Source organism: Octodon degus, unplaced genomic scaffold (genome assembly GCF_000260255.1).
Source record: "Octodon degus isolate 3935 unplaced genomic scaffold, OctDeg1.0 scaffold00052, whole genome shotgun sequence".
Classification (NCBI taxonomy): domain Eukaryota; kingdom Metazoa; phylum Chordata; class Mammalia; order Rodentia; family Octodontidae; genus Octodon; species Octodon degus.
The window spans coordinates 3411490-3547078 of record NW_004524628.1 but is presented as its reverse complement, the minus strand read 5'-3'; the positions used below and the strand labels follow the sequence as shown (position 1 = coordinate 3547078).

Genomic DNA, 135589 nt, shown 5'->3' with positions numbered 1-135589 from the left:
TATATGCAGTGTATTATTTGTTGAAACTGTACTTCCGATTTGATTTGAAACTGTCTCATTGCTATATGTTTATCAATAAAACTTTGAAAAGAGGAAAAAAAAAGAAAAAGGAGGTGCTGATAAATTCTATAGCATAGATGAACCTTGTGAGAACATGATGCTAAGGAAAGGAGGCCAATCCACAGACTGTGCAATTCCATTTCTGTGAAACGTCTGAACAGGCAAATGTATAAAAATCTACTCTATACTCTGTATAGAGTAGTGGTTGTCTGATTCTGGGGTAATAAAAGGGCTATGGAGTCATCTTGCCCTGTCTAGGCTGTCATTTATAAGCTACTAAATTATAAGCTACTGAGGACAGTGGTGCCATAGTTCACAAATGTAATTCTTTCCACAATTCTGTTTCTTTTCTTTTTTAAAAAAAATATGTATTTTGTACAGGGTCTCACTATGTGGCTTGGACTTGTAGTGATCCTCCTGTTTTCAGCCTCCTCAGCACTGGGATTACAGGCGTGATGCCTGGACTCCATCACCGGCTCAGTGCGCCCAGGGGTGGGACCGGCACGGCACGTGATACTGGGGGTCGAATCTCAGTCCCTGTGCTTGCCTAGGCAGGAACTTAGTCCACTGAGCTATCTCCCTGGCCCTCCTTTCCATAATTCTGATCACAGAAATCACTCCATAACCAGAGTTATTGTTGTCTATGAACAACAGAATTTCCTTCTCGCAGCTCTAGAGACTGGGATGTCCGAGATCAAGGGGGCAGCAGGGCTAGGTTTTGGAGAAGCTCCGCTCTTCATAAGGACTCCTTCCATTTTGTCTTAACTGGGTAGAAAGGATAAGGAATCTCATCTTTGGGGCCTCTTTTACAAGGACACTAATCCTACGCACAAGGGTGATGCCCTCATGACCAGGTCACTGCCCCAAGGCTCTACGTCCTACTGCCATCACATGGGGGTGGGTGAGGATTTCAGCATGTGGACGGGGATGGACAGGCACTGAGGCCATGGCAGAGGCCATAGCTGGCATTTCTGCTAGAGGGGCATGAAGATGGTCTCAACTTCATTATGGTTTCGGCTGCACAACTGTGTGAATACACTAAAATCACTGAATTGTACATTTTTAATGGGCAAATTTTATGGTATGGAACTGTATTTCAATAAATTTGTTATAAAATCCTCTTAGGTCTGAGAAGGTCATTGAATAATGATAAAACAAGATCACCAGAAAAAACAACCCATCTTGCATTCAGATAATGACTAATCTCAAGAAATAGAATAAAACTTGACACAATATATGTACAACAGCAGAAACATAAGTTAGAACAGAAATAAATTTGGAGAATTTATATTGCCTAATATTAAAACTAGCTATAAAGCTACAGTAACCAAGGAAAGTGTAGTTTTAGCAAAAGGATAGCTATACCGACCAATGGAACTGAACAGAAAATCCAGAAATGGGACCTACAAATGTGACCCTTTGACTACTGATAAATCTACAAAGGCAATTCAATGCAGAAAGGATATTTTTTTCTTACAAGTGATGCTGGAAAATCTGGAACAGAATTTTTTACAAAAGAATCTACTAATATTGTTTGTAAATAGGATATCATGTCTGCATCTTGTACAACAAATAACCACTAGGAAGACAGTATATAATGTGTTAATTATTGAAACTATCCTACTAATTTGATTTGAAACTGTCTCATTGCCAATTATTTCTCAATAAAATTATGGAAAAAAACCCCTAGACCTGTATTTCATACCTTGCACAAAAACTAAAAATGGACCTTAGAGGGCCAGGGAGATAGCTCAGCAGTACAAGTGCCTGCCTGGCAAATGCAAGGTTCTAAGTTCGATCTCCGGTACAAAAATAAAAAAAGACCTTGGAGAAAAATGGTTCTTAGATGTAAAATGTAAAAATTATTAGACTAGTAGGGAAAAGTTTCCTAAACTTTAGTTAGGGATGGAGTTCTTTGACATGACACCAAAGTATGGCCCATAAAAGGAAAAATTACTCAATTGGATTTCACTAAAATTTGAAACTTCTGCTCTCGAAAAGATACGGAAATAAAAAGGAACAAAAAGAAATAAAAAGCCACAAGTCATGCAACTACACAATCTCAAAAGTGGCTAAAGATTTGAACAGATCCTTCATCAAAGAAGATGAAAGTGGGTCAATAAACATCAAATGTGTGAGCATTATTAATAATTAAGGAAATACTAAATGAGGTCATGAGACACCGCCGCCAACTATTTTAGGATGAATAAAATGTGAATAGCGATTCATATTTTGAATTGCTGGTAGGATATGGAACAACTACATCTCTCGAAGACTGCGGGTGGTATCACAAAATTACACAGCCACTATGGAAAATGGCTCAGGCCTGTCTTACGAAGACAACACCCATTTATTGTATGACCTAGTCATTTCACTCCCAGGTATCTACATGACAGAAATTTTAAAAATACGTGCACTCAAAATTTTACATGCCAATGTTTATACTAGCTAGGATTTTTTGGGTTTTGCTTTTTGAGAGAAGAGTCTTGCTATGTCATTCAGGCTGACTTGAACTCACTACGTAGCCTAGGTTAGCCTCAAACCCATGACGATGTGCCTGCCTCAGTCTCCCAAGTTCTGGAATTACAGGCATGTACCACCAGGCCCACGATCAGAACTAGTTTTATTTATAATCACCAAAGTTAAAAACCCAAATGTCTTTTACTGAGTGGGTAGATGAAAATATTGTGAGGTATAAAATGAAAAGGTTTAAATAATATACACAACATGAATTAATCTTGAAGCCATTATACTCAATGGGGAAAAAAGCCAGTCTAAAAAGGACAAGCAGCCCAAAGAAAATTTTTAGTACAATGGAAGTTTACTGTATCTGGATTACTCTGATGGTTATATAAATATACATAGCTTTTTTTTTTGTACCGAGGATTAAACTCTAGACCTTGTGCTTGCCAGACAGTGCTTATGCCCCTGAGCTGTCTCCCCAGCCCCTAAATCTACATAGCTCTTAAAAATTGCAGAACTTTATAGAAGGAAGAGAAAAAGAAAGCAGGGTGAAAAGGAGGGAGGGAGGAAAAGAAGAAAGGGGATAGGCATAGGAAGAAGGAAGAAAAGGATAAGGAAGAGGAGGAAGAGGAAGAATAGGAGAAGACAGTGGGTTGGGGAGATAGCTCAGTAGAATAAGCACTTGCCTGGCAAGCGCAGGGTCCTGAGTTCAATCCCCGGTACCACACACACAAAAATTCACTAATGCAATGTACAATTATTTCAATAAAATTTTGGAAAAAAAAGAATAGGAGAAGACAAAAGAGGAAGAGGAGAAACAGCAGTAATAGAAGTACAGGTATTACCTTTGCCAAGCTTATTGAACACTAAGTGGATGAATTTAATTGTATATATTTTTTGGTTTGTTTTTTTGGCGGAACCAGGGATTGAACTCAGGCCCTTGTGCTTGCCAGGCAAGTGCTTGTTCTACTGAGCCATCTCCCTGGCCCCTGTATGTAAAGTAAACTTTTATAAGTTATTTTATAAAAGTCCAAAGCGTTAGTTATTTTAAGTCTAGTGTCAAGTGTAATCAACAAGCTTCTGGAAACAGAATCAAGAGAAAAAGATGATATAAAGAGATAATATCAGGAAAGATGAAAAGGATACAGCTATAGCCAAAAAGGAAAACAAAAACATATTGGCAGCTTGATGACAAAATTTATAAATTTTAACTGGGTATGGGTGGGCTTGCATGTAATCCCAGCACTTGGGAGATTAAGGTAATAGGATTGCTGTGAGTTTAAGGCCAGCATAGACTACGTAGTAAGACCCTATCTCAAAAAAACGAAAGCACAATTTTTTAAGAAGAACCTTACTGATAGCAGTAGTAGTGTACAATAGCATAGCAAGGATCCGGGATGACCATTTCTCAGGGAACAAAAGGCCACATCCTCAATACTTCTTGATTACATCAATGTCAAGGATAATTTGTGAAGGGTAGTGTTTCTAGGAACAGTAATGGAGACTATGGTGGGCCAGGAAGAACAAAGCTTTCTTGCCAGGACAGGGCAGGAGGCAATCAAGACACTGTAGTTTCCCCCAGGTTCCTTGTCAGCCCATCAGGTCTTACCTTGCCCTGTGTGCACAACAGCAGTCACTGTGACCAGAAAATAGTAGAGAGTTTTCACGGTCAAGTATGGCTCAAAGGGCAGGACAAAGATGGCTTGGAAGTCCTCTAGACTCAATTTACAGTTTGTGGTCCCCCACAGAACCTAATGAAAACTTGCAAGAAGAAACAGAAAAATCTGATTAGCCCCTAAAACCAAAACACACTCTATACATATGACAATCCCAGTTTAAGAAATGAACGCAACTAAACAGGAAAGGATTTAAAACTCTTTCAAAGATGTGAAAAGTCACTATATTGGGTAAATCCCAGGGACGCATGGACTCTTCCATATTAAAAAATGTCAGTGTAACTTACCATATTAATAAAGGAAACTATGCTTACTATAAAGGATACACACTTCGCCACTATTATGGAAACCTACTAAAAACATAAAAAGACTTATTCCGTTATAGTCACAGTCACTTTTATTGAGCTACACCATCATAAATCACACATGGTCGACATCAGTCATATAAATGACTAAACACTTAATAGTTGTAGAGCACTTGATAGCTTATAAATCATATTTGCATCCATTTTCTACCTAATTCTATTCACTACCTCAAGTAGGTATCACATTTTTAAAAACATACATGAGGAAACATTTGAAAGAATGAGGTGACTTGTCCCAAATCTCACTTATTTTCCTTTATTTTGTTGATTTTCTATATCACATTACATATAAGTTAAAATAGCCACAGATAGATAATAATTGCAAAACATTCCAAATTTGGAAATTAAATTTTCCAGTTTTTTTCCCATGTCCTTGGAACAAAGATACAAATAAAACCACTATGGTTTACATTCTTAGTCATATCTATCATTCTGAAGTTTGAAGTCCACAATTAAACATTGGAGTTTCCCCAACTTAAACAGTATGGCTGTCACCGAGCTAGACGAAGCATGTTATAGCTTTTCCCTATCAGGAGGCATCTTGTCTTTGAGGGCCAGTGTCCAGTCCCTTCAGCACTCACTTCCAGGCGGCTACAAGTAACCTCTGCTGTTTGGCACACACCTCGGGCTATACTCTGCACAGCGTGATCAGCCACTAGTGTCAAATACAAGGATGCCAAGTACTTTCTCCTGAAATTATATATAAAGGAAGCATAAGGAGGTTGTAAAAGGTGAAGAGAACACACTGGCTAGGCACCTAGGAACCTGAGGAATGCCAGAGTTTCCTGGGACTTCTTTTTGCCTCCCTGTCCCAGGTTGCTATCTGGAGCAGCTGGCAATCCAGGGATACCAACATACATTGATGTTTAAAAGACATAAGAAAAACCTATTTTTGTGATGGTGCCGGGGGGGGGGGAGAGCCTACTCTTTCTACAGAAAAAAAAAAAATCTGTATCCTTATTCCAACCAAAAAGATTTGGATGGGGAGACTCCACTTCCTCTCTTATTAGGTTGGAATGGGTTCAACTTTCCACTCACCCTAGGGTGGCAGCAGAGGTGGCCTTGGGGACAGGCAGGCCATCACACCCCATGCCTGCCTCCTTCTCACTCTGCAATGTCAATGGAGACCACATGGGGAGACTCGGCTTCCAACTCTGCCCAGACAGACTTCTCTCCCTATCATTACAGGGGTCAATGAAGGCCCCATGGACAGTCAGGATTTATACCAATGCCCATAGTCATGTGACCACCCCAAACCCACTCGGTGGAGGCCACGTGGGGGAGCACTCACGAGACATTCACATCTCTTCTAGCCAGAGTGGAATCCGTGAAAGCCTAGCGGAGAACTATCAATCCCACTCCTGTCCAGTAGTTCTGAAGACCCCAACCCAGAGGTCAACAGAGGCCCATGATAGAACTGGACTTTTAACACCAATTTAAGTAACGATGCAGCACCTCTCCTTCTCCACTAATAGTGTTGAAGAGGCCTCCCACAGTAGAAGACTTGTGTAGTATATGGAGCCTTGCAACACTCCAAATGTCTAGATTTCAATATAAAATCACTAATCACACAAAGAACCAAGAAAATCTCAAGTTGAGTGACAATAACCCACAGATGCCAGCAGAGATGACACACATGTTGGGACTTCAGGGCACAAGATTTTTGGAGTTTTGTATTTTTTAGGGAAGGGTCTACAGGATGTTCAGGGTCTCACTACTAGAACGGCCTCATAGTGATCTGCCTGTTTACAGCCTCCCAAGAGCTGGGATTAGAGGTGCGCACCACCACGCCCAGTCTGTCTCAGCACCGCCCCCTGGGGGCAGAGCTGGCACAGCAGGCCAGGGGATCGAACCCCTGGCCCCAGTGCCCGCTTGCAGGCGCTTTAATCTGCTGAGCTATTTGGCCGGTCCTAGGGCACAATTTTTTAAAAAAATAAAGTCTCAAAATAAATAAAATGGAACTGAAAAATACAAAACTGAAATGAAACTCAGAAATGAACTGAAAAATGAAATGGCTGACTTAACAGCACAAAAGTCAACACAGAAAGAGGAATCTTCTGTGAAATTAAAAACAGAATAGAAGTATACAATGTGAACAACAGATAATAGTGCTGTGGGCTGAACTATGTCCCCCACCCCCCAAAACCTCCAATGTGACAGTATTTGGAGATGGGCTAATAGGAGGAAATTAAGGTTAAAATCAGTTGTAAATTTGGGGTCTTCATCCAACAGGGTTGGTGGCCTTGTAAGAGGAAGACAGCTCTCTCTCCATACAAATGACTAAGGCCACATGAGAACACAGTAAAAGGCAAATGTTTATAAGTAAGGGAGAGCACCCATACCATGAACTGCATCCTGTTGGACTTGACTTTGGATTTGTAGCCTCTAGAACTGTGAGAAATAAATTTCTATCGTTTTTGTCACCTAGTGTATGTTACTGTGTTATGATAACCTGAGAAGATTGATTTTGGTCCTGGACAGTGGGGTCCTGCTGTAAGAAAAATACCTAACAATGTGTTCCAAAGCCTTGGAACTGGGTCCTCCTCAGTAGAGATTAGAGAGCTTTGAGGTGAATGCTAGACATACAACATTTAAAGGCTTTCTGGTGTGACTTAGATGGTAGTGAAGAACATGTACTGGTACTAGAAAGAGGATGCTTACCAAGTTGCAAGGAATGTGTCTGATCTGTACTCTAGTATTCTGAAAAAGGCAAAACTTGGTCCACTGCACATGGCTTCTCCCTGGGGCGGCAACTCCTGAGCAGGACTCACCTGACCCTAGGTCCTGAGTAACTGCTGAGCACCAGCAACTGTCACCATGCCTTGTTGCTTCCTCCAGGCCTCCATACGCATCTGGAACCCAGCTACCCATCCTTCCTGCCCGATCAAATGCAGCCACCTGTCCCAATGATTCATTACCAAGAGCTCATGTTACCTGGTTCCTGCTGCCAGAGAAGCCCAAGCCAAAGAGGGGAACAGGGTCATGGCCCAGAAAATGATGGCCACCAATACTTAAAACTTGTACAAAGAGTGCTCCTTCAAGGTACACCTGTGAGCCCACACGGGGAGGAGCCCAGCTGGCAAGCCCTTTGATCATGGTCCAGTTCCCAAGTCAGCCTGTGAGTGGATGGACAATCAAGAGGAAGGAGAAATATGAAAGATTACTTATTCAAAGAACACATGGGGAGATCTGTGACTGGATCTTCTATCATTCCAATTCCAAATCTGACTTGAACATGCCTGGACTTACAAAACACTATAGGAGAGACTGGAAGTTGTGGATACCAGGGTGTAAGTCATCCACGCATGGGGAGGGTGGTAAGACCAAGATTTTCTCGAATTGTGTTTTGATGCAATATAAAAATTTTTAAAAAGGCAAAACTTGGATGAAATTAAGTATTTAACAGAAGAAATTTCTAATCACTGTACTGCAGGTGTAGCTTTGATGTTTTTTGGTTATGGTGAGATTCTGTAGCAAGATGAATGATGGATGGAATGTCAAACCACAAGGAAGTGGAACTTAAAAACATTTGAAAAATTCTATTCATATAGCTAAAAGAGAAAACTATGAAGAAAGCACTAGGGATGTGGTTGAACAATCATTTAATGACAGATCACAGTGTGGCTTATGGCCTTACCCAGACACTTTACCTTTCTTTCAACAAGCCAGACAACCTTCAACTGGAACCTCAGAGACTAATCCACCCTGTAGAGCCCTGGAGGTGGTGCCACCTGGCAGAGCTAGAGTCTGAAGAAGGACTGCAGACCCAGTGGTGCCACAGACAGCATATCAAACCAAAGGGAATCATTTTAAAATCTTAAGATCTAATAGAATTTGGCTGGCTAGGCTTTAGGCTTGTTTGGGGGCAACATCCATTCTCTTTCCAATTTCTCTCCTTTGGTATGAGCATGTCTATAATCTATGCCAGGCTCATCACTGATTTTGGAAGAGCATACAGTGGTTTCACAGGTTCACAGCTGGAGAAGAACTGTGCCTCAGGATGAACTGTATCTTCTCTCTCTCACACATTTGGTTGACATTTGGATGAAATTTTGGACTCTGGATTTCATGGTTGATGTTGAAATGAGTTAAGATTCTGGAGGTTGTTAGGAAGAAATGGATACATTTTTCATGAATGGGTATGAATCTTGGCAGAGGTAAGATGCTATGGACTGAATTGTATCTCACTAAAATTCATGTTGAAGGTCTAATCCCCAGTGTAGCTATATTTGGAGACCAGGTCTTTAGGAGGTAATTAAGGTACATGAGGTCATAAATGTAGGGTCCAAATCCAATAGGAATAGTGGTCCAGTAAGAAAAGGGCAATAACTCTTTCTCTTTCCCTATATATGGACTAAAGAAAATCCACGTGAAGACACACCAAGAAGTGATCAGTACACATAGCCATCAGAAAACTAGGAAAACAATCCTAACCAGAAATTGAGTCAGAGGGCACCCTGATGTCAGACTCCCCAACCTCTAGGACTATTAGAAATACATTTATAGAGCCTCTCAAGTCTATGGGATTTTGCTGTAGTAGATCAAGCAAATGAACACAAAAATACAATGAAAAAAAAAATGAATGAAGGCTCTGAAACTTGTAAGACTGAAATCAAGAGTTGGACAGTTCTGTCACCAGAGTCCAGAGAAAAATGGGATGGGGAAAAGTGGGCTGAAAATTGAAGAAATGATGGTCTAAAAATTGAAATTTGGCAGAAGATGAAAACTTACAGATAGAAGCTCAATAAATTTCAAAGAAAAATATACAAAAAAGGAAATACACTAAAAAAAAAATCCTCCCATAACACCAACACAGATCATAGCAAAACTTCAAAAAATTTAAAACAGTACACTCAGTACTATTTCCAGTAATAACTTTTGAAGTTTCAATCAAAAATATATACACATAAAAATGTTATCAGCCTCTATAGGTAAAATGACAAAAGGCAAAAATTCCAAAGTCTTTTCAAGTTTCTCACAATCTAATATATAATGTCAGTGTAAAGCTACAATTCAATTTTACTATGGTATTAAAAAAAATCTAAGGTATAATCTACATAGGACTGAGGTAAATCTTTATAAATATTCTCAGTATATTCAGATAGCTTAAAACAAAATGAACACCTCAAACTGTCACCTCTACTTTCCCTCTCTAGGCTGTTAGCTTCCTAGCAAAGCTGCCTTGACAGAAACCACAACTGACCAACAAATCTAATGTCTTGCTGGTTGTGAAGTGAATGCAGTTGAGTAATTATCTGAAACAGCACTTCTTGGAGTCTCTCTCCCAATTCTTTAAGTCTATCCTTTCCATTTGTCTCTTTTATGTCCTATAATTAAGGGTGAAGGACAAATTCTATTTCTCCACTATTCCTGAATCTGGACAAACTTGTTAGGAATTTTCAATCTCTTATTTCTATATCTTCAATTTCCCTGCAAGAATCACTTGCCTCATTATAAGCTTATGTACTCAGCATAAGATGACCAAATCCAGCCAGTAAGTCCTCTTTCCATCATGCACATCCTATTTCTCTCAAGGATTTGGTTACCTACACACACATTATGCTGTTTGAAATAAATTTCCTCTTTCCCCAGGGAAATTTACAATGTCCTCCATTAGAACATTTTTTTTTTAAAAGGAAAACCTTTCTTTTACAGTCTAAGTAAGACCCACATAATGATTGAATAACTTTTAAGTGACAATCTTAACTTTCTTTGTAGTTCTCATAGTATATATGGTAAATATTCTACGATGATATTCTGAATGTGCCACTTATTTAGTATGAATTCTCTTATGTTGTACAAAGGCTGAATGCTCACTAAAGGCTTAGCCATATTCCTTGATTTTCCCTCCAGCATGAATTTTCTGATGTTGAGAAAGGGATGAACTCTGGCTGAAGGCTTTTCCACATTCCTTACATGTATAGGGTTTCTCACCAGTGTGAGTTTTCTGATGTTTTGTGAGCGATGAACTCTGGCTGAAAGCTTTCCCACAGTCCTTACACTTGTAAGGTTTCTCTCCAGTGTGTGTTCTCTGATGACGGATGAGGGCTGAACGGTCACTGAAAGCCTTTGCACAATCATTGCATTTATAGGGTTTCTCCCCAGTGTGAGTTCTCTGGTGTTGAGTCAGAGCTGAACAGTAGCCAAAAGCTTTCCCACATTCATTGCATTCATAAGGCCTCTCCCCAGTATGAGTTCTCTGGTGCTGAATAAGGCCTGAACGGTCACTAAAGGCTTTACCACATTCGTTACACTTGTAAGGTTTCTCTCCAGTGTGAATGACCTGATGCTGAGTAAGGAATGTGCTTTGGCTGAAGGCTTTCCCACATTCATTACACTCATAAGGTTTTTCTCCAGTATGAATCCGCTGATGCTGTGTGAGGTATGAACTCTGATTGAAGGCCTTCCCACATTCATTGCACTCATAAGGCTTCTCCCCAGTATGAATTATATGATGTCGAATAAGGGCTGAGCGATGACTGAAGGCTTTCCCACACTCATGACATTCATAGGGCTTCTCTCCAGTGTGAATTCTCTGGTGTAGAGTAAGGTGTATGCTCTGGCTGAAGGCTTTCCCACATTCATTACATTTATAGGGTTTTTCTCCAGTGTGAATTCTCTGATGCAAGACAAAAGCCGAGTAGTAACTGAAGGCCTTTTCACATTCATTGCACTTCCAAGGTTTCTTTCCTGCACAAAGTCTCTCATGTCTAATTATTTCTGAATTTTGGTTTAAATTCTTTTTAAATGAATCACAACTACGAAATCTCTCTCTCTGTTGCTGAACAAGTAATGACCTCCGATTAAAATTTCTTCTGAGTTCACCACATTGGTAACTTTTCTCCCCAGGAAGTTTCTTGTGAGTGACAACTTCTTCAATTAGATGTTTTTCATGGTTTTCTTGCTGATTCTTTAAAGAGTCCTCACATTCACTGGAACCTTCCTTTGGAAATCTTTCCATTAACACCCCAGGGGCTGATTCTTCAGAATAATCCTTCTCTGCAGTTAGTTCTATACTTTCTGGTACTGTCTCCCAGTCTGGAAGAAGGAAAATTATACAAGTATCATTTCCAACATTGAGAAAAAATAACTGTCATTAAAAAAAAAAACAAAAAAACAAACTGGGGCTGGAGAGATGGCTCAGTGGTCTAAAGCACCTACTTGAAACAAGCTTGGCAAAGCACAGGGACCGCGGTTCGATCCCCAGCACCACATGCCAGCCAGACCCGCCCCCTGGGGGGCTGAGCTGGCCACACACACACACAATAAATAAATGTAATAAATAAATATTAAAAAAAAAAACTACAGAAAATAGTGCTTATAGGAAACAGAATTTTATTGCCCTCAAAAATGACCTTGTAATCTTATGAGATATAAGAACAGAAATGTGACTAGGAAAGAAATATTGATGCATAAAGGGAGAGCATAAGCAGGCACTCAACATTCCTCTAGACATCAGAATAGGAAACAGAAAAGCGTAACACAGCAAGATTCAGCAGGGGTGGTTTAGAGAAATGGCTTAGAAAACACAGGGTCTGGAAGAGTTAGGCCTGGGATCAGAAACAGTAGGAATTGCCCACTATGCCAAGCTCACCAAACCTCTCACAGCAGGCCCCACAAAAGACTTTCTTTGGCTCATCTCCTTCCCATTATTCTCTTTCCCCCTTTATTACACCCTAATTACTAAGAGACTAGTTTTTCAAAACCACTCTTCTAGCCAGGCATGGTAGCACACACCTGTAATCTTGGCACTCTGGAGGCCTGAGGCATGATGATTTTTGGTTCAAGACCAACCTGGGCAACTTAGCAACTCAATGAGACCCTTTATCAGTTGAACAATTGATTAGTCAACCAACCAATCAATCAATCAATAAAAAAAGGCCAAGAATATAATCTAGGACAAAGGCCCCCAGTACCACCTTGAGACTGTTGCCAGTCTCAAGATGAGACATAAATTCTAGATGTTTGATTCAATGTGACCTGAATCTACAAATTCCAATTATCATAAAGCTTAGTGATTAGGAAGAAATTAATCATTGATTGTTTATCATGCCCCCATATCCAGCGAACTGGAAAGAATAGAGTAGAATCAATTAAAAACTGAAGCAGAAGAAGAAAAAAAGAGAAAAGAGCAGCATGCTGGGAGACAAAGATCAAGCTCCATGTTCTCAGACTGTCCCCAAGCTGTTATAGTACCGATGTATCTTAAGGTCATTACTTCCTGGTAAGAGTTTAGGGAGAAAACTTCGACTTCTAAAAACACCTGCATACTTTCAGGCTCAGAAGCTGCTATGGTTTGGTTTGCAGCACATGATGCAAGCCTGGTGACCTAATATGGCAGTGTCAAGACAGTGGAACCTTTAAAGGTTGGGCCTAATGGAATGTACGAGGCACAGAGGGACTACCCTTGCAAAGGATCCACACTGGTCTCAAGGAATGAGTTCTTGCGAGAGAGGGTTGTTATAAAGTGTGGCCACCAACTGAGCAGAATATCTTCTCTATATGACCATCTGAGCAAAGGGGACCCACACCAGCACTGAGCAGATACAGGGGCCATGCTTCAGGGTTTTGCTTTTTACTTTTTTTTTTTTTGGCAATACCAGAAATTGAACTCAGGACCCTGTGCTTGCCAGGCAAACACTGAGCTATCTCCCAACCCTGTTTTTTATTTTCTTAATTTATGAAAAAAAATTGCAACAGTATTCAAGAGAATAACAATAGTCAATATTCTGTATGTTTATCTTCAAAGCAGTTATTCAGGATACAAGACATAAACCAGAAATATTCTTATAAAAAAGAAACAAACACATAATAACACAAAACTTTCATTTCAATGAAGTAATATAATTAATAGTATAAATGAAACTAATTAGCATATATAAAATTTTTTAAACAATAGGATATATAATTTGGGGAAGTATTTAGATTTCTTCCTACATCTTATCTCTCTTCTGTTTTGCTCTTTATGTGGATGTGTTCTCATATAAGAGAAATCATGTGATATCTGAACTTGTATTTCTGATTTATTTCACTTAACATTATAGAACTGTGTGCTACCTCTGACAGGACAAAAAAAATAAAATTAAAATAAAAAAAATAAAAAAAGAGATACAAAGGAAAGATCATTTTGTATTTATATATACAAAATAGTTAGGATAAATTTACAGCTACTTTTGTTTAATTCAATGAGAAGAAAGAGGTGTACTAACAGTGTTTGGACAGAATATCCTGTCTGCTTCTTGTACTATGGATAACCACTAAGAAGATAACAATGTACAGTGTATTGACTATCAAAACTGTTCTATTAATCAGCTGTGAAACTGTCTCATTCATACTTATTTCTCAATAAAAAAAAAACTGTGTGCTAAATGAAACTTTTTAAAAAAAAAGCATTAAGTCTCATCTGAGACTTTGGTTGTAACAACAGAAAATGGATATCTAATACAGACATTGAATAAAGATGGCCTTTCATATTTGAGCATTTTTCTAGTGAAATGAATCAGTACAACACAATGTCATAAACTGCATCATACTCAAGGAAATACCTAGGATTTAAGGATTAAATAGATAGACAAGATTAAAGGTAAACTGCCCTCCAGCTAAAAGGAATGACAAATTAAACTTCCAAATATCTGGGAAGAACATATGGGAAGTAGGGACTAAAGAATTTGACTATCTAGTGCTAAGTTTCAAGCTGAAGAATAGAGAAGGCAAAAAGTTTAGGCAGGTAGCCTAAGAAAGACTTTGAAATTAAATAGCAAAAACAACAACAACAACAAAAAAAACAAACCCAGTACTGGCAGAGTAAGCTATTAACTGGGGAGTTTAGGAATTCTAACGATGCTGTCTCTGTTATATAAAGATCTAACAGAAGAAAGTATGATTTGCTGGAGTCTATTGCAGTAATCCAGTTGACAGAATAGGGTCAAATCTATGACATCTTTCCAAAGAAAAGCTCCTGATATTTAATTAATACCATTCTATTCTAAACAACATTCTTTAATTATGCCATTAGATCCTGAACATAACTCCGAGTTAGGAGTCACCATTATTCCCGTATTATAGCTGCAGAATCTGAGAGAAAGGGAAGATAAGTCACTTGTTAAAGGCAACAGAGCTAGTGAGTAGCTAAGGCAGACCTGCAACCTAGGGAGACTGATTCTAAAGTTTGAATTCTTAACCACATGCTCTGCTATGCTGTCTCTGGCTGGAGAGGGAAAACCTAAGGGTCAATTTACAGTCATTCGTCTAAGACTCAAAATATAGTACTTATCCTACAGAGATTAACTAGCCTATGTGAAAAAGCCTGTTTTAGAGTCTTTTATTCAAGCAAATTATTAGCAACTATTAAGATATTGGTTTCATTTCATCTTATTTGGAAAAAGAAATGGTTTGAAGGGTATAAAGTTACTTACAAAAAATAATCTTCTAATTTCATAAAGAGATCATCAACCACAGAAGTGGAGTGAAGCCCAGGACAGACTGCACTCTGCTTCCTTGTTTCCAGGAGTCTGTGAAATCTAGAAAGGCTTCTCCACCAGCACAGTCACAGCCATGTAGGATTTATTTTCACCATCCCCAATGCTCACTCACCTGAACTGGCTGCTTTTGAGACTTCTCCCTCCAGCTCTTCTTCATGTGCCAAATGAGAGATTACATCAGGCTTGGAAATTGGAAGGCCTGTTCATGGGGAAAACAACAGGAATCTGGTAAAGAATGTGGTGCTAGCTCCCTGGTCTTAAGAGAAGACAGCATGAGAGACAGACGTCAGTTCTTGATTTCTTCCCAGATGTGTTCAAAAGAAGGCAGGAAGGGTGATACGGTGTGTATTTGAGCTCCAAACAACCAATTCACTAATTTTTACCTCTCCCAGTTGAGAGAAGAAGCAACTATTCCTTTAAGAATAGTTTTTACTACAACTGTGTTTTGACATCCTTGGCCAACGAACAGAGAAGGATGCTATGACAAAGGTGCCCATTGCTACTCTACCTGCCTTTCTCGCTCAAGAAGTACTAAAGAGTATCTTGAAATAAAAAGCAGAAACTGCCTGTCTCAGGCCTTACAGAAAATAGGAATCTTGAATCTAAGTACTTCAGATGGCATAGCAACTGAGGAAGCAAAGGTACCACACTGATGACATTCTCAGGGGACAGGGGCACCATTCTTACCCAGCAAGACCAGATTCCTAGGCTTCCCAGGCACATCTCCCTGAGGAGGGTCCAGCTGTCCCCACTGGCTGAGAGCCGCAGCCATATCCCTGATCACCAAAGGTTTCTGAAAAACACAGCACAATGGTGCTCACCAAAGGGCCTTCTTCTAGCGGTCTCTGGGAAGAAGTAAAACAGACAGCACAGGACAAGGAAGACAGGAAGCATGGAAGGTGAAACAAAACGACTCTGTCGGTTCTGCCCACGGTCAGATTCTCTGGCCTGTGTGTTGTCTGTGCTCTCCCTCTCCATGCAGCAGGGCTGCGTACTACCTGCAAGCAGGATGGAAAGCCAAACCTGAAGCTTCCATGTTCTTCACTTACACATCAACAAATTAAGATTATACAACTGTAGAACTTCTTACTGCCTACCCACTGGAAAAGGGAGAAAATATAATTAAAAATTAAACATTTTCTTTATAGTATGGATGTTAAATATAAGAAGTTCATGCCTTTCAGAGTTAATCATATGATATATATGATGTATATATTATATATATAATAAAAATTGAGATTTTTGCTGTGTTTCCCACAGAATATGGACTTAATGAAGCCTGAATTATTACAAAGTACCTAACATGCTTCTTTTGTTTCTCACAATGGCCCACATGAACCTGACACCTCATCTACTCTCTGCTTCCTTGAGCACTCCTCCTCCTCCATTCCCTGTGGTCTGGCTGGAAGTCGTTTTCAGCTGTTTGAAATGTATGTCCCATTCCCTTGTGCTGCTTGGTACCTGCTGCTTCCTGTTCCTGAATGTTCTCCTCACTTCCCTGCCTCTCAGTTACTTGAATCCTAAGTGTACCTCCAACCTCAGCTCAGGTTCTCCTCCTTGGGGAAGAATTCCTCAACTCCAGCTGTAAGACCCTCTACCATCTCTCCCTTTGGGAGAAAAATGGAGGGGAAGGAAGAGACTTCATGACTAACAACTGTCTGTTCCATCAGAGCGTAACCTCCACAGAGCAGAGCCCAGCTGTTTTCACTTACTGAAGAACTGACATAGGCAAGGCCTCCAAGAACTTCATTGAACAGCTCAGTGAAGGAAGAAATGAATTAGTAAGAATATATGTGTGTATTTAAAAATACATATATCTTAAAAGTTGTGCAGGGAAACAGGAGAGGGGAAGCAAACAGAATTGTATCAAATACTGAAAACACTATAGGAATCTTTACCCTAATCTTGATCTATATGATAGGCACAAAGTTTAGTTTGTCTACTAGCATATGGGAGGAGGGAACAAGAATCTATTTACTTCCGGCAGGACAAATGTCTCGTAATTCTTTCTAATCTATTTAAATAATTTCTCTACAACTACAATTGGACTGAAATAGAATAAAACAGTCGCTGGGCTGCTGGCAAATGAGTAAATCTTACCCCTCTTTGACCTACCACTATTGCCACAGGCCCCTGGACATGCAGTTGTGTCTCACTTAACAATGGATGCACACAAGGTCTGAGAAATGCATCATCAGGCAGGGCTGGGGCAAACATGGAGAGCACACTTAACGAACACATGACATTACTAGGCAACACAACAGTACAGGACAACCCTTGTACATGTCCACTGTTGCCTGAAAGGCCTTTATATGCTGTGTGACTGTATATAAATATATCAATTAATTATTTATATTCAGCATTCTAATGTATATGATATACTCCTCACTCAATAACCAATAAAGCAATGCACACAATTAAATAAAGTTAAAAGAACTGCCTACTTTGGAAATCTGCTCTCCAAAATACATTCTTTACCTTCACACCTCAAATATGAGATCACTATACTCAAGTTTATAGTGCCTTAAATGTGTATGCCTAAGAAGGGATCGACACCAGCAATATAATGTGTTTGGCTTTCCTCCATAGACAGTTCTGACACCACAAGACTAGCTGGATGTGCCTTCAAGCTTTAGTTCCCTCAGCAATCAAACTCACTTAATAGCGCGTGTACTAGGGCTGGAGAGCAAAGCCAGACTAGCCAGACACTGGCAGCAGATACTACTGACTCTCTCTCTACTAGTCCCTCTAAAATTGATGGTACATAGATCAAAAGCAATCCTGACACTTTTCTCCCAGGGTTCAAAATGGATCATTAGCACCTGTATGCCCTGAGGTCTGACCTGACTTGCACGAGTAATCCTAGCTCCTGTCCCAAAGGGACTGTTCCTCTCTGGGTCCCAGCACGAGTAATCCTAGCTCCTGTCCCGAAGGGACTGTTCCTCTCTGGGTCCCAGCCAGGTCCTACTCAGCCATCTTTTACTAATATTCTGTCTGCAATCAATCACCACATTTCATCTTGCTGAGCTTCTAAAAACCTTCATGGGGCCCAGCTGCCTTCAACATGAGATTTGGTGTAGATTGTTCTGTGATCTGTCTACACCACATGTACTCTGGCTTGTCCCTTTGGGTCCCAGCCCAGCCACAGTGCCCCACACCCCTCCATGATCTCCAACTCTTTTTTCTTTGCCAAAGACATGTTCTCTGCTGGAATATTTCTGTATTCTCTTCACCTACATAGTCTCTCTAGCTTTCAAAGGTTTTGTCTCAAGCTTTTCCCAAATAACCTAGATGATGGAAAACCTCCTCTAGGCCTTTGATGATTTGTTCATATGAGATATACATATCTTCACACAGTTTAACTGTGTTACTTGTCCATATTTCACTGCCTCAGGAAATTCCCTGGAACAAGGCCAGTAGCTGCCATCATTTTGCATCTCCACCACAGACAACACCAGGAGGTCAGTAAGTGTGCAGCAAGCTCTCAGCGGGTGGAGAAGCACTGCTGAGGAGGAAAGGTCTCGTCAAGCGAGGAGTACTTCCTGTGAAGTCATCACTCATTAGTTACCAGGATGAATCCAATGGCCTAAGAATCAAGGTCTTTATTAGCAATGGAAGGAAATATATCCACACTAAGAACTGACAATGAAGGGAAAAAATGAAGTCTAAACTTACCTGGGACCCAGGGGTGGGCAGACCATCAGGCGGGCCATTTTCTTTTGCATTTTCAGTACCAAAAAGGGCTGAGCTCTCAGAAAGTGAGTCTACAAATGGAGATAGGACTTGCAGTAAACCAGGAGAAACTTCTGGGAACCAGCTACCTCCTCTAAGAGTCAAGAGAGCTGACCAAAGAACAATCGCAGAAGTCTTTGACATAAGATAGCGGTGACTCTGGCTACCTCGAATTCCTTCTGTCCTTAAACTCCTGCGAATCCAGACACACAAACTAAATGCATATTTCTATCACTTATCTGCTGAGTCGCTAAAACGTCATACTCATAATACTCTCGGTGTGTCAATCAGTACCTCAAACTATGATTTGTCTCCCTTGTATTCCACACTCAAAGAATAAAAGAGAATAAAATGGGAATTCTGGCTTTTCCATGCATTGCTAGCTGTTTCAGAAACGCAATGGAATGGTGGACACTCCCTTCTTCAAAAAGCCCCACAACAGCAGCAAAAAACCAGGATTCTAAACAAATCCCATGCCCTCGCTTTGCCCATCCGCGAAACGCGTCAAATAGTTTCTGGTGTACAGCCTTACCAACGTCATACAAGGACAAAAACGAAGTCGTGATCAAAAGCCAAGCTGTCAGGTCTATTGATTTGGGGGGCACGGAGCATCCGTCACCCTAGACCAGCGGGCTGCCCTCGAACAGCGGCGTGAAGCCAACAGCAGGACGGGGCCCTCTCCGGGAGGACACGACGCTGGACCCCCGCGCCTGCCCGCCCAGCCTGAGGGCAGCCTCTCTCCCCTGCTCCTCTCGCGCGGGCACCGCGACCGCCTCGCTGCGGGGTCCTCACCTCTGCCCCCAGCATCCATCGCGACTCCCTCCTCCTCCTCCTCCTCCTCCTCCCAGGGCCGGGGAGGCCCGCTCGGGTCCACCGAGCGGCCGGGACCGCGCCCCCCGCCTAGGCCCTCCGCCGCCCTCCTTGGGGCCCGCAGACTCCTACGGCACTGCACCTAGCCCTCCTCCAGCCCAGGACCGACACGGAGGACCCAGGTCGAGTGACAATGGCAAGTAGCAGCCGGTGGGGCCCTAGAGGCGCCTGCCGATCTCGAAGCTGAACTACAATTCCCAGAATCCTCCGCAGGGCGCGTCTCACACCGGGCGCTGCTTCCCAGCGGCCCCCGCGGTACGCCCGTCAGTTTGCGTTCTCCTGCCGGAGTCGCGTCTCCGTGGTCTGCACGTGGCTCTTTAACTGCATCCTCATGTGTCGAGGATGAACGCTGATCGCCTCATACCTGGAGCGGTCGCTGTCCGCCGCAGTTATTCCTGAAGGTGGCCCCCGTGGCAACGCAAATCTTAGCTGCTCTGTTCCTTCTTAGAGAAAAATGTTTGGATAATCCCCCGCGGCCGTGCCTGCCTTTCCGCGGACTCACAGCATTAATTGGGTCCGTTTTGCCTGGGGCAGAGATTGCCTCAGTTTCCTTAGAGTAAGCAGATGTGAAAGGTGGAATTTCAGTTACAGAAATGGCCGGATCCCGAGAAAAACCTGTGAAGTACTCTTGTTGTCTGGGAGACAAGACCCTGAAAAGTTGGTTCCACCTTCCCGTGAGCTCTGGGACTTAGTGGAACGCAGAGTGTTCATGCTTCCTTTCCCGCGATGAAATCGTCAATTTGTTGTCCACTTCATATTCTTAAGAAAGAAAATTTGGTTATCATAAATATGTCACTGAATAGAAGCCACAAATTCCAATTGCCCTTTCTTCAACAGACTGCATTTTTCGTTATTCCTGCCTCTTGCCAAAGGGCTGACAGCGCAAGTGCTTCTTAGAGAGAAGGGAGAGTTTTTCTTTGGCACCTTCTTCCCTGCTGGCTGGATCACAGACAAGAAGTCACCGTGGACCACGTATATGAGGTTAACACTTTAGGAAGGGCAAACAGGACAGAGAGAACTGAGCCTCTGATAGTTTTGTGGAACAGAATTTGGGTCTCAACATGAAAAAGAATTTCTACGACTCAGAAAGTCACATTAACTAGTCTGTAGATTAGGTCCAAGAAAGGGCCTGTGGTTGAAAAAAAAAAAAAAAAAGCCCCCTCAAGAGCATCCCCTCACTCCTCACCCATCCGTTAGTGGGTGGTAAGAGATGGGCAGTTTTCCTTCAGAAGACGTATTTGAAGGACACACCCAGTGGATCTCTGGAACATGAGGGCATGCCTTTTTTTTTTTTTTTTTTTTTTTTTTTTTTTTCTTGTTTCTGATCATCTCCATTGCAGAAGTCCTCTTTCATTACCAAACCAAATTTCCAGTTCTCAGTCCTTATCACAACCTATTTCAGCACATGAGACAACTTAACTACTCCTTTGCATCTAGACACTGGTTTTCTTCTTTGACTAAGACTTATTGAGCTGTGGTACCACATGGAGGCATGAGTATAAGCAGAAGACAGAAGGCACGCAAACAAATAATCTTCCACAAAAGCATCTTATACCATAACTGAGCACTTGCCCACACTTGCTGCATTTGTAGTTTTCTCCATTGTGCATTTTCTTTTTTTTTTTTTTTTTTTTTTTTTTTTTGCATTTTCTTAATTTTGAATAAGCTATCTTTTCTGGAGGGAGGCTTTCCTTTACTTAGTGCTTGTCTCCACCATGATTTTTATCATGCTGATAATGGAGTGAGCAGTTAGAGAAGATGTTCCCACACTCATCAAATCCAAAAGGAGTCTTCAATATGCACTCTGCTGTGATGAATGGGAGATGAATGGTCAAACAGTTTACCACACACTCATCTTGTCTCTGGTGTGGTAAACTTATGGTGAGTGCTATTTTTCTGACTAAAAGATTTCCCACATCTGTAATTGCTACATTCATAAGGGTTTCCACAATATGAATTCTCTGATGTCAAAAGATAAGTGGATAAAGGGCCTGACATATTTGTTACATTGAAAGGATTGTTCTCCAGTGAGTTTACTGATAATCAGTAAGAGTGATAGTTTTTCCCCATATTCCCTGCATACAGAGGGGCTCTCCTCCATGTGTGAGACTACATGCTTCCTAAGACTACTCTTATAGCTGAAGACTATCTTCTTGACAATCTAGGTCTTTAGTGTGTGTCCCTTTGTTGATGGATGAGAGATAAATGGTTATATAAGGTGTTTCTAAATATGCAGTGTTCCTATGTTCTTTGTTACAGTTGGCTTTCTTGGGAGAAGTGGATCCTTCCCTTGAGTCATTCTCCCTTGGTGAAGATTTCTTCAGTTTCCTCTAAAGGCTTTCCTTTCTGCCCTCAGGTTTTTCAAGGCCATGTGTGGAATAGGGAGGACTATGTGTCCTGAGTTTTTCCATTAATTTTTTTGTGTGATTTTACTTTTTCAGAAACAGCTTACATTTGGATTGTGTCCTACTTTGTGGGTTCTAAAGCAAATAGAAAATATAAAACTGGCTTCAGTGTTTGTGAAAAATACAATATTGTATATATTAAGAATGAATGGAGGGCTGGGGAGATGGCTCCGTAGAATACACGCTTGCCTGGCAAGTGCAGGGGCCTGAGTTCAATCCCTGGTTCTGCAAAAAAAAAAAAAAAAAAAGAATGAATGCAAAACTTTGCCTGACTTAATAGCAGTACCCTAACACAAGGGAAGGCCTGAAAAAAATAGCAAAGAAAAAGGTATGAATAGAAATTAGAAGTGGAATATGGGCATTTAGCCCCCAAAATGTTTCAGTTGTTCATCCTTTTGATATTTATTGTCAAATATTCCTTTTAAGTGCCAGTACAGAAAAAGTCCCTGGGACTCAACGATATAGAAGCAATCCCTGCCTTTATTCTACTGGACATACAACAAAGGAGAAATAGAACAGTGTTATTCCTGATGATGAATGTGGAGTGGGATTGGATTAAGGGCTTCTTTGGAGGTACCTTAAATAGTGGTCATCAGGAAGTGGCACTTTAGGTGAGAGCTGACAGAGGGAAGTCAGCCATCTGGATAGCCAAAAGAAGAGCATTTCAGGGAGAGGCATGTGCCAAAAGAGGAACTACGGAGAGAAACATGGGGATGACTGGGGCAGTCAATTATGTGTCAAGAACAGCAGGTAATAAATTTGGAAACAAAATCTCAGTGCTTTTCTAACACCACCTTCCTGCAAAGGGTTTTCTCTGAGGAGGGAACACCTCCTTCTCTGTCCTTAGAGAACTTGGCAGCCACATGCTTAAACTTAAGTGACTTTTGAAAAGACAATCCCATTCTTACTCATCTCTGTGTCTTCTTTCACATTTGAGTAGGAAGAAAGATCACAGCACCCAAAGGCATATAGGAAAACTGGTTTTGAAGATGTCACAGATGCTTGATGTGTAACAAGTCTGTGACCTGAGCCATGAAAGTCTTGGTCATGCTTTTATGCTATCCTATCCACAGTGGAGTTTCCAAATTTCAAGGATGCTGTTATTTGGCTTCAGTTTTTAACTATAAAATGAAAAAAAAAAAACTTGATCAGATGAATGTTAAAACCTCAGCACTAACATTGATTGGTTCACTCTTGGAATGCTCAGTTACTTCTTGAGTCAAGGCTCAGAGGACAGTCAGAGGCAGAAGGACTGAAACTGGAGCACTGAAACTTGATGATGTAGTGCCCTTCAGGAAGGAGTCTGAGTTTTTATATTTCTTTCAAGAATTCTCAATTACTTCCGGAGCCACTGGGCTCACTGCCAGAAAGTACACTGCCTCAGCTCTCTGCTGCCCAGCCACTGAATGCAAACTCAGGAGGGGGACTGGTAGGCACTTCAAAGGCAATGCTCCTACAGCTGTGTTGCAGGGGAAGAAGGGCATGGGTACACAGTCTCACAGATCCAGCTTCCACAGGGATGGAACCAGTCTCCAGGTATTTACTCACTGGCTGCAGGCAGTGCTAGACAGAAGAAAGTTCAGCTCACCTGCCATCTGGTGGCTCGGGAGAGAGCTGCCTTTTTGTCTTCTGTGTTCTCTTGGAAGAGACCCAAGAGAAAGTGGGGTCTCAGAGACAGCAAATCTGGGGAAGAAAACGTGAAAGAATCCAACCCTACTATCCTACTGTGATGGTTAATTTAGATTGTCAGTGTGGTTGTTTGAAGAAATGCCTATAAGACGAGCAAAGCACACTTCTGGCTTGAGGCACGGGGCATGACCTTGAGAACCAGATGTGGTCTCTGGCCCTGCTCTTTTAGCTTTTCCTACTCGCTCTGCTTCCTGGATGCCGGGAGGTGGGCACCTTGTCTCCACTCTGCTGTTTCACTGTGATATTGTGCGTTGGAGCCAGCCAACCATGGTTGAAACTTCCGAAGCCATAAGTCGGAACAAACCCATCATCCTCTAATTGTGTGTCAGCTACTTTGTTCCAGCTACAAGAAAGCTGGCCAGTGAGTGCTTAGGGCAAAGTGACTACAAACAAAATCACCTGTTCAAGGAGTGGATGTTATGGTAACTGGCACTGCTCTGTTTCTGGGTTAGCAGATTCCTAGAAACAGAACTCTTTTCCTGCATCAGAAAACTATTAAAAATCAAATAGTTCACACCAAAGTTAATGTTTACTCTATTTTATAAGCCTACAGTTACTGTTTAACTCGAGACTGTAGTATTTTGTTTTGATATAAATAAGCAGTTTAATAGGTTACTCAAATTAATTTGATTTTTAAATTCAATTTGGTCATGAGGATGCTGTACTAGCTATTTAAAAAGCAAACATGAAACCTATAAGGTCAGGCATTTAAAAAGTAACATAAAAGAAGATAAGAGAACTGTGTACTAGTGAAGTATTGTTTAGCTCTGAGGGCTAGCATTACATTTGAGCCAGCTCAACTTAAGTGGGAGCTATTTTTCGGGTTCAGTGGGCATTATAAGGATTTGTAATGAAGCTACGTCCAGACCTCATTCCATTTGTGGCCCCTCCTGAGATCCAAGAGCATGGAGTCCCTGTCCTGCATCCTCTGAGTTCCAGGAGTCACAGGTTCAAGAAACTGACAAGATACCGTCTCACCAAGAAAGGAACACAAGCCAGATGCTGGAAAGTCCAGCTTGTTGCTTTATTAGGGTCATTTTCTGCAAAACTATGAGGCTATGCTCAAAATAATACCCAGATATTCAGTGGTCAGTCTAAGATTGATACAGCGGCTCTCCCAGCAAGACAAAAAGACAATGGGACCAGGCAGGACAGACAGACATGTGCCCCACCCTTGCCCCTGCAACACTGGTTGGCATCACAGGGAAGCATGAGAGATAAAGGACTGACCAGGGAACTTGGCCTGCAGTACCATGGTCATCTGCAGAGACGGGTGAATCCCCACCCAAAACGGGGTTGTGCAGTTGAAGTTGATAACACACAATTGTACCAAAAGAGCATGAAAAGGTTCTTACTACATCTTTGGGGCCTACAGGGGAGAGTCAGGAAGGCCTATCCAGCCAGTTTGAAAGGGCTTGAGAGCAGAGAAAGAAGCCCTGCCTGGGTTTCTACTGTGTTCACATAGGCCCAAGAGAAGGCTGCCCAAGCGGACAGCGTCAGGCATTGTCAGCCAGTCTAGATGGAGGAGGAGGGGAAGGGAGGCCTAAAAGCTGCCAGCAGCCGAACATCAGAGAGCAGAGGCTGCTAACTGATGGCGCATGCATGTAATCCCAGCTTCCAGGGAGGCTGAGGCAAGGGAATCGGAAGTTCAAGGCCAGCGTTAGCAATTTAGCAAGACCCTAGCTTAATAAAAGGATTGAAAATATAGTATTTATACCCAGTGGAGTACAACTCTGCCATAAAGAGAGATCAATGATGCATTTGTAGGAAAATGGATAAACAGTGTCAAGTGAAACAAGACACACAAGCTTAACTATTAAATGGTTTCTTATGTAAAAGCCAAAATTATAAAAAGCAAAATAAAAGTAATAGGATGTAGGGAGATCTTTCTTAAGTGGAAAGGGGGTCAAGAGATGGAGGGTTGGGAGAGGGAGAGGAAGGTTGGGGATTGAAACAAGGAATTAAGATGCGTTAGGTACAAGTACCAACTCCACACAAGCTCAGTGGTAGAGCACCAGCCTAGCATGTGTGAGGCCAGGTCAGTCCCCAGTACCACAAAAGAAAAAGCAGAGACACATTGTACAGAGCAACTATGTAGCCAGCGCAAGATGAAAAGCCCTTCATCCTAGTGTTCTCCAGTCCTTTTCCTCTTGGGACCTGGCACGGGGACAACCTTGTGACAAAGAGCACCTGGAAAATAGAAGGAGTAATATTCTCAAGGGAAATGTTTATTTGGTGGAAATTTTGTCCCCGAGCCTGAAAGATTCAACAAGTCTTTCCAGACATGAAAATGACAAAACAACATTCTTGTTGGCACTTATCATAAATAGATTTCATCAGTTGGGAGGGCAGAAGAGAGAAAAGGAAAGAGGAAAGGACTTGGTGATAATGGGACCCATCAATGCCCTTGAAGCTGATGTTGTTGATAAGACTGCTATACAATTCAATGTGGTAAGTCTCATTTGACTCTGTTGTCTTAATTCCAATTATAGTTGTGATCCTTTACCAATCAGATTTCTTCCTTGTGTTAACAGATTTGCATGCCCTGCTGGGTACTGAAGGAACAGTGATAGTGCTGCCCCTCTTCATCTCTTGTTCCATGAGCTCTCGAAACAGAAAATCTAGATACGTAGTCTTGAATAATTAGAATATTAGAATGGCCAATGCCAGGATGGTACCGTGCTTATGCTTTCTGTGTATGTGAGCAGGATGTCTGTCGTGCGCCACACAAATACGGATGATCACAAATGGGCACTGCACTGGAACCAGGGCTGCTCTCTGCAGCTATCTGGCTGTTCAGCTATCTGTCAGTACACAGATATGCACATCTTCTTCCCTCAGGAACACCATGTTCTCATCCTCCCAAGCAGTGCAAGGCTCGACAAGATCTTTAACCCCGTGTTCTCATAGACTTACTGACCCATGTGCCCAATCAGTTAGCCATGGTCATTGTGCTTCCCTTGAGGCATTTGTTATTGGCCACTGAGAGACTAGCGGAATTAGATCATGTTGTAATGTCTCACCCTATCAGCTGTGACCAAGAATATGAACAAAAGCATTTGTCCAAGAAAGGCAGTGTGACCAGGTTAGGCATACTGCTCATTTCTATAAATGCAGGCTGAGAAAAGAGGGGATGGACCTGGCTGAATTCAGAAGCTGGCCAACCCTCCTGCTGGTCATTGTTGCATTGTGACATCCCAGAACAATTTCTGGGATTAGTACGTCTGCCAGCTGTCTGTGCAAGGCTGCCGGGCTTAGGTGTCCGTCTGCCAGATTCCAGTGCTATTGTCTGGATCTGGAATGTACCCCAAAGCTCATGTATTACAGGCTTGGTGCTCTTGGGAAGTGGTGGATACTGAAGGTCTTCAGATCACTGGGGCATGCCTTTGAAGGTGACTGTATGACCCTTGTCTCCTCTTATTCTTTCTCCCTCTAGCAATGCAATAAGATTAGTGGCTTTGTGCCTCCGTGCACCCCTGGCACGATGTATTATCTCACTAGAGCCCCAATGTGGTGGAGCCAACTAACTGTGCACCAAAACTGTCCAAACTGTAAGCCAAAATAAACCTTTCTTCTTACAACCTAATGATTTTACATACCTTTAAAATATAGCAGCAGAAAGCTAGCACATCTCGTCTTGGGGTTCTCTAGCACTGACACCCCTTAAAGAGCTGATTCCTGAACATGTCTGCTCATTTGCATGGTAAGCATTCAGTTCTCTTAAAATTTAGATAGGGCTTATCTGGCATCAGAGACATTACTTCTTCAAAACCATTTTAAAGTCTTAGGCTCAACCCTACTCAATCCTTTCTGCCTTGATCCTTGGCATGCTTCAAGATGATCAAACTCTTTCAAAGACTTCATGCTTCTAATGGCCAATAGGTGAAGCTAAAACCTCAGAATTCAAGGCTTTCCCCATTGCCTGCCATATTGGGAGATCTTAATTAAAGGACAAATGGCCTTTTCCTTAGTTTTTAGCAATTGATTCTAAGACAATATCCTACATTTTAGAAAATGCTGTACAGACTACAAAACTTAAGGAAACAGAGAAAATCATCCAATTTATATCCCTATTCTGTTTTGGTTATCGCTGAACTCAAAAGTCTATTATAATTCTGGTATTTTCAATCTCATCCTTCTGACAATTACAGAATGTTTTAGGGTAATACCTGACCCTTGGTATATTTTAAATAAGGTAGTATATTAAACATTCAGAACACTCAGAGACAGTCAACAGCCATGTTTGTCAACAGTCTATTTCTACATTAAATATCAGGTATTGTGTTTATTTTCTACATTAGTGAACAGTAGATATTATCTATACTCATAGATTCTGTCACATTTTCTTCAACCTGCTTCAAAAATGCAGCTTACTTGCTCTAAGGTGAACCAAGACTAATAGGCATGGAAGTCAGTTAGGGATTTGTTTGGCACCTCAGCTTCTTGAATCAGTTTGGAGGGAAATCCACCTTATTTCACTGGGATTCATGTAATGCAGTCCCACACAGCTTTTCAGAACCATGTCGTTAGGCCGGGAATATAACTCAGTGGCACAGTGCCTGCCTGGCAAGTGTAAAGTCCTGAGTTTGATTTCTGATACCAAGAAGAAAGAAAAAGAATCATGTCCTTTTCTGGGTATCCCTATAAGGAAACAGAGACTATAGACATCTAGAGTCAAGGTGACTAATATTTAATAAAATAAAAATACTGGGCTAGGACCAGGAAATAGAAGTTTTGGGAACCAGGATTTGGTAAAGTTTTTGGTAATGGGATTCACATTAAGACAGGTCATAAGTATTTGGAGAGGTCTGCGTTCAACAGGGAGCTCTCTTAGGTCCTGAGTTCAAGGCGATGGACAAGCAGGGGGCTGACCTAATGGTAATATGCAAAATTTAATGGGTAGCTCAGTGCTAACCAAATATGGAGGTACCTGTTTCTGTTCCTAGTCTCCAGTTGCTGGATTTGGGCTTATGATATATGAGCAAAAGAGAGAGAAGTCTGGCCCTTGCAAATGTCCCATCAATTCCTCTAGCTCTCACTTCTTTCATCGTAGTGACTCTGGAAGTGACTACTGCTGCCTTGGGATCTGGGATAACAAGGTTTCAGGTAGGGGTATGAGAATTCAGAGAAAGGATATGAATTGAAGAGGTGTTTCGAATGGAGAGAACTTGGTATTCATTGAGATAAATATTTATTGAGCACTATTTGCACAGCACTGTGCGAAACACAAAGTCCTGTAAGTCATACTTCCAAGTGCTCACAATCTAGTTAAGGAGATAATATATGTACATACATTATAAAACAACTTAGAGCATGACGGTAGAAAATACATTTTGAAAGTGACTAACTCAAGACCTGGTTTCACCTTTGCTACTGTGTCACCTTGTTATTCAGTCTCTCCAAACTTCAGTGTGCTCTTCTGTAGGCTATAGACAGCAACAGTGTCTATTTCACAGAGCTGGTGAGAGGACTGAACGACCTTGTCCTTGTAAAACTCTTAGCTAAGTGTTTATCCCATAATAAGTGCTCTCACTAGAAATATTAAGAAATCTAAAAGCTGGGGCACAGAAGAACCAGGTCAATGTCCGGAAATGCTCTGAGAGACTAACAACTATAAAAATAATTTAATATTTAAAAAACCCAGTAGTTCTGGTGTTATTGTGCCTTTCCCCTCTTGTAGCCTCCAATTGTTTAAAGTGCAGTGATACCTGGGGCCAAGGTTCTGGCAAGAGGCATGTCTGAGGACCCCCTCCTACATCTATCCTATTTCTGATAACCTTGTCAGAGAAACTCAGGGCCCTGCATATGCCGGGCAAGTGCTCTACCACTGAGCTATATCCCCAGCCCCTCTGCAAATACTAAACTCCGTAGAATCATTTCCTACTCTTACAGCCCACATCAGTTCTACAACACAGTAGATACAGAGTGTTTATTCAAACACTGTGGAGAACAGGCCAGACAGGACAGAAGCCAGAGTGGGTAGAATGAGCAAATGCTGGGCGTGGCTGTGACACAGGGGCCCTGCCTTAAGTTTGTTCAGAGGTCCTTGCTCTGACTCAAGCTCCCACTCAACTCAGTCTATGCCCTGCTTGGCATAACGCCGCTGATGTTGAATGACTGAGGATTTCGAGCTGAAAACTTTCCCACACACACTGCATTCAAAGGGCTTCTCCCCTGTGTGAACTCTCTGATGCCGCGTGAGCCGGCACCTCTGGCTAAAGGCCTTGCCACACTCGCTACACTCATATGGCTTGTCGCCTGTGTGAATCTTCTGATGCTGCGTGAGGGATGAGCGGTCAAAGAAGGCTTTGCTGCACTCATTACACTGGTAGCGCGGCTCCCCTGCATGAGCTTTCTGGTGTCTGTTCAGTGATGACACGCCATAGAAGGCTTTCCCACACTCACTGCATTCGTAGGGCTTCCTGCCCGTGTGGATGAGCTGGTGGCGTGTGAGAATGCTTTTCTGGCTAAAGGCCTTCCCACACTGGTGGCACTCATAAGGACTCTCTCCAGTGTGGATTCTCTGATGCCGAGTGAGGGACGACCGGTCAAAGAAGGCTTTCCCACACTCGCTGCACTTGAAGGGTTTTTCTCCTGTGTGGATGCGCTGGTGCACTGTAAGCGAGGATCGGTCAAAGAAGGCTTTGCCACACGCTCCACATTCATAGGGGCTCTCCCCGGTGTGTGACATCAGGTGTCGACTCAGGCTGCTCCTGTGGCTAAAGGCCTTCCTGCACTCAGGACAGTCATAGGGCTTCTCCCCAGTGTGTGTCCTCTGATGCCGGGTGAGAGAAGAATGGTCAAAAAAGGTCTTTCCGCAGTCGCTGCATTCCTGGTCTCTCTCCTTAGGGAGCATTTTCCGGGGTGGGGCTAACCTTGGGTGAAGGCTTTTGTCCCGGGAAGGGGGCTTCTTGCAAGTCCCCACTGCAGGGCTTTCTTTCTCTGCCCACAACCCTCCCCCTGATACTTGAACTTCAAGTCTGGGACACGGGGGACTTTGCCTGCTGAGGCTCTGGCTCAGGGCTCCTTCTGGCTTTTCTTCTTTGGTGACTTCTAGAGTATCTGGCTTGGTCTCCCAATCTGGAACAAACAGAAAAACATGCAGTTTGTTCTCTGGACCTTGGATGTTAGTGACAAGAAGAGACACCATGATGGCTCTGAAAGCACTGTACAATCACAGCACTGTTTGTTCCTGAGACAAGGGTGTGGTTGGGGTGATGAAGAGGGCAGTGAGGTGAGCGGACAGCAGACAGCTTGGCATACAGGAGGATTGGAGAGGAGGCTGAGTGGAGAGGGTGGCAACCAGCACGAATATCAGTGTGTGAAAGGGCAATGGGACAGACATGGTGACAACAGATGAAAACTTCAAGGGGTAGAGAAAAACAGTGCAAGCTGATGGGTGACATAAAACAAGGCAGCACTCCATGTTTCCTCCCTGCCCCCACACCCCAAGACGCACATAAAATAAAACTGTCCCGCCTTGTTCATTCTGTTACCTAGAGAGATAATCTGTGGACATTCTCTCTCCTCAGATCCTTGAAGACCCTCTCTGCATGGCTCATCCCCTCTCTTCAACCAAAAAATCACATCAGGTGGAGGAACCAGAAGCCCTGCTCATGGAGACAGAAACAAACCAGGTAGCCGCACATGCCGAAAATACTTTAACTGTTCTCAGGTTTAATCCTGGCCTCTACATCTATCAGAGAGAGAGCACAGGAGGCAGAAAGTACAAGCCAGGAAGGCAGGACACAAAGCAGAGGAACCGCTGAGTGGAAGTCAGAACTGAGGTTCTAGAAAGGAACAAGAGCCACTTGGCCAGAGTGCTGACACGATAAATCTACTGGAATTCACATGGAAGGGATGGGAAGCTTCCTCCTGGACACCGTGGGGAGGAAGGTCCTTGGCTCAGGGGAGGGGAGGAAAAACGAAGAGAATTTTAAGCCAAAAAAAAAAAAAAAAAAAGAATAACAGCCTCAGGTTTGTTTCTTTGTTTACCCTCTGCATTATATTTTGACAAAAACAAGCAGAAAAATTACAGACAGATCCAAGTAAAAAGGAAAATCAGCTTTCATAAACTGTATTCAATTTCCTCTTTATTTCCATTTATTCTGATGCTGAAAGATACCTATAGGTATATTCTGCTAAACCAGATAATGAAATATTACTGCTTTGTAAGTAACTTTTTTCACATAAAAATAAATTAATTTTATTTCAATTAGCATAGATCTACATCACCATATTATTGGCTACACGACAATACACCATATGGAATAATATAATTAATGAATCCACCGGCAAACATTTTAGACTGTTTTTAATGCTTTGCTGCTAATATACAATGGTATGATGAACATTTTCTTTTCTTTTTTTTTTTTTTTTTTTTGTTTTTGGTTTTTTTTGTTGGAACCGGGGATTGAACTCAGGTCCTTGCGCTTGCCAGGCAAGCACTTATTCTACTGAGCCATCTCCCCGGCCCCTTGAACATTTTCATGCCCTGTGGACTGCTAATCGTATTTCATTAGGATTGATTCCTACAAGTAAACACCACTTTTAGTTATGAATGTGAAGAACAAATCTCTCCAGGAAATAGGCGAGAGCTCTAAGCTCGCTTTGCATGGGGGCCACGCTAGTCTCAAGTCATCCTTCTACCTCAGGCTCCCAAGTGGCTGCGACTACAGACTCATGCCACCAGGCTCAGCTTCTGGCCCCCCATTCCTGAACCTCGTGAGAGGGGCTCATTACTGACAGGGGCCCATCTTAATGTCCCACTAATATCTGACAAAGTAATTGCTCTTAACTTCCCCTTTGTCAGGCACAACGCTCTGTATCTGTGCCTCTATGGGACCTCTATGACTGGCCTCAAATAGTCAAAATCAAACACGTCTAGTGACCTCTGCAGACACATGATCCTGTGCTCACAACCATGCACACCCCTCTTCTCAAGGAGGATAATTCTTTCCCCTCCTCTGTCTTCCGGGAGGGGGAACCTCTCCACTGTAAGACCACCTTTTGCCTACAACTTAGTCCTGAGGGAGCTGAGGACATCACTGGTGAGTCAGGAGAAGATCCGAGCATATGTAACTCTTCGCTTGTCCCATTCTGGAGGCCAGCTCCCTGTCGCCAGCATATATTCTGCTCTGTCCTCAGCCCTCTCTGTGTCTGGCAGGGCCAGCTGCTGAGGGAGGGGACCAGTGGCGAAGAGCAACGCACAGGGCCTGGGGGAGTACACTGTGTCTAGCACTAGGTGCAGTGCTAAGAAGCCCACCGTGGGGCCCACTGTGGCCACCTCCACTGGCTCATTTGTCTGCCTGTGGCTCAGAACTCAGGAGAAGAGGTACCAGCGTCTCAGCCCCTCGGCCCACACAGCACAGGGCACAGTCGGACCCCTCCTGGACGTCCCCTTACCCAGCGAGACCATGCTCTCATAGTTCTCCAGCATCACTGCCTTGTACAGCGCCCTCTGCACGGGGGCCAGATGGCGCCACTCTTCATCTGTGAAGATCACAGCCACGTCCTCGAATGTCACTGATTCCTGAAAGCACAACCACACTCTCCCTTATTCTCAATGCTCCTCTTTACTTGGATCAGCCTGAAACATCATAAAGATAACAGCCCTGGAGGATGCGGAGAAGGCAGGACAGGAATGGTTCCGACAAGGTGGGCCTTTAAAGCCCTTGGAGAGAGCGGCCTGCTCCCCAAGGCACGAAGTTCTTGGCCACAGTCCCCTCTCCCAAGGATGAAGTGTGGGTCACAATCTCACGCGTGTGCTTGGAGCTGACATAGAAGCTCTTTTCTCAGACTTAAAGGAAATTTGCCTGAACAGAACAAAACAAATTCCCAAGTACACTTTACTCAGCTTCCCTAAATACTCCCATTTCTTTCAGTGCTTTGTCTTTCTGCCCCTTCCTGTGCTGTATACTGCCCTGTCTTTGTCCTGAACTTCTTGAGTACTTTGTGAACATATTCGTTCACTCTTATTTTGTATATTTTATAGAAACAAGAAATAAACATACTTTTGTATAATCAAAGTATAACTATAAAAACCAAGAGCATAAATACTACACTATTATCTAATACGTGATCTTATGTAAAATTTCTCCATTTTTTTTCTTACAAATCTTTAGAATAATGACGCTGATTAGATTACCTCTGGGGTCTCTCTGGCTTCGTCTGTGATGATTCTGTGAGTCTGCATCCTTATCCTGTGACTCCCCGGAAGTTGTGGGCTAGTACAGGGAACAGAAGGCTCCGCCTTGTAATGGAGTGAGCTGCACATCTGTACCCAGGAGGACCATCTCTAGGATCTTCCAGCCTCACTGGGGCACTCTAAGCAGGCATCCTGTTCCCCAGCCTATCCCTGATACCTGGGGCCTACTCTGTTGGCCCATGAATGGACTGAGAAGCTTCCCACTGCTCCCTAAACTTTCCAGTAAGATCCATACACTGGCTGTTAGGCTGCAGGGGCTGTGTGCCTGGTGACAGACAAGTGGGCACACACTTAAGGCAAGAGAAGGTCACTAAAAGGCACATCAGTCAAATGGGAAGTACCTGAGTGGGATGGGAGCCCTTCTACTGCCCAGGAGGCTCTGACCAGAAGCCCCAGTATAAAGAAAGACAAGTGGGGCCTCCTGGAGACTATTAATAGAGTATTTCAGAAACAACAAAGTTCACCTCACCTGGCATCTGGCAGGTAGAGACGCAACAGCCATTCCCTCCTGGGTACTTGCTGGGTAGGAAAGGGCAGAGTCCTGAGGAGGCAGAGGTGTAGGGTGAGAAATGAGGTCTGAGAACAACCAGTCCAGTAGTCTGATCATGAAGCTAGATCTCTCCATATCACTGAGCGATTACCTGTCCCATTTCCAATACCCTACAAAATGGTATATACAGTAAAGCAAGGCCAAGAGCAACCCTGGCTCATCCCAGAGCTGGAACCAAGGGCCGTGGATATTGCAAGTGAGACCACTGTGATTCTCAGGACAGAGGTCTACTCCTAGGAGTCGGAACATATTAGGATTCATACTGTAATTATATTGTCTTGAATGTATATTGGTCAAAACACATAAAATATGTAAATGACTATATGGATGAGACATGTCAAAAAAAAACCTGTGGTCCCTTCAAAGGGAAAATACGCTACTTGCAGTGATTGCTAAGGCAGCAGCCATGTTTCACACTACACAACCCTATGTCTCCACTCCTGTAGCCACACTGACCAGGTCATACGTGGCCAATGCGGACACAGCCTGAGATGAGATCTGGAGTGAAGAAGCAACATCTTTCCTTGGGACAGGGACTAAGAAATGTCCAGACGACACATGGGTGGGGAGTTGAAAGGATGTCATGAGATAGCCACGAGGATCAGGACAACCAACGTTACATGCTGTGAACAGGTTCAAGGTAGAGACAAGTTAACAGAGAGTCGGATAAGAGCCAGGCAGGGGACAACAGCTCAGGTACATCAGTGGGGAAGAACTGAAACAGACCCACAAGTCCCTGGCCCTGATCTCTCTCCTCACCTGCAGCCACCTGTGTGGGTTCCAGTCTCCCTGCAAACCAGGGTTGCCACAAGGCTGGAGCCCTCCTGGTTCTGTGTGAATCCTCATCTCTAAGGCCCTTTTCTTCAGTGAGCCGGGTACTCTCACTGTTTCACAATCAAGATAACTAAATGACCCAGGGAAGCCAGCATTCTGGGACTTCCAAGCAGATAGTGAGCTCCTGAGGAGGAGAGAAAAGTGTGTGTATGGCTCACTGGGCCCTGTGCTGCAGTCAAGGGAATACGTTCTCTGTTCCCTGTGGGTCACTCACCCATCTATTCAAGCAGCATTGCTCGGTGCCATTTATAGGCAGCATAACAAGTCTATGCTGTCCTTGTCCTCCAGAAGTAACAGCCTCACCATAAAGAGACAAGAAAACAGGGTGGGAAATTGCTGTAAAGAGACGCAGGAGGAACCGTAAGGGCAACCCAGGGGCTCCGCACCCAGACAGGAAGGGAGGGAGGGGGGGGGGGAGGCAATGCTGTAGCTCGCTTGGCAGAAATGTGATCTAAGGTAGCCTTGATTTGGGGGAGGAGACAGAACGTTCTAGGCAGGAAAAACCGAGTTTTTAAAAAACAAGGACAATTTCTTATATGTTTACTTTTTATTTTTTGCAGTACCAGGGATTGAACTCAGAACGCTGAGCTTGCCAGGCAAGCGCTTATTTTACTGAGCTGTCTCCCCAGCCCGATGATTTCTTATATGAAAATGATTAAAAACCAAAATCAGAAGGTCAAACGTCAAGGCTGTGAGCAGCGCTGAGGAAGATGAGGCTGGAGCAGCGGGCAGAGGCCAGCCAGGCGCAGGCGAGTGCTGCACAGCACCTTCCCACAAGCACCAGCAGCGGCAGTGAGGCTGCAGTGCAGGGGCAGCCTCACCAGACCTGAGCTTTAGGAGGAGCCCCGAGACTTGTAACAGGGCTTTGAGACCAGGGCACTCCTCACTCCTGGAGGTTCACCCTCGGGAGATACGGAAGAATGCACACGAAAGCTTTTAAATAATCAACACTAACCCTTATTAAAGGCTGTGTGCTAGGCAAATTCCTAAGCATGCCACATGTGTTTTCTCACTTAGTCTTTATAATACAGCAAAAATGTGAAATATCTTAAACATCTAAAGCAGGAGATCTGGTTGATTTAAGGCCCATCTCATGCATATAATAGAATACTATTAAACGTCATGTTAACATGGCCACAACTAGCATTTGCTATCTGCGGTTTACCGGGCACTGTGTGAACTGCTTCTATGAGATTAATTCCACCCTCAGAAACCAAAAAGGTAGGTACTATTCTACAGAAACTAGGCAATGTAGGCTTTAATAGAGCTTCGGTAGAATCTGAGCCCAGGTTCACTTGGTAGCTTTTAATTCTATACTATTATGACGTATTTTCAGGAAAAGAAAGCCACAAGGACAGAAGACAGATTAGAACAGAAAATCCTCCCACACAACCAAGCACTCAGGGAAGGTTGATGCGTGACTGAGAGAAAGTTGATATAGAGCTCATTAGGGAAAATTTCATCAATGACCAGCTGCAGGCAGCTTCAATGTTTATCAATGGGATAACTGATTGATTATGACATTTATAGACACACATGTAAGTATTACAGTCCCCAAGTTATGGGAAGAATTCAGCAGAAACTGTCCTTCATATTTTGTGTTTTGATCTTTTCCCAGGCTGGCCACAAAGCTGTGTGACACTTCGGTGACATTGGGCACCAGCTCCCAGCCTCAGCCCAGTCAGCCACACTATCATGAGGGGTGACAGTGACACCGCAGTGCACTGCATTGCTGAGCCATAATGGTCAGCAGCTTTGGTGTGTTAAAATCATTTTTGATTTACAATATTTCCAAATTATGATGGATTTATCGGGACATAATCTCATCCCAAGTCTGTGTAGCAGTGTAGATTAAAATGAATTACAAGGGGCTGGGGAAATGGCTCAGTAGAATAAGCGCTTGCCTGGCAAGCACAAGGGCCTGAGTTTAATCCCCAGTTCCGAAAAAAAAAAAAAAAAATTACAGCCTCATGTTAACAGCAAAGATAAGGGGCTGGGGAGATGGCTCAGTGGAATAAGCACTTCCCTGGCAAGCACAAGGGCCTGAGTTCAATCTCCGGTTCTGCCAAAAAAAAAAAAAAAAAAAAAGAAAAGAAACTGAATTTCAATTTGGGGCCAGGGAGATGGCTCAGTAGGATAAGCGCTTGACCAGCAAACGCAAGGATCTGAGTTCAATCCCCGGTTCCGCCAAAAACAAAACAAAACAAAACACCCAGCAAAGATAATTCACAAAAATACAATTAATGAGCAAAAAAGTTTTAGAATGCCTTATTACATGACATTTATGTAAAATTAAAGAACAAGTAAATAATATCTGCAAAAATATATGGGAGAATAAGTACCCAAATTATGAATTTATCTGGGAAGAAAATGAAATTAGGGAAAGATACACAAGAGACTTCAACTTTGACTTTAATGTTTCTTTAAAAAAATATTAGGTGAAAAATTGTCTTTTAAAATGACATATCTGCATACATGTATGGAAAAGACTATTAAAATGTAAATAGGACTTGAGTGATGGCATTACAAGTGATTTTTATTTCTTACAGTTCTTTACATCTGATTGGTTAGATAAGTGTATGCAAGCCAGGCATAGTGGTGCACTCCTGTAATCCCAGTGCTCAGGAGGCTAAGGCCAGCCCTGGCTACATAGTGAGTTCAAGGCCAGCCTAAACTCTACAGTGAGTAGATACTTGGTGCAGATACTTGGGTGTACAGGAAGAACAACAAGGACAGTATATGCAGAAAAGTTACAGCAGACCTCAGACTGCATTCCAAGAAAGTTCTGCTTGCCAAAGTTGAGCTTTAGCTGGCAAGGGAGAACTTCAATTTTGAAAGGTCCCTCAGTTCCTTAACAGAAGAGAGTGCTCTATTCCACCTAAACTATTTATGCAAACAATGTGGTTTTGCTGAGTGTCTACTTTCCTGCAGAGGGGCTGGACTGTGGTGTGTTAGGCAGAGGATACCATGTCTCCAGTCCTTAATAAAAATCTCGGACACTGAGTCTCTGAGCAGATTCATTCCCCAGGTAGGGCTATCACACACACACACCTCTGAGACTCTGGTGGTTGAGCAGGAGTATGTTCTGTGTGTCCTCTCCAGAGAAGTAGAGAATCCACAAAAACCCACATGTGGACTCCTCCAGACCCTGCCTGTGTATCCTTGCAGGGTTATTGTCATAACCTTAGCCAGGAGGACTATAGGCTGAGTCCTAACTCCTCCTGTGAATTCCTGAATGGAATTGGGATAGTGATCTTGGGTAGCACTGACCAAGGTGGCCACACCACTCTGAGATGCTGTAGCAGGTTGGGACTAGAGGGCAAGGATGGACACCAGTGAGGATAACTAAGCAAGAAATGATGAACTGCATGGAAGTAATGGCCACAGAAATGGCAAGCAGGGAAAACATTGTTAAGACACTAGGAACAGTCAGGCATGGTGGTGCACACCTGCAATCCCAGCACTCAGGAGGATTGTCACGAGTTCCAGGCCAGCCAGGGCTACATCATAAGTTCAAGGCCAGCCTGAACTACATAGCAAGACTATCTCAAATGAACAAAAAATACAGGCAAGAGGTGACCAGAAGGAGAGTCTTAGGGGGATGGAAGAACAAGGATAACTTATTGGTCAACAGCCTAAGCAACAGAGAAGTAGGACTGGGAAAACTAACAAGGATCGTTAGGGACACAAAATTTGGGGGCTGGGGAGATGGCTCAGTAGAATACTCTTAGGCCTAAGCAAGATTTTCAAAATAAGTATGACAGGTATAGTCATTACAAGTATCAGCTCTGGCATCAGACTGCCTGAAATTCAAATCCAGCTCTGTCTTTTTCTGTGTAACCTTAGGAAAGTTTTTTAAGCTTTGTCTTAGCTGGCCCATCTGTAAAAGTGGAATAATATACACAGTTATCTCATGTAGTTAATGTAATGCTTAAATAGGTTGATACCTACAAAGCATTTAGAATGTGCTCAGCAAATGTTAGCTTTAGCAAAAAGTGATAATCCTAAGAAGGCAGAAATAATGACATTGTGTTGCTGCTACTTTAGATAGGTTTAAGTGTAAGTATAGTGTGAATTTTGGGTTTTTCCCAGCCCTCATACATATTGCTTTATTACTCATGGTTTTTTTTTTTTGTTTGTTTGTTTGTTTGCTTGCTTACTTTAAAATGTTTTGGAAAAAAAAAAGAGATGTCAAGTTGGCATCATATAAAGCTAAAAAAATGTTTTGGAATCCTTCTATGCCACATTTATCCTTTTTTTCCCTTTTAACATTTTTTCAAAATTCTTTTATTTATTTGATACAGGGTCTCATTATGCAGCTCAGACTCTTAGTGAGCCTCCTGTCTTAGCCTCCCCAGTGCTGGAGTTACAGGTGTGCACCAACCACGCCCAGTTTCGCTAGATAGCTCGGTGCAGGGCTGGCATGGTGTGCGGTACTGGGAATAGAACCTGGGTCCTTGCACTTGCCAGGCAGGTACTTAGACTGCTGAGTTATCTCCCCAGCCCCTTTCCCCCTTTTTATTAGTGTAATTTACTTATATAATCTATTTATTGCGGAGTACTGGTACATAGACATATTGAATCTTGATCCTTTTTAATCCTTTCCCCCTTTCTAGCAAGAACTTTGGAGTCAGGGCATAACCCACTGAAGCTTTTTGAGCATATCAAACTATATTTGGAGTTGTACTTGCAGTTGCTCAATGCTTAAGTGCTTAAAGAAAAATTTCAAAGTTTTGTTTATTAAATAACTTTAATAAACTGACCATTGAAAAGATTACAAACAGCATTGAGCATAACAGCTCCTCAGGCATCAAACCAGAAAATCCCACGACTCCTGGTCTGGGGCTCCCTACCAGGTAGATATCACTCCTCATAGCTTTAGATTCCACCAGAGGTCACTTCAGTAGGTTCTCACTGACGCTCAGCCCCACAAGCTCACACGAGTTACTGCCAGCCAAGAGTCTCCTCCACTTTTGTCTTTTCTTTCCTGATTTCTGGATGGTAGGCCATCAGTGAAGAGAATTCTTCAAATTCACCTTCTATGATCTTCCAACAAGCCCTTGCCTGCCATCGCCTCAAAAGCCTTTTCTGCTCTCCCCTTAGCCACATGCCTATTCCACGCCTCTTCTCTCCACAGCTTTCTAAATCTCCAAAGCTATCACCCAACTTCAGTGAAACTTTGTCATCTACACTTGAAGACTTGCAGGGGTGAGTCTCATGGGAGACAGTACCATGTGGTAGAAATCCCTTCACAAGCTTCTAGTGATTAACCGTGAACCTTTGGCAAGTTACTTACAGCAGCCATCAAGCCAGTGGTTTAATTCTTAGCCTCACAAGATAGATAATCATAAATGAGATAATATAGCATTTATCATACAGTTCATTCAATAAATGGAAGTTCTCTTCCTTTCTTGGGCAGCAACACCATCCCACTCACTCACTCATCCATCCCACTATCTGACAAATATTTATCAAGCACCTATTATGGGTAGGCAGCACAAACGTGTACAGTCAATAACATGTCTTGTCCATTTCCAGGACTTGAACTACCTCCCCATCCTACTTTTTCCCACTATTATCTTCTCTCAGAAGTTGCTTCTGGCTTTACCAGTCCTCTTTCCCCCAGCATCTTCCATCTCTCTAGTAGTTTCTTTCCATGCCCTCAAGCATATACAAGCCTCCTGTACCTGTCACTACCTTGAGTCCTATGGCCACCCTCTAGCTAAACAGAGGCTTCCCTTCCTGACCAAACTTAGGAAATGAACAATACTTATGTACCAACTCCACACGGTCCCCATTTACTGGGATCCCTGTTGTGCAGCTCTTGTCTCTCACACACCTGCAACGACATGCTTGAAAACAAGCAGCACATTTCTGATGTCAACCCCAATGATCCTTTCATCACTTTCTTCATTTCTTTACAGCTCTAAAATATTTTGACAATTTTCTCTTAAAAGCAGTTACTTCAGCTGTTTTGATACTGTACCTTCTTCCTGACACTAATTTAACTGCACATTCCCTGTGGCTTTTCCCCACTTCTCCCCTGACACATGGAAGCTGCCTGTAGCTCACCTTTGTACAATGTTTTTCTTGTACAGAGGACTACCTCAGGAAGTCCATCCCCACCCAGGGTTGTTTCCCACCTTTACAAAGCTTCCCACCTCCATAGACCAATCCCAACCCCTCTTTCAAATGCATCTTGCATTTCCAAGTGATTGCACATTTTGCAAAAGCATTCTGCCACTACCTCTAACCATCTTCTCACGCTCCCATCAACTCTTCTTCCTGCTTTACATTTCTTTTTTTGAGACAGGATCTCACTAAGAGCCCAGGCTGGCCTTGAGCTCACCATGGAGCCCAGGCTAGTTCCAACTCTCAGTGGTCCTCCAGCCTCAGCCTCCTGCATGCTGGAATTACAGGCATGTGTGACCACACCCAGTTGCCATACATTTCTATCAGATGTTACATGATTCCCAGCGGTCCCCAATCCAAAATCCTACTTCATTCACTCTTTCCTCCCAGATCTAGTCACCAGGTCCTTTTGGTTCTTCTGCATGGTCATTTGCATCCTCCCCCTACCACTAACACCATCACAACTCAGGTCCTAAACAACCTGCTTCAGAACTACCACATTTCCTCGCTTACTCCCTGCCCCTGGTGCTGTCCACACTCTCCTGAAGGTGATCTCTAGAATAACTACCAGGGAAGTTTTATTCGAAGCAGCGCACGGATCAGGTGCAGAGAGTCCCCCCTGATGACAGAGTCTTATCCTGAGCTTTGTGCCCTGACTTCCTTACATCGCTGTCTTCCGTTATTCCTTGAAACTGCACGTCAGTACAAACACCTTTTCAAATTTGCCTCCCATCATCAAATCCTATCTCTTCTGCGCTGGCACTGAGGCCCAAGGTAGGGAGCTAAAGGAAGCAGACTTTAGCTTTGCTGGGTAGGAGGGAGGGACCCGAGTGGGTGGCAACCCAGATTTGTCAGTTCCACCCACGTTCACACATGATGGGAAGAAGGAACGGGAGGAGCCAGGCAGCCCCCAAACTGCCAACCTGGAAGTCCAGGATCTGACAGACGATGCGTGCACACCGTAAGCTCCTGCCAACAGCGCCCAGACCCCACGGAAAACACGCATACGCCGGAGGACAACTTTCCCTCCGCGCCCTTCGGAGCCGGGACATCACCACCTTCGGCAGCTGGGTCCGCTCCGTCACCCCATTCTCTCCCATAGCATCTCCCCCAAGTTCCCAAGGGCCCGTTCTTTCGGCCGCTGTGCTCACTCGATTCCTGGAAGACACAGACCCGAAACCCTCACCTCCGGCACAGAGTGCTCGGGACCCGGGAAGACGGCGCCTCTCCAGGGCTGAAAAGCAATGCGCCTGCGCAGAAGCCTTTGGCAGCCGCGCTCCCAATCAATGCGCCGCCTTCTTAGGACTCCATTTCCCAGAAGTCCGTGCGCCCGGCTCGCTTCAAAATGACGTTAAAGCTGCGCAGGCGTATACGCCTATGAACCAGACGTGGAGCTGAACCAGATGCAACACGACGGTAGTCTCCGTAGCGGGTAGAGCGAGGAGTCGTGGATGCCTGGGAGACTTAGAGTCTTCCTGAAGTACTGGCCATGAGTGATGTCACATCACTCCATTCCTCCTCTTGTAGAGTTCTCCAAAGGAAACTGGTCTTCCTGATGCACCTGGCCCCTTCCTACTGGGGAGGATCGAGACTACTCGAGCCTTCAGACTTTGGAGGAGGCATTTTGGCCAGAGAGACTTGGAGTTTGGTTCTGAGAAAGGGTCTGTAAAAATATGTGCACTGGCAGAAAAGAAGGACCTAGTGTGTACTTAACCTAGCATAGGGAATGACTCCTGGCAGTCCAAGCACACAGTAGCCCGCCTTTCTTGGTGTTTCTGAAAGGGCTCTGGCCAGAGACGTGGAAGGAATTCTCAGCGTTGGGTGCAGTTACAATCTTATGAAAACTGTTGACATGGCATTGTCTAGGGCTCATTCTGAAAATAGTTTGCAAAGATCCTCTGCTGATTCTAATGTGCAGAATGATTCCAATGTCCTGGAATCTAAGAACCACTAAGATTAAAAAATATTCAAAAAAGGTAATAAGATGTTATTTCAAGAACAAGCCTACATTTTCACTCAAAAACAAAAAACAAAAACAAAAAAAAAAAAACCTCACTTGGGCCATCTGAGTGGGCAGACAGGTTGTTAACAAATATCTTTGGCTGGGTAATTTATAAACAGACATTTATTGCTTATGGTTCTGAAGGCTGAGAAATCCAAGACCAAGGTGCCAGCAGATTCAGGGCTGGGGAGGGTAACTTCATGGACGGTACCTTTGTTGGGTCCTAAGGTGGTTGGGGAAAGTGGGCTACAAGCTCCCTCACACCTTTTTCCATAATGTTACTAATCCCTTCATGAGATCCCAGGAACCTAATTACCTCCAAAAACTTAACATTCCACCTCTTAACACCATCACTTTGGGTCTTTCTTCTTTCTTTCTTTCTTTCTTTCTTTCTTTCTTTCTTTCTTTCTTTCTTTCTTTCCACTGATGACAATTTATTATGTTTGCAGTATACAGACCAAATAGTAATTAGACCAGGATTATGTCTACATAAAAGTGGGCAATGATAGACACCATTCTGTGGGGAACATGTGCATTTACTCGTTTTAGTTGTTTGATCTGCTTATGTCATTCAATTTCTTTCTCCATATGCTCAATTTCCTTTTTATGATGATAGATCTCATCTTCATGATGTTTCTTCAAGGCTGCCAGTTGTTCCTTAGTCTTCTGTCAGAAGAACTGCTCCTCTTCAGCCTGCTCTGTCTTCGAGAAGGCCCTACTGGTGTCTCGGATCGAGCCGGAAGAACTCTCATGATCCTTGTCTGAGCTGAAGCCTTGGGTTTGCATGGCCCTCATTCCCAAATGCCAAGCTGCACCCCTCTTTCTTTCTCTCAAGACAGGGTCTCTAGGGGCCAGGGAGACAGCTCAGTAGAATCAGTGCTTGCCTGGCAAGCGCAGGGTCCTGAGTTCAATCCCTGGTACCGAAATAAATAAATAAATAAATAAATAAATAAATAAATAAATACATGTCTCTGTATAGCTCACACTGACCTCAAACTCACTGTGTACCTCAGGATGGGTTCAAACTCCCTGACATCCTTCTGTCTCAGTCTGCTGAGTGCTGAGATTAGAGGCATGTGCTGCTATCTCCAGCTCACGATAGGGGAGGACACACATTCAAAACATACCAGGGCAATTCTCCATTTCTCTTGGGTCCTAAATGATAATGGTTTCTGGAGCAGGAGGGAGTCTAACGTGCTCTCTTCTCCATAACCCTTTGCAGGCTCAGGCCAAGCTAGCAGTCCCTTGTGTGGGTGCCTGCAGTCTTGGGCCAGTGGAAAGTGCCAGGGGTATGGGTGTTTCCTGGTGGTGTGAGCCCACTGTGGGTGTGATGCACAAGGGAACTGAGTGCCAGAGAAGAGGGGCAACTGAGTGGGGCCTGGATGCAGGGTCTGAGATTGTGCCTCAGCAGGAGAGGTACGTGGTCAGGCCTGCAGTGCTCTGGGTCCCACCATCTGTCCAGATTTGCCTGCTCTCCATGTCTGGTGCCTCTCTGTGCTGAGTAGAAATGTCCCGCATCATCCAGGTGGCCCAGGCTGTGACCCATTCCCTGGACCCTAAAGAAGACCACAGGGCTGCGCCCTCAAGGCAGATATTTAGACCTAGAGAGAGGATGTAGCCCCTTTGCCCCAGCTATAGCATCCAAAGAATCATCAGGTTTGGCTCTGGAGCTTGCAGAAATTCAGGGTCCTCCTGGGAAGTTGGAACTGGGGCTAGGAGGAAGGGGGCCCTAGGCAGAGGCTGGAGAATACCCCTAAAGGGCACAGCCTGTGCCTACATTTCTGATAGCCATTCCTGACTTTCTAGACCCAAGAAGCCAAAGTTTCAGCAACCAGAAACCAGCTGAGGCAGAAGCCTTGTCCAAAGATGGGAGCAGAGTGGGCAGAGCAGGAGGGAAGCTAGATAAACCCCAAAGAAGGGGTCCTTGGGCAGAGATCAGAGCACAGTAGGGCCACTTGAAGCCTTGTCACCACTTTCTTAATCATTTTACTTATAAAATTCTTCCAGTTCTTCTAGCTGAGCAGTGTACAAGGTCAGTACTATAGTGGTGACATCTTGGGCCCCCAGTGTTGGTCTTAGGGCAGTCGAGGTCACCTGGAGGTTTTAAGCCATCCTGTTCTAAGTTTGGAATGCCCTAATCTTTGCCAGCTGTGTATTTTAATTTGTTCATCACACATGCTCATGGTCATAAAAATGGCCAATAGAAGAATGGGACCAAATTGTCCTTGTGGCTTTTATTACCTTGCTTCTCAGTTGTGGCACATGGCCAGCAGCACAGGCATGGGGAAGCTCTCTAGAAATGCAAGCTGTTATTTTTTTTTTAATCACCCTTTGTCATGGGAAAACATATGTGTATGATCTTTGGCCAATTAGAAATAAGAACTGGTTAAGTGTTCAGTCCTGCAAGACCTGGCATTTATGAACACTTCTTGTTGCCTTCCAGTTTTTGTTTTACAAAACCTGTAAACTCTTGAGCTCATATTTTTTTGTAATACTTGGTCAAGTGCAGTCATTCACACTACTGTTAGGTTTCCAGACTCTTCTCAAGCTTATTCTTACATGAATATCTTTCAAGTTATTGCAGGCAATAGTTTTACTAAGCATTCGTCAGCTACCTAATCAGTATATTTCCTTACTACCTTGCCTCGAATCCAATGTCACATATTTTGGGCTTTCTGTTATGGCAGAACTTCATTTTGAGTTCTTGTTTTCCAGTGAGCTAGCTTAAGCTAGTTAGGCCACAATAACAACAGCACACCCTGAGAGACACCAAACAAAGGTTGACCTCCTTCCTGTATGACACTTTAGACTTGGCTTTGTCCCTTATCTTCCCTTGGATCATTTCCCATTCTCAAGGAAGAAGGAAAAGAGAAATTGCAGAAACCTTAGTGGCTCTAAAAACTTTTGTTCACATGTAGCTTCTGCCTTTTCCTTCACATTCCATTTGAAAAGCTGATTACAAGGCCATGCCCAGTTTGGGGGACAGGAAAATGAATCCTGCAGGGAGGGCCACAGGTATTTTGGAAAAATAAGATGATCTACTAGTAGTGAATTTTCCTGATTTGATTATTTTGGCTGACTTATGTTAATACAAAATTGTTACATAAACGTAATCTATAGGGTAAGTATCTAAATTTGAATGTTAAATACTTTAGGGTAAAAGTAACAAGAATTTACACTATTTTTACCTATCCTATTTTTGGTCATATCATATGGGTTGCCATATAACATAAGCCCAATGGGAGTATGGTGGTCGATACATTGTGTCAACTTCAGAAGTTGGAAGCTTGGCTGGATAGGCTCGGAGGGCCCATTTTAGAGTGACTCAGCACAGAAGGGATATAAAAGGGAGTTGAAGAAGGATTCTGCGTGCCACTTCCTTGGAGGAGTTCTGGTCTTCACAGTCAGTGTGGAAGGAAGGGAGGGAGGCTTGCAAGAAGCCGCAGCTGTGTCTCCTCCCTTTGCTTTGCTGTTTTCTGCCACCATGAACTGCTACCCTTTGCAACGTGCTTCTCTTCCTTGGAGCCAACTGAGTATGGACTGAAACCTCCACTAACTGTGAGCTTAATAAACCTTTCCATTCTTAATTTTGTGTGTCAGGTATTTTGTCCCAGAAATGAGAGAAAGGTAACTGAGACAGGGAGGTTTTCTAATTTCTGAGAATGATTAGGAGGGTTTTGGCCAAGATCTGTGGGATGTCAATACCTTGTAATGGTGACCTGAGATTAAAAGTCTCATATAGAGCCTTGTAGACTCAAGAACCAAATAATGATTAGGCTTAGGTGGACAGGATTCATACTTATCAGACGCACAGAATTTACTGATTTTAAGGCCATTTGATTTACTTTTGCTAAACTATATGCTGGGAGGTGAGAAGAGAGGTTATCAGGACCCTTTCCTAGGACCACTGATGAAGGAATGAAACACAGACCATATATATATATTTTAGCTATACAGGGAAGTGGGATGGTCAAAGCCCAATAAAGGTCTAAGACCATGATGCTCTGTGTCCCTGGCCTTTATTAGGTGCATAGATTGATCGGGGGTGTGCTGGTGGCTATAGGAAGTGGTGGGGGTGATATAGGCAAGGGTCAAGAACTAAGCATTTGTGGAAAAGCACACAGGAACAGATCATGGTTAACTAGTAACCTGATTGTCTGCTAACTGACTGACTACTGAGCTAAAAGCAATTTGGACGAGTCAGTCTTCAGCTGTAGTGTTTCTTGCTTTGAGGTACCAGGACTTCATAGACCATTTGCTGGTTTCAGGCTTGGCCTTTGGCCTAGAGACTAGTTTCATCCCCCGTGCCAGTCACAAGCTTTTCCACAAGTCACTCTGGCATAGAACAGACTCTTGATTCAATTTATTTTTATGTCAATTTATTAATCCCTGCATGCCCTGCACCACATCAAGCTGGTCCTGAGTTTTTATAAATCTCAAATTATTCGATTGGGCTTTAGTAAAAAGTGTTAATTTTTTGGCAGTACCAGGGATCAAAATCAAGACCTTGCACTTGCCAGGCAGGCACTTATGGCACTGAGCTATATACCCAGCCCAAAAAGTATTAAAATTATAGTTCACAACTTTTACAAATTCTATAAGTACTGATACTTGTGCTTTTAAGAAGCATATTTATATGTTAATTCTAATTGATTCTATTAAACTCTCCTGACAAAGGAGGTAAAGGATTGCACTCATCTCAGCTACTTGAGTGGAGAGTATCTCTAGTTGATTATTCTCAGACACTGATTATGTTTCTTAGCAGCTTGATGTTGACAGGCATATAAGTGGTCACCACGTGGGATACCAAGTAGTAAGGATGACATGACCTAGGAACAGCTTAAAATACTTTGGAAATAAACCCATAGATGTCTGGGCAGTGGATAGCTGGGAAGTTTGGGAATCCCTCTGCACATACCTGAAGTGCTACTGAGATCCCTGTCCACTCTTCTTCACAGGCCATGACTCAGGTTCTCAAGGTAATAGGCATGTCTTCCGTTTCAGAGCTTGGTAACCTTCAATGATGTGGCTGTGGAATTCACCCCATGGGAGTGGGGCCAGCTGGGTCCTGCACAGACGCACCCATACAAGGAAGTGATGTTGGAGAACACTGGGGACCTGGCCTCTGGGTGAGCCCGAAGTCTGCCCATGAGGCTACCTTGAGTTCCTTCATGTTTAAAGCTAGGGGGTCTGGGGATATTAGCTGAGTTTTGCCTGGGATTCTGGAAACAGATAATTATGTTCTCTTTGGGGCCCATAGACAAGAGTATTTATTTGTGCTCCTAGTTCTAGCAAAAGACCTGCTTCTTACAGAGTCAAAACAGGAAGTTTCCTGATCCTGCTCATGATATTTCACAGTATTTCTTCTCTCCACCATGAAGATCAGTGTCTAAAGACTTGGCCTCCATCACACACAGCAGCAGTCCTTTTCTTTCTCTACCATCAGGGCTTCTAATATCCAAACCATACATGATCTGGCAGTGGGAGGATGGGCAAGAGCCCTGTGTCAGAGACAGAACTTGAAATGGGAACTCACCCAAGTGAGGGAGTGAGACGAAGCAACATGGTACCTAATAAGGCCAAGCTGGGGGCAAGAAGGTGTCCTGAGCCCTTGCCAGGGGCTTCTCTTGAGAATATGAGGCCGCTTAGTAGAAGCCTTCAACTAAAGTATTCTGAATTTTATACTTACTTTTTATATCAGAAGAGGAGACATTCATTTTCCTTTCCAGCATTTCCCCTTTTTTGGCACTGCCCACCCATGCTGGGGTTATTGTTGCCATGCAGCGTCACTGGATATCTCAGAGTTAAGGCTGGATGGATCAACAGCATTATATCAGTAGTGTTAAGGGAGGTAGTGGGGATCAAACTGAACTGTTAGCAGCCAAGAAACAGAAGGGAGAAAGGCCAGGACAGACAGAGATATTAGGAAGATAAAGGGGGAGACATTTTACTCTTGATTTAACTATAGTCAGCAGAAGAGGTCCCAGGAACAAGGACTACTCCTTACCAGTTATTGGTGGCATGTCTGTGATTTCTAGGTGGCTTGAGAGTTCCTGACAGCCTCCACTTCTTGCAGCAGAATTTCGGACTCCAAGCTTTCTTGACTGTTGTGGGTAGCCTGAGCTAACTGGAGGAGAAAGACGTTCTCTGCTGTTGTCCATCTCTGAGGCAGAACTCTAGCTTCAGCTCAGAGTTGAAGCTCAGGAAATAAGTGCTCACTTCCTGAAAGGAGAGGCTGGGCCTCAGCATAGGAGCCTGTCATATGGAATGGAAAGGGAATGTACTTATCTCTTGTGTGTTGATACTCTCGTGGTCTTTTTTCCTTCCTGATTGAGATCAGGGTTATGAATCTAAATTTAGTCTCATGATCAGTATCTGTTCATTTACAGTAGTCCAAAGCATGGCTGTGTTTTAGGATGTCCTAGAAAGATTTTTCAGATATTTAGACTCCCATGAACCATACAGGATCTGTTAACTCTGAATCTGTCTGAGGACCATTTAGGGTTCCTGGTGGGGCACGTCCAATCATTTCCCTATTTAGAAGTATCATTAATATGTTTTATGTTGTTGAAATGAGTTACCATGAACATAGCAGCTTTAAACAACACCAGTACATTATCTCCCAATGTGGAGGTGGGAAATCTGGCATGGGTCTCATTTAGCTGTATCTATGTGGTCCATGAGGATATATTCCTCTTTTCTGCCTAGGAGAGAACCTATTTCCTGTTCATTCAGGTTGCTGGCAAAACTCCCCTTGTAGTTGTTAATCCAAGGCTCTTGTTTCCTTATTGGCTATAAAGTGAGGGGTGTGCCCCCCCCAGACTGCCATATTCCTTGGCTCAGGATGTCCACTGTATCTCTGCCCACACATCAAATGTTATCTGATATTAACAATGTATGTGGTTACACTAGGGCTGTATGATTAATGTAGGATAATCTTCCTATCTCAAGATCTATCCTTCATCACAGCTGAAAAGTCCCTTTTGCTTTGTAAGGTAACCTATCAGTAGGTTCTTAGGATCAGGACATGGAGAATTACTCCGCCTACCACAGTTCTACACAGTTAATAGGACACACATACACATGTGAATATAATACAGAACAATATGTGTTTTGGACTGAGGTGCTGGGAGATGAGGTGGAAGACATGAGCTTGTTCCTAAAAGATGTGCAGAATTTTAGAAAGAGAGACGGTGAGTATGGAGGTGTCGGGTGAAGGGAGTATGCTAAAGAAGACAGGATCCTTGGTTAAAAACTGAGGGCGGGGGTGAGATGCAGGAGTTATCCAGAGCTAATGGAGAGTCCTTAGGGGAGAAAAACAGGGAAAGGGACATTTAGGAAGATGAAAATGATGTGGAGTGCTGACAGAGAGAGAGAGAGAGAGAGAGAGAGAGAGAGAGAGAGAGAGAGAGAGAGAAATATAGAGACTCCTTCCTGAAGCTTGTCTCGGTCTGGGAAATTTATATTTGTAATTTCATGGATAAGTTATTGAAATCCCATCAAGTTAATTCAATCTACTACTTCCAGTGCAACCCACAGTGAGAATAAAGACACTAGAGCATGCTTATAGTTATGGAGAGCCAAAGGGGCCTAAGTCCAACCATAGTGTTGGCTATCCAGAACAAAGGCTTCAGTCCAGGGCCAAACATGGGTTTTATTCAGTCATGAAGAGGACTGGCTTGAGGATGAGTGACTGAGAATGACAAGAAGTAGATGAATGCTGTGAGCTGGATTAGTTAGGAGGCCTGTACTTACCTCTGCAATATGCAGAGAATAATCTGCATTATACAATTGAGATAGTTTCCAGTGTTCTGAGATCACAGCCTCTATCTTGAGGTTCAATCCCAGCTGACAACATGGACCATTAGCTCGTCCTCCCATCTTGACCCAGCTCATATTAAAGAGTAGCAGGTGAGGGTTACCAAGGAAACATGCATGCCATCTTCAAAGACTACCACCAGCACCTTGCCTAGACAAATACGCATTGCTTAAAGCCAATTGAAGGGATAAAAAAGTCCTAGTCAGCTCTGTACATATCACTACATAAAAATAGGGTCAGGCATGACCAAAATGGAGACAACTGTTCTTCTTCCAAGGAGAGTTGCCCAGGTGGTCCTCTACAATAACTAGAAGTCTGTCACATTTATCTCGATCTAAAGAAATTGTGGAGACATAGTCTGTACCTAGGTGACTCACCACCATATGCTTATATATTCTCTTTTATCTTCATCATTATACCTAGTCTACTTCCCTTGCTATACTTCCTATCTTCCTGTCATCCATACAGCCATTTGACTTCCCTAGTATGCTAGAATCCACAGCTCTCTCAGTTTTGTTTTGGTTTGGTTTTTGGTATTTTTAGACTATACAGTTTCAATATATAGTTCAGGCTGACCTTGAACTCACACTGTAGCCCAGACTATTCTGGAACTCAAAGTAATCCTCCTGCCTCAGTTTCCTGAGTTCTGGGATTATAGGATGTGCCACCACACCTGGATGCTCAGGTTTTCTTAACCACCAATCACTTGTTCATCATTTATTCTTCCTTTGTTGTTCAGTTTTTATTTTTTTATTGCTGCATGTCATACTAGTGATCATATTCCTTGTGAGGTGACATAAATACCTAACATACCTCACTTCTTTTTAAAATTCTCTTCACCTCCTCTTATTTATTACATATTCTTGAAACTTTAAAAAGCAACTTTGACACAGCCATGCTTGAAAGATCTACATACCCTTTCTGGATGTCATTTTAAAGCTTAATTATATTATTTATTTCTTTTTGGCACATGGAACAGGTTACACTAAGAATGCCTTTTCTCTTATAGACTGGAAAAGAAGACTTAAAGCAAAGGAATCATGATCAAGTCAAAGAATTTTGAAAGAATTATCCCAAGGGCTGGCCGAATAGCTCAGCAGATTAAAGGACCTGCAAGCAGACACAGGGGCTGGAGGTTTGATCCCTGGACCTGCTGTGCTGGACCTGCCTCTGGGGGTACACTGAGATGGCAATTGAGAGTGGGTGTGGTGGTGCATGCCTGTAATCCCAGCTCTTGGGAGGCTGTAAACAGGAGAATTACTATGAGCCTGAACTAGTAGTGAGACCCTGAGTACCCTGTAGACCCTTCCCTAAAATACAAAAAAATACAAAAAAACCCAAAAAAGAATTATTCCAGAAAGCATCAGTGAAAAAACACATTAAAGATGTCCTGTGGTCCTCCACACTGAACACAACCTGTGGTAGTGATGATTCTAGGTCAGAGATGCAACAGATAATACAGAGACACTGGAAAGAAACCTCAGTCACTCACAAATCCACCACCCCTAGGAAAGATCATGAATGCAATGAATTTTGAAATTTAGGCTGTAGACTCGTCCTTACATCTAAACTTAACCAGCACAGTATTCCCACAGGAGAAAAATTATATAAACAAGATGCAGAATTCAAACAAACTTCAGTTAGAGGAAACTCTCAGAGAACCCACCCTGGGAAGAAATCTTGTACTTGTAATGAATATGGGAAAGCCTTTCACTTTCATGCAGAACTAAGACACTATCAGAGATATCACAACGGAGAAAAGCCCAATGAAAGCACTGAATGTGAGAGCCTTTGGCCATATTTTATCCCTTCTAAAAAATCAGAGAACTCACACTGGATAAAAGACCTATGAGTGTAGTGAATGTGGGATAGTATTCAGCCAGAGTTCATCTCTTGTTCTACATTATAGATTTCATACTGGAAAGAAATCCTACAAATGTAAGGGACATGGACATACCTTTGGTCATATTTCATTCCTTATTAAACACCAGAGAACTCATACTGGAGAAAAGCCCTATGAATGTAGGGAATGTGAGAGAATCTTAAGCCAGAGTTCATCTCATAGTACCTTACAGATTTCATACTGGAGAGAAACCCTACAAATGTAATGAATGTGGAAGGGTCTTTGCTCATACTGCATCCTTTATTAAACAACAAAAAAATCATGCTGGGCTGGGGAGATGGCTCAGTGGAATAAGTCCTTCCCTGGCAAGTGCAAGGGCCTGAGTTCAATCCCCGGTTCTGAAAAAAAAAAAAAAAAATCATGCTGGGAAAAAGACTCTGAATTCAGCAGATACAGGAAAGCTTTCAGCTGGAGCACACACATCAAACCTCAAAGATTTATACTGGTGAAAGAATCTGAAGTGTGCAGCATATGGGCAGACTTTTGATAGGAAGACACATCTTATTTAATGTCAGATACTAAAGAGATAACCTTATTACTAAACACAGGAGAATTCATACCAGTGAGAAACCTGGTGAATATAATAGTCATGGAAAACTTTCAGCTGGAAGACACATGGTATCCAAAATCAGACACTTTACAGTGGGGGAAAGCCTTAGCAATGTAATTACTGAGGTGTAGTCTTTTGTCACACACTGTTTCTTGAAGAAAAATGAATCATTTAACTCACCTTGGACAGGAATTCTGAAATGTGGTCAAGTATGAAATAACCCTCAATGTTGTAGTTTGGTTTTTTTTCAAGTGGAACAATATAATACAGGACACATATTTTACAAGATTATTTTATAATTAATCAGCCTCAGAATCATATAACAAGAATGCAGGAAATCTGTCCACACACTAAAGACCAAAGAATCTAGCTGAGGGCCCGGATCTTAATATGCTGCATGAGTCCAACTGAAAACCTAGAGTTCATAACAGTGCCTCTCACAAATCCAATTGGAGGCCTAGAGCCCACAACATCTCATGCAGGCCCATTGCATGGATCTGCACTGGAAAGGCCCAAAGGCCAGTGGTGAAAGCTAGAAAGTCTATGCCACCAAGATGAATGGTCTGTGCTAGCAAGCTCAGTGATCTGAACTGGACCCAGGAAGCAACATTCAAGGTAAGAACCAGAGCCCCCCACAAAAGTTCCATAGCCATCCTCAGCAATAGTGAAGTCCCAAGCTCCTCTAGCAACAAGGAAAGCTGAGCTCCCATCAGGAAAGCTTCTGCAAGAGACTGAGCAGTACACCATCTTCTCTGGAGTCAGGAAGTGAGACTCAAGAGGAGGGCTATAGCTCCCTGAAAATGAACTGTAGCCATTCTCAGTGACAATGAGGTCCCAAGATCCTCCTCTAACAGGAACAGCCAAGTTTATCAGAAAAGTCAGCATGACAAGGCCCTCCAGCAGAATAGTCCAAGAGAACCAGTAGCTTCCAACAGCTCCAACAGTCTCTCCAAACAACATCCCTAACAGCCTCTGAACAGGTTCTCTAGTTCTGCGTCTTATGCTGCTAGCAACAATCCTCAAGTGGGCCTGCTACATCCAGTATAATGCTAGTTCAATTCAGCTAGGTGTTACAAGATGACCACCAGTTAGCAATCTACTACACTCAGTAATACTTCTTCCTTTAATGAGCAGCAAGAGCACATACTTTTTGTGCATGTGGAGAAGCCTTTGTGAATGTTCTACTCTTGCACAGAAATTATACTAGAGAAACTCTTCAGATTTGGTAAAGTTGGGAAGACCCAGTAGTGTAGCTTAGGCCTTAGAAACCTTCCCTTCAAAGAGAAACCCTAGGCACTTGAATGTCAGTAAAGTTCCTTCTAGACTTGAGATTCATAAAATTGGAGCTGAAAGGAAGCTGAGAAGTCACCTGTGCTGGTGATGTTCTATTCAATGGGGCCATCTGTATACTTGCGCTGTGCTCTGCCTCCACATTCTGTTACTCCTTGGGACAAAGTGGTACTGATGGGTGATAAGGATGGAAGCTGAGCACGGTGGATATTCACAGCAATCAAGGCCAAATTAACATATATGTGTGTGTGTAAAATAGATACGTAAAATATGTATAAAATATATATATATATATATATATGTAAAATACCTCAGTTTGTAAGCATAATTCATTCTGGAAACATGCTTATAATCCAAAGCACTTGTATATGAAAGCAGATTTCCCCATAAGAAGTAAAGGACACCCAGATGACTCATTCCACAACCCAAAGATATTCATATAAAAATGATAACAATACTGTAGTATAACATAAAATAAAATACAAAATACAAAGAAAAACAAATTAACCCACTCTTACCTTTGAAACCTTCTTGGCTGTGAGACAAGAGGGGCGAGTTATGGTGTAGGATGACTAACAAAATCACTGCTGTCACCTCAACAGTGTTTCTTTTTTGCAACTTTAACAAGGAACCTATTCAATGACATTTATTTTTGCCTCCTTTTGAGGATTTTGCGGAAATGTGGTGGTGTTAAACCAACAAACTGTCAAGCCATTGCTTGCACTGCTCCAACTTTATCTGGATGCTGCATTTCTAAAACTATTTTGCATTGTTTCCTACATTTTACACACATGCTTAGTCTCATTTAAAGTGAGGGAGTCCTCTGCCTTTTCTCCTCCCCTGCAGGTAAGATCTCATCTATGACCTCTTGCTGTTGGGAGACAATCACCACAGAGGGAGGGAGAAACACTGCCTCTGTTGTGATCATAGGATGTTCAGCATCACACACTATTCATTACAAGATATCACTTATCAAGTTAAGCTTTTCTAGAAACACTTGCTCATTCTGAAGAACACTTGAACAAGTGACTTGCAATCTAAGGTTTTACTGGTTGGGGGTGCTTTTTTAAGTTGTAGGAACTGAACCCAGGGCTTCATGCACACTAGACAATGCTCTACCAGTGCGCTAGCCCCCCAGGCCCCTCAACTACATGTTAGAGCTGTGGGAAGTAATTATTATGAAGTGTCAAGCCCTGGCCTACTGACCTGTGTGGGCTGGGGCAGCTCATCTTACCATGGAGAGATATAGCTACCATGGATTGAGAAAAAGGCTTTCTGCACACACTTCTTTCCCTGTGGCATGCTTCTTTTCCTATATAAGACCTAATAAAGTGGTCTTATATGGGTAAAAAGCAACTTTCATGACATCTTTTTTTTTTTCTTCAGTACTGGGGATTGAACTCAAGACCTTGCGCTTGCCAGGCAAGTGCTTATTCTACTGAACTATCTCCCTGACCCTCATGACATCTTTATGCCAGTAGATTTGGAATTTTTGAAATGATGTGAAACTTAAGATCATTGAAATAGTAATAAATAAATTAATTAATAAAAGTCAAAACCTCAAAAACATCTTAAATGGGAAAAATGCAGGTGCCAGAAAAGATACAAGGTTCAATTCATAGAAAACATCCAGAAAAAAAAGAAATTTTAAGAGACAAAGTAGATTAGTGGTATCCTGGGAGTGGGAAGAATGACCTCTTCCTGGGGTGACAGGAATGTTATAAAACTGGATTACAATGATTAAACAATTTGATAAATGTATAAAAAAATCACCAAATCCTGAAATTAACATGGGTGAATTTAGTGGTATTTAAATTATTCCTCAATAAACCTTTTAAAATAATCAAATATGTAGACATAACAACTGGTGGCCCAATTTCCACTCTTGTCCTTTACTTCAAGCCGTCATTCATCTTTTTTAACTGTCTTAAGTTCTTTCCTTGTTGCTGAAACAAAATACCTGACACCCAGAGTTATAGGAGGAAGGTTTTTTTTTTTTTTAATTTTTTTTTAGGAGGAAGGTTTATTTGGCTCAGTTTGTAGAATTTTCCGTTCATAACCAGCTGGATCCAAAGCAGGATGGCATGGCAAATGGGTATCACAAGAGGCGAGTTCATGCCAGGCAGAAGACAGCAAAAACAGCAAGCAATGAGTGGCAAGCAACATTATGTTTTCTATTTTATCCAGGCAGCTGGCATTAAGGGTAGCTCACACCCCTAACCCCAGCATCGCACCGTGAATTCCAGCCTCACATCCCTGATCCCAGCATCACAGACTATAACTAGCCACTGTGAAAAGTCCCAGCTCTGACCATATGAAGCTTTGAGGGGACAACTAGATGTAAGCTATAACTTTTTCTGTAGTAATTAATCCTAAACAAACTACTGTGTATGCCTCTTTTATGGATTTTATTTATTTATTTTTTAACCAGGGACCAAACTCAGGACCTTGTGCTTCCCAGGCAGTCACTTAGGCTGCTGAGCTACATTCCTGGCCCGTCATGGTAGGTCTGCAACTTAGGTGAAGAAACCATAACTAGGAGCTGGGATGGACCATGGGAGACTGGCTAATAAGCCCAATAAAGATAAGCTTTTACCAGGATATCAGAGCCTTGGCACTGGACCACTGATTTCCTGCTCAGAGGTACAGCAGAATAAAACACGGACAAAATATACGTGCTATACAAAGGGCACCATGATGGTGAAAGCCCAGTGAAGGGCTAGGACACTTGGTCTTTATTAGGTGCACAGCATGATTGGGGGTGTGCTGATGGACTGTGGGAAGCAGCAGGGGTAAACTACCGGCACTGATTTTCTGCTAACTGCAGCTACTGAGCTAGATGGAATTAGTAAGAGCCAAGACCTCAGCTGCCATGTTGTGCTTTGAGGCCCCAGAACTTCACAGATTGCTAGCCTTGGTTCTGGCCATTGGCTTAAAGATTAATTAGTCCTTAAACCAGCTAGAGGTCTCACAAGTCATGTAGGCCTAGGTCAGATTCTCAATTTATTGTTGGCCCAATTTATTAATTATTGCTTGCTCTGTACTGCATCAAGCTGGTCCTCAGCACCAGGACAGCCCTTCATTTAAAGTCCAGACAAGGAATGTGAGCCCAGAATTCAAAGAATAGCTCAATGCAAGTCCATGCTGTGTCTTAAGAGCTAGTCACAGCAGAGGGCAGTAGGCAGGAAGGTGTGCAGGAGGCATCAGGTCAGGATTCCAGTCTTGGAGCTGAGAAAGCAGATGTGTCTCTTACCAGGCAGGCAAGGTTCATAGGGGCAGGAATAGAAAATGGATAGCTTCATTTGCTCCTCCTTTTTTCCCCAGTGCTATTCTCTAACATTTACCCGTCACTTCCTGCATGGATGCTTACAGTTTTGTGACCAGTCTTTGGCCGGAACCTGGCCCTTCCTTTGTGTATTCCTGCCATGTTACCCATGTAATCATTTGAAATCCACTGTCGAGGCCCCCTCAGAAATACCCCACACTGCCGCTAAGACAAACCCTGCTCTTGTGGCATTTTAATGCTCTCTTTGGTTTGCCCTGGCCTCCTGCTGTTCTGGGGAAGTCTAAAGGAACACACCGCCTCCTTGTTATGCCCCACACATTGCTCCGCACTCCCCAGCCTGCACACATTTCCTTAAGCGGCCCTATGAGTTTGTTTTAGTTGATACATTGTGTCAACTTGGCTGAATCAGTTCAGGCAGATCTCAGCGTGGGGGCCTAGCCCTGCAGGTGGGCAGGGCCCAGGAACTGAGAAAGGCAGGAAGCCGCCCTGCCTGGTTTCCTGCCATCCCTTCTCGCTTCCTTGGAGAAGTCTCAGTCTTCGAGGAGCTTGATCTTTGCGGCTGGCCGCGCCACCGATCTTCACTGCTCTTTGAACTGCTAAATGAACTGCTGTTTGCCTTGGAGCCAGCGGAATATGGACTGAACCCTCCAGTAACTCTGTTCTAAATAAACCTTTCCTTCCTTCATTTTGAGTGTCAGGTATTTGTCCCAGCAACAAGTAAAAAGTAATTAAGACAGAGCTCAACTGCGGACTCAACCTCCCTAGAGCTGACACCATCCGTTTGCTCCCTGAACACACACCCTTCTTGGGAAGGGTTCGGTGAACCCTGGTGCAAAGGTATCTCTTCCCCATATGTAATGACAAGAATGTTTCTTTGCATTTTATAAATGGAGGGTATTTGGACTTGTGATAATTCATCACTGTCTTGATCTATTTAAGTACATTTTTCTTCATCATCTCATCAGTTTCTTGTTCAGATTACCAGCTGAGCTGCTGCACTTCCTGTGTTGCTTCCTCTGAGAAGCGAGCACAGCAGGTAAGCATAAACCATATATTAATTTGGAAAATAACTGATATTGTCCAGGTTTTCTTAATATACAACTTCCGACTTCATATTTTTTATTAAAGGAAGGGTTATCCTTCTAGAAAACTACCAATTAGACTTTTTTAGAAAATTATATATATATATATATATATATATTTTTTTTTTTTTTTTTTTTTTTTTTTTTTTTTTTTTTTTTTTTTTTTTTTTTTCGCAACTGGGGATTGAACTCAGGCCGTTGCGCTTGCCAGGGAAGTGCTTATTTTACTGAGCCATCTCCTTGGCCCTAATAATAGCTCATCCTTCCCCACCCTCCCCCCAGCCAGGGATTGAACTCAGGCCTTTGCGCTTACCAAAGAAGCGCTTATTCCACTGAGCTATCTCCCCAACCCCAGAAAATTGCATTGTTGCTTGTCATAGTTATTTTTCAAAATTAAATATGGGGGATTAGCACTGTTCTATTCTTTAGGGCAAGTTGGTGTGTGGATATACATAGATGTTCAGTGCTTTGTAATTTTGCAGCACCATAATGGTATCTGAAAAACAAAAGACAGAGGAGATTTGGGAGCATCCCCGGTACAAAGCTGCTGTGGTTGCTCGTGAATACTTTCCTCTGCTGACCACTGATCCATGCCAAGGCACAAAGTACTGTAACCAGTGACATTTACCTGAGCTTTGGGGTCCAGAATTTGGTTTAGGGGTCTGCATTACACAGGCATGATGGATTGGATCACTGACCACACTGCTGACCTCCATCTCAGCTCCCTTCTTCCTTAGAGCTGAAGGTCATCACAGGGCTCAAAGCCCCAATCCTCTAATCACTTTGAATCTTGCACAGCCAGCTACCATCTTGTTATTAGCATAAACTCTCAGGCATTGCCCACTCCCATTGCTCAGAAATTCCAAGGAACCAGGGACAAAGGCCAGCCAAGTTCTTTAGTATACAAGCTAACACCTTCAAACAAATTAACAGGGAGCCATTTCTTCAATTATTACTTAAATATGTCACAGATATTAAGACCATACATAATTCATGGATTCCACAATTAACAACTGCAACATTTCACTTCTGCTTATAGACCACTGGCAAAAACTTAAGTCACAGGGTTGTGATTAATGGCTTGAAATTGTTTTTGTTCTGGGCGGCAACGGGTACACAGCATGATTGGGGTGTGCTGGTGGTCACCCCAATGTGGGGATTCTGTTATCAAGGACACAGAGCAGTATCTGGACACTGACAGATGACCAGAAATCTGTGCCAGGAGCCTGCAGCCTTAAGAGGGGTAGGGTCATATCTATGACTTTCTCCAGGTCTTGGCTTTTTCCTCTTGAAGATGAAGGGCTTTATACTTGTAAAGATAAAAACCACCCAAATAAGAACAATCAGTGGCTATTTACTCAGAGACTTCTATAACAAAGCTATTGGTTGCCATCACCTTTGGCAGGTACCCAAACACGTAGATAGTGAGAAAACTTTATAATGGGAAAAATGGAGTGTCAAACATGCTCTGCTTAGAAGTTGTTGGCATATAAAAGCTGGGATGAGCTAACTAGAAGCAGCAGTAATCTATTTATCTATTTATCTATCCATCCATCCATCCATCCATCCATGCATCCACCTACCTACCTAGTATCTTTTTCTCCAAAGCCCCTGAGTTCATATGTGGGACTTTCTGGAGATGACTGGGTCATGGAGGCGTGATAACTTTTCAGCGGATTAGCCCATAGGTGAGTTTACACCTAAATAATGACATCGGAAGTTGCAGGCTGGTTGGAGGTTGGCGAATTGGGGCATGGCCTTGGAGCCAGCCAACTGCAAGTGAAACCTCTACAAACTGTGAAACTAAAAGTACCTACCTCCTTTAGGTACTGTGTCCCAGTGACAAGTAAAGTAACTAAGATATATAATTTCTTTCAGATCATTACTTTTATTAGTACATGTTTGCAGTACATAATGGGTACACTCACAGTAAGGAGTTGGTACGTGTACATACACGTCTTAATTCTTTTTTTGTTTCCCCTTCACCATAGCACCAGCAATAAACTAGATGGCAAAATAAAACTGTTAGGATCGGCACAAAAGCACAAAGGACAAACTACCACTCACTGAAAGTAGGATTTGTATTTTTAATCTGGAACAGTATGGGACTTAAAAGGTGCTTTTGTTTAAAAAAAAAAAAAAAAAAAAGTGACTCTTCACTTGGCCTACAGATGCCTAATGGGTCACTTAAAAAAGGACAATGTTTGACATCTTGCCCTTCATTTTGTATCCATCTCTTTTATCGCTTTAGAACTTTGGTTCAGATCCCTGTTCGGCTCTGCGTATTAGTCATTTAAGGAGTGCCTAAACTGGTAATGCAAGGTTTCTTACCTTAACCTACCTCATCCCCCTTCAAGACCGACAACGCCAAGACAAGTGATCTACAGGCACATTCATCTGCCGGCTTTTACAATGCCCTGCTCACGGGCCCCTGGAATGGGCGTCTAGAAGTCTCCAGTCACGGCCCCAAACCTGTGGTCACCTGGCTCCACAGAACTATACTGAACCCTCTGCACCTGAAGCAGCATCGATCATCCCATGGGAAGCAGACTGCTCCCAGAAGCAATAAGGACTTCTCTGGGGCCGCCGCCTTTTAGAACCAGAACTGAAATAACAGACAGACCCCAGCTTATCGCGCCGACTCCACAAAGGCTTGCCTTTTCTTTTGTTCACTGGTCAATCTGATATTCTCCATCAAAGCGGAGTCTTCGGGCAAGCGCAGATTGTGGAGTCTGTGGAGAGTGAAAAGTCACGGCTAGGGGCTGCGGTCCGCACGTGTGCCAACGTTAGAATCAGAACGAACATACAAATGCGTGTAAAACCCAAGGAAATTTAATTGGCGCCTCATCACCTTCAGAGCTTCACTGGAGCTGGGTGCCAACTTCCCCATCCTATGTTTATCTTATGCCCGGATTCGCGTATCACTTAGCCATTTCGGTGCTCAAGAGTACCTCAACAGGATGAGCAGGCAGATAAATAGTTCGGTTCTCCAGGACCGCGGTGGCGTCTCTGGAACCAGCCCACAGCCAACCCGTGGGAAAATAGCAGGCGCTGGCCACGCCCACACCCAGCTCAAGCCCCGCCTCCAGGTCCTAGAGCAAAGACCCCGCAGGGCTGTCTATGGCAGCGCCTGATTTAGCTTAGCTTTGTAGCCGACAATTTTTCGCTTCGCCTGAGCTCCTGAGCTGGGGCTTGGGTTTGGAGCCTTCGGCATTCATTGCTGATTGAGTCCAGAGTCTGAAGCGGAGCCGTAGCGGCAGGCGGTAGGGAGGGCAGCCCTCAAGGGAGGCGGGGTGCCGCTCGGGCGCCAGCATGGCGGCTGCAGTGCGGGCCGCGAGGTGTCTGCCCTCCCTGCGCGGAGTCCCCGCGGGTGAGTGCGGGAGTTGGGGACTCTGAGCGCGCAGGAGCGCGGGCCTCTTCTCGGGCGTGTGGGGCAACCCACGAGGAGCGAGGCTGCGGCCTCTGGTCCTTCGCGCCGCTTTCCTGCGCTCGCTGTGTGACTTTGCACGCGTTCTGTCCCTCTCTGGGCCCTGGAAAGTGAGGTGCTGAGCTTGAACGGGACGCTGCTGACCAAGGTTATTTTCAGCTCACGAAACTGCAACCTGCGCGAAGAGGAGCGGGATGAGGCCGATCCTGGGCTCGGGGCTGAGGGCCGCCGGCCGAATTCGCTGGGAAAATCGTAGGAGTCTTAGTTGTTTTAGATGCCGGGGTGACCGGTGCCCTTGAGACAGAGACGACGGATTGGAATGTCAGAAAGCACCTTGGCGGGTCCCCTCCCCACCCCTCGATGGTTGCCGGAGAGCTCCGGGAAGGGCGATCTGCTGTTCTGCACGGCTACCTCCGGGAGCCGCTTAGGGATCGGCTTTGCCTGCTGTTTGCTCTATTTTATTGCAAGGCTACAGTCCAGCATTTGTAGTTTCAAAATCCAGAGCTTCTTAAAAACGGATAAAGTGAGGTTTTTTTTTTAAAAAAAGAACAAAAACAAACAAAAAAATTCATTTTGCTGTAGAACTTGACCTGCAGTCATTTGGTGGAAAATTGCCCAGAACTTTCCTTGCCTTTGTCCATGCTGTGACCGTCTGTCACCTTTCGCCATTCTCCTTTCACATGGCTGTGGCCTTGCTTTCCTTCCAGTGTCGTATGAGATAGATTCTATTAATATTATTACCATTATTCTCCTTTTAGCAGATGTAGGGGTTAAGTTCAGGCTAAGGAATGAACTTTCACATCCACAGCACCTGACTCCAAAGTATTGATTCCTAGTACTTTAAAAAAAAAAAAAAAAAAAAGCTATTTATACACAGTGGAGTAGTATGTGCTATAAGGAAGGCTAAACTTGAGTAATTTACTGGGCAAAGGATGTGCCTTGAGGTCATAGTGTTAGATGGCATAAATCAGACACATGCTTAGATGTTGCATCATTTCTCTTCTCTGAGAAACCTAAAGTGTGAGTAAATTAAAGAGCAAAGGAAGAGGTGTAGGTGATAGGAAACAGGAGGTGGCTGTCACATGGGAGGGAGACCAAGAGATGGGAGGGGGTTAAGAATTGGGGTGTGGGGTCAGGGAGATGGCTCAGTGGAATAAGTGCTTCCCTGGCAATTGCAAGGGTCTGAGTTCAATCCCCAGTTCGCAAAAAAAAAAAAAAAAAGAATTGGGATGTGTTGTTCGCCTGTGCCACAGGCATGGATGAGTTCAGGAGCACCACACCTGGGGAAAGGGTGCAGGGATCCGAATGGTCAGGTCTGCAGGGCTCTGGGGCTGGGGAGGCTTCACCAGGAGCTGAGGTGTTCACAGGGCAGGAGGACCTGGGGGGACATAGAAGTGTCCCGGAGCAGAATGGGACGCTGCACCTGTCAGGTGGACAGCAGAGAGGAGGGCAGAAGGGCAGCACTGCTGGCCAGCTGGTGGTTTTCTGCTTTGCATTTCAGGCAGCAAGGGTCCAAGGAGCGGTTGGGGCCACAAAGTGACTGTACCTGTCATTTTAGAAAGGCAGTGACTTAGGTTGCACTGTATTACCCTGTGGCTGAGCAATGGGGAGGTCTGAATGGAGTCAGGCAGCGAGGCCAGAGTGGAGCATGTGGCTGATGGTGGTCTGAGTTTTGTTTTCTGAGACAGGGTCTTACTGTGTAGTTCCTGTTGGCTTAAGCTCACTGTGTAGCTCAGACTGTCCTTGAACTTGCAGGGATCCTACTGCCTCAGCCTCCCGGGTGCTGGGATTATAGAAGAGTGCCACCTCGCCAGGCCAGGTGGATGATGTTGTTTTGTTTTTTTTTTTTCAGAACTGAGGATTGAACTCAAGGCCTTGTGCTTGCCAGGCAAGCACTTATTCTACTGAACTACACCCCCAGCCCATGGGTAGATGATTTTTGAGGCGACTTTAAAGCACAGATCTAGTTGGATGTTGGGGAAGGGAGCAGGTGGTGTGTTATGTCACTTGAAAAGGGTCGTGGAGCCCAGAAATCACTCAGCCACTTATCCTACTTCCTTTATTCTGTAAATATTAGTAATCTGGGGTGGCTATTTAAGTTGTTTAGATTCATGTAGAGATACTTCTTTATTAATTTATTTGGGCATTTCTAATTTATAGGTCATTTCTGGTCCAGGCAGCTTGCCCACAGCGCCTTTCCAGCAGCTTCTGCTTTGTCATCGAAGACTGGGACTCTCAGCAGTGGTAAGATTCATTGATTTTTCTAATATTAAATCTTATGATTTTCTCATAAGGTTTAATGTTAGAGTTGCTTCTGCAATTTCTTGGGGGAGGGGGACAGACTGGCTGGGTAGTTCATGCTGGCCTTGCGCTCCTAGTGATCCTCCTGCCTCAGCCTCCCTAGTGTTGGCATTGCAGACCTGCACCCCCACCTGCACTTCTGTAGCTTTTAAAATGTAAATGAATGAAGCACATTCTTTATAATGGAATTTCAGAGTCACATAGTTTTCAAATTTTTTATGATTGCCACTGTCATAGTTCAAAGCTTTGAAAACAGTGGATGCCACATATTGAGTAGTTCCTGTGGAGTAGGCATAAACCCTTGTCTTGGCCCGTCCTCACCCCGGCTTTGGTAAGAAGGCCACCTGCCCCGCTTCATAGCTGATAGAGTGAGTCTTGGTCAGGCTCACTCAGCCGGTGTTGGCAGGGCTGGGGCCTGAGTGGTCCAGGCTTCCAGGCCCATCAGCTAACCCGTCTGAAGTGTAGAGGTTGATTAAATGGTCCCCACTGATTGAAGGAAGTTTTCAGAGTCTGGATGCAGTGCTATCTCCGTAGCTTGCTGCAGCCACTGAATATCATGCCTCTCCTTAACCATATTCTTTGTTATTCAGCATAAGATCTTTCTGATGTCTGGTGGGAAGCAGCTGTCATGGTCTCACTTTGGTTTTCTGCCCCCCCCCGCCCCCCCGCGCCCCCCCATGCATTCTCTCAGCGCAGCACCAGGCTTCTCCAGGGCTGCAGGGCTCAGAAGTGTGTGCGCTGTTTTGTCAGCATCAGTCCTGTTTCCTCCCATCCCCGGCTCCTCTTCCTCACCTGCCACCACCTCCTGTGGGCTTGATGGGATGTGGCTGTCTTAAAACATTGTAGAAAATGATACATGAGGGCCAGCCTGATAGTCAGCAGACTAAAGGGCCTGCTTGGGCAGAGCCCAGTGGCCAGGGTTTGATCCCCAGCTTGCCGGCTGGCTTCGCCCCTGGAGCGTGCTGAGATGACTGGGCATGGTGGTACAGGCCTGTAATCCCAGGGTTTAGGAGGCTGAAAACAGGAGGATCACTACAAGTCCAATCCATGTTGTGAGACCCTGTAGATTCTATACTAACTACATGAAAAAAACAAACAAAAAACGATACATGTACATGGTTGAAAGAAATCCCAAGAAGTAGAGAAAGCACTTCCTTCGTATCCAACCTTAAAGGCACCTGTTTTCTTTGGTTGTTTTCTTTTTGAGACAGGGTCTCACTATTGTAGTTCAGGCTTGGCTTGAATTCGTGCCGTCGTCCTGTCCCTGCTCCCTAGCTTCTGGGATTACAGGGCGTGCCACCATGCCCTGCAGCTGTTTCCTTCTCCAGGGGAACCATTGGTACCACAGTTTCTTGCCTACACTGTACTTCTGTAGTTAGTCTATAAAGCGTATTCCCACATTTTGCCTTCCTGCTTTTGTAAACATAAGGGGTGGGCTGCCCTGGGCGCTGGCATCTCGGTTGTATAACCAGCTTCGTTTGCAGTCGTCCAAGTCCGTGCATTGCCAGCTGCATACAGCAGAGGGCGTCGCTTGCCCCTTGTAGACCGTGGAGGAGCTTGGTTTGCATCAAGCAACACAGAAACCCTGGTGTAGACAGAGCCTGGCTCCCTCCCTGTCCCTGCCCCTTACCCCATTCTTTCTTCCTGAACTTGTGAAGGAAGAAAAGGCAAGTTGTCCTAGTTTTATTATCACGCATCAGAATGCAAGGGTTCCAGCCAGCTTCAGTACGTGATAAATGCTTTGTCAGGATGGAAAAGGCACTAACGTCGTCTGTGGGTTTAACTTTTGTTGGCTGTGCTGAGAATTGAACCTAGGATCTTTGCACTGAGCCTCATCTCTACCCATTTTATTTTTATTTTTTTTTTTTGAGACTGGATCTCACTAAGTTCCCCAGGCTGGGCTGAAACAGGATCCTCTTGCCTCAGCCTCCCTGAGTGCTGGGTGTGCCGGTGTATGTCACCTTACCGGGCTGGATTTGCTTCTTTAGATAGCTACATTCATTGCATGAGAGAACTACAGCTTCTCTGACTAGCATGGACATTTAAGTTCCTAGTTCTAAATCAAAACAGCCATGTGGTTTGTGTGTGTGTGTGTGTGTGTTAAGACAGACTGTCCTCAAAATGTTTCTTAAGAGGTCATGAGCTTAGTGACTAATTTTTATAGTAGCAACAACTTGATGTTTCGCCACAGCCATGGAGTACCTAACTCAAAGTTTTCTTCCACCTGCCTGCAGGAACTTTGTCACCATGGGGCCCCAGGGACGATGGTCATTTCACCAGCTTGAGCCGCCTGCTGCAGACACAGTGCTGCGTTTCTTCCCCCAGCACCCTGTTGGGCCAGCAGCTTCGACCCTATAGTTTCTTCACTAAATGTACGTAGAATGGCCACAGACATCTCCCTCCTTGCGACAGGAGAACAGAGGTGTTTTTGTATCTTAATTTTTCCTGTTTCTTAAATGAGTTACCATTTTACTTGCTAGTTTGTGTTGTACTATTAAAGTGTTCCTCACTGTCCTCCTAGCGTGAGCTATACTTACACTTGTGCTTTGCAGGGTGCCAGTTTACTTCATTCCCCTCACTTGGGACACCTGAGGCCTCCGGGGTATCGAATCTTGGCCCAGACGTCCTGGTGACTTAGAGCCACGCAGAGAACACTCTGTTTTAGTTGTGCCTTTGCTCAGGAGCAGGAACAGTGAACTAGGAAAGTTAATTTTAGGATGTTACTGTACTCACGCTGTTCCTATTTGTGATTTTATTTGAAAGTCTAATCAGGTCTAAATTTAGCTTGTCAAGCAGTAAATAGAGTTTGAGTTCCACTTAGGCAGATTTAAAAGAAGTAGGATAATGAAGGTAATTCATTATAACCTTGCTATAGTCTTCAGTAAAAACAGAAAAATAAATGAAAAAAATTAGCATTATATTAGAATGTTTTTGAAACAACAGAATAGATAAATTGGGGAGTTTCCTGAGATTCTCCATGTTTCCTGTGTATACTATTAGTTTCTTTAAGAGAAAATTTTGTCCTTTGATTTCTTCTTTGTAAGAGAGGATTGTGTTGTGTTGTGTTTTGTTTTTGAGACAGGGTCTTGCTGTGTAGCCCAGGCTGGCCTTGAACTTGTGGTGATCCTCCTGCCTCTGCCTCCAAGTGTTGAGATTATAGTGTGTATCCCTTGCTTGGCCAAGAGAATCTTGTTCATATTTGTGACTTATGCTCTGAGTGACACTCTGGCCCTTTTAGGGTCATGATACATAGCATATAAACCTTTGTTATTTTCCATTTTGTTGTGAAATTTCATTTTATTTTTCATAGAAGTAGGACTGTTATTTTTTTATTAATATCTACTTGTAGTACATTAAAATAAAGAGTTAAAACACCCTAGAAAATATAAAACCAGGCACCTGTGTTGCAGCTGAGGCATCGCTGGCTTGCTTCCCCTCACGCCCCATGCGCTGTGCCTGCTGCGGACTTCCCGGGCAGCGCTGCGACCTCAGGGCATCTCACTGTGTACGGCCCGCTTGAGACTGGCGGCTGCCTGTGCAGCAGGGAGGCAAGAGCAGGAGTGATACAGTCACAGGCCTCGTAGCTGGGGATGCCTGGCCCTGAGGTGCCATGGAGAACGCTCTGAGGAGAACGGAGCTGTGGGTGGAGCGGGGGCTCTTAGTCTCTTCCCTCAGTGCCCACGGCGCTGCTCCTTAATGAGTTCTCCTTGTGCTTTGGAAGAGTACGTCAGAATCACAGGCTTAGGGCCGGGGAGATGGCTCAGTGGAATAAGCACTTCCCTGGCAGGTGCAAGGGCCTGAGTTCAATCCCTGGTTCTGCCAAAAAAAAAAAAAAAAAAAAAAAAAGATTTATTCATTTGGCCTTTTAGTCCTCTCCTGTCTGAGAGCCGATCTGGGGCCCTGAACTTGGTAATAAAAGGCTTTCCAAATTCCAAAAAACAAAAGAATCACAGGCTTGTGAATTTTTATTTTTAGTTGCCTTCTCTCATTCTAAAAAAAGCCTTTTCCGTCTCTCTCCTCGTGGGGTGCCCCTTGCTGTCATTGAGCCCGAACCTGAGCTGTTGTCCCGGCTCTGCCTGTCTGTCTTTGGGCCCCTGTTCTGTGACTCTGACCTTAGGAGTTCTTACTCCCAGGCCGGACTCGGATTGACTCCAGAGGGCAGGCTCAGTTAAAGCTAGCGAGTTTTGCTGTTTCTATAGGAAGTAGTCTTTACTTTGCTAAATCTCTAAGAAATATTTTAAAAAGCCACAATTCTTCAGTACACGTTCATTTCCTTGCTAAGCCTGTGTCATGCCAGAAAGAGAGCCTACCACTGAAATTCCTTTGATTCAAATTAGTAAGCAGTGCGTCCTGGCATGATTAAGAGAGGACTCAGGTGCTGGGGTTGGCTAGCGGGAGGGCATCTGCCGAGCGCGCGTGAGCCTCGGGCTCCGTCTCCTACTCTGCAGAGGGGGGAAGAACTCAGTGCAGTGCATCGAGTCGACTGCTGCGGTGGAGTCTGGTACACATAAAATGCACATGCTATTTTATATGGTTAAGATAGTTAGCAGACGTATGTGTTAATCTGATTGTTCCTCTAGGAAATGACAGAAAGAGTTGAAATAATAGTAAATCTGCGGCCTGAGATTTAGCTCAGTGGCACAGTGTCTGCTTTGCAAGGTCCTAAGTTCGATTCCTGGTAACAAAGAAAAAGTAAAATTATTTAGTTCAACTTGGACTTACTTTAACTAACTTGTAGCCATTAAAAAATCATGTTCTGATTAATATTTAATGTTCAGAATTAGGAAAAAGCTTACATTCTAAGAGACAAACAAAATTATGCATAATGTAATTTTAATTGTGTTTAAAGCAAATAAGTAATGCAGTCAAATATGCACTCACATGTAAAGAAAGATTTCTGATCTAACAATGAGGTATTTATTTTCATATTACCTTTTCATATTTTTTTTTTTTTATTTTTATTTTTTGGTTTATTTATTTATTTATTTAGTGTGTGTGGCCAGCTCAGCCCACCAGGGGGCGGGGCTGGCTGGCATGTGGTGCTGGGGGATTGAACCACAGTCCCTGTGCTTTGCTTAGCTTAGCTTAGCTTAGCTTGTTCTAAGTAGGTGCTTTAGACCACTAAGCCATCTCACCAGCCCCACCTTTTCATATTTTTAAAAATAATTTTTATAATTAAAAAATACCAAAAAAACTTAGTGTATTCAAAAAATAACATGTATGATTTGCTGTCTTTTGCAAATGTGGTTAGAATTTTATTTTTCTCTTACATTTTTTTTAAGAAACTTATCTAAAAAAAAAACTTATCTCAATTTAGTCTTCCTATTTTGTGTTATTGTCCAGATCCTCTTAAAGTTGAATCCTGGGCCAGGTATATAGCTCAGCATGACAGTGCCTGCCTGGCAAGTGCAAGGTCTTGAGTTTGATTCCTGGTACCAAAACAAAAAAATCCTTTTAAACTCTTTTAAATTTTATTTTTATTTTTAGCTGTAATAACATACATACAACATGTATTTTGCTTGCCCACTAAGTGCACAGCTCAGTCCAGGGAGCGCCCACGGCTGCGTAACTGACCTCCAGGTGTTTTCATAGTGTGGGCCTCGAGCTCTGTGACCTGGATGCAGTCCCCGTCCCTCTTCTTCCATCCCCAGGAGCCGTCTTTCTGCTTCTGTGAAGCTGACTGCTTTCCATATCTCATGTAGTAGTTGGCTTTTTGTGGCTGGCTTATCTCACAAATTTTACAGACAGGGTGTAATTCTCTGTGTAATTTAACCCCTTTTATTACAGGATATTGCCAGCATAAGCGCAAGAGCAGGGCACGGCCTAATGAAGCCCTGTGTGTTCGTCACCCAGCTCCAGCCACTGCCAGCTCAGGGGTAGTTTCATTCCATTGACATTTGCCACTTCCCCAACCCCAGTTATTTTGAAGTGAATCCCACATGCCGTAGTACTCTATACTTAATATGTTAATGTATATCTCCAAAGACAGGAGCTCATTTTTTAAAATAAACACTTCCCCCTTTTTTTAGAGTATTTATTTATTTATTTGGTACAGGGTCTCGCTGCGTAGCTCGGTCTCCTATCTCAGCCTCCCCAGTGCCGGGGTTATAGGTGTGCGCCACCACACCAGGTTTTAGTGGTCAGCTCAGCACAGGGCCAGCACAGCATGCGGCATGCGGTCCTGGGGATTGCACCCCGGTCCTCGTGCTTGCCAGGCAGGTGCTTAGACCACCAAGCTATCTCTGCAACCCTTAGAGAGTACATTAAAGGATTTACTATTTTTAAAAATGTATTTGGTTGTTACAGGGCCTCACTATGCAGCTTGGACTCATAGTGATCCTCCTGTTTTCAGCCTCCCAAGTGCTGGGATTACAGGTGTGCACCACTATACCAGGGCTCTGGCTGGCTCAGCCCATCCTGGGGGTGGGGCTGGCGTGGCATGTGGTTCCAGGGATCGAACTGTGGTCCCTGTGTTTGCCTAAGCAGGTGCTTAGTCCCTGAGTTATCTTGCTGGCCCCATGATTTACTACTTGTAGTAAAGTTGAATTATAGTCAATGGACCTCTTAGTAAACTTTCGTTTTTAATAGCATTCATTGGTACTTTTATTTACTTATCTTGTTGGTAATCCAGCCTGGCCTTGAACTCCCATGTAACCCAGGCTGGCCTTGAACTTGAAATCACCTGCCTCAGCCCTGTGGGTGCTGAGATTTCAGACGTGCACCACAACCCCTGGCTTATCAGTGCCATCATTTTTACCGTGTGAGGGGGCATCAGTTCTTTAGTAAGAGTTTAGTTTGAGGCTGGCACTTTATTTTGAACCTGTGGTCCTGTGCTGTGAATCTGTGTTGGTCTAAAGTTTGAGCTTTATCTTTTGTTGAATCACAGCCTGAGCATCTGGGCTACGCAAAGCAACCTGTGGCGCGAAATCTCACACTCTCCAACTTCTTCCGGAAGATTAGCTGTATTACATGTGAAAATAGGATCCTGTATAGATATGATGCATTATAAAATAGTGTAAGTCCAGAGTGCTTTCGTTCTCCATGTTACCTACCTGGACTATCAAGGCCAGGTCCTTCAGGTAGGGAGCAGGTAGAACTTGTTTTAAAGTTGAACAAAGGTCCTCGTTGTCTTCTAGATATGATCTCTCTATCCCTCTGTCTGTCTTAGAATTTTGATGAGGATAGCATTTATGTAGCTAGATTTTTTGTATTTTGCAGTTTTATTTTTTTTACACCCCTGGGAGTTCCAACTCAGGGGTGCTGTACTGCTAAGATCCCTCTCAGCCCTTTTTATTTTGAGACAAGGTCTTCCAAATTGTCCATGCTGGCGCCTAACTGGCGATCCTCCTGTCACAGCCTCCTGAGCAGCTGGGAGTGCAGACGTGCACCTCTGCACTCAGCCCTGATTCTTTAATAAGTAAGTTGGTAATAAAAGCTGGTCATACAGTAGATGGCGATGCTGTGGAAGGCTGGAATCCTTGGAAAGGCAGAACTTAAATCCAATAAATAATGTTATTGTACTAATAAAATCCAGTAATGATCAGAAGTGAAGAATTTAAGTGTTCTATACATACACGGGGAAAATATTGACAAGCATATGATGGAAATGAAATCTGGGGTCCTATGAATTCACAAATAGCAATAAGTGAGCGTGCCACAGCCTATACACACATGACTCACACACGTGTGCACTCGAGGGTTAGTTGTCAGGTATCTTTAAGTGCTCCTCCTGTCGTGGGTTTCGGCTAGACTAGAGTGAAAGGTGAATCTGAGTGTCTTGGTTCCAGGCCAGAGACACTTAGGGCCTTGACATAAGAGTAGAGCACAATTTCAGTTCTTCAGATTGATGGGTTTCCATTGAAGTGCTTTTTTTATGTTTTTGAAACCAAGTTTAACTATGAAGTTCAAGCTGGCCTTGAATTCACTTTGTAGCCCAGGCTGGCCTTGAACTAGCAGGGACCCTCTTGCCTCAGCCTCCCAAGTGCTGAGATTACAGGTGTGTTCCACCGCGCCCAGCTGAGCAGTTGATTCTTGCCTGAGCAGGAAGCCTATATTTAGGAAGGACACTTATTGATTAGCTCAGTGGTGGTTAAGTAGGCAAGAGGACAGGAAGAAAAACAAGGAAGCAACCACTGGTAAGTAACTAGGATTTTGTGGAAAAAAGCAGTAAGATTGGCTCGCCTTGGGCTTTCTGGGAAACCATGTGATGGGTCAAGAATGATTTTGCAAAAAAAAAAAAAATAATAATAATAATTTGCTCTATTTTCTTTATCACTGTGATACAGCAAAGCTGGTCCCCAATGGCCTTTTTATTCAATAGGAGACTGTACATCATTGCTTATTAGCATTTTAAAATAAGACCTGTGTTGTTACAGTGACAGCTGAAGAACTGTGGAAAGGGGCATTAGCAGAGACTGGTGCTGGAGCAAGAAAAGGAAGAGGCAAAAGATCTAAGAAAAAGAGAAGAAAGGATTTGAACAGGGGTCAGATTATTGGTGAAGGTAAATTTACAAAAATGGTGAAAGTGCTTTTAAAGTGTTTTCCTTTGGAATTTATGGGTATTTTAAACTAGAAGCATCAGAATATTTCTCATGAAATGCAGTATGATCTGTGGTTGGTTTCACTGATTGATCAGTTGGTTGGTTGGCTTTTTGGAGACATTAGTTAGGCTTGCCATGTAGTTTAGGCTGGACTTGAACTCACTGTGGAGCCCAGGCTGGCCGGGAACTCAGCCTGCCAAGTGCTAGGATTACAGCCACGCACGGCCACGCGCCACAGGGGTTGCCTTTCTGCATAATGTTTTAGGGGCATTCTGCTCCAGCCTGCGTCCCTTGAACCTGTACATGAGGGTTTCCCTAGGACGTGACACTGGAAGGTGGAATTACCAGCTCGTAGTTGATCTCCACTTGCAAAGTGCTAAGCGACTGCCGAGTGGTCCAAGCAGCTTGAGCTCCCCCACAGTGTCGTTACCCATGCACACATCGCTGGCCTTTGTTTTTTGAGTTTTCTTGTTGAGACAGGGTCTTGCTATGCAGTTCAGGATGGCCTTGAGCTCACTTTGTAGCCCAGGTTGATCTCTTTGCAAAGATCCTCTTGCCTCAGCCTCCTGAGTGCTGGGATTGCAGGTGTGCATCACCATGCCCAGCTATTGCCTGACATTTTAACACTTAAATAATAAATACTTTTTTCTTTTTCTTGGAGGTTAAGAGCAGAATTTATTTATTAGGGGAGAGAAAGTGTCTATCCAAGAGAGGGACAGAGGGGACCTGCGTAGGTTGCCAATAAATGGTTTTATAAAATTCTTATTTCTATTTGTAAACCTTCAGGACATTCGGGTTTCCTGTGGCCTGGCTTGAATGCCCCGCTTACGAAAAATGGAGTAGTGCAGGCCATCGCCCAGAGAAGCAAGGAGGAGCAGGAGAAGGTGGAGGCCGACCTGTTCCAGCAGCGGGAAGAGTGGGACCGGAAGAGGAAGATTAAAGTGAAGCGGGAGCGCGGCTGGAGCGGCAACACGTGGGGTGGCATGAGCCTCGGGCCTCCCGACCCCGGCCCCAACGGAGGTAGCAGGAGCCTGGGTTTGCCTGCCGTGCGCCCGAGGGGGGAGTTGGCATTCTGGAATGTGTTTTGAAACAGTTTTTGTACTTACCTGCCTGGATTGCCCCTCACAGAGAGGGATCTGAGCGTCTCCAGTAACAGCGCATCCCGTCCCAGCCGTGTTCCACAGGTGGCAAGGCCCAGGACTGCGCGGGCCTTTGTCTCGTGGCTGCTCAGAGCCTTAAATGTGGTGATGGGCGTCATGGGTATGCGCGTGGGTGCTGGGTTTCCCAGACATGGTGGCCCCAGTGGGACATGGGGAACCATGTGGCCCATGAGTGCAGTCTCAGTAACAGCAGCCAACAAGCCAGAGAGTTGCTGTTAGGCTTTTAAACACAGGAAACAACAATCAGTAATACTTGGGCCAGATTAGAAAACGGAGTCTCTCCCCTGGCTCCCAGCGCACAGACTGGTAAAATTCACCTGAAAATCCTGTGCTGGCCAAAGAGGGGCCTGAGGAAGTTGGCAGGAGTCTGGCCGGGCTCCCTGGAAGTGTGGCTGAAGGCAGCAGGGAGAGGCTGAGACCGAGCGGTCGAGGCAGGCGGGCTCAGGCGCTCAGAGCCTGGGACCAGCCTGGGTCGCAGGGTTGGCAGGAGCAGAGACAGGTTAGGTGTCGGGGAGCCCATGTGGCTGGCAGGGGCCGGCTGTACGTCCGGCAGACCCCTTGATGCTGAGGTGACAGCTCGGGATTATCCCAGGGAGCAGGAGTTGTGTTTTTAGAGGAATGGTGATTGGTCATGAGTTGAAGCAGACTCATGTAAGCATAAGCTTTATTTTGGTGTCTTAGTCTTGTAGAGTTGAAATGTCCTGAAGTAGGAAGTTTTTTAAAATAAGAAAGGACCATAGAGAACATTTGAAATGCTTGCTGTTGTGAGCAGAGAGAAACTAAAGAACTTCACAGGCTGGCGGCCATGGGGACCGGCGAGCACAAGTGTTGCCATGGCTGTGTGCACACAGCAGGCAGCTGTGCCCTGTGCCACATTGATTCCGGCCGGCCGAGAGAGTCGTGAGGAGAGCGAAGGAGGCGGCAGTTGAGGGCACTTGGTTGACACAGTGGATTTAAGCATCCTGCTCATGGGGAGCAGGCCACAGTGGTGGCCAAGGGTCGGGAGGAGCTGGAGGAGGCAGGACCCAGGCGGGGACATGAGTGACCAGGACGTGAGCTTGGGGTGAGAGCAGCCCCTGCTGGTGACGGGCATAGGGCACAGCCTGGAGAGTGGCACAGATGTGAGATCCTGGAAAGTCCGTTAGGACAGCAGTGTTGAGACTGCTTTGTACGTGAAGGGGATAGACGCATTTATCTGCACGTGTGTTTCTTTTCTTGTAGAAACATACGAAGATTTTGATACCAGGATACTAGAGGTAGGCATGCCAAATTCAGTACTGGTTATGCCCTAGACAGGTCGGGTGGGTGGGGGAGGGCTAGGAGGAGCAACCTGGAGGTTTTCTCAGACCTTGAGCCAATCTGGGTAAGGAAATAAACTTCATTTCCATTCCTTGATGTTGGCTGAGTTAACTATCACCCTTTCTGGCGGGCTGCGAGTTGTCCAGGCACCTTGAGTGTTGTGGTTGATAGCAGAATATAAGTTTCCTCCTGGTGTGAGCTAATGCGGCACTAGCAGGCTGTCCCTGGGCTATGACCCAGATGTGTGTAGTTCTCCATTCAGGGAGCAGAGACCAGGCGAAGCTCAGCGCCGAGCTGAATGTCCAGTTGTGATGGGGAAATGGTCCCTGGAAACCAAAGCAGGTGGCAGTTGGCAGTAGTCGCGCTTTGCAGAGCTTTCTCTCAAATAGTCAGTGTCCCTCTGAGCTGGACTGCATGCTTAGTCCATGTTTAATATCATACGGAAGAATCATTTATTGAGTTGTGATAGCGCCTCTGAATATATTCTTTTTTCAGTGTGTTACATCATGGAATTTAAAATAGTGTTTGCAAGTGCGTATATTGGTTCTAGTCTTAAAAGTCACTCCCTTTGTAAAACTCTTGAATATGGCTGTGGTTTCCTGTAAGAGTGTCTACAGCAATGGACTCAACCTCTCTTTTCCTTCAATTCCATTTTATAGGAAAGGGGTCACCCTGAGCTAGGGAGCCAGCTGCCTTACAAGCAGTTTATTTAACAGATTCATAATTCCTGACCTTTAATATGGGCTGGAAAAAATGCTTATTTCCTATGTTCATAATAAGCAGGTATTTTAAATTTTTTATTCTCATTTGTACCTAATCCTTACTGTAGAGCTCCAAGCCTGTGCTGTTATTTTTGTGTGCTGTATTTCATCGTTTCTAAGATATCTTAGTATCTTATGGGTTAGGTTGGCATAGGATTTACTATCAGCAATAAAGTATTTCAAAGTGTGATCCACCACTTTTTTCTTTTTCTTGGTACCAGGGATAGAACTCAGGACCTTGTGCTTGCCAAGCAGGTGCTTAAGCCACTGAGCTATCTCAGCCCTACCATGTTTTTCTTTCCTGTGGCATATTCATTAAGTAGGATATATTGAGTTGTACAGTTTCAAATTCTTTGGATTGTTTTTAGTACTAGGGATCAGAGTCATAACCTTGTGCTTGCCAGGCAGACACTTACGCTGCTGAGCTATCTCCCTAGCCCCTTCTAATTCCTTTAGGAGTTATCTCAGGTGAATCTTTATAACCCTGTGAAAGAGGAAGACAGAGTCTTAGTTCCATTCTGTTCCTGTGGAGTAAGGAGTCAGCCCAGAGGGAGGTTTGGCTCCAGTGCTTCTTGCTTGTTGCTCTGGCCCATGCAGTCAGGTGGTGGCCTGAGGGGTCAGGCGGGTCCTGCCAGACCCCTGCTCCAGAAACTTCTTCTTGCTGACACATTGTGTCTTTTAGGTAAGAAATGTGTTCAATATGACTGCAAAAGAGGGAAGAAAGAAGTCGGTCCGCGTCCTGGTCGCCGTGGGGAATGGCAGAGGAGCGGCGGGTGAGTGAGGGTGCTAGCCATGGTGGCCGTGGTGGCCCGAGCCCTGCAGGGGGCCCTGGGTCCCGGCTGCTGGCCTGAGTTTTTCTGCGGATTAAACTATTTACTGATCGGAGCCCACAGACCTTGTAGTTTGTAAACATTTTAGAGAGAGAAGAAAGAATGGTTCTTCCCACTTTTTCCTTTGAGGACTATAGATATTTTAAAAGGCCTAAGACACTGTTCTATTAATAGCCGAAACCTAAAGGGGAACATTCCCAAAATAGTACAGCTGTAGAGTATAGTCATTAAAGAGCTACAGAAAGTTAATATGCAGTAATGCTAAAAAACAATACATAATGTCATCCCAATTTTTTAAAAAATTTGAGCACCATACTCTGAAAAGGTTAATGATGTTTATTGCAATTGGTAGGTTTGCTAAACATGTAAATTTTCTTCTCTACGTTTTGTTGTAAAAATTCTTTGAACATGTGTGTTTGAAATGTGTTTATGCATGGTGAAGGGGAACACTTGGAAATCTGCCAGTTAACTCATGCTGACGCAAAGCCGAGGCCACACGTGTGGGTGGCGTGGTGCTGGAAGAGCTGCGTGTGAGGTTGGATGGTGCCGGCTCATCCCAGCACTCTGGAGGCTGAGGCAGGAAGCTGCAAGTTTGAGCCCAGGCTGGACGATTTAGCGAGACACTGTCCCAAAAATTAAAAAAATGAAACCATGCTTAATAGTTCTTTTGTCTCACTTCAAAAATATCTTGTCAGAAATTTTGTATTCCCATTTTGACCCTTTTATCTTTTTTCAAAAACCTAGAGGTCACATTGCAGCAGCAAAGTTCTGCACATGCTTTCTTAGAGTTATGTGCAGAAACCTCGTTTTGACATCAGCAGATCCCCTCCGTGCTTCGTACCAGCTCCACCGTGTTCCGTTACACAGATTAACATAACTTCTGTAATCTTTTCTCTATTTTTGAATACTTATGTTATTTCCAGATTTTTACCATTTATTAAAAAACAAAAGGGTTTGGGAGATAGCTCAGTGGCGTAAGTGCCTGTCTGGCAAGTGCTAGGTCCAGAGTTCAATCCCCCGTACCAAAAAATTAAAAAATAAATAAACAGTGAGTTTCTTGTACTGTTTTTTGTACTTTTGCAAGTGTGGCAATAGGGAAGAATTCTTGAAATGAAAGTGCTGCCCAGCACTGTTAAATGGTGATGAGCGTTTCCAGGTTTCCCTCCCAGACGCTGCGTTAATTTCTATCTTTTATGCACCACGTCCTTACCTGGGACGTCAGAGCATGCTGCTTTTCAGTATGCTGTATGAAACACCTGTTAGCATGAGTGTCCAAGGGGTCAACAGCCACAAACTGAGGAGCCATTGAGTTTATTTGGGGTTAGTTAAAATCATGGTTTTGCTGTATAACAGTGTGTTTTTCCCCGTTACGTCTGGTTGTTTTAATCTTGTTTCCAAAAGCGCCCCCTCATGGGGCCGGGGAGATGGCTCAGTGGAATAAGCGCTTCCCTGGCAAGCGCAAGGGCCTGAGTTCAATCCCCGGTTCCACCAAAAAAGAAAAAAAAAAAAAGCACCCCCTCCAACTTTGTTATTTTAGAGCATAGTTAATTTTTTACAGGTTTCTTTGTTGTTGTTGTTGTTGTTGTTGTTGTTGTTGTTTTTCCTGGTATCAGGAGTTGAACTCAGGACTTTATACTTGCCAGGCAGGCACTTGTGCCACTAAGCTACATCCCCAGCCCATAGTTAATTTTTTTAAATTAAGTGCATTTCATTGTATTAGAGCTCTATGAAAAGCAGTGTGATTCATCTCACCCTGGATTTTATAAATCCACCTAAATGTAGGATTTCTAGAATGCCTCAAAACCAATTAGCAAACCTGGAGCCTTGTGGGTTGGACAGCAGGTTTTCTGTGGGTATGAAAGCGAAAGCGCGGTTCTAGGAGGAACTGTAGGAGCTCCACCCAGGAGCATGTCAAAGGCAGGGAGTGCGCCACAGTTACTTCCCCTTTCATACTGTGTTTTTTCTTTTAAAGGTTTTGCCATTGGGAAAGCCACTGAACGGATAGATGCGTTCAGGAAAGTAGGTACAGCTTTTTTCTTTGTTAACATGGGTAAAAGATAAGGAGGGTGCCACAAAAAAGTAGTAATTTGTCCCAGAACTTCCTCATGAGTCCATCAAAGTTTACTGATGAAAGCCATGGCAGGCTGGGCGGTGGTGCACACCTGGAATTTCGGCACTATGGGAGACTGAGGCAGGAGGGCTAGAAGTTGAAGCCCAGCCTGAGTAACTTATCAAGTTATCAAGACCCTGTCTCAAAAGGCAGGGGAGATGGCTCAGTGGAATAAGCGCTTCCCTGGCAAGCGCAAGGGCCTGAGTTCTAATCCCCGGTTCCACCAAAAAAAAAAAAAAAGACCCTGTCCCAAAAAAAGAGAAAGAAAAAGACCCTCTCTCAAAATAAAAAATAAAAAGGGTTGGGGATGTGAGAAAGGCCTGGCTTCAGTCCCCGACACTGCCAAAAATAAAAAGCCATCCCAATTGCTTACAAAAGTAGGAGGTTGGATGCTGACAGAATGTTCAGAGCTGCCAAGGAACCATTACATTAGGTGTGATGGTGTTATGGGGCTGTGTTTTATAAGTCCTTATCTTTTAGAACTATGTGCAGAAATGCTTGCATAGGTGAACTGTTTATAATAAAATATTTTATAAGGAGTATTTTTGATGTCCAAGAAGACATTTAAGAACATGCTTGCCTTCCTTTCTTTAGGCAAAGAACAAGGCCATTCACTATTTGCATTACATAGAGCGATACGAAGACCACACAAGTGAGTGCTGCTGGCTTCTGGAACTGAGCGCGGGAGGCAGCCCTTCTCTGGGCATCTGTGTCTCTGTTACTGTGTTCTTATAAGTGTGTGAAAGGTGGAAGCAAACTTGGGCTCTCGGGGAGGTCTGTGACAGGAGTGAGGTCCCAGCGGTCATCGTGGCTGCAGTGTGGTGACGTCACTTCCAGGGTGGCACGTGGTACTCTTATTTTATTTCAGGAGGCCTCAGGGTCACAGATCTAATCCTTGTTGTGTTTATGTTTTTGGTCTCCAGTATTCCACGACATTTCATTGAGATTTAAAAGGACGCACATCAAGATGAAGAAGCAACCCAGAGGTAACTAAGAATCTCTGGGTGTTAGTTGAAGATACAGCAGGAAGTGGCAGCATTCCTGTCCTCCCCTCTTGTTTTGCTCCCCTTTCCTGGAGCTTGTCTGGGTGGCAGCAGCAGTGTGGACCCGAGGGAGGCTGCGGGAGGACCAGGCTCCTGGGAAAGCGAGTGGCAGTTGGGCCAGGCAGGCAGGAAGAGCCGGGGAGGAGGAGAGAGCGGCAGGCAGGCAGAGGCGGGCCGGGAGTCAGGCGCTGTGGGATGCGTCGGCAGTTGCGGTGTTTACAGAGCACTTGGTTCCCAGCACTTAGCCCCGAGTATTCTCTTTGGGGATCTCTTTGGTCCCTGGGTTGGAACGCGACGCCTGTGCCTGGTAAGCACCCTCACACACCCTCAGCCCTCTCAAGTGTCAGCACAGCCCGCTGTCTCTGCTGACAGCAGTCCTGGGGGTGCAGGGGTGGCCTTTCCTGTGTTGGGGACGAGCAGGCAGGCAGAGCTGTAGGGTTCTTAAACGTTCAGATTCATCTTTCTCTGATGGCTCCACAGTAGGACATGATTTCATGTACCTCAAGTTATATAAACCTACGAAAGCTCGGGTCAGAGAGGCAGAACGTTTAAGGTTCATATCAGCGCTTCTGATAGACCTGCTAGAGCTGTGGCATGGAAGTAAATCGGGAGAGAAAAGGCAAAGCCAGCGCCAGTTGTGCTAATGCGCTAGGACGCCCCTTCTGCTTTAAAGCTGTACTAAGTCACTCAGAAGCCCGGCAGAGCCCATTTAGTTTGTTAGTAAACGGTGCCAGTGGAGTACCAAGGCATCGAGGTTGGAGCTCTGCCGCTCCCCATGCTAACTGCCCGCGAGTAGTTCTTGAGAGCTAAGTCGAGTGCCCGCCAGCCTCAGCGATGTGGTCCGGAACAAAGCCTGAGTTAACTCACCAGTATTATTGTAGGCAATACATTTTAAAATGATAATGTTTGGACATTTGGTTTCATAAAATACATTGCTAAAATTAATTTTATTTTTAAAAGTCTTTTTAAAATATACTATAAAAAATCTCAAATGACATCTATGGCTTCTGTTTCTAATTTACATCATGTTTTTGTTGGCCAGCATGGGAGGGAGGGTCCTGCCCGGGTTGCCCAGCAGTCGGGTAGAGTTAGGTCAGCCTTCAGGGCCGGGGATGTAGCTCGGCGACACAGCGCCTGCCCGGCAAGTGCAAGGTGCTGAGTTCGATTCCCAGTACCAAAACAAAGCAAAGAGCCTTCAGCTCCTCATGCTCCCTGTGATGGCCTTCCGGATGTGCGTGTACGGATCTGTAGATGCGTGCTGTTTGCACGAGTCCCGTGTGCGTGATTCCACACGAGGACAAGGAACCCATCGGAACCTGTCTTTAGCACCCCCTGATGTCCCCAGCTCACGCATGGTCTGGCAGAGCTGAGGAGCCTGTGGTCAGGTCTCTGCAGCAGGACTGTTCTAGGTGAGAACATGTTACATGCCTCCATCCACATGTATTTGGGACACACAGGAGCTAAGTGAGCAGTCAGAGGCCAGCGAGCCAGTAGTGCTCGATTTCTAGGGCGGTCTTTAGCTTAAAGTAGGCGGTTGTTGTGTCTGGCAGATCTGCTGTCCTCCTGGCCCCCATGCTCTGCCCGGGCCAGACCTAGGCTCTGGGGACTGGGTAGCAGACTGACTGTCCCAGCCCTCAGGGGGCTGAATTGCACTGAGTGGACACTTTGGGTAAGAGGTGTCCCGGAACATTTGGAGGCTGTGATCAGAGTGCTGCTGTGGGGTGGCTGGCCACGAGCGGGAGAAGCCTCTGAGGGGGGACAGTTGGGTCCTGAAGTGGAAGGTCGGGGGTGGGGGGAGGGCCTAGGGGTGCAGAGAACTCAAGCAGAGCCCCCTCCTGGAGGAGCCAGCGCGAGGAGGGCATGGATGCGCGTGAGGTTAGCCAATCGCGCAGCGCCCAGGCCGGAAGCCTTTGCAGGCTGTGGAGTCTTTTGTTTCCGTTGTTTTAATTCAGGGAACAGTGGGAAATGAGGGGCCTTAATCATGAATAGTGTTTAAAGCTCTTCTGGAAAGGAGGACAGAAGTGGGGCAGGTGGCCAGAGGGGAGTGGTCCCTAAGATTTGAAGGCCAGGAAGAAGGGAGTGTTCTTGGCTGGTGGCTGGGAGGGCTGGTGGCTGGGAGGGCCAGCAGGCACTCAGGGAGTATGGCAGGGCTATGTCCCTTGAGCCATAGCATGGGTGAGGGTGCCAGGGATTTTCAGGCACCTGCTAGTCTCCGAGCAGCCCAGGTGTTGGCCCCATGTTAAGAGACATGTGTGCTAATCTGCTTGGCCCTACTGCATCCTACTGAAGTCAGCGCCATCTTGGGAGCTCACTGAGTGTTCAGGGCACCCCAGGGGAAGTGGGGACGCTCAGGTGCTGGCCCCCAGGTCCCGCTGGAGCTGTGTGGAAGTCGGCAGAGCGAGTGACAGTGCAGTTTCCCACCCGGCCTTGCCTCCTCCCTAGGTTACGGCCTGCGCTGCCACCGGGCCATCATCACCATCTGCCGGCTCATTGGCATCAAGGACATGTACGCCAAGGTGTCGGGGTCGGTCAACATGCTCAACCTCACGCGCGGCCTCTTCCAGGGCCTCTCCCGCCAGGTAAGGGGCTCTGGTCTGGTTCAGGCCGCAGTGTCCAGGGGCTCCAGAGATGCTCTTGGGGCCACCTGGGCGTTCTGTGCCGCCTGTGGCTGTGTGCGCTGAGTCTGCACCACCGGAGTGGGTGACCGCTGACCTTGAAGAAGTAGCTCAGGTTGTTGGTTTGCTAGTGCGCGTGTCAGTGCGTGATGACCACGTTGGTCCCAGGCGTGGGCGCCCGTGCCTAACAGTCTTAAGTTTTCTCACGCCTTCCCTCCCTTTCCTGCCTTTTCTCCTCCTTCCATTTCTTGGTTCCCTCCCTTTTTACAGAAGGTCTATTTCCCCATTTCCTATTATTTTTTATTTGGTTCTATAGCTTATATAGTTTTTATTTAGTTCTCTATAGTTGGGCTTCTCACATCAGAGAAATTTTGTGGTATGTAAGCTTGTCTCTTTCACTTAGCATTATGGTCTCAAGCTGCGTCCGTGACCCAAGTCTTCCCTCTTCGTGACTGAGTACTGTGCCACATGTGTAAACACCATATTTTTTTTTTACCCATTCTCTGTTGACATATGGGACCTCATGGGTTTTTCTTAAATTTCAAAATTCAGTACTTTTTAAAGCCAGTAATTATAATCTGTATTTTATTATGAAGAGAGTATGTATTTGACTGCAACTTCAAATGTACTGTAAACTAAAGGCAAGTTCATTTCCTAAGTCAGCCACTCCCATCAGCCTTGGATGAGGGAAGCCCCCAGAGTATCCCCACTCGAGAGAACCCTGCTCAGTTTTCAGGTCCCCTGCGTAGGTGGTTTAGGCTGACACCTGAGTTCATGGGCTGGGAACACCAGGATGCCACGCTGTTCTTCCTTGAAGCTGGGCCCCTGGGTCCCTGGCCAGCTCACCTTGCTCGGCCTGGCCTGGCTCCCAGGTGCGGGGCAGCCCTTGGAGGGTGATGGGGTGACCCAGCCCAGACAGCCAGGCTGAGGGTGCCCAGCTGCAGGGATGGTTTCTGAAGAAGATGACCTGGGGATAATGTTAGCCTGTGCTAAGTGTTTGCTGCACCTTTTAAGTCTCTGGGTTTTCCCCTTCCTGTACACTCTAGGTGAGTGCTGTACTGCCGGGCCCTACCCATGCCCCAAATCTCTGATCAAAATATGAACGTGAATTACAAGATAAAGCTGTCTTTGGATGCAAGATTTTTTGGGGAAATTTTTTGTGTGTATCAGGACTAGTTAAAATATCCTTAAAGCACTGCTAAATTCAGACTTTTTTTTTTTTTGGCAGCACCGGGGATTGAACTCAGGCCCTTGCGCTTGCCAGGCAAGCACTTATTCTACTGAGCTGTCTCCTCAGTCCCTAAATTCAGGCTTCTGTTGGAGGTTTAATTGCTAGATGTAACTAAGCTGTTGGTTTTAGGTCGTGTTTGTACTCCTGCAGCCTTGTTCTCTCGTGGGAACCCTTTCCTTTTCTGTTAGTGCTTTGGGCCTTCTAGGGTAGTTACTGTGTGTCATCTCTCTAATGCCACTGGTTATAAAGTTATTTAAGATGCCGCCCAAAAATAAAAGTGTCCCCAATGTAAGTGACATACTTTTCATTGTAAGACCCTCATTTAATTATCACCTTTTATTCATAAAACAGTTTAACTTTTATCTAATTTTGGACATTGGTAAGGTTAGAATACACAGTGGTGGTAACGTCTGGACACGTGAGCTTGAACACACCAGGTATTTTAAGGCACAGTGAATAAGCCATCCCCTGAATTGATGGCCTGTGTGCAGACCCCTGTGCGGCCCTGGCCGGCCTTGTTCCTCAGCCTCCCACCCAGCTCCAGGAAATTTAAACAAAATCTCAGACATCATTTGACTTCATCCATTAACACTTCATGTTCCTAAAAATAGCAGTGACTTCATATCCTTAAGTACCCAGCGTGCTCATGCAAATATCTCCATTTCTCAGATTTTTAAGACATTTTTATGCAATTTGTTTGATTTAGGTTGCAAAAAAAGGCAGCCTGTGCTAAGTGTTTGCTGCACCTTGAAGTCTGTGGGTTTTCCCTTCCTGTACACACTAGGCGTGTGTTCTACTGCTGAGCCCCACCCACACCCCATACTTGGCTTTTTTTTTTTTTTTTTTTTTTTTACTCATTTGTTTGATGCAGGGTCTTGCTACACAATTCAGACTATAGTGATCCTCCTGTCTCAGCCTCCCCAGCACTGGGATTATAGGCATGCGCCACCATGCCCGGTTTTGGGGCTGGCATGGTGCACCCTGGATTCCAGGGCTGGCACCACATGCGTTACTGGGTATCAAACTCAGGTTCTTGAGCTTGGCAGGCAGGCACTTAGACCGCCAAGCTGTCTTCCCAGCGCCCCCAACCCCTGTACGTCATGAGTCAGTGCCAAAAGAAACAACGAGAAGACCTGATGATGACTGCAGCTGCCGAGGTCTCACCGAGATCCATAGCTCTCAGTGTGAGCCCAGAGCCTCAAGCATCCCACGTTTACTGAGGGCTAAAGGCCGGCTAAGGAATGTGCATAATTACTTAAGTGAACACAAACCACTATCTCTACTGACTTCCACCATTTGCCTAACACAAATGCTAGCTGATGACATCCCAAGCAAGGGATCAAAGAGCAGGGCGCCAGCAGGAGAAGCTGTTATCTGCAGCCTTGAGTCCCAGCTTTCCGCAGTTTACAAGTGAGAGACAGCAGCTCTCCTTGGGCTCTGTCTGTTGCTCCCTGCTCTTTTGGGACATTAGGTTTTTGTCTCATCTCTATATTTCTAGACTCCTCCCCCCCCCCTTTTTTAAGGAAATCGCCTTGTTTGTGCTATAGTGTTTCCCATTCTGGTGCTGATTACATATCTCTGTCCTTAATATCTTCCTTGTGTTTCCTATAAATTGGTACTTAGACCTCAGGGTCTGAAGAGATTTGAGGTCCGAGCGCACCAAAGCACATAATTAAGGAATTTGGATTCCTGACCCAAGTGGGGGCTGCGGAGGTGGGGCTGAGATAATTCCATCACCGTGGTTCATCCCCAAAACACATCGCCCAGAACCAGCTGATACGGATGTAATTAATGACTTTTCATTGAATGCTTTTCTTTATCTCTTGCCAGGAAACCCATCAACAGTTGGCTGACAAGAAGGGGCTGCATGTCGTGGAATTCCGGGAGGAATGTGGCCCTCTGCCCATCGTGGTCGCCTCCCCCCAGGGGGCCTTGAGGAAGGACCCGGAGCCAGAAGAGGAGGTCCCAGACGTTAGACTGGACTGGGAGGAGGTGAAGGCTGCGCAGGGCATGAAGCGCTCCGTGTGGGCAGGGCTGAAGCGGGCTGCCACCTGACCTTCCTGGGCCTGCTGCCTTCGCACCCTGGCTGTGGCCTTTTTCCACAAGAAAGTTCAACCTGGATGTCTTCATTTGCAAATAAAAAATCTTTGCTCTGATTGTGTGTGTGTGTGTGTGTGTGTGTGTGTGTGTATTTTAGGGAAGGGTCTACAGGGTGTTCAGGGTCTCACTGCTAGATCAGACTTGTAGTGATCCGCCTGTTTACAACCTCCCAAGAGCTGGGATTACAGGGGCGTGCCACCATGCCCAGTCTCAGTTGCTGTGTCAGCAGGCCCTGAGGGCAGGGACGGCATGGGGAGCCCAGGAATCAAACCCCCAGACCCTGTGCCTGCTTGCAGACACTTTAATCCGCTGAGCTATTTGGCGGGCCCTTAAAAACTTACAGTAAAACACACTGCTTTAATTTCCCTCAGATTCCTCCCCCTTGCTTCAGGGGTTCTCATCCTGTCACCTAGCCACTTGAGGCAGTTCTGGAGACCCTCTTCTGTGTGGGCCCTTGATCTTCCTTGGGGACACTGCTCGAGTCTCACATCATATCTGGTCCAGTGGCTCTTGTGCGTCCTCACCCACCATGCTCACCCGCCTCACACTGCGGCTTCTGACTCTTGCCCCAAGTCAGAATGGCCGTGCAAGGCAAGCATTTTGAATTGATGTGGGACACTGAGGCGGCCACAACAGCACAACTAAAGACACCGAGGAAAGAAGACTTTCCCCTACAGACAGTGGAACAGGTGGTGGGGTAACTTGGAAGTAAGGGGGAGAATTTGTGGAGTGTGTCTTTTAATGACAGTGTGTCTTTCATTGCAATAATTTAGTCTTCACTTAGGTCATTGTATTCTTAGGTGTTATGGTTGGTGTCCCCCAAAGCCCACGCAGTCATGGGGCGGACTTCTAGAGTTTGTGATTAACTCCTGATCCACTGGGATCATGAGTGTGTCACTCCTGGCCTGGGGCCATTATCCTGAATGCACCTGCAGGGAGACAGGCTTGCTCCCTGCAGCCATTGTTGCTGCTCCGCCTCCCTGTGCTTTTGTTCTTTGCCATGAAAGGTTGCCCACTGCCGTGCGCTGCCTTGGAGCCAGCCAGGTGTGGACTGGAACCTCCAGTAACTGTGAGCTAAGTAAACCTTTTCTTCCCTCATTTTGGGTGTCGGGTGTTTGTCCCAGCAGCGAGAGAAGAGTAACTGAGATACTAGGTTATACCTTGTAAGTACTCTGTTTCCATAATCCCATTGCCCGCCCGTCGTGCAACTCTGCTTCTGATGCCTGCTCTGTGTCTCCTGCATCTTTTGCCTGGGAGCTGCACATGATGCACTGCGTGGAAGGCGCCCCCTGGTCTGGGCTGGAGTGATGTAGGGAGGTGAGGTGTGGGGCAAGGGAAGCTTCAGATTTCACCGGGTCCTGGTTGTCAGTGAGCCTAGTGGGTTTTCACGCTGGGAACCTGGAGGCGGAACTCCCCCGAGGGCAGGGGCCCCTAGTGCGAGGCCCCTGGAGTTTCCAGGTACCTGACTTCCGCACTGAGCCATGGAATTCATCAGCCGCCATGGGCCCTTCCCAAGATGTGTGTGTAAACGTTCACAGTGGGCAAACCCTGGAAAGTGCGCAGAAGCCTGTCCGCAGGTGGATGGATACAGGGACCTCCCACAGGCCGGGCCTGGTTGGCAGAGCCGTGTGGTAGTGGTACCAGTTGGTTAGCAGCAGTAGGCAGGAGCCAGCCGTGACTAGATGAATCCTAAAATCTGTATGGAGAGCGAAAGCAGCCAGAGCGTCCTGCCCAGAGACCTGCCATGTGACTGCATTCGCGCAGCGTTCTAGGGCCACCCGCTCATCTGTCGTGCCAGGAAGTGGGGCCAGTGGTTACCTGGGAGTGGGAGGGAGCAAGATGGGCCTGAGGGGGTGGCTGGAGAGAGGGAAAGAGACAGGTACGTTCAGTGTGCTGGTTGTGGCGATGGCCTGGCAGTGGCTTCATATCAAGACTTACGGAAGAATACACCTTAGTATGCAGATCACTATTTAAACTTCATTGAAACCTTGAGGCTGGGGATATAGCTCAGCAGCATAAGCACCTGCCTGGCAAGTGCAAGGCCCCGAGTTTGATCCCCAGTACAAAAAAAAAACTTCAAAAGTTAGTTACAACCTCCAGGAAGCAGCGAGGGCGCCTCAGACAGTCCCTGCTCTTTTATGGAGCGCTGCAATGTAGAAGTTCCTTTCTGGGAAGCCTGTCTTTTGCACTCAGACCCGACCAGGTCACTCCTGTTCAAGAGTGAGGCATGGGATCTCTGGGGGTTGGAAGCACCAACTGGTAATCATTGCACAAAGCTCCCAGGTTGTGATACAAATCCTGTCCACCCACCCCTCGCTGGTTGCATCAAGTCTGCCAGGTTGGGCCCTGACTTGCATTCCTCCTGCCTCAGCCTCCCAAATGTGGCTGCTAGCTTCCAAGAGTCACATTTGCTTCTCTTGGGGTGCGGTGGGACTCAGACATTTTTCAGGTATGATTGTGCTTTCAGACAAGCACATCACAGCCCCAGGTGTGAGGCTGGCCCCAGTCTGCCTTCTTCAGAGCAAATAGTGAGTGCCCCATCGCGCAGGTGTGGCATTTCAAGCCCTTGCTGCCCTCCATGCTGACAAGCTTTGGCTCTGTGTGGGCTGGGTGGGTGCGGAGAGTGGGGACTCCTGGCTTGCAGCTTGCATGAGGAGTGGGCCTGCCACAGGCACGGTGCTGCTGAGACCTAAGAGGCCCCTCCAGGAAGAAGTGACTCCGTGTCTTCGCTGCTCAGCGATGGCGCTGGCAGCTGTAACTGCGGCCAGGCTGGGGAGAGGCCCCTGTGCTTTTTCTTTGTAATTGAGTTAGTGGAGGCTGAGGCAGGAGAACTGCTGTGAGTTGGAGGCCAGCCTGGACCACACAGTGAGTTCAAAGCCAGCTTGAGCTACATAGTAAGACCCTATCTCAGAAGAAACATAAATCAGTGATGCTGGACCCTCAGAGATCTGGTCATTATTTTGCTGGTGATGGCGACCCTCATCCCCACCAGGTAGTAATGTCGCCCGGTGCGCGTGTCCTGTGGCCTAAGTGTTTTCACAGTGAGCGTGGTAAGGGCTGACGGCTAGGGCGCACCTATGCACTAGACAAGTACTATGATCAGCTTCCGCACGTAAACTGAGAGCTTGGAGCGGGCGGGCCCTGAGATGCCACTCAATTGTGCAGGTGTAGAACACCTGTGTCTAAACATGGCCTTCCAAAGGGGCAGTGGGTGCCCGAGCACAGTTCCTGTGTGCTCCTCCGAGGACACCATCATGTGTCCCCAAGTGGGTCAGACACCCAGGGGTTATCAGGAAGTGGCCAAGATCAAGTGGGCAACCTGGTGGTTAGGGGCTCGTAGAGGACAGACCAGCACAGAAGAAGCATGAACTCAGTATTCAGTGAACAAACAAGTAACACTTTTGTGAAGGGTTGTGACTCAAGGTTGGCCTTCTTCTTCTGGGTCCTCAGTTTCCCCATCTATAAAGCAAGGGGGCAGACCATGGGGCCACTCACTGGGCTGAGCCCACAGCCTCGTGGCCACACCTTGGCCACAGCCCTGCCAGGGCAGAAGATCAGCCCCAGTAGAGTGCTCACAGATGGGCGTCCCGTGGGAAGGAGCTGGCGTAGCTGGCTCTCAGGGCTTGCCCATGGTGTCCAGACAGCAGGGCTGCTTTATTTTTGTCTCAGCCCTGGAGAGCAGCAGCCATTTGTCCCTAGCAGATAGCCCAGAAGTTTCCTGGCTAGGAATCCTGCGGATAGAAGTTAGGAGCAGTGCAGGCTGGAGTCTGCCGCACAAATGCTGTTTCCTCTTAAAAACAGTGCCCATCCCAGGGCCATGTGCTCACCAAGCCCCTGTTTGCTTGGCAAGTGCTCTTTGAACCATTGCATCCTTGGGCCAGGGAGGCAGCCGAGTGAGCAACCTCCACTTCCAGGGACTGGGCAGGGAGAGGTGAGAATCTGCCAAGGTCATCCCTGAGTCGTGCTGTATGTGGCTCTCAGGAAACCCTTCATGCCTTGGGAGTTTTATGTCACTTGGGCCTTTGGTAAGGCTGGAACCATAGCAGTCTTCAGAGGAGCTCCCATGGCTGCCCTGGGCCACTCCCTCCCAGCTTCCCCTGGGTGACAAGCTCCCCTCCCCTATGTGGGCTCCTCCAGTCCTGGTGGGGATGCTGGTGCTGTTGCCTCTCTCAGCTCCAGCCTGGGGAGCAAGGCTCACTTTGGACCTCCATGCCAAACCCCCTGCCCTGGGGGCTCTGCTCCTGCCCATGCTGTGCCCAAGCTGGGTGGGGAACTCCAATAGCCCTCAGCCTCTGCTCAGGGTTGGGCGGCCCCTCCTGTCCCCTCAGGGTTGACCTGGCCAACCTGGGGCCAGCTCTCCTCCCAGAGCTGGTTTCCTCCAACAAAGAGAAGCAGCGCCCTCCCTAGGTTCCATTTGGTTTCTTCCTTCCTCTGTTGAAACAAACACAAACGAGAAATTGCTCCCAAGGAAACACCTTCAAAGCCCTGGAGCAGGAAAGAGACTTGAGGGGTTCAGAGAAGGAGGCAGTCAGAGCTATTGGCTAAACTTCAGAGAACAGAAACAAAAGCAGAACTCGGAGGGTTCTGTCAAGCAGCTTTGAGCAAAACAGGATACTGGCTTGCAGGAGCAAGAACAAACAGACTTCTGAAGTGTTTTTGAGAAGGTGGTGGCTCTTTTTAGTAACCGCATGTACTCAGGACCAAGTAGGATTTCCCAGCTGGGAAGAAGGGAATGATGGAAAGATAGTTTGGGAAGATGCAGTCTCTTACCCCACACACACTTCAGGGATCCTGTGTGTTTAAGATGGCTTGGCCAGAGCTCTTTGTGCTGTTGGGACTCAAGGAACATTTGCTCTTCTCTCAGCAGAGAGCCCCAGTGACTTGGGGCAGCCACTGTTGGTTTGAAACTGTGACTCAGACATTGACCACAGAACACGAAATCTGTACCGTCCGCTCCCACATAGGGATACGCCACGAGGTGGGCTGAGGTGGGCCACAATGGAAGCTAGGTACCGAAGGCCTGTTTGTCGTATCTTTATGGGCCTTACTGAAGCGTGAAGGGCAGGCTGAGAAATCACCAGGAATCTGTCCGCCTGGTGTCAGGGTGGAGGTGCCCTCACCCACGCACGGCGGTCTCCCTGGCCAAAAGACTCGCTCATCCCCTCCTCTCTGTAGAGCTCTCACTGACACAGCCTGAGATGACACAAGTCCTGGACAGCACCCGAGCCAGCTGGTCACCCGAGCCGGGTGAGAGAGAGGGTGGCGGCTTGCCACCCAGCTGCTCTTAACTCTAAGGCCACAGCTGGCTCCAGTGAGGCCCTGCCCTAGGATTCCCAGTCTCTCAGGGAGCGAAAATCCCCACTGAAGCATCACAGAAACAATTCACAGGGTGGCCTGCTACTGAAACACCAATAGCAGGCGCACTCCTAGTAATTGTTGATGGAGAACAACAGACCAATAAAGCCCACTGTGCACCCAGCCACGTTGTCACACACACACACACACACACACACACACACACACACACGTCTATATGTATGTGAAACCTGGTTCCTGAGTCCATCTTGATACATGGAGAAAAGCTGATCTCAGGTGGGCGAACCTCCAAATGATATAGGGGAAAAACGATCTCCCGACTTGACCTGCATGAGTTCATGTTCTCTAAAACCAAAGAATGAATTTTAGGAACAAATCGAGGTTATGAGTGGAGTATATTTATTGAGGGAAAGAAAGCTCCTGTCTGAGAGAGGGACAGGAGGGAGTTCCCGAGCAGGTTGTCCCCAGGAAGTTGTCTCTTCTAGGGACTTTTATAGAAGAAAACCATGCAGTGAGGTGGGTCTAAGGTGGTAGAGAAGACATGGGAACTCCCTTAGGTGGGCATGAGGTGGGACCAAACTATGGTCAACCAATGAGATCACAAGCACCATCGCTCAGGTAAAATTGATTAAATCCAGTATCAAATGGGGAAGTGAGTCACATAGCAAATGGGCATGAATATGGGACAGGGTCTCTTCCTGTTGGGGGTTGGGCTAGTGACTCATTTGGGCTCTTTCAAGGTGATTGATACCTATGTAGGGTATCAGTCCCTGATGCCCATCCCTAGGGAAGTATGTAGCTGTGCTTCCTCTTTTTGTCTTGGTCTTGAGGTGTGGTCCATATGGGAGTGTCTGTCTCTTCCAAGTTGCAAGGTTACCTTGTCTTCCATCTTGTCTCCTTGATGGCCTGACCCTGTCTAACTGCCTATAATATTTCTATCTAATTCAGCTGCCTACAATATTCTGACTGAAGATGGACACTCAGATCTGGTTTCAAGGGCCCCTGAGGAGGAAGCCCTGATTGTTTTAAGTGAAGGTCCCTTCTGAGTCCCCAGTGAACTGGATATGCAAGTGTGTGGGGGGGCACATGGGCTCCTCACTTGGGCCAGAACTGGCACTGGAGGATCTGGGTGTAAGGCTCAGAGTGCCCGTGTGGTCCCAGGCCCTCCAGGAAGCCTCTATTTAAGGACAAGGCAGAGGCCAGGACTGTCCAATGCCTTACAAGTCAGCCATTCCCAGACCTGCCTGCCCATAAAAACCTTCTACAGGCTTCTTGGAAATGCTAGCTCCTGTGTCCACCTCTGGAGAACTGGATCAGAATCTCTAGGGCTTAGGTTCAGGGGTATGGTTCTTGTTTTGACAACACACACATACACACACCCAATGTCAATTCCATGTATGCATCCAAAAGCCCAAATCCCCCATAAACCATCATACACTTAAACAAACAAACAAACATGGCTGCACTGAAGACTCCTACATTCAGGCATCATATACTTTTCTGGGTGAAGTTTTCTCTGATTTCCTTGACCTCAGAGTCCTCTTCACTGGCTGTCTCTGCCAGTGTGCAGCTTCTGCCAAGCGAGAGCATCCTCAGCTCCAGGCAGGGGGCTCCCTGGGCCTGGAGGTGGGTGCATAGTGTGGCTGTGGTGCACTGTCAGGCCGTAAGGATGGCCAGTGGGCGTGGGGTGTGCTGGGTTTTGGGTCCAAAACCACAGGTTGGGGACAGAGCCGGCTTGGTCCTTTCTTTTTCCAAAACCTGCATACTTGTGCTCACTGGACAAGAAATGTACAATTTCCAAAGACTGATCAAACAAGGGAACTGTAGCCCTCCAAGCCACTGCAGCCCCAGGGAAGAGCCCATCATTGCTAGGGAAACTTACTGGAGCTCATGGGCCTGTTTTATTCTTTTCATCTTTGTCCCTGAGAAAGAGAAATCATCACCTGAGAGGGTTTGGTGACAGAGGACTGCCAGGACAATGACCCCAGGTCAGCAACTCTGGTCCATCAGTGTAATGAACTCAGATATCAGCTTAAAACAAGAAAACCTTGGACTCCTGCCAAGAGAAACATAAAAATCCCTGCCCATTCTTGAGCAAATCTCTTAGAAAAGTAGACACAGAAAGGAACTTCTTCAGTGTGATAAATGGTACTTACCAGAGTCAGTGCACACTTGAATGGCGAAGCTTGAGGGAGATTCCTTCCCTTGCAGAAGGGAACAGGATGTGTTCATCTAAGCCCATAGCCAAGAGGAAGGACAGGAAGTAACAAAGCAGACCTCATGCCCTGAGGTCATCTAAGAGGATACATAGACTCTTAGCCTGATTCCACGCAAGACTCAGTTTGAAACTATCTCATTGGTTTGGTTTTGTTTTGTTGTGGATTGAACTCAGGCCCTTCCGCTTGCCAGGGAAGCGCTTATTCTACTGAGCTCTCTCCCCAGCCTGTCTTATTGGTTTTGAAACTGTCTCATTGCTATTTGTTTCTCAATAAAATTATTTAAAAAAAAAAAAAAAAGACTCAGATGGCCCCATACAGCTGACTGCATAGAATATACCGTAAGGTGCCAGTGCCCCAGCATTGGCAGATTAGGAAAGGAACATAAGGAGCCCCCAGTCTCAGCCAGTAGACCACCAAGCACGCAGGCCACCAGGGGGTCCCCTGCTAACTGAAATAAGCCGGGCACAGAAAGACCAACACTATTCGTGGGAGTAGAAGAAAGTGGTTTAACGGTAATTATCAATGTGTGTGCTGCTGGCAGCGGGTGTGACGACAGGTAGCAGTCACTATGTGAGTGATGCTGACGAGTGCTGTGTCACCCTGGCTGTGTGTCACCCACTTCCCCTGCTCATCGCAGCCCCCAGGAGGGACAGCCACAGACCAGAAACTGAAGAACTGCCGAGGTGCTAGCCCATGCCACCAGCTAGCATGTGGAAGAGCCTGTGATTGAAACCCAGACTATCCACCCAATAAAAGAAAACACATAGTATTTATTGCAAGTACTCGCAGAAAATCCAGAAGAATATGCTTGTGACCTGGAGAAAGAGAAGCTCTGCTTGGACTCAGAAGGCCAAGGCTGTGATGGAGGACATTGTTTGCCTACATCCACATTAATGTTTTCCTGCCGGGTTGGACTTAGAGCTCAGTGGCAGAGTGCTTGCCTAGCATGCACTTGGGTTTCATCCCTAGCACCAAAAAACAAAGCAAACGTAGTAAACTAGGCCCCACCCTGTGAAAATATGAGGCACTGATGGGAGGAAAGGGTAATCTGGTAGAAACACAGCCAGAAGTTGTAAATACAAAGAAACAAAAACCAAGGTGCATATGAAAAAGACGTGGAAACACCTAAGATTCAGGGCAGTGCAAACTCAGATCGCAGGCTTTTGCACAAGAAGGGAACACACTGATGGTGTGTGTGGTGAGGGGATGGGAAAAGGATGCTTGCATCCACGCTGGGGATCTATTTAATGAACACTTGATAACCCAGGCTGGTCTTGAACTTGCAAGGATTCCCCTGCCTCAGCTTCCTGAGTGCTGGGATTACAGCCATGTGCCACCACACCTGGTTCTAACCTAGGCAATTTAGTGAAAGCCTGTTTTAAAATTTTCTTCCTTTTTTTTTAAAAAAGGAGGTGGGGACATAGCTTAGTGCAAACACCTTGAATTCAATCTCTAGCACTACAAAACAAAACGTTTTTTCACCAAAAGTTGACAAATCAAGTAAAACTTCAGCCCAAAGAATTAAAAAAAAAATGCTTGCACATCATGCATCTGATAAGAGATTGATATCCAAAATGTATAAGGAACCACTGAAACTATCCTCACCAAGAATAAAAAGCAGCCAGGCCTGATGGTAGTGCCTTCCTATAATCCCAGTACTCTGGAGGCTGAGGCCAGAGTATCATTACGAGTTTGAGGCCAATCTGGGCTACATAGTGAACTCAAGGCCAGCCTGAACTATACAGCAAGACCCTTTCTAAAAAAAAAAAAAAGAAAAAAAATCTGAATAAAAAGTGGTCAAGGAATTTTTTCCCCTAATCACCCTGCCCCGCCCCTACTCAAAGGAGTTGAATAGATATTTCCAGATTTTTGTACAAGTGACCTAAAAGCATATTTCAACACCATTAATTATAAGGAAATACAAATAGAAATTACAACTAGATTCTACCCTGTGCACATTAGGATGGTGATTATCAATTAAGAGTTAACAAGTGTTGGGGAAGATGTAGAGAAATTCTAACCTTTGGGTACGGTTGGCAGAATGCAAAGCGCATAGTTGTAGAAAATGGTGGTGTTTCTCCTATCCAAGTACTAATCAGGCCCAGCCCTGCTTGGTTTCCAAGATCAGATGAGATCGGGCGTGTTCAGGGTGGTATGGCCTTAGACTGTTTTCTATTAAAAATGGAGTTGGCATGTGACCAAGCAAGTCTGGATATATAACATAAAATAATTGAAAACCAGGGTCTTGAAGAGATATTTACACAGCCATGTTTGTGGTGCACTATTCACAATCGCCAAAACATGGAAGCAGCCCAAGTCTTTAAGATTTTATCGTGCCACTCAAACCCTGTGGACTTGTTCTCCCACCTTGGCAAGGAGAACCTTTTTGTGGTGTCCAAAAATTCTGGGCAGGAAAGAAGGGGGGTTCTGAACTAGCCGGCTTGCGCCAGGAGCGGGAGGCCTCTGCTCAGACCTGGCCTTTGTTGGGACCATTGTCTCCTGCAAGCCCCAAGAGCAAGAAGCTGGATTCCAGGGTCCAAACCAAGCAGAGCACGAGAGTACGCAGCCACTGGCTTCCTCACAAGCCTTATCCGGGTCCCTTTAGGAGGAAGAGGAACACAATTCCTGTTTGGGCTGCAGTAAGCATTTTGTGAGTTCTAGTTTTCTGCCTTTCAAATCTCTAAAAATCTGAGGGCCGGTCAAATATCTCAGTGGATTAAAGTGCCTGTAAGCAGAGGCAGGGGCGGGGAGTTCTATCCCTGGACCTGCCATGCCTGCCCCGCCCCTGGGGCACGCTGAGACAGGAATTGAGACTGGGCGTGGTGGCATGCGCCTGTAATCCCAGCTCTTGGGAGGCTGTAAACAGGAGGATCACTGCAAGTCTGATCTAGTAGTGAGACCCTGAACACCTTGTAGACCCTTCCTTAAAATACTAAAAAAAAAACCCACCCTCTAAAAATCTATTCAGACATCTCCTCATCCTCTGTGCGAGCTGTTGTAGTTTGGGGTTGTACAGGGGAACAGTGAAATATAACACACATTTTTCTCTTTCTTTCTTTCTTTCTTTCTTTCTTTCTTTCTTTCTTTCTTTCTTTCTTTTTTTGGTACACAGTCTCACTACATAGATCGGACTCATAAGGATTCTCCTGTTTTCAGCCTCCCTGGTGCTGGGATTACAGATGTGTGCCACCACACCTGGACTCGGCTGCCAGCTCAGCGTACCCGGGGGTGGGGTGGTATAGCATGTGGTGCTAGAGATCAAACCCTGGTCCCTGCACTTGCTAAAGCAGGTACTTAGTCCACTGAGCTATCTCGCTGGCCCTTGGGACACATTTTATAAGATTATTTATAGTAGTCACCCAAAGAATCATATACAAAGTGTGCATGAAATCTGTCCGCACACTTAAAGACCTAAGATGCAGCTGAAGGCCTGGATCCCACAGTAATGTCCTACATGAGTCCAGCTAGAGCCTAGAGCCCAAAACAATGCCTTCTGAGAGTCCAACTGGAGGCCAAAAGCCCGTGACAATGTCTCATGCAGGCCTGCTTCACAGGTCTGCCCTGCGAAGGCCCAAGTCAGTGGTGGAAGCTAGAAAGTCTGCCCCACCAGGATGAAGGATCTGTGCTAGCAGGCTGCAGGATCTGACTGGAGCCAGGAAGTGACACTCAAAGTAAGAACCAGAGCTCCCTCGAGAAGAACCAGCAACAGTGGGTCCCGAGCTCCGCTAGTGATGAGGATATCTGAGTTCCCATCAGGACAGCCAATGTCATGAGCTTCTTCAGGAGACTAAGCAGTGCACCACTGTCCCCTGTAAAGCCAGGAAGCGATGCTCAAGATGAGGGCCAGAGCTCCCCCAAAGTGAACTGCAGCTATCCTCAGTGACAATGAGGTCCCAATGTTCTCCAGTGAGAACAGCCAAGTTCGTCAGGAAAGCCAGCATGACAGGTCCTCCAGCAGAATAGCCCAGAAGCAGCAGCTTTCTGGTACCTTCTTCGGTTCTGCCTCTCAGGCTCCTGACGACACTCGTCAGGGGCCTCCCACACCCTGCGCCCTGCTGATGCAGTTCAGCTGGCTGTTACAGGCTGACCACCAGCTGGCAACCCAGCGCAAGAGCTTCCTTGTGGATTTTGAATGGTCTCTGGCTGAATCACAAGCTGCTTTGGGGGCAGGAGCCTTTCAAGCCTAATGTGGAAGCAGGTCAGCTGAGAACCTGTGTCCAGCCTGCCCTGGGGATGAGGGCGATGGTGGGGACATAAATGGGGACACTGAGAATGCTTTAGTCTGGGTGACACTTTGCTGGGTAACCTAGCCTGGGACAGGGCCTAGCTCAGCCACTTGGCAGAGGCATTGGCTGGGCCTGATTCAGCCCCAAGGAACCCAACTCCTCATTTGTATGGTGGAAAAGATAGAGGAACCATTGCAAAGTGACAGCAAAAAGCAGGTGCCACTTTTTTTTTTTTTTTTTTTTTTTTGGTGGAATCGAGGATTGAATTCAGGCCCTTGTGCTTGCCAGGGAAGCGCTTATTCCACTGAGCCATCTCCCTGGCCCCTGCCACTTCTTTTTTTGGAGACATTTATATATTGTCTATTCCTTTCTATAACCTGATAATATTGTATAGAATTTACATACCATCATTTAGTCATTCTCTCCAATGAATATATTCATTTATTTATTTTTAATATATTAAGTACAGAGTCTTCAGGGTCTCACTATGTAGATCAGACTCATAGTGATCCTCCTGTTTACAGCCTCCCAAGCACTGGGATTACGGGCATGTGCCACCATGCCCAGTCTTAATTGCATCTCAGTGCGCCTTGGGGGTGAGCCCCCGACCCCTGTGTCTGCCTAAGCAGGCACTTTAATCTGCTGAGCTATCTGGCTGGCCCTCCATTGAATATTCTTAAAGAGAATAAAAAAGTTTTTAAAAATTAGAAACAATACAGAATTTCACTAAACAAAATGATGGGAGTTCAACAGTAGCTTTTACATTGCATATTGTTGTCTTCAAGTTGTTCAGATTACCAGATATAAGCATGCAAAATTGGTCAAAAACTTTAAAAGAAGAAGCGAAAAAGCATTAACTCTTCCTTTCCACAGACCAGTAGAAATCAGCTCCAAGCTATTCTCTGTGTGTATATGTATATTTCCCCCCATTCCTTGTTTCTTTTCTTTTCTTCTCTCCTTTCCCTCATCCCAGCTGTTCCTTCCCTTTGAACAACTTCTTTCCCTTTCACAGTATCTGTTGTACCTTTTGGATTTTATTTACTCTTTCAGGTTCTTATACTAGGGAGAAAATGCAATGTTTACACATGCAGATCTTCTCAGATGAAATACAAATGGTAAACAAATATATGAGAAAATGTTCAACATCATCAATCATTTGAAAAAGGCAAATTAAAACAACATTAAGATTCCATTTCACCCCAGAAAGGGTGGCCATCATCAAGAAGTCAACCAGTAGCAAATGCTGGAGGGGCTGCGGGGAAGAAGGAGTCCTTCTGCACTGTTGGTGGGAGTGTAGACTGATACAACCACTATGGAAATCAGTGTGGAGATGCCTTAAAAAACCAGGGTTAGAGGTCCCATTGGACCCAGCTATTCTCTTCCTGGCTGTTTTTCCAGAAGAACTGAAAACATCGTACTACAGTGGATATGTGCTCCCACGTCTACAGCAGCACAGTTTGTCATGGCTAAGTCTTGGAAACAACTCAAGTGCTCATCACTTGAGGAATGGATAAAAAGATGTGGTACTTCTATACAATGGAGTGTTACTAAGCTATAAAAAAGATAAACTGCAAGCCTTTATAGATAAATGGATGTAGCAGGAGACCACACTCATAAATGAAACTAATCAGGTGGCAATTTTAAAGCTCACTTCCTAGGGAGGATACACACTGGCCACTTGGGATCTCATGTTTAACATAGGAGGGGACAATATCCAGCTGAAGGGGGTTGCCCACCTGGTGGCTTTCTCTGTCTCTCAGGCCAGAGCAACCCGGGGGACCAGAAGGCTGCCGTCTCAGGCAAGAGGGCGAAAAGCAGGGCAGGCCTTATCGGGGCATCTGGCTGCAAGTTTGGCTTAGCTGGGCCTGCCCTGTCCTGTGCATTCCTGTCATTGTTTGCCTGAGGTCGTGTACAGGCTGGGCTGGAGGCCCCAACTCCATTTTAGACGTGAGAACCACGTGAAAGTATGTGGTCTGTCCACTTATGTCCCCTGGAGGCCATCCCTTCACGGATTTGAGGACAAAAATGAGTCACAGGATGGGCCCTTGGGCCAATTTACTTTCTCTTCCACTACCACAATCAGTTCTGGGAGTTAGTGGGGTCCTCTGATCATCCCGGATCTGTCTTGCCAAGAGTGGCAGTGGGTGGGCACTGACAGGGACCCACTGGGATGTTTGCCAGGGGCATGGGGTCGGATCGTGGGATGGGACAGGGTGTGGGGAGCCAAGATATTCAGGTGCGGGAGAAGTACAGGTGTGGGGACAACTCCCTGGGGAGGTGACATTGAGCCAGGCATGAAGCTGGGAGGCCCCTCTTCTTCTTCCTCCTCTTCATCCTCATTCATGGTATAGTGTCCCAGAGGGTTCTGGGTAATTTGTGTGTGACATACAGGGAAATCTTGTTTCTCATTTCAGCCCCTCATGGACGGATGTCCTGTGTGAACCACAAGATTGTCACAGGTTGTAGCCCCAGGACTGGAGGCTCTGGGCGATAGACATTGGGGAAGCCTTCCGGGCTCTTTCCACCCCTGCACTATCTTTAGAGTGGTTCATCAGTTGTTCTGACTTGGCCTTCTCTGTCTCACCTGCCTCAGTGCAGAGAATTTCTGGGTGTTTTAAAAGGGCAGCAGGGACCAGGAGACCAGCAGGATGGCTCAGGAAGGAGGATATGGGGGCACTGGGGACCACCTGCCAGATCTAGCACGAACTTGTCCACAGCTCTGGGTGAGTCTCCTGTGCTCTCAGGGCCTTTGCATTTTTCTAGCCCCTTCTAGGGCTGTTGTCCCTCAGTGAGCGAGGCTGTCCAGGCCTGTCTACTCAGGGAAACCCAGGGGTCTCGTCCAGTGACCTTGGCCTGCTCAGACTCTAGTGGTGCCTTTCTCTTAGTGACTGGCAGACTTTGTATTAGTCACTTTCATGTTGCTAGGACAAAATACCTGACAGCCACAACTTAAAGGAGGAAAGGCTTATTTCACCTCACAGTCTCAGAGGTTTTGGGCTGTGGTGAGCTGGCCCCAACAGCACATTCAGCTCTGAGCTCACCGATCCCTCCAGTGCCCCTATATTAGCTAAGATTCACTGGAAGAGCAGAATCAATATAAAATACATGTATAATTATACAAGGGATTTACTAGGTAGGTTTGTATGGTCAGAAGAGGAGTCTAGTGACTGCCTGTAGAATCAGGGCCAGACGAATCCAAAATGGCCTTGTATGTGCTCAAAGGCTGGAAGGTCCAGTCGTGGCTGAAGGCCCAGAGCTCACTGCACTTGCTGATCTGAGTCCGTGGTAGAAAGTGACAAATCTGGGCTGGACGGCTGAAGGGTCTACACTGGAAACCCGGAAGAGCTGGAGACGAATGTCCCAACGCAATGGCAAAGAAAGGGAGAAGAGCTCCTGCTTCTTTCACTTTCTATCCTGCCCGGGTGCCAGGCCTGCCAGTTGAACCACCCGTGTCTGGGGCAGGCCTTCTCTCCTCGGTTTGCAGCCAACCACAGACATACCCAGAGCTTGGCTAATCTGCTAGGTGGTCCTTGTTATACCCTGTCAAAATTGACTCAATCTTGTTGCCCTTCTAACCTCGCCATGTTCCTGTTCTGTATGTGCCTATCCCTCCCAACTCCTCACCCCTGTGATCCAAGTCTTATGACATCTGTACCCCAAACTTGAACCCTGTGTGATTGCTGATTTCAGCACCCACCCAATGGGACCAGCCAATGAACTAATGACCCTGTCACTTCTTCCTCTTCACCCCTTCCCTATTTTTGCGGTTTTCAAGCTTAAATACTGACCCTTGTCAATGTTCGGTGCGCACTTAGGCGCTTTGTGCCGAGTGTTGCCGCTGGGTACCAATTAAAATAAAGCGCTTCTTTTAACTTTTGGACTTGCCTCGTCGTCATTTGATTTTTGAACTACAACAATCCTTACTCAGTTCGAGTTAACGGATCACAGTTAACGATCACAGCCTCACCATCCAGTCACCTCCCAAACCCATGAGATTGTGGGGGCTATTTTAGACCTAAACCCAGTCAGCCCTCTTCCCTAAGGACTGAGGTCAGCTTTGCTAGCTGAGGCTATGTCTAACAATGTCATGGGTATTTAGAAAGCAAAACTGTCAATCCAAGGTACTGACAAGATGTCAGAAGCATAGTGAATAAATGCAAGGTAGATAGCCATCATCTTCCTGACTAGAAACTTCGGGATCATTCCAGACTCTTCTCTATGTCAGTCTCATAATGATTGCTGCAGCTGGTACTTCTAACCTTCGTCCTGTAGGCTGGGCCTGTGGAAGACCTCTCTGGCTTTTCGGCCTGGCCAGACTTCCCTCCAGGTTGTGTGCTTGGTTGAGTTTGCCTGCCACTCCTCAGGTGCTGTTAGGAGCCTTCAGTACTGGTGAAGTCAATGTTGTGAGTGTGCTCTGTCCTCACTCCCTGCTGCCAGAGGGACAAGGACCCCACTATGGTAAGACATGTGGCATGACGGACCCCTGAAGCCAAAATCTAGACCTTCCTCCTGGGTCACCTTCGGTAAAGTGCTGAACCTCTCTGCGACTTGTATTCCTCTTCTAAATGGTACAGGCCTCCTTCGGTTGGACCTTGAGTGTCCTCCAGGACATATGTTAAAGGCCTGCTCATCAGCCTGATGCTATTGGAAACCTTCAGAAGTCAGGGCCTTCTTGAAAGAATTTAGGTCCTTGGGGCTGTGCCCTTGAAGGGCTATTGAGACCCCGATGTCTTCCTCCACCTCTCTTTGCTCTCTGGCTATGATGGGGTAAGCAGGCGTCCTCTTCTGTGTATTCCACTCATGATGTGTTGTGCTGTCACATTCCCAAAGCAACCAGGCCGAGCAAACACTTACAGAAACTTCTGGAGCTATAAGCCAAAATAAACCTTCCTTATCAGCTACCTTGAGTATTTTGTTACAGTAACAGAAAACTGACCAGCACAGGGCTGCATAAGGTTGTCACAAGTAAGTGATGAAAGAAAGCACCTTGCATGGCACTGGACCTCGTGGCTTTGGCTTGTCTTTTCCATGCACAGACTGGCTCAATGTGAGCTGTGGAAGGAGGCCCTGCCGGTAAGTGCCCTGTGTTCATCAAAAGTTTCTGATGCCATCTGACAGACAGGAACTGTGTTTCTCGCAGTCACCCATGAAGGAAGAATGAGGTCCCAACTGGAGCCCCAGTATCTGCCCCCCACACCCATAGAAGCCACCATCGCTGGGTGATGGAGATGTAACAAAGACTATTGAATCATGCAGGGTGGGGAGAATCACTTTAAATCTGTTTTCCCAAATTGTGCTATTTTAAATGCCCTGGGCGGATGCCCACGTGTGCAGGGACACTCAGCCAGACCAGAGGCGCTTTGTCTCCTTGAAAGGCCCCATTGTGACCCCACACCGGCCCCGATTGATTCAAGGAACAAGAGGCCCTTGTGTGGGCCCCGCAGGCTGGCTCGCTCCAGCCCATGGCTGGCAGCGTGAAACCTTCACTGCCACTTTAAGGTCAGGCAGGGAGGCCTATGGCCCCTGAGTGGGCAGTCCTGCAAAACAAGGCTGCAGGCTGGGAAGTCCAAGAAGCCAGGGTCTTTGCATTAGGATCTAGAAGGCTGATGGTGGTCCAGACCCTATTAAGTGAGCAGATCCAATGAGACCTACTGTGTGCAGTGCAGGGAGTTGGAAGGTTGGCTACTAAGGGAGATGGACAGGTATGGGATGAAGCCATTCCCGGACCACCCTGGCCTGAGTGTGAAAGGCCACCAGGAGGATGCCCCATGAAGCAAGGGGCCACAGCCAAGGATGTGACGAGTGAGAGCTCCAAATGTCCTGGCTAGATTTGACTCACAGCTACCTTGCTGTTGGCCCCACCCCATAACACATGTTATCCCCCCTTCTATAACACTGTCCCTACTCCCATGACACTGTCCCCAGAGGCCACAAAGCAGGAAGAAAGGTGTTGAAGAACTAAGCCACTGCCTGGTCTAAGTTCAGCTAGACCACTTCAATGTCATAGGTGTCACAAAGGCCTGGCTTCACTCCCAGAAGCCCCTGCCAGCATCTGTCCACCATAAGGTTTCGGGAGAGGCTGAAGGGCAAACCTGCAGGAGGACCGGTGGGCTGGGGCAGTCCATGTTTGTGCAGAGCTAGCCCTGTGACCCCTGGCCCCTGGCCAGGCGCTGAATATCCTCGTGTCCTTGGGAGGGGTCATGGAACAGGAGGCTCACTGCAGTGACCTGCAAGGCCCCATGTGAGGCTAGGCCAGTGCCTTGGAGGAGACGACGGTAGAGTGGTTGAATCCAGTTTGGTCTTCTCTGCTAGCTCTGGCTCTTGGTCACATTATGGATATTTGCCGCCTGAGCCAGCAGCTCAGAGCAGCCAGGCTTCTTCAAGGGTAACAAGGACCTCTGCCCACCACAGTAGGCTGCACCAGGCCCTGCTGGTGGTCTGCAGGCTCCTGCCCACTGGTGTCATGTCCACAGCAAGTTCTGTGTCACTTCTGGAGAGGTCAGAGGACTGACCTGTGGACAAGGGTGGCACCCTACAGGAGGAATCAAGCTCAAGGCTGTTAGTCCAGCCCCACTGTAAATATATAGCGCTTACAGGGTGCCCTAGGAGGCATCCCCAAGGCACCAGCGAGAGGGCGATGGCAGTGTGAACCGAGAGTGGTCTACCTGACCTTTGGTCTAAGGTCATTACCCAGGCAGCATCTACAGAGTCCGCCTACCTCTGAGGTGCCCTACTGTGTGCCCAGAGCATCTCCTTTTCCTGAGGCCCACATGCAAAGCTGTCAGCTGTTCAGCAACAGGAACTTGGGTAGAGACCAACCCCATCCTCGAGGGCTCCGAGGTGTCAGCACACACAAGGTACTCACTCACACTGCAGACCAGCTTGGCACATTTCTTATACGTCCCCCAGGCAGGGAGTTCCCAGAGGAGCAGTGCCCTGAGCAGGTAGTGGCGCCACCTGGCAGTGGCGCCTGCCCTTGAGCGCTGAGAGCAGGAGCTGGGGCGAGGGGACAGGGTGGGTGGAGTTCCGAGGGGTGGGGAGCAACGCCCACCCCACTGCATCCAACTCAAATAGGATGCTGTTCAAGTGAGAAATGGGGAAAGACACTGCGGATTTCAGAGATGATTCGGGAGAGAAGGACTAAAGAAGTCGCAGTGGTGAATCCTCTAAAACCTGACTAATGAGGATTTTAAAGTTGGATCAGTAAGAGAATGAGCTTCTCTAAGTGATTAAAAGTTTGAAACACTGAGAAACCCTTAGGAAATTCAACTAACTTCGTCGTCTCTCACCTTTCCTTTCCCCCTTCCTGCTTCCCTCTCTCCCTCTCTTGTCTTTCTCTTTCTCTCTCCTTTACCTCCCTCCCTCCCTTCCTCCTTTCTTTCCTTCCATTCATCTTTCCTCATCAAATGATGTTGATTAGCAGGTGGGTTTAGTGTAGTTTGGTTGGGGCGGTTATGTCAAAGAAGGAAAAAAAAAGACTTTTCCTTAATGCTCATTGCAAATTTTGTTAAACATACAACAAACTTCCTATTTTAAAAAAAAAAAATGTTTAATATTTTTAGGAAGGCCCTGGTCAAAGCTTTTACTCATGACTTGCTATGAAATTTTAGCTGTGTTAAGCAGCCTGGAAGTGGTTGGGTCTTGGTAGCAGTGATCCTCGGTAGAAGGGACTGAATTTGTCAGAGATCCAGGGTAAGGCCAAGGGCTCAGCTCAGGGTCAAGTGCTCGCCCAGTGTGGCCAACGCCCTGGATTTGATTCCTAGCAGGGAAAACAAATGAAAGCCCCGCTAAGATCCACTTAGTCTCGGGACCAGTTGGTAAGCCAGACAGGCAGTAGAAATCCTTTGCCTGAGTTTTGGACCTCTGCTTTCCGGGCTGCTAGCAGGGGGAGTCCCAAGTGGTATCTTTCTTCACAATCATCCTAATAACCTGTCTCTTCTCAGCCAAACATCTCATATGCAAAAGGTGACATCCACCCTCTGTCCCTGAATCCTTTCATTCTATAGTGGTCCCCTTCTTTCCTATAGGTTGCCCTGAAGACCAGCTGGTTATTCACATCATCAATTGAAATGGAAGATAGAGCACTCAGCCCAGAATATTTTGGATCAGCTTTACAAAGTGTGAGAGGAAATGTCTATACCTAGCTTTCTTACTTTTTTTTTTTTTTTTTTTTTTTTAAATACCTAGCTTTCTTTGGGTTTAAGGAAATTCTAATTGAGGAGAGACTGGCCTGTCTTGGGCTGTGGGTGGCTCTTGCCAATATCTGAGAACAGGGAGTGGTCTTGGCGGATGTTGCTGGGCGGGTGGGGGAAGGGATGGCTCTGTACAGAGCTCTGAGGGCAGTGGCTGAACACAGTGTCATCCAAACTGTCACTTGATGCTGCCTTTTGAGATTCAGGTTAAATCAAAGGATTCTTCAGAAAGAAACCTGACAGGTTGGTGTTCCTGCCACTGAAAAAATTAAAATCAAAACCCAGAAAATACCCCACAAATGTATTGAACATAAAGGCACTTTATAAAGTATTCCCAAGGGTTATCATCTTCCACCATGGACATTTAGAAACCTCTGTTGGGTGAGTTGCAGTCCCTATGACAAGCAGATCATCCACGAAGACAGAAATATGCCTCAATGGTGTGCTCAAAAGAGCCTATGGTATATTCCAGAAGGTGCTTCTCAGGCTCTGGTCCAGGGGTCAGCAGGGGACTGTTGCTTCCGACACAGGTTATGTCTCACACCCATTGGCCCCTTTCACAGACAGGAAGTGACTCTAGAAAGACAGCTCAGCAGTTGGAGGTTAAACACAGCAAGCCCCCAGGCCCTGACACAAAGGGGGAGGAGGGTAAACACGCTACTGCAGAAACACTGTGGCCTTTTCTTTTTTTGCTTTTAGTTTGTTTTCTTCCTTTCCATCATGGAGAGCGTGTCTACATCCTAGAAAGTTAGGTTGGAAGATGGGCTGATGAGTTAACACCATTCTGGGGTTTTAGCTCAATTCTGCCTCTTTATGAAGACTTCCATCTGATTAAAGAGAACACAGCATGGGTCACATAGAGCAGAGTGGCTACGTAGGAAAACACCTAGAAAGAAAGAAATGAACATTAGCAGGAGGAGGGACAAGGGGGGCTGTCTACACTATCAAAGTGTGCTACACACCTTGCTTACATGCTTACACACAGACACACACAGACCCCCCCCACACACACACCCTTCCTGTGGAGCTCAGATGTGCAGCAGCCAGTGACCTAGCTGATGATCCCTTGGCCTCAGGGTGCAAGGGAAAAGGACCTGCTGTCATACAGTGTCATATGGGGGTCAGTTGGCTGGAATTAAGAGTCTTCAAAAGCCCTTCCATGAAAGCACCTGGGCGAACGTGAATAACTGTCTATGGGAAACTTCTGTTCCTCATGTCAGTAAGACCAATGTCCACCAGGTTGACCAGCACCGGGCTGTGAGATTATGGACACACAGGCTAGCTGGTTCTCCATAAGTTCTGCGTGCTCCCTGGAGACCCTTAGGCTCTACCAGAAGAATCTTAGTCCAAGATTCTTCATTTCCCATGTATGAAGGGGGATGCAGCTTCACAGGAAATGAGGGTTAGGGGAGGTAGGAAGAGGAACAAGTTGGGCATGGCGGTGCATGGCTGTAATCCCAGCACTCTGCGGGGCTGAGGATCAAGGATCTCAAATTTGGTCCCAGCCTGGGTAACTTCGTGCCTTAGTGAGATTTTGTCTCAAAATACACAAATTTATTTTAAAAAAGACTGAGGAAGTAGCTTAGTGAAAAGATTGGGTTCAATCTCCAGTACTATGAAAAAAAGAAAGGAAGGAAGGAAGGAAGATGAGAGAGAGAGAGAGAGAGAGAGAGAGAGAGAGAGAGAGAACAAGCCTTACTGAGGAAACTGTTGGGATGAAGCAGCCAGCCATCTGGCACTAGGAACAAAGGCCCTGACAACATGACAAATGGTCACTAGTGACTGGTTCTGTCACCCGGACACCCACTCCTGCCACTTCTTTGGGTGGCTGTCTTACAGGTATGCCTGCTTCCAGTCCCATAATAGCTGCACCTGGTTTTCTGACCTTGGGCAGGGAGTTAAGAATTTCCAATCTGGGAACAACAATTGGGGCAGCTACGCTTGTGTGACTCTTGAAAATGCCCATAAACAGCAGCCGCCCCAGGCTGTGCTCCCTGCCCCCTCGATGGGGAATGCTTCGCCCTCATTGGCCACAGGCTGTGAGTCAGCGAGTTATTTAATAACAAATTCAAGATAACTCATGGGGTGCCCTGTTCAGAAGGGAGCAGTTACACATGAGTGAGCAGCTCCCTAATCAGATGTGACTTCTGGGCCCAAGGAGAACCTCTGGCAGAAGCACCTTAGGTGTCCCAGCAGGAAACAGAAACCTAGTTTTCAAATGAGGTAGGAAAATGACACATCCGGGACACCTTGAGCTTGGGGCTTTCAGGGCCACATTCGGGCCTTTTCTCTGAACTGCCTCCATTACTGCACACCACAGTAGGATCTAGAAACTTCCAGAGTTCTCCAGAAATCTCCAGCTCTCTTCAGTTTCTACCAATATCCAGTCTCTCTTTGGTGAAGACACTCTGCCACCAACAGAGGAGAGAGGGAGGAAGCCCAGCCTCTGACACAGCTGCCAACCAAAACCACAGAGAGGCTACAACACAGGCTGGATGATTCTAAAGGGCAGGGGCACATGGGAAGAGGCTCTGAGGTGTCCTGGATCTGCATATGCGCCACATGGCTGCTCCCAACATCATCCAAAAGTCATGTAGTGTCTGGGCAGAATCCGGAGCTCAATGCAGAGTAACGATGACACCTTCTGCCTCATGCACGGACCCAGTTTATTCTCACTGGAAGTTGAAATACGTTGAATTTTGTCCACATTTCACCTTGGGGCTTCCAGCTTGGTGCACCTGCCTCCTAACACGCTGAGCTTTTGGCACCAGGACTCTTAACTTTTCCAGGTGTGCTCAGGTCTGTCCTCTAACAAAGCATGTGGACACAATCCAATGTCGAATGGATAAATAGTTGTCGCTATAATCATACAGTGGAATACTCTACAGCAATGCAAATAAGCAACATATCCCTACATCTAGTCACATGGATGAATAAGACTGAGGGAAAAAAGCCAGGCATCAAAGAAAGCACACCCTAACCTCAGTTACGTGAAGTTAGATAACAGTCAACTGGGTGCTAGAAATCCAAAATCAGCTGGTGGCAGAGATGGAAGGTCAAGAGGTGGATTGCTGGGGGCTGTTCATTGTATCCCATTTCCAAACCTGGACCCTAGCTACACAGATGGGCACTTCCTGGCCATCCACCAGGCTGTACATGTGTAATTCACGTGCTCCCCTGGTGTATGTTGTCTTTCAATAAAACGTTGGAGAAAGGTTGGAATGTGGGAGATCCCAGTGGTTCTCAGTGAGAGACCTTCCCCGGGCACAGGGGCATTAAAGCCTTCAACTTGGGTTTTCTCACTAAGTGCCGATCACTAACTATAACCCATCTACATTTTGCTACCACCATGTACAACTGTTTTATGGGAATTGTCAAATGCGCTACAGATGTCTTGGGAAAGAAGCTCTGAGCTTAGGATGAGAGAGTTGTCAGGTGATCCGCAGACAGGGAGATGGAACTCAGGCATGTGACAGATGGCAGGGGAGATGGGTCAGCAGCCTCCCAGGCAGGGAAGAACAACCAAGAAGCTGTCTGGCTGTCACTGTTTAGAAGCTGGCCAGGCCACACCATGAGGCACCATGAGGCACATCAAGGGTGACAGGGATGCCAAGGTGACCATGCAGAGGCACTTGTAGGCTGGGAGCTCAAGGGGAGCATGGGGCTTCCCGAGACAAGAGATTGGTCCACAGGGACATGGGTCTGAGAAGTTATTCCCAAACTCCTCCCCGCAGGAGATCCCATGCCAAAGCCCACCCATGCCCAGCTGTGGGCTTCGCTCAGCCTCTGCCCCATCCTTTCCCACAGGAGGGGCACAATGGGCAGAGCAGCAGGTACTTGGCATCTGTTGCTATCTTTGCCTCCAAATCCGGATGACCCTCAGGTCAATTCTAGAAATCTGGGGCATGTTTTCTGAAAATTTTCTTATTTTTAGAACACTACCTACAGTTAGAAATATGCTTCCTATTGTGAGCTAGCCAAGGCCCGGCAGGCAAAACCCTGGAAAGAACACTATCACGACAATACAGTCTCTCACACCATCATTCTGATCCAACCCGTTAAGACAACCCAGGCCGTGAGTGTGTGCCTTGGGGATGACACTTGTGATCTTGGTGGGTCACCCAAACTCGCCATGTCCTACTTCTCCACCTGTGACATGGTGTGATAACAGCACTTACATCACTGGCTTGCTAGATTGTTTAAGGACCACCCAGACCACTCAGGGCTCTCCACAACTGACTGTCACTGCTCAGACATCGCTGCCTGCTGCACGGCCCACCCCAGGCCTGGGCAGCACACGCCCTCCTGTCTGGGAGGGGGGCTTTGTTGAGTCAGAAATGGGGGTGTAGCTTCATTCCAAAGTTACTGAGCTCCAGGGAGGGACGGCGGGTGTGGGCAGTCAGTTGGGTGTGGGCGGTCAGTCAGGGACTCACCACAGCCGAGATGTTTTCATGGTACTGCTTGTAGGTGTAGCCATCACGCGTGAGGATGGTGGCCAGGGCTTCCAGGACTGAGGCACTGAGGTAAAACAGGGCAGCCACACAGTTGTAGGCTGCGTCCTGTGGATCAGAGAGGGCAGGTGTTAACGAGATGGAGAGAAAGGGACATGGGACGAGACGTGGGATGTGATCAGCCCGATCTGTCCCTCCAGCTTGGCTCACGTCTTTTTTTGTCTCCTGCGACTTCCCTTGAGTCCCAACCCCTGAATCCCAACTTCACAGAGGTGGGTTGAACAATGCTGTCCAGCTAGGCTATTTCTGGGGTTTGGGGACCCAGAGTACTTGCTTGGCTGGAGAAAGGGTGTTGCTTTTCCGCAAGGTGGGGTCAGCTGAGAAGTTAGGGGCACCCTTGGCTATGACTTGGGATGTGTCATCCGTGGTCACAGTTGTGGCTTAGATGGGGCTCCCTAGCCGAGTATGGAGGAGAGAAACAGTCTTCTATTATTTTTTCCTTTCATTGGTTTTACTTATCTATTTGTTTGTTTTGGCTCCTGGTATATTTTGAAGCAGAACTAAATCACAGTTTTGTGTAGTTGTATTTTGTCTTTTTTTTTTTTTTTTTTTCTGGTGGCTGGCTCAGCCTGCCCTGGGGGAAGGGCTGGCGTGGCATGTGGTGCCAGGGATCAAACTGTGGTCCCTGCACTTGCTTAAGCTTGTCTAAGCAGGTGCTTTAGACCGCTGAGCTATCTCACTGGCCCACAAAACTGTATTTTGGAAGTGATTCCAAAAGTCGAAGTAAGAGTCTTTTAGGGAGGCAGAAGACTAAGAAGCAAAAGGTATCTCTTATATAAATGTCCTTTTCCAGGGCCCCAGAACAGGGTTTCTATAGAAGAAAGATTGCAGGCCAGTTTTGTCCAAAATTGTCTCTGGTAACTGTGCTTGGAAGGTAGCGACTGGGAAACTGGGCAGTAAGCGTGGCCTGAGCACAGGGGAGCCACTGGCTGAGGGCCAACATCTGGGACCCCGCGGCTGCAAGATGCAAACAGTCCGGCTTGTGCCAGCTGCCTGGCAGGGGCAAGTGGTGGGGGAAGGGGGTTAGCTATCGCTTGTTGGTGAAAAAACAGTCAAGGAAGAGAAAGCAGGACAGCCTGATGTGAATGGGCAGCAGACCCGTCACGCCCTGCCTCCTCCTTCTGATCTCCTTGAAGCTAGGACCCGTGGGCCGTTGTGCAGCGTCTGAGCTGAGACCTGGCCAGCTCATGCCTGGAATGTGTGGGGAGGCATCCATAGGGCAGCCCCACCCAGGCCGGAGAAGCTGGCCTCCCCGAGCAGCAGAGGGCCCAATACTTCCTCCCCCACCAAATACACTGGGCTGAAACTCACCAGTGTGACCCAGGATGTCTCCCCACCGTGGGCATTAATTATGTACAGGATGAGCAGGGACGTGGTGGCCACGAAGCAGAACACAGACACGAACATCACCCAGCCCTGGATCAGGGGGATGGGCACCAGGGAGGAGGCCACCAGGATCCACACCAGGCCCCCGAAGACCTGCAGGGAGAGATGGGAACACTGTTGGAGGAAGAGAGCACGAGCCCCATAGACCTCGTCCCCTAGGTCACACAGGGACCCTGGGGAAACAGGCAAAGAGAACAGGACAATGCGTTCTCACCAAAGTGACTTTCACCCTGAAGTGCCCTAGGCTAGATCTCTAATCTCAGATTTTCCAAGTCCCTGCTAGTATGTTTTTTTTGTATTTCTTAAATAGAATCTTTACTTATACAGATACATTATACTTATAAACTGCTGTCATATGCACTTTTAAGTTGAACTCAGTTAAGTCTTTTTTGTTATTGTTGTGGAATCGGAGATTGAACTCAGGCCCTTGCCTGGAAAGCACTTATTCTACTGAGCCGTCTCCCCTACCCTTCAGTTAAGTCTTATATCAACACTAGGAGTGAGGTAGTAAGTAATCTATCAGGTGGAGAAACTGAGGCAGAGGCAGCACAGTGAACTTGTCATTCCAAGGAGGAATTCAAAGCACCCCATATCCTCTTTAGAAGGACTAGCTTCCTTCTGAGATCTTCTTTCCTTTCTGAAATGGTAACAAATTCTTTAGCCACACTGTGTTCTTAGTTTTTGGTTGTGGTGGTTTTTTTTTTAAGACTTGCACCCCCATCGTCAATTTCAGGATGTGCTCTGACTGTTAGCACTGAGGTTGGAGTAGAGAGAGCCCAGGTTGGCCCTGTCCCCTCCAATGACTAAGGATAGGGCTGAGATAAGTACACTCAGGTTAGCCAGATAACACCAAAGCTTATTGTCCCCAATGCTAGTTTCAGAGAGCTGCTGTTTTCAGAGAGGAACTCAGGACAGACGTGGGGGCCACTGGCATCCTTGGTCCGGGCACCCTCGCACTAGAATTTTCTCCACTTCTCCTCCATCCTTTCACCCTTGCAGGAAGTCGCCCAGCCTCATTCACCTGTTCCCATGCCCAGATAAGCACCCCTGTGCAGGACTCTGTAGCCAACCGTCTCCAAGGTACTGCAGAGCATTTGGGGCTGCGGGCTCCGGGTCCTACATCCTCTGTGGTGTGAACTCACTGGAACTCTGACCCTGTCTTTCTGGATCTGCTGCCCACCTTCTGGTCAGAGATATCTTTACAGGTGTCCTCTGAGCCTCCTGGCTGGGCAACATCAGCAGAGAGTCACATTTAGACAGAAAAATCAAGGGCCAATGAGAAAGCTCAGCAGACTAAGTGCCTGCTGAGGCAAACACAGGGACCAGAGTTCGATCCCTGGGACCACGTGTGGCGTTAGCCCTGCCTCTCAGCACATAGAGCTGGCCACCAAGTCTGGGCATGGTGGTGCAATCCTGTAATCCCAGCTCTGGGAAAGCTGAAAACAGGAAATCACTACAAGTCCAAGCTACATAGTGAGACCCTGTACCAAATACATTAAAAAAAAAAAAAAAAAGATAGAAAAACGAGTGCCACGGAAAATCTGGATTTATCCAGACCCAGCTGTACTGCATGAATCAGATATGAGCTTCTCTGACCCAAAGACTTCATCCACTGATGGACGTTTAGTTGTCTGAAATTTTGTGACAGAGATGCACCTTACGAAAAGAAGAGCAAAATCAACTAAGACTCTTCAGGCTGCCCAGAAGGAGACATATGTGCCGATGTCACCCACAGTTGAGTTTAAGATCAAACAGAATTCAGATTCAGCTCTTTCCTTAATGCACACTGGTAAGGGGAAGAACGCATAAAACTGGCGGAGTGGAACTTGGATTCACAAGGAGTATGACACAGAGACAAGGGAGGGTCACATGGGCCTGTCCATTTGTCCTAGGACATCCCTTTCCATGTCACCATCTGAGGGGTCAGCCTAAGTCGGGTTTCCGGGTTGTCTTTTGCAGGGAGTCCTGCATATCTCCTCTTTAGCCCTCAGCTTGAACACTGTTCTGTTTGGTTGGTGGCAAAGTGACGCTGTCCTAAACCAGGTGGCTGTGGGTGAACTGCTCATGGCAGCTGGCTCCCCGGGGGACATCAGGAAGACCCAGCTAGTCCTTTCCTGTCTGGGTTGGTTAACTGGCCTTCAGTCTCCCGGTAGATGCCTGAGGGTAAGTTAAAATGACTTAGGAACCAAATCCGAAGAGCAGTGTGGGCCACGCATTGTGAGCAGCACCCCTTACGGAATCCGTGCAGAACCCAGTGGGGCGGGGGTGTTCCCGAGAGGCCAGTGCCCTTGAGGGTGAGGAACTAGAAGCCACCGCAGGAAAACAGTTCTCTTCCACTCTCTTCATTCATTCTGACCAAGCAAGGAGGGTTCAGGGTGTGGCCAGGAGTCTGGAATTTTGTCCAAGCATAGACTGGCAAAGGCAAGTTGGATAGGGGTATTGTTTTTGTTTTCTTTCTTTTTTTTTTTTTTGCGGTACTAGGGATTGAACTCAGGACCCTGTGCTTGCCAGGCAAGCACTTATTCCATTGAGCTATCTCCTGGGCCCTTGTTTTTAAGTTTATGGCAGCAACATCACAGTTTTGGAGGAATTTAACTGTTAAATACATACAGGTAAATAAATGCCCAGGGGTGCTGGAGAGATAGCTCAGCAGTCTAAGCATCTGCCTGGCAAGCGCCAGGACCTGGGTTCAATCCCTGGTACCACATGTGCTGGCCATGGAAACTGGGTGTGGCGGTGCACGCCTGAAATAACTGAGACAGGAGGGTCACTACAAGTCCAAGCTGCACAGCAAGACCCTGTACCAAATAAATAAATAAAAGATTTTTTAAAATAAATTTTTAAAAATGCCCAGGTGACATGTGGGTGTGGCAATCCGAGGGGTGGCTCTCAGTGCATGGTCTGCAGAACCACCCTCCTTTACCTCTTCTTGCTCCATGCTTGCCTGTGTGGCCCTGGAGGGTCAGGACTCAAGGGCAGGAAAGTGAGAAGTCAGAGTTGGGGCTCTGAGCAAGCTGAGCTCGGAGCTCTGTGATAGCACGAGGCAAGAGGAAGCCTGGCCGGAAGTCAGCCTCAACTTTGGGTGTGCGTTTGCTTCTGTCTGAGGCAGGCTGCTTCGGCTTCTTGGAAAATGCACTCTCTCTACCCTTCTGGCTCTTTCTCTTTGTCTGTCTGTCCATCCATCTGCGTGTGCACACACACACACACACACACATGCATCCATGCAGTCCCACGTTCACGCAGAGCTCTGGAGTCCTCAGTCCACACCCCTGTCCTCAGCTGCCCAAGGGACTCCCTGTGCACACACCCAGCCGCTGGCCCCAGGTGGACCTCAGGACCCTGTACACCCTGGATGCCTCATCCTGAAAAGAGGTCCTTTTAAAATTTAGGTGGAAAAAATAAAATAAAATTTAGGTGGACTGCTTTTTCTTTGCATGATTTATCTACAGCAGTAGATTTCATAGAGATGGTGGGCGAAAGTCTTTGTCTTTAAAACAGCTATAGTGAGATGTAATTCACATAGTGTACATGACTCAGTGGTGTTTAATGTGTGCATTAACTCAGATAAGTGCAAACATCCCCAAAGCCGATGTTAGAACACTTTTCATCATTAAAAAAGAAACCCCATAACTGCTTTCCTCCCTGCTCTCTGGCAGCCACTAATCTACTCCCAGTCTCTAGAGTTCCCTCTCCTGAACTTTCCTGTGAACAGAATCACATACTACATGGACTTTGTGGTCAGGGCCGTAGCTCAAGTGGCATGGAACCTGCCTGGCAAGTGCAAGGTCACGAGTTCAATTCCCACTACCAAAAAGAACTTTGTGATTCACTTTCATGTAAGCATCAAATCTTCACGGTGAGAGACCACCTCTCATGGGGACTTTTACACAATGTCTCCACCATCTCAGATGCCACAGTCTCGGAGATGTCTCATCTCTAGGCCAGAAAGGGCCATAGAACCGCTCGTGCCCAGAAATATTCTTATGGGAAAGATGTCCCCATATGTCCCAGGAGCTATGTCACACCTTACGTGGAGGTCATCGCCTTAGCAGAGATGAAATCATTCCGGCCCTGGGGCTTTGCTCCCTGGAGACTATGATCCTTACTGCCCTGCCCAGAAGGTGGCCAGGACATGGACTGTGGGGCCACCACACCACAGGATGGAGCCACAGAGAGTACCCCGGGAGGGGTTGACGTGGTGCAGAGCACCCCTGAGGGAGTGAGCAGGAGGAAGGGGACACAGACAAGAGCAGGGCTGGCCTCAGAAACAGAGGAAGTTTCCATCTCAGCTGGCCATGGACGCGTGGCATGGACGCCCTCTGCTCTGGTCTCTGATGTGAGGATCCCAGCGAGAAAGCGTGATGCAGCTGCGACAGCAGGGATGAGCAAGGCTCCCTGCACATGTGCAGCTCTGTGGGGGTTCACGCAGCATTTGTAGGGGTCCCGCAAGGGATCCAGCCTCTCCAGCCTCGACTTCCTCACGTGTGAGCAGCAAGTGGCTGATCGCTCCCCGCTTGTGAGTGGGCTGGGACTATGGATGCCAGTGTGAAGCTTCTGGCCTTGTGCCCGGCCCCACATAAGACAGGGACAAGACATGAGCATCGACAACCCATTCCGGCCACCCCTTCCTAGCCACAGGTGCCACATCCTTGGATTCAACAAATGCAGATCAAGAATACAGGAGGAAAACAATTGCATCTGCCCCAAAAGCTCGGGCTTTTCCCTCCCTTGCTATTCCCTAAACAACGATTTACATTGCTTTAGATATTTTAAGTCACCTAGAGATGATTCAAGAGCACTGGACGGTGTGCTTAGGTTACATTAAAACGCTACACTATTCTTTATAAAGGACTTGAGCACTCTTAGGAGAAGTGAAGGCCGACAGCCCGCCCTCAGGTAGGCAAAACAGCCCGGCCTGGTGCACGGTCTCAGTCCAGCCTTGAAGGAAGAGACAGGCTCATCTGGGTAACGAATGGACCAGAGGCTCAGGGAGTGGCACTGGGGGGGAGGACAGGTACAGGGTGAGCCCAGGGTATTCAGAAGCTGCTGCGGGGGCTTCAGATGAGTGGGGAGTAGGGCACGAGGTGGGGGCATGGGGTGACAAGAGAGGCCTCCGGAAAGGGTAAGCCGACAAGCTGAGATTTAGTGTGAATCACGGGGCCACAGCCACTTCCCACCCCACTCCACCTACTAAGTATACAGAGCGCAAACAGAGAGTGCGTGCAGCACCCAAACCTGGGAGATAAGGCACTCCCAGGCTGTGAGCAATCCACGCCAGCCTGGCCCTGGACGCTGCTTGCCAAATATTTATCAAGGCCGGGGGTGGGTGAGGGTTCAAGGCTTCCCCTTGTAAGGGAGAGGAGGTGCCTTCAGGCTTCTGGGCAGCAAGTGGTCCGAGGTCATTGCTGTGAAGACATCTTTCACCCAAGAAGAGGCACGGCCCCGTGTCCGCTCATCTCTATCAAAGGCCAGGTTGACTGCATTAGAACAGTTAGAAGGCCTTTCTAAAAAATCCCCAAACCTATGTCCAGGCTCAGGCCCAGGGTCTGATTCAGCGGCAGAGAAGCAGGGATAGGACAAGGGGCTGTTTTTATGACACGGGCCCTGAGTGATGTTCTGGTGACTCCTGCCAAGCAGAAGGGGAGGTAGGTTCTGGCTGGCTGCCATTCCAGCAGTGTCGGGAGCAGGGACTCCTACGAAGTCCCTCCTGGCCCCTGCGCCAACGCTCCCCTTCTCTTCTCTGCCTGCCTCTCCTTCCCCCTTTCCTCTCCAAGCTTCCATTCCTGTCCGGCCTTGAACTTGGGACCGGCTTGTCCTTGGGAGCCCTCCATAGGCTGGGGTGTACTCTTGCTGTCTATGGTGATCAGAGGCCCCTTCTCGCCCCGGTATTTTGGCCTGGAAGCTGTGCATCTTTGATTCAGTGTTGGATGCGGAGCAGAGATAAAGCTCTAAAATAGACAGGGAATCACGTCCAAAACTAGACAAAGAGTTCACGAAGATGTAAAAAGAGTTTGCAGCCAGGGGCTACTTGATCAAATGATCTTTGTGTAAAACACTCCCTCATGAGACAGTCTTTGGGGTCACGCTTGTGTGAACCTGAGAAGATGCTCACTCTTTCTTCCTGGATTAATCCATGGGAGGCAGACTACATGGGTGAGGTGCAGACTGCCGAGCCAGAGTTGATGAGTCTGCGGCCCCACTCTGCCACGTAGCAGCTGCGTGAACTTTATTCCTGAGTGCACGGCATTACTTACCCTCTTTTATCTGAAAAGTGGTGATAAGGACAGTTAAGAAACAAGTTTTTATCTGGAGAGTGCCTGGCACAAGTGCGTGCTCTAAGCTGCGGTCACAGGTGTCATAGGAAGAAGTGAAGTGTCCCCGGTAACTGTGTGAACATCCCAGAGCAATTAGCCACTCTCGACCTTCTTGAGACCCAGGATTTAAGAGTGACCTTAAATGCATCCAAAGGATGATTTAAAAAAAAAAAAAAAAAAAAAGATGATTTCCATGGCTGGGGAGATAGCTCAGTGGAATAAGTGCTTGCCTAGCAAGTGCAAGGGCCTGAGTTCAATTCCTGGTCCCACAAAAAAAAAAAAAAAAAGAAAAAAGATGATTGCCCAGAAACCAAAAGTCGAGAGGAATGTGTCTGCTTCTGCAGAAGGAAAGGCAGGGCAGGAAGACACTAGAGAGCCTCCTTCGAACAAAGCGCCTCAGTTCCATAGGGGACAGGAATTCTCCAGCACATTCTCCACATTCATGTGGAGGCTCCATTGCATGTGCAGCTGAAAGGCCTCTTCATCCACAACTCCAGCCCCTTGGCCCGAGGACTTGCGAACGGAGGCCAGTGCCAGGGACTGGCTCAAATTCTCTGCATGCTTTCCTTGCGGTCTGTTGGGTTCTCCACAGCAGAAATTCTGCCGGTCGAATGAGCCAAGATGTGAGGCAGGCAGGGCCTGCCTTTTACGGCCTATTGAGCATGGTTCCTTGGAGCCCAGCTTCGGACTCCAGACAGCTCCCATGGCAAGTGCTGCTCAGGGTCTGCGCTTTGAATTCTCGGGAAGTAATGCAAACTGGCCCCTGGGCTTGGGCTGCACCAAATTTTGATCAATTGACAAAAGTCATCTCCCCAGGAAGGAAAAAGAGAAACGGCTTCTCTAGTGAGGGGCCGGTGCAGACACGTCACAGGCTCTTGGGAGCTCCTTGCCTGTGGGGACTCTGCAGGGGCCACCAGGGAGACAGCAGCGGCTCAAGTTGCGGGAATGTACTCCCTGAATGGTGTCAGCTGCCGAGTGTTCTTTCCTGCTGGCGGGACGCTGTGGAAGTGGCCTGACCAGTGTGGTCACTGCCCTCCAGAGAGCCCAGCGGGCTTCGCTCAGTGCTAAGGGTGGATTGGCTGGAACAATTAATCATCCTGTGAATTAGAGAGCAGGGGACAATCTTCTTCCACTTGTGTGTGCAATATATATATAGAGAGGGGGGGGGAATAGATGCATGTCTGTGTATGCACAGTGCATATACACACATGCATTAATGTCATGTTACATGTTCATACATGCATGAGCATGTGTATGCATGTGTGTATATACATACATGTGTGTACTTGTGTTCTTGTGTATAGAGGTGGGCTAAGAATGAGTTCTACTGCCAGGTATGGAGGTGCATGACTGTAATCCCAGCACTTGGGAGCCTGAGGAGGAGGATCCTTGCAAGTTTGAGACCAGCCTGGGCTAAAAACTGAGCTCAAGACCATCCTGAACTGCACAATGAGACCCTGCCTCAGAGAGACAAAAAGAATAAGCCCTACTGCTGAGGAGGGAAGTGGCACCGTTGGCTGATGGCAGATGCTAAGGTGAAGCCCAGGGGGACAATTATCTGCATGGAAAGTGAGGTCAGGGAAACAGAACCCCTCGGTATCACAGCCTTCCCAAGATCTGAGGGTTCTGGCCTCCAAATGGCTTTGGAGGGAGGCTGGGGGCTTTTTTTCAGTTCTGAGAGGCCAAGCTGAGGGCAGGAAGCACCTGCGTCAAGTTCTCCGGTTCTGTGGTGTGGGGTGTGGGGAAACGAGTCACTCACAGGCTCACTCATCGTGCCCTGGGTGGGCATGGAGGGTGCCGTGGCCAGCCCGCAGCAGCCTCACCCAGGAGAGGCCTTTCCCAGGCACACTCTAGTGGACAGAACAACTTCTCTTTTCCTCACCTCTTCCAGTCTTGCTGCCCCCTGGTGCCCAGTACTGGGCCCACCAAGAGCAGAGCAGGCAGACCAGCGAGACACTTCACTTAGCGCAGGAGCAGAGTCCTGACATCGGTACGTGCTGGTCGCTAGGGAGGCAGGGACCAGAAGATTCTCTGTGCAACCTCCTCCCTCTCTACCCAAGGAAAGGCAGCTCACTGGGAGTCTGGCCTCTGGGGCTACTCTGAGGGTGAACAACACCAGGAGATCTGACACAGTTCACCCATGCCAGGGGCTCTCTCCTCTGCACCTCTTTGGCAGCAGGCTCCTTCTTCCCAGGGATGCCCACAGTGCCGTTATCCCACCAAGGTGAGAACAGAGTGTCCCTTTATCCATTCTGAAGGGAAGAGAATGTGCACTGGGAAGATGCCCTCCCGGGCCTGCAACCCTACCCACCCTCCGGCCCCAGGAAAACCCGTCCCACAGTGAATCAATGGCTGATGTGACAGCTACCTCCCTCACTACAGGACAGTCACCAGTTCCTGAAGGAATCACAACCCCTCTCAGAGCACAAATCTAGCCGTGTCCTCACTTGGATGGAAAATTTTGCCTACGACACCTATGCCCACTGGTTTTACCCAACAAGATAAACGGAAATGAGCAGTTTCCATAAAAATTCCAGATAAGCCACCTGTAAAAGACAGACGCCATGGAAACACTAGACCCGAAAGGGCTGGCTGCAGAGCAAGAAAAACAAACACCGTGGCTAGGAGCCGCCGGGGAGGTAGATGCATGATGCACAGGTAGACAGCAAGGCAGGCGTGTCCCTGCACACAGGCGGGGGAAGCCGGCCCCCCACCCCGCCACGGCGCTCCTGTTGGGGACCTGGGGGGGTCTTTCCTAGGAATTGGGGGCCATAGTCATTTTTCCCCTGGCCACCCTGGAAGTCAAGGATGGATCTTGTGATTCCTAACCTGTTATCCAGATCCTAGTCTCTTTCTTACCAGTGTTCACTGAGGACAAACCTGACATTGTGCCTAGACACGTGCAGGGGACACGAGCAAGTACAGAGGGGAGACAGACTCCAAGCAAAGACCTCCAGGATGTGCGCTGAGCACCCAGAAAGGGAGCTGTCAGGCTGGAGGTGGTGGGATAACCCAGGCCGCCTCCAACAGCGGAGTATCCCACACACCCCGTGGCAAAAGGCACGAGCACTCTATGGATGCTCTGGGGGCGTCCTTAGACCCACAGGCTGGGCGGTTCTTTCCCAGGCCCTCAGTCTAACTGTGCCTGGCCTGCCACCCTGCAGCTCCAGAGCAGGGAGGAGGCTGGGGAAGACGAGGGTCCACTTTCGTGTCACCCATGGCAAATCATGTTAGAAAGGTTAATTTCTGGCCCCATAACTGGCTCCTACAACTTCATGCTGGTGCAGCAATTTGTGTCACAAGCAGAATCCACACAGCTTTCCCTGACCATCCTGTCACCATGCTGTCCCCATGTGCTCTCGATAGTCCCACCCAGCCACACATCTTTGCTTCCCTCACTCTCCACCTCACATTCCTGGCCCTGAGAATATCACAAGGGGTGCCTAAAGCAAAAGGTACGCACACGGCTCCTTAGAGACCCTCCCAGTGTCCTCTCTGGGCACAGCTGACCTGGCGGACCCCAGAGGAGGTTTTAGAATTGTTATTTAATAATCATTGCACCTAATAGCTATGAGCAGTTACTTTGTATGTCACCTTGTTTAAGAGTTTTGTGTACATACAACACATTGTGTAATGACATTTTGGCCAACAATGGGACACATGTACATCAGTGGTCCTGTAAGATTGCATCACCTGGCGACATTGTAGCTGTCTGAGTTTGTGTAGGTAGGCACTATGACGTTCCTTCTGTGATGAAGGTGCCTCACTGAATTTCTCAGCGCTCACGCCCATTACTAAGCTTTGCATGGTGGTATTCATTCCCTTAATCCTCACGGCAAGTCGGGGGCTAGGTGCCACTACAGCCCCATTCTACTGGCCCAGAAGCTGAGGCGCGTTGTTGGTTATATTCCCAGAGCTGTTGAGCAGCAACAAGCTAGCTTCTGGGCCCAGGTCCACAGTGATGCAGGGGTCCCACCCAATGGTTTGCCACAGATCCCCGCAGTGATTGGGGTTGGCTTGGGACATGGCCTGGAGGATAATCACCAGTTGGAGGACCCCAGGGAGGGCATCCCTGAAAGAGGACAATCTGCCTCCACGGTGGCTCTCCTTTGCCCTACTTCCAAGTGTACCGATAAGCACAGAGCTGCTAGGGTAATACTCCACCCCCTTGATCGACTTTAAGCAGTGTAAGTGGGTCTAGCCAAGGTGCAGGTCTGTGGGGACCCACCTATAGCTCCCTACTCAGTGTGAGCTAGGCCTGCAGAAAGAGGGGGTGAGGTCCCAGGGGATTAAAAAGCTACACATCAGAGCTGGAGCAGCCCAACCCTGAACAAAAGATACTGTGCTATGCAAATTCCTCCAAGCTCAGAGGCTACTGGCCAGTGGTGTCTGCAGAGTCCTCTCTGCACACTGCAGAGGTACCTTGGTGTCTCCTAGCTAGCCCAGCTCCCCATGCTCGGGCACTTCAATCCTGAGCCACTTTCTCTTTATGAATTAATAAAACCTGGGTTCAGCCCTGGGTCAGTCAGTGCCTTTGATCTGACTGGACTTAGGACTCCCCGGATCCCCACAACTGCAGACAAGTCTTTGTCTCTTGATTCTCGCCATGGGTTGCACTGGCAGTGGTAGAGTAGAATTTAGTTTCCCCTGGGTTTACAATTACAAACTCCTCCAGACCATAACAGAAGTCCAGAGGGGTTCCTATAACCAGTGAGAGAGAGAAATAGCCACATTGGGTCTAAACAAGAAGGGACTGGCCGAGGAGGTCGCTCTGGGGGGCCTGGTCTACCTGCCTCACCTGCCATTGTGACAATGAACCTTGCTAAGCTCTAGGCCTTAGGAAAAGTAAAAGCAAGGTCTGTGCTTATGACCAAAGCCACACAGATCAAGGACTGCAGGACAGCGCCTGTCAGTAAACATGGGCCTGCAGCTCCTGTCACTGACCCACTCTCGTGACGCCATCCCACCCCATGCTCCACCCTTAGGAGTATGTCAGAACCAACCTCAGCCTGTCCTTGGAGCACCTGTGCTTAAAGCCATTTGCCTTGGAAATGACTCCAGTTTAATGGGTTTTCTCCCTCTTTCTTCCCTGCCCTTCCTGGGTGTGTCCTATGACCATTCTCACAGGAATGCCAGGCTCGGTTCAGGCTGTTTCCTGAGGCCTCTTTTTACCACTGCCTGTCATGCTAGGTGACAAGGCTTTTCTGTAATTTCCTGTTTATTTGTTTCGGTTTCAGGCAGGGTCTCTCTGTGTAGTATGGCTGACCCTGAATGCACTTATGCAGCCCAGGCTGGCCTCAATCTCCTGGAGAACCTCTTATCCTAGCCTCCCAAGTGCTGGGGTTATAGGTGTGTATCACCACACTCTGCCCTGCATATTTTTCTTAGGCTCCAGGTTCACTCAAATGACTCCACACTGGGGCTGTTTTGCCCCCAAAGGCTAGAACATTAGCTATATATAAGGTGGCAGTGGGCCTAGAGCTGAGCTTGGCAGAATCAGTGCCAGTGCATTTACTGTCCTTGGACATAGTTATCCTGCTGGTGCTTGGTCAGGGCAGACTGGAATCCAAACCCCTTCTGCCAGAAGGTAGAGGGAGAAGTTGGTAGTCACCAAGGCTTAAGGACCACTAGGAACTTGTTCCCTCGTCCATGCTCCTGGGAACAAAAGAGAACCTTGGGAAGGCAGTGGTCACATGACATCATGGCATTTCTGCTTCAAGGATGTGGGTGCCACCTCCACTGGCCCCAGAAGGGAACACCTGGGTGTCCTCTTCCAGGCCTCCGTCCCTGGGACCAAATACCATGTCTAGTCTCTGATGCTGGGGTCACAGAGGGAATCCCCAGACTGGCTTATGTCAGAGGAAGACCCAAAGCAGACTCCTTCAGGAAAGCTGAATCAGTTAGAGCCAGACTCAGGTCCTCCCAAGTTCACATTGGGCTGGGCCCAGGTGGCCATGTCCCCATCACAGCTCCTTCTCTCGAGGAATGTGTCCAGGGACCAGGGCGAAGCTCAGCCATTCCCAAGGCTGGGCAGGACTGGCCTGGGCCAGCAGCACTGGGTATGCCACTTTCCTCCAGCTGCTGTGGCTGGGCTGGGTGCTGATACTCAGGCCCTGGCCCTGGCCAGCCTGTGAACCTAGCTCTGTGAACAGCAGCATCTCGGGTCCCCTTACACCCCAATGCTCATGGCATAGAGGGTGCTTATGGGAGACCTCACCTCTAGGCATGGGGAGCGGTCTATGGAAAGATTAAAGGCAGTCTTAAATAGAGCTCTGGTTAAAGTGTTTAGGACAGGGACCAGGAGATGGAGGGAGGAGGGGAAAGAGGAGGGAAAGGGAGCTGTTGTGTACAGGTACCAACTCCTCGTGGCGATTGCAGTCATTCTGTACTGCAAATGTTCAAGTGATATCAAAAAGAAACGTGTACTGAAGAAAAGAAAAATATAAAATTATCAATCCAAAATTAAGTATTTATAAAGCATGCCAAATAAACATTCTTTTAGAACAAGCCAGAGAAATCATAGCAATATTCAAATACTAGAATGCTGAGGGGCCAGGGAGATGGCTCAGCGAAACAAGCGCTTCCCTGGCAAACAAAAGGGCCTGAGTTCAATCCCTTGTTCTGCCAAAAAGAAGGAAAAAAAAAAAAGAAAGAATGTTGGCAAATATAGCCATCAAACATTTTAAACTTTTTTTGACTATACAACATGTCTCAGCAATTTTTTTTTTTTTTTTTTTTTTGTCATTAAAAATAAAATTGTAGCTCTGCTGTGATGGCACACATGAAGGACAATGCCAGGGGCGGTTACATTTCTTTTTCAGAGAACAGCTCCAAGTCACCAACTTCTGATCAAAGCAGGCCTTGGTTCTTGAAAAACCAGAAAAGTCACTTCTCAAGCCAAGAACAACCCCCTACCTCCACCCCCAGACCTCTATCTTCCTTTAGGGAGGATTTGGAAGAGAGAAACCCTAGGCAGCATTGGGCTGAATCCCCTGCTAAACAGCTCCAGAGAGGGGTCCCCCACACAAGATGAAGAGACAGGGCTGGGAGTCAGTGGACACAGGCAGTGAAGGACACTCCAGCCCTGCCCGGCGCTGGCCAAGTAGGGCTGGCCCCACTCCCTAGGGACTGTCGGATGGCTTTCTGGCTGGGCTGTAGGGACACTTCTCATGGACCAGAGAATTGGTACTAGACCCATGGGAATCTCAGGATGCTTGGGGCTCCTTACCTCAGCCTCTCACTGAGAACTGCCCCTGCCACTCTGCCCCTAAACTAAAAAGTCAAGGCGGTGGCCACAGAGAACCGCTCCCTCTGAATCAGGACTTATCGAATGCAGATTCTTGGGTCTGGTGACTAAGAATCTGCAGGGTGTATTTTTGACAAGGGAGGTGGTGGGAGAAGTCCTGAGCTGCCCAGTGGCTCTGAGCTGTTTCTTAATTCCCTGGAGGGACAAAAGGGACCCAATTCCTGCTCCTAGCTGCAGGCGGGTGGCCAGGGCTGTCTCCTGAGGATTCTCTCTGGTGTAGGAAAAAATCTCCCACGGGTGCCTGGCTGAGCGCAGAATTCCAGCCTGGGCAGACCCGCTTTCCTTTCGAGGGACTGATAAGTGACCTGGGCACCATGTGGCCTGGGCAAGTTACTCCTGAGTCTCAGTTTCCACCCAGCTCTGAAAATTAGGCTTCTGTGATTTTCCATCTCTTGTCTCCTAGGAGACAATCTCCCTCCTCAGTATAACCAGGAAGTGGACCACCCAACAGAAAGCCACTCTGCCAGCCCCAGATCCACTTTTGGCTCTATGGGACCAGCTCTGTCCCAGTTAAGTGAAAATCTAGGGCTGGTCTGATCACTCTCAAATAATAAAAGTCACAAAAAGGTCTCATTTTAATAATGACTACCTCCAGTTCATGGTAGGGGTCAAAAGCGCAAGCCAGTTCCCCATCCCACTTCCACCCCAAACACACACCCTATCAGCTGACTCTGCTCCTCCTATCCATGCTCCTAGTGCATGCTGGGATGGGGCAAGCACCCACCCCTGGAATTCCTAGCACACTCTTAGCCAAGAACTATTTTCTCTTAATTCCCAATCATCCTTCCCCTGCCTGCACACCTGCTGGGAGGAGGGCTGGGGTGAAAGATCTCATGTCTCCGGGCACTTGGTGTCCTGGTAGGGTAAGGGTCTCTGCAGGAAAAGTTGGGTCTTGGCCCACGATGAGACAGGAAGCATTCCATGTTAACCTCCATTCTTGGGATATATATATATATATATATATATATATATATATATTTGATATAGGGTCATGCTACACAGTTCAGACTCACAGTGATCCTCCTGTCTCAGCCTCCACAGCCCTGGAATTACAGGCATGTGCCACCATGCCCAGTTTCAGGGTTGGAGCAACATGTGGTACCGGGGATTGAACTCGGGTCCTTGCACTTGCCAGAGCTATCTCCCCAGCCTGGGGAATGGTGTTGAGTATTACAAAGCCTCTGACTTAACAAGGAGGAGAAGGAGGAAACAGATGTGGCTACAGAGGAAAGTCTCGCATTGGGTGGGATGTCTATCTATCTATCTATCTATCTCTATTTATTCTCAGAGGAAGTGGCCAGAAGCAGAGCTCTGGCTTGAGCTGGAGAGGCGAGGAGAGCACCTGACACTTTACCCCTTCAGCTTACAAGGGGTGCATTTGTGAGCCCACTGCTTGTGGCTCTGTGGCTGCTCAGAAAGGTGGGGTCACACTGCGGAGCTGGGCCTGCTGACCTGTTCCTGTGAGGACCCTGTGGCTTTCAGAGGTCAGAGCTCTCAGTACAGAGGCACTGAGCCCTGGTGAGACTGCCTGGCCCCACCCACAGCCACCACCCTTGCCTGCTCCAGTGGGCAGTTTCCCTGCCAGGGAGTGTGGAGGGTGCCACCTTGCAGGCTATTGGGAGGTCAGGCGTGAGAAAGTGAGCTGTGAATCACCATCAGCTTTATGCACTACAGAATTTAAAAATAATTAAGCATTTCACACCCATGGGATGAGCAGAAAGTGACAGTGTCTGAGGTTATCAAGTGCAGCAGGACAATGGGGACTTTCACATGCTGCTGGTAAGAGCTGCCAGGGTCCAGGATTAGCCTGAAGCTTATTGATATATTTTGAGGAACTTCTTTATATAATACTACAAAATTAGGCAGTGATGGTCTTGAGTTGGATTCAACTTTATCAGCTTCCTGGTAAATCCACCGCTGAGATATGTAAATTAGAATAACCATTTGGGACAGATGTGTGTACCTGGTCACCCAGAGTGCTAAAATCTTCCATGGATTCAGGGAGAAATGTCCAGCAACAATGACAAGAATGTTCTTGGCAAAAGAAAAAAAAGAAAGAAGAAAAAAATAGTGTTCTTGGCCACATTCTTTGTAGTAGCTAAACGTAACAAACCAGAAATAGCCAAAATGCCCACCCGCAGAAGGGTCAAAGGTCCTTAAATCAGCAGCATCACACCGAATGCGGATGTGCACACGGGAGGCAATGTGCATAGGGTGTGCAAAGACAGAAACCTGTCCTGATCACAGCCTTTGGGTGGTGAAGCCTACGGCCATTGGGTGGGGTGAGCATGCTTTCGGCTGAAGGCAGTCCTGGGGAGAGTGAGACAAGGGTGGGGTACCCAGCGGACTTACTATCTCCTTAATAATAAAAGGCAAAGAAGGCAACATACAAAACCTTGACAAAGTAGGACAACAATTGGGTAGGCATCTTATAAAGTAGCTGCACCTGCATGCTTTCACTTGAGGCTCTGCTTTGACATCCATGCTCATATCCCTGGGAGCAGAATGGCTGGGTCATAGAGCTGTTTTTCTGAGCATTCAGCTTCCCAGTAGCTGAACCATTTCACATCCCAGCAATGCACAAGGCACAGCGCAGGGCCATACCTGCTATTTTCCTTTTGTTTAGTTTCAAAGTTTTATTGCAGACTTTGCTGCTGTGCCTATTTTTAAAATAATAGATATTGGGGCTGGGGAGATGGCTCAGTGGAATAAGTGCTTCCCAGGCAGGCGCAAGGGCCTGAGTTCAATCCCCCGTCCCGAAAAAAAATAAATAAATAAAATAAAAAATAAAAATAAAATAAAATAATAGATATAGATTGTGAAGTGGTGTCTTGATGTGGTTTTGACCTCTTTTCCTTGAGAATTAATGGAATTAGGCATCTTTTTCTGTGTTTCATTGCCCATATATATTTCTTCTTTGGAGAAATGTCTGTTCAAGTCATTTGTCCATCTCCAGTGCTTACACAGCTCACAGCCCATCAGCCTCACACGTGCAGGCTGCACAGAGGGGGATTCAAAGACCTGGGCTCTGCATTCTCCTCCTCCTGTGAGTCCATCCCTAGTCTAAAGTGGAAGAGACTCACAGATGACAAGAGACGTCCGAAGCCTCTTGGGAGAGGACACAGAGGCTTTGGATATCTGGGGTGGTGAGGAGCCTGCAGAGGTGCAGCGATTGAAGTAGAAGAGAAACACTTTTGAAAACAAAAGAGGGAAGTGTCTGTGGTAAAAGGAAATCATTTGTTCTAGAAACCCCTATGATTACAGCTCACAGAATCATGGTAGAGGAGCAGTTTCCTTTAAGAGACAACACAGTGATTTCTCACGCCCCAAACTCTTTCTGCAATATGTGGGTGCTGGGGCTGGAGAGATGGCTCAGTGGTCTAAAGCACCTACTTGAAACAAGCTTGGCAATGCACAGGGACGGCAGTTCAATCCCCCAGCACCACATGCCAGCCAGCCCCGCCCCCTGGTGGGCTGAGCTGGCCACACACACACATATAAATAAATAAATGTTTTAAAAAAAAATATGTGGGTGCTGTGGGGTAATCGGGTGGGATCCTCCTGTCCCCTCAGCACCTCGGATTACATCACCCTGCCTGGCTGGGAAGTTCCTACCCTCAGGGCCACTCCTGCCCTCACTGGAGCTAAGAGGAGGCAGACTGCACCCTGGGAGGGTGTCCTTTCTGGGACACTCACCAAGGCCACTTGCCACCTTATGACCTCAGTCCTCTTGAGGGTCTAGAAGGAGGGAAGGCAGGAGAGAGAGGAGGACGGAGTTGTGGGGGTTGCACAGAAGCCCAAAATCCAACCACCACATTTTTGTGATTCTTGTTTGAACCCTAAGCAGCTACCAAAGCAGGGTAAGTTGCTCACCAGGCAGTTTAAGGGACACTAAGGTCTTCCTCTCTGCCTGATCAAATCTCACCAGAAAACTTTTGGTCACTCTGATCTGCCCCTGAAGGAACTGCTCAATATTTCTCCCCAGATCCCAATTTTTCAGAAATCCAACATTGGGGACAAATAAAGGCTTGAAGACAATAAAGAGAAACACTTGAGAAGCCATTTGAGGAAAGAGCGACCCATTGGCGCTGCTGGAATGGGCCAGGGCCGTGAGGGAGCCTGCACCGGGTCACGGGGGTCAAACATACTCAGCTGGCGCTGGTGCTCCAGACTCTGCCCATCCGCTTAAGCGCGGCTTGAACACAGGAGGTAGGGCGAGCTAACTGAATAGCTGGCCGCCCTTGGCCGAGCCCCTCCCGGCTTCCGGCCTGCAAGTGGTGGTAGTGGGCTCCACAGCTTCTTCCAAGCCGCTTCTAGGACTCTGGCGTTGCCCGGGACTTTCTGGACACCCCGGGATTCGGCTTCATTTGAACTCACACCACAAATTCAGCGATGCCGCAGAGCAACTGCGCCTCTTCCACTTGCCCTTTCCTCCCAAACTCAGCCTGTCCTCTTTGGAGCGCACCCCACCTCTGTCAGGCGGGAAGAAACCCGGCTTTCCACGTTTTCTTTCCCAACCAACTCTGAGCGCTGCCACTTGTGCCACGGGTGGGTGTGCGCAGGAAAGGCATCCCCTCGGGCACGACGAATCACACACACGGAAGAAATAAAGCCCACCCTTGTAAGTCAGCGTCCATGGCCCCTGGAGCCGCGAGCAGTTAACCAGAAGGCCGTAGCGGGCAAGTCTCCTGCTGTCCCAGCCTCCAGAGGCACGGCCAGCAGGGTGGCTCTAGCTCGGGGGTGGAGGGTGGAGGGTGGGGGGCGTCAAAGCTCGAGCGAAGACACCTCTTCCCTGCTCAAGGTCAGCAGAGGCAGGGGGACGCCCCCAATGGGTCCCTTTGCCCACCTCCCCCCTTTACAGGGCAGAGTACGGAACAAATAATGACCCCGTATTTTCTTATTTCCCGGTCAAAACTGTCCCAAATACGTCTCACTCGCGGGAAATTTTAAGAACAGAAAAGAATAATCAGGATTCCATTCCTAACCCGTAAACCTCCATTGGCAATGTCGCGCCCTTGACAAAACCGAGAGCCTTGGCAAACCCCAGGGGGCGAAGCGAGCGGAGCGCACGCAGCCGGGACGCTGCCTCGCCGCTCCACGGGACAGGGGATGCGAATTGGGTTTTTCCACCCAAGAGACTGTTTTCCCTCTGTCCTTGGTCTAGAAAGGGACATCGGCACTTGGAGAGGTGGAGAGGTCTTTCCAGGCGGGGAGCCCTCGCCCCAGCCCATCGACCTGGACGCTACCGGCGCGCGCTCGCTCACGGCTCTGGGCGCGACATCCCCGCGCTCAATCCCGTCCCCTCCACCGGCCCTGGCGCGGGGTGCGCGGCCACTCACAAACTCAAAGATGAAGAGCAAGTCGGGAAAGGTGGTGAAGACTGAGAAGCCACTAGGCAAGGTGCTGCCACCCGAAGCCGCTGCGGGGGCCATGCCTGCGAGCTGGCGACGGCCTCGGGAGGGGACGAGCGCGCTGCAGCTCCGCGACGACCACTCGCTCGCTCCGCGGAATTCAGTGGCCCAGGCGCTGGGGCGTGCGGGTTAAGAACTGGAGAGCCCGGTGCAGAGGAGGGCGGAGCCGCAGGCGCTGGTCCCTCCCCAATCCCTTTTCTTTACCCTCCTCCCTAACCCCCAGCTCCAGGGGGCCTGGCCAGAGCCCCGCGGGCGTCACCCCGAAACCTATCCAAGGCGCTCTGAGGACAAACGGAGCTGGGGACTCCTGCGTCCCACCCCATCGGGGAGTAGGCTTGGGCCACTTTGGTGAAGCTCCTCGTGGCTTGGCACACCTCACAGATGATCTTCGTCTCTTAGGAAGGACAGCTATCCTGACAAGGTCCCAAACCTCCCAGGGACGACACCCTGGGATCACTATTACTTTAACTCGAGATGAGTCTATGCTTCCACCCGGCTCAGGGAGGGATGGCCTGCCCTCAGCTAGGCAGGGAACCTGCTGAGCCCATCGCTGGCTCCCCACCCCTTGTCCCTTTGTGGTCGCAGCCCAGCACCTGAGCTGTTCGCCAGGATTCTGCTCCACTTGGTCTCCCCGCTGGGCATCCGAGGGAAGCAGGAGGTCGCCTTCAGATGCTGGCCGGCAGAGTCTTGGGTGTGTGTGTGTGTGTGTGTGTGTGTGCTTGACTTCACGTTGCTCTTCTGGTGCGGGTGGGCAACCCTCTTACCGCCACTCGTGGCCTTTGACTCTTTTCTGCTGGTTGTTTGTTTTTTTCCCCGTATCACAATTTAAGAATACCTTTTTGCGTTTATTTTTAAGCAAGACCACACTCCAGTAGTTTTCCATTTGGTATTCACAGTGTTACCGCTCAGTGTTACCCCCACTCCTGCCACCACGGGCTTTACCCCAGCTACCACCAGGGCCTCTCTCTACAGGGCTTTCTTTCCTTCCCATACTTGCAGGAACAAGTAAATTGTTAGATGTATTTTTAAAAAGCAACAGTCCATGCCCTTAAGCTGGCCATTATGGGACCAGGCAAAGGAAGAAAATCTCCCTGTGCCCCAGGGAGCCTTTTTAGGGCTGTCAGTGTCCAAGACCTGTGACTGGGCTGCTCCAACAGGTCTCCCAGGTGGGACCGTCTGGTCAGGATGGATCCTGTTGAAATTCTCATCCATCCTGGCATCTTCTAGGTTGTCAGATGGCCCGATTGGGTCCTGAGAAGACATCTTGCTGCCAAAGAGACCTGTGGGGAGACAGCCTCAGAACAAGACTGTGAGCTCTCCCCGGCAAATCCAGCCAAAGCTGCTGTAGTATCTCAATTAGGGTAAAATAATCAAAATTACAAAGGTCCTATCCATTCAATAATTTCCTTGGCAGGCCTCGTTTACTTCAGATTTCAAGCTTCATTGCTAAGCGCTGCACACCTGAGCCTTTGGCTTTGGACAAGAGGTGTGCTCCTGGTGCCCCAGTGAGGCCCAGCAGCTCTAGCCCTCCTTGGAGAAGCTACAGGGTCCTTGGATAAGGCACAGGGGAAAAGCCCTTGAAAGAGGCTCTGGAGGACCAAGAAGGTGTCCTCACCACTGCCCAGGCCAAGAGGGCTGTCCCTATCTTGGTGGCCTTCTCATTGCACGTGGACCCCTTTCCTGGAAGTTCAGTTTTTTAAAAAACATGGTTTCTCTCTGTAGTTTAGGCTAGATTTGAACTCACTGTGGAGCCCAGGCTGCCCTCTAACTCACGGACATCCTCTTGTCAGAGATTCCCGAATGCTGGGATTGCAAGTGTGCGCACCACACCTGGCATGGATGTTCACCTTTTCAACCACACCCTCCACTGCAGGCCCCCACCTCTCCCTACCTGCCTTCTCCTTCCTTACCATCGTAACCTTGGCAGCTACCCAAGGACCTGGCTGGTGGGAAGCTCTCAGTAAACCTGCTCAGTGCTTGGAGGGCTGAGGAGGAAGCAGAACAACCCCAGTGAACGTGGAGAGCACTGGCAAGGGGTGGGGGCTCTTCTTTCCCAGACCACTCACTGATGATGATTGGCTCACATTTATAAGAAGTCTAAGGTCATAATTTGCTTTCAGCAGGATATGAAAAAATAGCCATGGCCAGTCAGTCACTCCCTGTCATGTCAGTATGCCCAGTAGCATAATGGGTGTGACCTTGTGTGTTGGTCTGGGCTGGATCTGGGGCTTTTGTCACATTGTAAGGTGGCCTGTGGCAGTTTCTACAAAGTAAACACTGGGGAGTTAAGACTGCTGCCCAGCTGAGTCAGGACCAGTTCGTGCCTGGCCTGTTTGTGGGTGGGAGCGGGACAGGTTCAGGGAAAGATCCGCTGGGCAGGAATAAATGACAGCAGGAGGAATTAGCTTTGGAGGCTGCTCGGATGGCTTTCATTTTATTGGTGAGTTAACAGGCTCAGAAAGGCTAAGCAGCTATCCAGGGCCACTCGGCTGCTGAGTCGGGGAGCTCAGCCCTGAACCTGAAAAGTGCAGGCCTCTGGGGGTGCTCACGAGCACTTGAGGAAGTCAGCCTCAGACGGACCATTACCATCAAATGCCATGCCCTGCGCAGACCGTCAGCAGCCTTCCTTCCAAGTCCAGTCTCTGGGTTCTAGTCTCAGGTGTGGTCCAGGGCATGTTTCCTGAGGCATCTCTGCCCGGTGGACAAGGCTCTGGACCTTTCCTCCCCTGCCTGGGGACACAGAGGATTTGAGGGCCATCCTCTTGGCTCCAGGTAGGGGAGGCAGGCACAGGCTCCAGTTCTGAGAGCTACCTGAAGCCCTTCCCCCAAAGGGTTTTATTTGTGTAACTGTCATTCCGGCCAGGGATTTCCAGGGATGGCATGAAGTACTGAGGGCCCCTGCTGGGCAGATGTGTCAATGGCACCGCAGCTGCCCTGGTCTCAGGGGCAGGAAAGCCACATAACTGGAGCCCACTAAGTACCCAGCACAGCCTCGAGTTCGTGGTCCACAGGACCTCCTTTTCTCCCCAGAACGCTTCCAGTAGATATCCCTCCACCATGCAGGCTCAGGGCAAAAGGTTTTGCCTGGGCCACGTTTTGGTCAACCAGGCCTCTTGGACCCAGAAGGTAGGCTCTGTCCTCACTACCTCAGTGCCAAGTGCACAAAATCTGAAAGTTTGAAGGCTTCAAGGGACAACTGCTTATCAGAGGGTTCAGTGATTGGCTGAGAGGCTGTCCTGTGCCCTGCTGCCTCTGGGACAATGAGCCACAGCATGGCTCTTCTTTCTTTTCTGCAGTTCCTTTTGGGCCCTTATTCTGTGGCTCCAGGGACATAGGGTGCCCTGTCACCTTCTGAGAAAGCCGTCAGCAGGCTCCCAGGTACCTGGCAGAGTCTGGGTGTCTCAGCAATGGGGACAGAGGGTAGAGGGCATGTGAGTAGGGAGGACAAGTCCCTGCCTTCCTTGGGGAGTTCTATCCAAAAGCAACATCATGCTCAAGTTGACTGACGGATGCCTGGCCAGGCCTCCTCTGGGCTAGGTCTGCCCTGGGTGCTTTCTCTGTCTCCATAGACAACACCCTGGGGTGGTGTCTTAGTTTGTTCAATCTGTTTTGACAGGGGCCTCTCCAATGGGGTGGCTTAGAAACAGCAAAAATGCATTTCTCACTGTTCTGGAGGCTGCCTGTCCAAGATCAAGGCCCTGGCATATGTGGTACCTGGTGCGGGTACTCTTCCTGGCTCATAGAGGTCTCTTCCTATTATGCCCTCGCATGGGGAAGAGGTGAGGGGTTTCTCATGCTTCTTTTGTAAGGGTACTAGTCTCAGCCATGGAGATGGACTTTGTGTTCATGACCCAATCCCCTCCCAAAGGTCTCACCTGCTGATAACATCACGGGG

At 46.8% G+C, this 135589-nt stretch overlaps 5 protein-coding genes across 7 annotated transcripts; 2 read left to right on the top strand and 3 right to left on the bottom strand.

The window, feature by feature from the left end:
• Positions 1-10301: 10301 nt before the first annotated feature.
• Positions 10302-19813, bottom strand: LOC105742440 (zinc finger protein 501-like). The gene is made up of 5 exons (XM_023717327.1): positions 19570-19813; positions 18721-18809; positions 15733-15838; positions 15158-15244; positions 10302-11602 (listed from the first exon to the last, which is right to left on the bottom strand). Exons 1-5 carry the CDS (start codon positions 19586-19588, stop codon positions 10389-10391), a joined length of 1515 nt encoding a protein of 504 aa, XP_023573095.1. The 5' UTR covers positions 19589-19813; the 3' UTR covers positions 10302-10388.
• An 8594-nt stretch (positions 19814-28407) lies between these two features.
• Positions 28408-42701, bottom strand: Znf2 (zinc finger protein 2). 2 transcript variants are annotated; one of them, XM_012515175.2, is made up of 5 exons: positions 42651-42701; positions 34418-34489; positions 33147-33273; positions 31238-31351; positions 28408-30821 (listed from the first exon to the last, which is right to left on the bottom strand). In XM_012515175.2, the coding sequence occupies exons 2-5, from the start codon at positions 34448-34450 to the stop codon at positions 29815-29817; spliced, it is 1281 nt and encodes a 426-aa protein (XP_012370629.2). In that variant the 5' UTR covers positions 34451-34489; positions 42651-42701; the 3' UTR covers positions 28408-29814. The 2 variants fall into 2 exon arrangements, with proteins under 2 accessions (XP_012370629.2, XP_023573096.1); XM_023717328.1 differs by having other exon boundaries at positions 42616-42685.
• A 2272-nt stretch (positions 42702-44973) lies between these two features.
• Znf514 (zinc finger protein 514) lies at positions 44974-61993 on the top strand. Its single transcript, XM_012515160.1, is given in 8 exon segments — positions 44974-44991; positions 48471-48595; positions 48948-49006; positions 52295-52345; positions 52623-53067; positions 53069-53341; positions 53343-53421; positions 61754-61993. Coding segments are annotated over 8 exon segments (1290 nt in total).
• Positions 61994-62567: 574 nt separating this feature from the next.
• On the top strand, positions 62568-86855 carry Mrps5 (mitochondrial ribosomal protein S5). Of its 2 annotated transcripts, XM_004633153.2 has the most exons (12): positions 62569-62766; positions 64984-65067; positions 67359-67496; positions 73500-73625; positions 74451-74684; positions 76046-76080; positions 77567-77657; positions 79687-79733; positions 80419-80476; positions 80748-80810; positions 83310-83446; positions 86544-86855. In XM_004633153.2, exons 1-12 carry the CDS (start codon positions 62709-62711, stop codon positions 86766-86768), a joined length of 1296 nt encoding a protein of 431 aa, XP_004633210.1. In that variant the 5' UTR covers positions 62569-62708; the 3' UTR covers positions 86769-86855. The 2 variants fall into 2 exon arrangements, with proteins under 2 accessions (XP_023573168.1, XP_004633210.1); XM_023717400.1 differs by lacking the exon at positions 67359-67496 and having other exon boundaries at positions 62568-62766.
• A 20215-nt stretch (positions 86856-107070) lies between these two features.
• On the bottom strand, positions 107071-131847 carry Mal (mal, T cell differentiation protein). The gene is made up of 4 exons (XM_004633149.2): positions 131623-131847; positions 112589-112756; positions 111200-111325; positions 107071-107652 (listed from the first exon to the last, which is right to left on the bottom strand). The coding sequence occupies exons 1-4, from the start codon at positions 131713-131715 to the stop codon at positions 107578-107580; spliced, it is 462 nt and encodes a 153-aa protein (XP_004633206.1). The 5' UTR covers positions 131716-131847; the 3' UTR covers positions 107071-107577.
• Positions 131848-135589: the final 3742 nt, after the last annotated feature.

What these genes read in the sequence shown, in the direction of transcription:
- LOC105742440 (XM_023717327.1), bottom strand. An exon ending in TAGGAATCTGGTCTTGCTGG is followed by an intron (nt 15,245 to 15,732) that starts GTAAGAATGGTG and finishes CCCCATGAACAG; the next exon opens with GCCTTCCAATTTCCAAGCCT. An exon ending in CTCAAAAGCAGCCAGTTCAG is followed by an intron (nt 11,603 to 15,157) that starts GTGAGTGAGCAT and finishes TCCTTCTTCCAG; the next exon opens with ACTGGGAGACAGTACCAGAA.
- Mal (XM_004633149.2), bottom strand. Translation starts at nt 131,715, where the DNA reads ATGGCCCCCGCAGCGGCTTCGGGTGGCAGCACCTTGCCTAGTGGCTTC. An exon ending in TGCTCTTCATCTTTGAGTTT is followed by an intron (nt 112,757 to 131,622) that starts GTGAGTGGCCGC and finishes CTCTCCCTGCAG; the next exon opens with GTCTTCGGGGGCCTGGTGTG. An exon ending in AGACATCCTGGGTCACACTG is followed by an intron (nt 111,326 to 112,588) that starts GTGAGTTTCAGC and finishes TCTGATCCACAG; the next exon opens with GACGCAGCCTACAACTGTGT.
- Mrps5 (XM_004633153.2), top strand. Translation starts at nt 62,709, where the DNA reads ATGGCGGCTGCAGTGCGGGCCGCGAGGTGTCTGCCCTCCCTGCGCGGA. An exon ending in CCTGCGCGGAGTCCCCGCGG is followed by an intron (nt 62,767 to 64,983) that starts GTGAGTGCGGGA and finishes TCTAATTTATAG; the next exon opens with GTCATTTCTGGTCCAGGCAG. An exon ending in GGATAGATGCGTTCAGGAAA is followed by an intron (nt 79,734 to 80,418) that starts GTAGGTACAGCT and finishes TCCTTTCTTTAG; the next exon opens with GCAAAGAACAAGGCCATTCA.
- Znf2 (XM_012515175.2), bottom strand. Translation starts at nt 34,450, where the DNA reads ATGGCTGTTGCGTCTCTACCTGCCAGATGCCAG. An exon ending in CTCTACCTGCCAGATGCCAG is followed by an intron (nt 33,274 to 34,417) that starts GTGAGGTGAACT and finishes TTGTGCTTTCAG; the next exon opens with GAATCAGTGACATTCGAGGA. An exon ending in TCCACAGATTATCTCTCTAG is followed by an intron (nt 30,822 to 31,237) that starts GTAACAGAATGA and finishes TGTTTGTTCCAG; the next exon opens with ATTGGGAGACCAAGCCAGAT.